The 144,179-nt window shown below is 34.4% G+C and overlaps 1 protein-coding gene and 1 long non-coding RNA gene across 7 annotated transcripts in view; one reads left to right on the forward strand and one right to left on the reverse strand.

The window, feature by feature from the left end:
- The window catches only part of CDIN1 (CDAN1 interacting nuclease 1), a 112,982-nt gene extending 97,408 nt beyond the window's left edge, over positions 1–15,574 (reverse strand). For all 6 annotated transcript variants that reach the window (XM_052693920.1, XM_052693918.1, XM_052693923.1 and 3 more), the window contains exon 1: positions 15,267–15,574. In XM_052693920.1, the coding sequence (XP_052549880.1) occupies positions 15,267–15,367 (101 nt within the window). In that variant the 5' untranslated portion in view covers positions 15,368–15,574. The remainder of the gene's footprint in view (positions 1–15,266) is intronic.
- Positions 15,575–45,790: 30,216 nt separating this feature from the next.
- LOC128085918 (uncharacterized) lies at positions 45,791–110,864 on the forward strand. Its single transcript, XR_008209160.1, has 5 exons — positions 45,791–45,842; positions 98,384–98,534; positions 99,211–99,283; positions 101,446–101,607; positions 106,623–110,864. It is a non-coding gene; the product is annotated as an uncharacterized LOC128085918 (long non-coding RNA).
- The last annotated feature ends 33,315 nt before the right edge of the window (positions 110,865–144,179 follow it).

A 144,179-nucleotide genomic window follows, 5' to 3' on the forward strand; every position in this document is an offset into this window, starting at 1 on the left:
TATCAGATGTGAAAAAAATAAAATGCAGAGGTAAACACAAATTATCAACACAGCCAATGATCATCTCCTTTCATCAATACAAAAACTAGCTTTTGGCAGTAGTAATGGAAGCGTAGCTCAAAATAAGCAATATTCTAATTCCTACAAAATATTTTTGATCCAGTCCCTGAAAAGTCAAAAGTGAAGTTAGAAAAAAGTTGCTGTTTCCCCATTACTTCAATTTGATGATGAGAAGAACAGCAGGACATTTTCAGAGTGGATAAACACCGGTAGATTTTATGGTTAGAGATGGAACTCTGACAATACAGGAATAGAACAGTGTTATTTCTACCTGAAAAGAAACTACCTCTTGGTCTTAGTAAGCAAGCAGATAATAATTTCCCTGAAATACTATTATTTTTTTTTCTTCCAGAATTACAAACAACTATTCCGTGTTTGAAACCTACCAAAATGCTAAAACCACAAAAAGACCCCTGTAAGCAAATACAAACAATATTCACAATACAAACTTTAAAAGTACTATGTCAATGCTAAAAATGAAAATAAAATTTAGTCAAATATTAAAAAAATATTCTTACATAGGACTTGAATAACTTTCAAACCTTTTCAACTTACACATACCAGAACCTTTTTGGTATCCTTTGATCATATCATCAGGGGATTCATTGACAAAAGAAATTGATAGGAGTCAAACAGAGTTTGTCTCTCACCATCAGCCTGATAATCTTAGTACATGTTCTTCCAATTTCATTCTCCTGCCATTCTCTAAAATTCTCCTTTTAAGTTTACAAATAAAAAACTATTTTTATTAGTAAATGGCAATTTTCATTTTGTTCATTTTGTTAAAAATTAGCCTGTATGTAAAATGCATATCTGTGCCAATTTGAAACTAAACAAGTCCCCAAACACCCTTAAGCAACTTGCTCCTAAAAATATATAATCAAATTTAGAAAACTATAAATTATATTTAAATTTATTATTTACAAGCAATTAATTACGAAGACAGCCAGGTGGCTTTCATTACATAAATTACTGTTAATGACACTTGCCTCATGCTGCTACTGTATTTAGCATTTGCATGCATCACATGTCAGGCACACACACTGTTGCACAGCTATCTCCAAGGTAGAACTGAACACCCTAAGTAAAAAAAATCTTCCAGTAAACCAAAACAAAATGGTTAATCCCCTAAACAAGTGAGGATCGTATTGCAGATATAATTTAAAGGATTTCACCTGTATCAAGTATGGATTGTATAGAAGTATAATTTAAATTCCAGTTTGAGTAATGATACTGATTTAAGGCAAGAAATAAACCTATTTACAGCTAGTCCTTGAATTTTCAGGCTTAAACTCTACACACTCTATTAAAGTTTATAATTTAAAAATTACTTGTAATAATAATAAAACAGAGAATAATTGTTGTTACTCTACCTAGCTGACAGCATACTATTTTGTGTTATACATGCATATATTTACAAAATCTACTTCAGTCTTTCCAAAAAGTCTTACACTTTACTGTACAGTTGACTGCACTTCTCAGGTATAGCTTACTAGAAGGAATAGCTTTCATAGAGGGAAAAAAATAATTTTAACATTGGAGGTATGGCAGAACACACTAAGAAGGAAATCCAGCCATTCCTTTTTACAAGTGGTCTTCCAGAATTTTTTTTAAACTTCCTATGAACGCACTCACTGGCAGGCGACAAGAGAAAGTTTGAGTGAGGTGATTATAATTTCATATTACTCTACACTACAACTTCTTTAGCCTTGTTTTCCACTTCTAGCAATAGAAGTTTCCCTTCTCTTCATCCACTTTCTTGAGGATTAAAATTTTTATTTTCTTTGTACTGCTCTGAAAATGGCCACAATTACCAACCTTTGTTTCCTGTATTGTTGCAGTAAAGATTGTGAGAAGTCTGATTCCATTCCCTAGCTAAACAGTCTGATGTAAACAGTCAATAGGTTCACCGCATAGCACCTTCATTAAGCACCAAAATTTAACCAGCCTCAGTAAAATAGATTTAGACGTTCCAGTAAATAAATAATGTGAAAACTAACAAAGAAGGAAAACTAGTTCAACATCAAACATTTGCTCTATGTTAAAATAAACTGAATATGACCTCAATATGCATCAAGTCATATGGCATGAACTTATTGACAATTCTTAAATTTCTAGATTGTCAAAAACATAATAAAAATATAAAGCACATAAATACTAAAAGACTAGACTTGGCAAAAAAAAAAAAAAAAGAAAAGAAAAGAAAAAGAGGAAGAAAAAAGTAATTGAGAAGAGCGTAAATAAACTTCACTAGAATTCAGAGGAATCTGACAACATTCTTCAGGTAGCTTTCAAAAAGAGCCCTACATTATGCACTACTACTTCGAAGTCTTAATACGTGACAATAAAAGAACAAATGCCACAGTACCTTTTCCTACTTCTGATTTATTTTTAATTTGTTCTCCACATTTAATTTTGAGTTCTTTGTAGCTCCTAACAATGACAAATTAGCACAACTAGGGTACCAGAAGACAACAGCAATTGAGAATTTAGAGGAAAAGAATATTCTGGATGGGACCCTTAACATTTCTGCATGTTAGTCAACAACCAGCAACTTATCTGACATACTCTTAAAAAAGACTGCATGTTCTTATAAAAAAGCAAGTGATCCTCTCCACTTTTAACTAAAAGGCACACAAATGTTTCCCAGTCAAAAATAAGGATGTTGACACCTTTATTGAAACCAAGAGAGTGAGAGGCAAAAAGGAAGCTAACTTATAGAACAATACTAATTTGGGGTGGATACCTTTGCTTTTCTAACTTTTGCTTTTAAGTAGATTTCTTCCAATCAACTTTCACTTACAAGTAATTTATCCTCCCCCCCAGCAGTAAAGATTTAAGGCCAAAAATAGAAACAATGGAATGTAAGGTTTAGCAAGGTAGATATGCAAGTACTATTTTATTTCACTACTATAAAGTATTTTGTTAAGCATTTTGTATCACTTCCCATTAAACTAACTACAAACAATTCTTAAAGTTACGGCTGTTCATATGTAATCTGTTACCTGTAACAGAAAAAAAAAGGAAAAAAAAAAAGGCAGAAGGCCTCTCTAGCCCCCTAATCACCATATCAATGACACATGCCACAACAGAGAAGCACTAGTTTATTTGATTGATCATGGTAGATAAACTCCAAATAACAGCGAAATTAACAAATGCTTGACATTTGCTCAACATCCATTATTCTGACACTGCTTTCAGGATTTCAAAGCCTGGGAGTATGCTTAATCAACATTCATATTCCCTAGTGAGCTACAGGCACCATATTGTGCCCCGCCTTAGTACTGATGAAAACTGCATATTGGCCATTTCCAAAATGTTCTGGGACTCCACACAGGGCCCCTTCTCTCCCTTGTTCCTGTTCTGCAGTTTTCTTTTAAACACTTCCAAGACAAAAGCATCTGCCAGTTTTTCTCTCTGGGGATGTATGCAAAATGAACTTAACAGTTTTAAGGCAGAGAAACCCTCACATCTAAATTCATTCATAGGACAGAAAAGGGCCTAAGAGGCCTCTCCAGGGACAAAACCCTGCTGAAATTTTCCCCGACAACAGTGGGAGCTTTATAAAATCTAAGTCCAGACAATTTCCAATTCAAATGCCCAGCATAGCATGACCTTTGTCAGATCTATGAGCCCTAGATGCACCCACTATTTTTTTATTCTAACCAGCACAGACATTAGACAGGGCACTACTGCTAAGCAGGAGGTTGAATATTTGCATGCTCTTCCATTGTGAAAATGTAACAGTGACAGCACTGTGTCGAATTCTTTTCCCCCTAGAACTCTAACTCCATAGGAGAGGCATAGCTGACAGATGACTCTCCCAACATCTGTGTTATGTACACTGCACAGCTGAGGAACCTTGGATCACTGTCACAGCTTCTTGGAGATGACCTACACCTTTCTTATATCTGTCCATGATCAAAAAAGTAAAATCAGAAATTGAAAACACCATTTTTTAAAAATGAAAAGTAAATATGGCAAGAAAGATTAACATAATTTAGTCATTAAGCTGTTCACATATCAGCTCACCATATGTTGTATAAATGTCCTATACAAAATAATTTATCAGACCTGACACGTTGCACATCATGTTGTATTATTTAATATGCTTACAAAAATTTCATGGATCAAGCTCCACCTCTGAAAGCTTTCAGAAAGCCCTAGAAAATATTTCTTCATCTTCTATGATTTATTTTGATTACCTTTTGCAGCTACATGATAAAGTGGAACTTACAAAATTACGAGGTTAAGGTTTACACAGCTATTGCTTCAGAGACTAAAATATAACAGATGACTCCATGTCTATGTACCATTTTACTTGCATTTAATATTCAGAAGTACATTAAACTAAGCATGTTGCTTTCCTCTGCATATTTTAATGATTTTTGCTGGTTATTTCAGTATACATCCACTAATGCAAAGTTCCATTGATATATTACCACTGGTGAAGAGACTAAAATGCTAACAATTACAAAATACATTAAAGCAAATGACTGTCATGTAATCAATCCCACCGCTCCCCGCTCCGCCCCCCCCAAAAAAAGTCTACAAAGAAATAGATTAATTTCTCAAAGTAAATGAAACATTTGAATAGTATTTTTAAATTATTGAGTCTGAAAGTATTAGAACTGCAGGCTAATATGACTAGATAAATGGCCAAAATTTTCATCCAGAAACCTTAAAGCCACAAAAACAATCACATATAAAAATGTTTGTCCATTACTAGTGACGTCCATGTGTAAATAGTAAATTGAAATAAAAAACATAAGCAGAAAGATAATGGATAGTAGTTATTGAGTAGCCAGTGGGATTTGTTTGAAAAAAGTACACTTAGAGAGCACAATAGACAGACATAGCTAGAAAAAAAATCAGACCAAAACCATGCATTTATCCTGTAAACAACCATTTTCTTTTTCTCTCTTAGACCACTGATGTCAAAGGAACACAATACAAATGAGATAAAAATGTAGTCTGACTTTTTGGTCAATAATTATACTCTCCTGTTTCTAATAATAGGATAAAGAAAAACATATTTCTATGTCAGAAAACCCACTGCAATGAGGTCATTAAACACTGTATTTGGAACTGAACTTGCTTGGCCTTTTTGGAGTACCTGCCAACTGTTCAAAACAAAACTTCATATTTAAACTCTGTAAGAAACAGAAATTTATGTCTTCTTTTGATCTTTTTATATTTTGTGAATTGAAAATAATGAGCTTCTCCAGGAGAACATGTTGCTTGCCTGTATTGAAAACTGAAGACCAGCTGGATTGAGAACACGTATTTATATTAGAGCTGGAAATGGCTAATGTTCGATTGTTGTTTGGCCATTAGGAATCTACGCTCATTCTCTGGCTATTATTTTTTGTACTCTGTACCAGTTCTAGCCTCAGAACATATGCAAGCATTCCATAGAGGAAATGCAAAAGGATTGGATACCACCAGTATCAATAGTGGATTGAAAGGAAGTTCTGCCATCTCTTAGCAGATCACAAATGGAAAGAGAGACACGTGGTGCCATTATCATCATCTGAGTCCTCAGTAATGATGAGGAACTCCAAAAGACTCTTCATATTAATTCAGATAAAAACGCCTTCAGTCATAGAAGTAAATATTATCTCTATACGGTCATAGTTTTTATATTGTCTTCAGAAAAGGTTCTAGCAGGCAACACTATAGAAACTACTATCTTTGGTATCACGTAGGTCTCAGAGAAAAATCTGAAAACATTCTGCTTTCTGTGGAAGAATGTGTGCTGTGTTATGATATTTTTCTTCAGTGTTGCAAGCTGCCTGGAGCTATCTGGGAATCAAGAATACCAAACAATTTGAATACCTTTCAGGCCTAGATCCAGATATGCAAATAGAGAATATTCATCCAAACAGAGTCCACTTCAGCACCACATCCCAACCTGAAGCCATTACACCAGTTTCAACAGACAGTGACACTTGCTTGAAGATCCTACTCAAATGAGAAAGATAAAGCAGAGGATTCAAGTACAAGAAACCTCCAGGATAAAACAGGAAGACTGTCATTATCATTTGGGCTACTGGGTACCTTAGGGCATGCACTGTATCAAGTATCCCATTCAAATCACTACCACATTCAAACTGTTATGGACACTAGAATTTAAGAAACACGTAAGAAAAGAAACAATAAGACTAATAAAAATGCTTTAGTTGCTGACAAAACACAGTTTCCAACCTAAGGAGTTTACAAGAGTTTACAAGCCAGAACACTTTTCCGTCAAGAAGTGCAGATTCCTGTTTGGTAAATTTAAGCCTGCTGACAAGAAGTTAATTTACTCTGAATTCTTTGTTTGAAGTCCAGGGATGAGAACTCCATGAAACACAAGCTGAAAACTAATGATAAAGCACGAAATCTTAGCATGCCAATGGGAGCTTGAAATCTACTTGTATGGTACAAATTAGTCAAACAAATGAACAAGGCTTTTAACCATCACTGGATCTGAAGAAAACAGAGAAGTATTTTTCCAAATATTTTCTAATGCTGTTTTCTTTTTTTCTTTTTTTCTTTTTTTTTTTTTTTTCTTAACAGTGCTCTATTAGATGTGTCTTAGAAGACAGTTTTAATATTATTAATTACTGTAATCTATATTCTTACTGAAAACAATCTTTATCAGTATTTCATTCGGTTTGAAATACAGTGCGACCTTCTGAGACATTCACCTTGAAAAGATACGATATTTTCACCAGGAACTTAAAGAAGTAAACAATTAAAAATGATTCTCATCAAAGCATATATGTTATTTTATTAAGTGATATGATAAGCTCAGGGGCATATATCAGAACCAAAATGGTTTTAGTCATTAATTTAAGTAATAAATCATAGGTTCTGCCAACAATGACAGAAAACAGATGCTAACAAGAAGATGTATTATTTAACATTGCCATGTGTTATAAAAATGTAAGTGTTTAGGACACGTCTTAAATTTTTATAATAATATGCATTTAATACATTACTGTTTTGACACATACAAGAATCAAATTTATAGGTCTCATTCAGCACTTGCTTTCTCTTCTGTGAACACAGAATGGATTCCTGGGGGAAAAAAACCTCAAGAAGTGAATGTATCAAATGGATGTTTTCAACAAAATCAAGTTGTTTGTCTTGCTGTCTTGAAGTAAGTACAATAAGCATTGAATCTCATTTAAAAATGAAAACCAACATATTCGCCTTTATGTAAACACAATTTTTTCCCTGAAAGTTCCCAGGAAATTCAAACTATTAAGTTTATCTATATACAAGTAACAAAGCATCTTATCACTTGGTAGAAAGTTACAGAAACAATTCCTTACAATTCAGGATGTCAATATTGTGTAATTCCCAATGAGCCTGCGAAATCATAAGAATAGCAGAAGTTTCATTCTCCAACGTATCTTATTTATTATTTATTCTCTACATCAATTTAAATAATATAATGGAATGCTACAACGATTTTCATCCACCACATCCTCTGCAAAAATGTCAAAACCAAAAACTCTATGGTAGTTAGCAAAATTATTGAAAACGTGATCTATTCCATTCCTCCCATTCATGCCCATCCTCTTCTCAGGACTCTGAAAGCCTGACAGAATGATGATCTGATCCAAGTCCTGACATATGAAAGCCTAAGAAACGCAATTATGCCTTTTGGCAAGCCCAGCCACACTAAACAGAATCACCATGTGCACAACTTCCTCAGCACTGCATCTCTTCTGCTAGTACAGCATGCTGTGTAAGGTCCCTCTGCAGGAGGGTCAATTGTTTCTAAAAAGGTGAGTGCTTCTCCCAAACATTTTTGGTTTGCTTTAAGGAAACTGGGTAATAACATTCCTATTCGCATTCTATTTCACATTCATTTTCAATCAACTTCTCCAGGTATCAGCACAGTTTCTTTCTTGGAAGTGCTCCAGTCAATGCTTTAAAACACTTGAGGAAGCAGTGATCAGAGTACGGAAACTAAATTTTCTTCATTAAGTCTACTGAAGCAGATATTAAAAATGCATTTAATATACTGGGGATGGCTGGTGGGCATCACTGACTGTGACAGGCCAGTTACTGATGAGCTGCTGTCAGACAGCCTTCTCAGCAGGGATCTGTGTCTAAGGCTGCTGAAGGACAGCAATATCTTCCCTTGTGTGTAAGCTCTATTCATCTCCCGAGTATTTACTAAATCACAGACCTGTGCACACAAACCCAGCGTTTCAGCGCATGCTAACAAATGATGGATGGCCTAGTCAATTCGTTATGTCCTGAAAGCGTGATTTCCTGCCATTCCAATCATCAAACCTCCAGAGCCTTCAGAGCTGATCAGTCCTGGAGAATATATTTTGCAGGCTCTATTAAAGGAGTAGAGGTTCTTTCCATTAGTCTCAAACTTTTTTTTTCCTGCCTGATTTAAAGAGATTTAAAGAGAACACCCTCCTTCCTCCAGCACCAGCACCACCACTACCACTCTTGTCTGTGTAAAGGATTCAGGGCATGTACCACTAGTGTTAGTAAAAAAGCATTCCTGGAACACCAGCCAGTTAACAATACAGATTTTGTCTGTGATTACTATAAAACACTACAATCTTTTATTTAAACAACCTATACGTCTTTATTATGTAGCCTAGACAACCTCCAAAACATTTTGTAACTTAGCTTCTATAATCAAATACCTTTTACAGCAAGGGAGAGCTCAAAAGGACTTGTTTTCTTTGTATTTGCCTACTGAAAAAGATCAGAGTGCTCTTAATTGTGTTCCTTTTTAAAGGATACCACTTAGGAATAAACTTATGATGTTCCAAAGACAGGTTAGCTGTCAAAGACATAAAGCTTCCAGATTTCTCCCCTTTCATAGCAAGGCAATATACTTGCTGTCTTTCTTTTGCATGCTAGAGGAGAAATTTTATTTAGCTTACCTATTCAATGATCTATAGGAACAGGATATTTACAACTCACACTTTCTATTCTGAACCATTGAACTTCAAATGAATCAGCTTGCACCTGCTGGAGAATTAGTTGTCTTAAGGTACTGCACATTTTTCTACAGTGATATAACATATAGGAGAAAACTTTATGTCAGTAAGTATTTGCTTACTCTAAAATACAGAGACCTCGATTTTCCTTACTTGCTAGGTGTGATCCAGCCACATCCAGCACAAACCAATCCACACTGCCCTACCATTCACCTCAACCTTGACCTGGAGATTAAACTCACTTTTATTGCACACAAAGGTCATCTGTGTTAGGTCAAAATTCAAAGTCCCTTGTCAGCCAAGGTTGATATATTCCAACCTTTCCTACTCTAATGCATCAAATTTTTCATGGTGAGGTCATATTCAGCAGACAGTGTATTCAGCGATTTATTGTGCTATTGTAATATAGCCCAGAATATGATTGTCTGAAAACCAACACATGAATAAAATATTTTTCTATCTCATGTACAGAATCTCCTCTGCTCATAAAACTCCATCCTAGACTTATCTGCAGACTTCAGAAGAATTACACAATGAGGAACTGTTTCTTAAATAAAATAAAAAATTACCATTTTTACCACCACTGTCCATAGTATAAGCAACATGAGTACAAGGGCACCCTAAAATCCACAAGTCAATTAAAATGCACATATGGACAGTGTTAAAACTTCCACTTCATCCTTACTTAACAGCCGACATAATCTGGCCCTTAAATCTGTAGACATCTGTTGGTCTATCTGATGACATCCAGCTCATTTTAGAATGAAATACTTGCAAGAGTGTTACGGGATGTACATTCCTGCTCTACTGGTGATTATCACTACCATATAACTTGTGAAGTGGCAAAAAGCACAACCAAGTTAAACTTTATAAAGCAACACAGTAACGTAATGACCAAGACAAGCCCTGCAGCTTTGACATAAGAAAGGATTTTTTTTCTCCCTCTTTTTGTCCTTGCCTCTTCTTGCTTTTCTTTAGAATTTTCTTTTCCCCTTATTTTTTTTCTCTTCACTCTTATTTTCTCTCTCTTCTCTCTTTCACCTTTTCTCCACTTTCTCTTCTGTGTGATTTTTATTTTATTTTATTTTATTTGAAAGGAACTGGACACCCATATAGTAATCCTTCCAATACTGCAGGGAGAAAAAGTTAAGAGAAAATACTTATCAGTACTAACGAATTCAGAAACTACAACCATAGTTTTGGCTGCACGTTTCAAGCAAAATTTCAAGACTAACATTTAAGATAATTTTGCCGTTCACTGGAATGGACGTCTTAGGTGGGAAGGCTTGTAAGGAACAGAAATGATACATGTATCATCATTTGCATCAAATTACAATAGAAAATACATTGTATTCCCTCAAACTTACTGCTGAGGCATTCTTACTCATGTCTTCCACTTTCTTGTTAATAACAACATGCTACAACAATAACAACTCTCCAAAAAATCCTTTCCACCTCTTTCAAAGAAAATCTGAAGGCCTAGAAGTTACACGTGCCAACGTAAGAATTTTCCTTCTAAATGCTGTTTATAGCAATCAGAGAAATCAAAACCTGATCAAAATTGTGTTTCCCATTCTCAGTGCTTTCACTGCTATCAATAGCTATTTTTTAATGTGTACCTTATTTTTAATTTAAAGAATAATGAAAAGAGACAAAGTTCTTCTGAGTTAAATGTTGATTTTTATTACAGAGGAGAATTAGTTTCCTTCCTATGTGGAGCCACAGCATAATCAGTTTTTCATGTGACACATCAAATCCAACTAGTTTCAAGTCCTCTGAGGCTTCAACAGTGAAAAAGGAAAACCTGTAGTGCTCCTTGGTTCATCTTAGCGAAACTGTAATATCTTAAGAGTAGACATCTGCAATATCTGTGCACTGGATGCAGATCAAGATCTGATACCAAGGCTATGAATACAAAGAATTTATGTCCAAAGGGAATTATATCAATTCATATTACGTTTTGAATTTTTATTTCATTGTAAGAATATTTTCATTACGCAAAATTTTATTTTACACTTCTGAAAGTTTGTATACTGTTAATTTGCTTTTCAAATAATAAGCCAAAATTATTTTCTCATCTCTTACTGTCAGTGCTTGCATTTGAGGTTAAATGCTTTGAGAACATAGCAAATGTTAAATTATGATAGATTTTACTACATATAACAGATAAAAACAAACACTAGAGCAAAATTTCATTTACTCTGAAGTTTAACATTAAAGAAAAAATGAATACAAAACCTAATAAATTCAGAGCTGCTCCAGCTGTAAGGTCCAGATCATGTAAACAGAATAAATTAGTGCAAAATATTTGCCAATTCAAAATAGACAGGGTGGAAGGTCTAGCAGTGATCAGTTAATCTGTCTTTCCAGGTCTCTGCATCTCCCGCTAACGACTACTTACTCCTCCTTCATAAGCCAGTCTATTGAAATCAGTGAGGTGGTTTATGTAGGCAGAGCATGAATTTTTCATTGATAAGCAGTGAAAATACAGAAAAGCAGAGAGAGTTTAAACTACATTTTCATTTTAAGAAATAAAAGTTTCTATCCCTTGTGGGAACAAAGGCATCTTTCTAAACAAGAATTGCTAGATAAATGCTTGGAGACTGAAGACAGTTCATGTGCTTATTTAAACATTTTACCAACTATTCAGAAGAGGAGAGGCAGCCAAGAAACAGCAGACCTCTGTCAGTTTTGCTGTGGTGAAAGGCTTTCCAGTTAGAAGAGTATGTAACCGATTTCTCTCACACCAACAGGCTAGGAACCTATGAGTAAGACATCTCTATTTAGTATAGCTGAGCTTGAGTCCTGAGCATAGAGCTCCAAAAGCCACCTAGATGGCCAACTGCCCCACTCTCAAGCTCACTGCCAGTACTCCCCCCTTGGAACTGCAGCTCCAAGGAACATCAGAGCAGAGGACAGAGAATCCTTCTTCCATTTTGACTCAATCTCCAGGTACCATTAGCAGCAGGCCCAGATTCCAGCAATAAAAAGGAAAACAAACAATCAAACAAGCAAAAAACAGAAATAAAAAGAAGCAGATGAAAGAGAGCCGAAGCCTTCTTTATTCCGTACAACTACTATAGAGGGCTTATCGGACACTGCTTGATAATATAAGCAGCAGCAGATACAAAGAAATGAAATTATTCATGAAAAGACAGTAACATACTTCCTTGTAAATAAAGCTAGCTGGCAGAGGGAAAACACACTTATCCACTAATAACTCTAAAAGTCAAAAAGAAGCAACAATGACAGTGGAGAAAAAGGAAGAAAAAATAATAACTCAGCAGTCTTAGATGATCAGAAGTTTGGCTGGTAGAAATAACACTGATTCCATGTGTTTAAAATTTTTTAAGGGCCTTTGAGCATGAATCATCACTGAGAAAAACAGATAAAATTTAGCAAATAATAAACAAAATATTTTCCAATTTACATTGTCAGGCATTACCATGTAGACACATTGTTCAACAAGAAATCACATTGGGGCACTTCCAAGGCCTAATATGAAGTTACACATAATACCAAATACCCATACCATACACATAATACCAAATACCCAAATACATGAGCCTAGTATTACTTTCTTCCTTTGCTTACTGGAAAGCTACTCTTACCAATTTGCTGTCAGAAAAGCTCATCTTTATCACTGAGGACACTTTTAAGATGAGGCACAAACAGAACACTACTTCTTTACTTAGAATCAAAGATGAAAATATTGTGAGTGAAGATCTACATAGGGCAGCTGCTATAAATTCTAATACTTTGAAATTCCAGCACTGTGAAACTCCCTATATACACAATTTGCACTCAAAAGGGTTCAAAAAAGAATGCTTTTACAGGAATAAAAGTAGAGGCAATAAAAAGGAAGTCAAGCTAGAGGCACTAGTTTGTTTAACAACTTATAATTAAGTAAGGAAAGGAATATAGACTGCATTAATTGTGGTATGGAAGAATACAATACTCCGAGCTGAACTGAAATATGTTTCACAATAGTTGAATGTGAGAACTCAAAAGTAAGGCTTTGGGGACCTCTGAAAGATCTGAGACTACTGAGTCAACTTGCAATGTCAGAAAGTTCCTGGAATCCCCAAATCAGATAAGTGCAATGTAAGATACTCTAAGACTTCAACAGAATAGAACCAAATGAGGAAAAACTTTGTGCAAGATAAAACAAGACAGTACCATAAGTCAGCAAACCTTACACCCTTTGAAATCCTGGCAGAAGGCAGAGGAAGATTCTATAAAAAAAAACTGTAAAATTCCATTAGGATTGGTTATTAAAAAGAAAAGCAGAATATTGTATAAAGATTTGAATCAGATCCAGTTATTTGACAATCGTGTTTGTAAGAACTTGACAAGAAATTTTCAAAGAGAAAATACGCATTCTGCTGTATTCAGAAGAACAGGTTTCTACTTTTTTCTTCTCTTTTTTTTTTCTTTCCTCCTGGAAACACCTACACAAGAACACAATATCAGCTTGCGTATGAATCAAACACTCAGAAGCTGAACTTTTCTGGACAAAATGATCTTTGAAAAAATTAAAGTTTAAAGGTCTGACCTAAACTGATATGTAATGATAAGGTGATTCGTACACAGATCTAACTACAACTGAAAAAAACAAGCACTAAAATAAATCAGATTGTAACCTTTTCAGATCATTTTCTGCAATGCTCTACATGTCCTACAACTTGCCCTACCATAGGTAATACAATTTAGACATTAGGTCTCATTGAGAAAAACAGTATCACAGACAGGTAAAGAAAAAGTGGAAGACTAAAATACACAAGTTACAAAGGAAAATACAAATTACTAGCAAGTAGTTAACCACATGAGAAACAAAGCAGGAAATTACTTTTCAGAAAAGCACAACACAGAGCATGCAGAATTAGCGTCCAGTGTTGTATATGTCAAGAAGCTCAAAGTAAGTGCATCCAATACATGCTGAGATTCACTGTGCTTAGCAGTCAAAATTCCATTTTGATAATCCTCATATCATGCCCAAATCCCGCTGTTAAAAATGAAGATGTTTGAACATAAACATGAATGTTAAAGTTGAAAGATAACTGCTAAGTACAGACATATGTTGCTGCAGTTAAGTATTTCCCAAGCTGCAGCAGTACTGTGCAAGCTGAGCTGGGCTCCCAGCAATGCAACTCTATGAGCTCACTGAACCAGCTACTTTGCTTTATCATCAATTCTTCTCTACAACAGGGTCATTGCCTCAGCTTGATTTTTAACTACATCACTTTCCTGAAAAAGCAGATTTCATTGGACACTTTGAAAGCCTTGTACTGGCTGCTCAACCACATACTGCACAATGCACACAGCTTCACACAGCATCTGCAGTCACACTTGTGGTAAGACTAGCAAGACTTGTTCAGGAAGCACATGGATGCTTTTTTGTTTTATTTATCTCCATCTCTCACCAGGGTAAGCAGAGCACCTAAGAAACTTCATTTTTCTGTATTATTACCTGTGTGTTTTAAAGACAATATCACACCTTTCGCAGTGGAATTCAGTCCAATTCTACCCAACTTGGCACTAATAACCCCATGTGAAAAGCTGGAGAAAAAAATTTAAAAAATCCTTGCAACATGTCCTTTAAACTCTATGATCACTGATAGTAAGCAAATTCTAGAAATGAAGATCAGTACATGAAGCACATCGTGCCATGTGCAACTTCCATAGTAGCCTATGGTCACTTGGGAGTGTCTTTGACAATCCTGAAGGCTGTCAGGTGAGGAAGCAGATGGGTGCTCACATACAAGCAACTGAGGGCACAGCGTGGTGTGGGAGCCATGGGTCTGATAAAGCAGTATCCCAACCCAGATTCCACCCTTGTTCTCACTTGCAGAGGCAAGGTCCTGAGCAAGACTCATTTGTCAGGATGCACGTGGTGCTTCGGAGCTCTGAGAAGCACCCGGGAGCTTACATGTGAAGGGGCAGCAGAGGAAGGTGCACACTTTATTTTGCATCAATCTCCTCGGGTCACAGAGAGCAGGAATTATCCTGCTCGGAAAGCAGCAGTTTAGCGAGCTGCACCTTGTCGTAGAGTGACGTGTGTGTGTGTGTGTGTGTGCGGGTGGTTTTGCACTGTGTGAGGCTTGCAACTGGAGACAGCGGCTGGAGGAGGCGGTTGGAGCTGGTGGCGCGGCCTGAGCCCGCTCTCAGCGTGCAGCAGGCCGCCGCCCGGCAGAGCAGCCCGCCCAGCGCCGCACCGCGCCGGGGACAGGAAGCACTTACCTAGGGAACTTCTCCTTCAGCTTCCTCAGGCTCTGCCGGGTGGGCTGCACGTGCCCCAGGAACTGGGCTATTTCATCGTACTGGGCTTTGGTGAGCTTCATGCCTCGCGGCGCCAAGAAATGGCCGAGTTGTGCCTCTCCGGCCCCGAACAACGAGGCGGGGAGAGGCGGGAGGCAGCGCACCCGCGATCGGGGGATCGGGGCGACAGCCCCCCAGGGCGCCCTTTACTCCCAGCCCGCCGATCACACAGCGCGGGCCACTACCGCCCCACTTCCTCCAGCTCCGCCCCGTGGCCCGGCCGGGGCGGTGAGAGGGGCGGAGCGGCGCGGCTGGGCGGAGAGAGCCGAGCAGAAAAGCGAAGCGGGGCCCCGCGCGAGTTGGCTCTGCGCAGCCGCTGTTTGTGTAGCCGTCGATTATTGGCGGCTGTTTCGACGTGCTCTCCCGGTCCTCGCTTGTGGAGGAGAGGAGGGCGGTGGTGGCTGCCGCCACGGTGCCGAGGAGGTGCCCGCTGGCTTTCCTATCTGAGAGGGCTGGAGGAGAGCTGTCAGAGGCCTTTGCATTGCTCTCTGCAGTGGCACCTCAGCTTCACGGGGCTGGAGGCCAAAGCAGGGGGAAGCTGGTTTGCAGCCCACTCCATTACAGTTCTAAGGTATGGCTCTGAACTGTATGGCTTGGTAATGACTGTTTCTCCTGATTTTTGGTTTAAAAAAAAAAAAAACAAAACAAAAAAACAAAAAAAAAACCCCAACAACAACAAACAAACTCGATGCAGAAAGTGGCACAGTAGTGCAGCAGTGGATCCTAACTGGGGCTTACAACTTTGCATGTGTATGCAGGAATTAAAGTTTTCTGTTAAATTTTAGAAGGAAACTCTCCAGGCTGAACTAGCCCAACTAATTTAGCCATTTCCTGTAGGAAAAGTGTTCCAGCACTCTGATGATCCTGGTTGCCTGCATGACCAGCTCCATGTCCTTGTGCTGGAGGATCTAGAGCTGAATGCTGTACTGATGGGGCCTTATGAAGGGTGGAGTAGAGGGAGAAAACTGCCTCCCTCACCTCTTTTGATACAGCCCAACGTACAGTTGGCCTTCTAATCGTTAGAATTATGACTTTTTTTTTTTCTTTCTGGCATTTATGTTTAAAGTAGCTAAGTACTTTTTCTTTACTACTACTACAGGTCCTTTAGACAGAAATAAATAGCTATCCTTAAAGTCTTACTGTGTTTGTTGTGAGATCATTTCTAATGAAGTTGTTTTTTAAAACAATAATGTTACCAGATATAACTTCTAGACTTATTTCTGTTCATCTCCTTTGCTCAGTACTACATTTTTGATTATTATTATGTTTTTAAATCACATGATGCTCAATCTGCAATGCAGACATATGGAGTGATTTAGAACAGTAGTATGGAATAAACAGTGCATTGACCAATATTTTGTATGTGTATTAGGTGTATTTATCTGACATACATGTTAGCTATATATTTGATTCTTAGATTCTTGTACTGGAATGGAGTTATGTAGGTTTCAAAATTGTTTTAAAAATTAAGTAAATAACCTTCTAGCATTAAGGTCCAGTAAAATTGAGATGAACTAACAGCAACCTATAGTGAGGAGATAGTCTCAGGTATGTAAACTGCTGCTTTTATCTCAAGGAAGCATTTAAAGTGAAATGTGAAACATGGTTGGGAAGTGTAGTATGTGAAATATAACTCACTCTGTGAGTTATATTTCAAATTAGTTAAGTTGTTCCAATGAGAAAGAAATCACAGAATTGTTGGGGTTGTAAGAGACCTCTGGAATTCAGCCCCCTTGCTGAAGCAAATTCCCTAGTGTACATTGCACCTGAAAGCATCCATTCACAACCTCTCTTGACAGCCTACTTCAGTGTTCTGTCACTCTCATAGTAAAGCTTTTTCTCGTGTTGTGCCCATTGTCCCTTGTCCTCTTGCTGGGTACCAGCAAGAAGAGTCTTGATTCCCACCCTTTAGATATTTGTAAGTGTTGATTAGATCCCTTCTCAGTATTCCCCAGGCTGGATGATTCCAGGGAGGCTTAGGAATTCTGAGCTGCAAATGGTTGGATACTGGCCTATAGGCTTCATTTGTTCTCATATTCCTTTCTTGGTGTCTGTCCTTGGCAAATTGTTTTTCTTGCCTTGGGGTTTTAGTCCATCTATTATAAAAACTAAGTTTTCATCCAAAAAAAGTGTGCAGAACTGAAGAAAAAAGTAGTAGTGGGAGAACCAAATGATTGGAAATGAAAAATGGAGGGAGAAAATGAAAAAGAGCAAGTAAGCTGTAGGGGTGAAAATCAGGAAACTTATGATACATCTGGCAGAGAACTTCTAGTAATAATTATCGTTGCTTGATGACAGTCTTAGCTACAGTTGGTGTATGATAGCAAGTAATGTCAACTTGGTCTGTTTCGTTTGGCTAGTTTATTTTTATTTAATTCTATTATTTTGTGCTAGTTTGTAGTTTTAGCTGTTATTAGCAGGTGTACTCCATTATCTTGAAAAGGTGATTGCATAGTGTGATTTACAGCCAAGTTCAGAGAGAAAATATCTCCACAGAGCTTAAAAGCACTATGTTTTGAGAATACTTAATGATACTTAATGGTAGTATGATATTATGGGGAATCAATTCATGCACAAAGTGCAAGTTTTTATTAGATTTTTATGACCATCCAGTTGTCTTTTTATTTGACCACCCTACTTCTTCATAGACACAATCTCTGTTCTGCATTGCTTTCTGTAGCAAAATTAATGCAAAGCATGCTAGTATCCATTTATATTTTCTAGTCCATTTGTACGTGTTTGTGTTGGAAACTGTAAAACTAAAATCTCATTGATTAGAGTGTTTATTACAATTTTCTGAAGTTTGTAATGTTCAAACTTTAGTTTGATGGTCATTTTTGCAAGTATTCTTTTTTCGAGAAATGCAGCTCTGCTCGTTTAACATCTCTGTTAAAGAAAACTTGAGCAGTGTTTCTGCTTAACTTGTTAGCAACTGTATCTGTAACAGGTCTACTAAACACACCTCAGTAGATAGAATTTAGGATACAATTGTTACCTCATAAAAAACCGAGAACCCTCAGGTTTTTATCTCATTTGTATCCATGGGTTTTAATGTGCTTCTTGAAAGTGATTGTGCTGTGAAAGAACCTGATATGTTCAGTTTGTTATCCAAAGGAAAAAAAAAAACAAAAACGGAACAGTTGGTCTATACATCACTGTTAAACACTGACAATTTTGCCAATTCACTAGTCACTGTAAGTTTCTGATCTTTTTTTTCCCCCTACAAGTATTCATGGAGTTGCTTGGCACTGCAACTGTGCGAAAAGCATGACAATAGCAGAATTGTTATACAAGATATTCAAGGGGGCAAGTAGGCATTTTTGTTGTTGTTGTTGTTCTGTGTCTTCAGCCAAGTTGCTAATAGTCACCTGAGTAACTCAGACAAATTAAGTCAGTTTTCAGTAGTATTATATCCAATATATCTTTCTTCATAATATGTATTTACTTATTGAATCAACTCGGGGAAAAAAAAGTCTGTTTGCATAGTGTTTTGCAAACACTGCTTTACATGGGGCTCAATTATCAATTGAAAGCATATCAATTTTAATGGACTTGGAAACAGACTTCTTATGGTTCTAAGCTGCATGTTTATGTATTTTTTGTAACAAGCTGTAAAGGAATCTTGAAAATAGTGAGTTATTAATAATCAGTTTCTATAAATGAGATGGTAATATGCTTTAAGTGTTCTTATCCTACTGCTTCTCTCTCCTGTAGTTCTACATGATGAAATATCTGGTGTTTGGAATTCCTTTTTGAAGTTCTCAGTAGTTGGATGCAGAAACCTGTGTGAAAATACTTTCAAATTCAGGTACTTAATGTTTATTCACCCTTGTCTCTGTGTTTTAAAATATCATCAAATACAGTATACTGCTTTTCTCCCAGGGGGATTTCAACTTCATTCATTGTGCAGAGGAAATACTGTAGTTGTGTGATGAATTACATTGTTTTCTGTAGGACCTTTACCTCCTTTGTTACTTCATTCACCCAAGTACAAATTCTTCAGGATCGACAGAAAGAACAAGTGTTAAGGTAGTTTGACTGCTGCCCAGGTAATAGGTATTCTCTCCTTGCTTCCTTTGTGGACTCTTCATGGAAGTGTGAAGTCCATTGATACAGTTATTTTTCCATGTGGCCTTTTTTTAATACAACATACACGGTACTATGTGCCAGATCTTTAATTTAATTACATAGGTGCTGTAATCTACTGCCTGGAGAGATCATCTTGACCTACTCTGGCCAGTTTCTGAGCAATGCCTATGCACTTGTATTACTGCTACTGCTGATTTTGTGCATACAGTTGTCAGGCAAATCAGCGAATTCAGATGATAACTTAACTTGGCAGAAGAAAATAGCTATAAAAATATTTATTTTATCTAAATCAATGTGTGAGTCTAACTCTCTGGGAGGAAATAGGGTTGCACAGAGCTGCAAGACTACTTTCCCTAGACGGTAGCAGAGCTACCTGGGGGATTAACCTTACAAATTACACATCTAAATTAGGTGCCAACCATTAAGCAATATGATTATCCTGCATATGTTCTTCTTAGAATTTACATTTAAAAGCCTAATTACGCGAAATGCTAAGCACTGTCAATGGAATTGAAATTAATGGAAGTTTTACTTTGAACATGCAAGGTACTGAGCACAGTGTTCAGAAAAGTGAGGTCCTAAGTGTATTATGCTGCAGAAACCAAATCAGTGAACAGTTTTGGCCTAGATCTTTCAAATTAATTTCATACATACACATAGATATATACATACATATATACACACCTACACAAATTTATACAAAAATACATGACAGATGAAAAGGAGTATTGAAAATGTATTAATATATATAATCATGCTAGTGTTTATGCAATATGCTACTATGGTGATGAGCTTCATTATAAAATATATATGAAATTAGTGAGACTATTCTTAGTATGCATGGCATGGATAAATTAAATAATAAAAGGAGCCAAATTTTGAGTTTGAAGGTTAGGAAGAAATACTACAGAGGTGTATTGCCTGTTTTTTTTCTGGTAATAAGGCTATAAAGCACTATCTTGCATTATAGGTAAACAGAAGAATTGAACAATCAATTCCTCAAAATGAGCAGAAAAACTTCCAAGTGTTTCAGCTTGACTTTGTGACAGTAATTCTGCAGTGTGCGAGTATATTAAAAAAAAAAAATAACCCAACTAAATTACAATTACTCTGATGTCATAAAAATACACTTTGTGATATTGTATTCCATTTTCAGTATTTATTTTTTAGTTTGCTAATTGGAAATTAATTGCAAAAGTTCAATCACTTTGAAGCATTTTTCCCAAGCATTACTTTGAGACAACAAGACTTTACTAAATTTGTTTAATAAACTTAGTAGAAAACACAGACTACTTAGACATACTCTGACATACTATTTCTTTTTTTCTTACAGCCAAATGAATTTCAGGTAGAAAGATAAATGCTACAGAAGCCTAAAACTAGCCCCAGTATTTCAATTCATGTCTTTCAAGCAAATTTCTGCAAGCTAAAAAAATTCTGCCTGAGCAGGAATTATGAAAGAGAAAACAGGTTGATGTTAACTCCCTGACCCATTGATTCAACCAGTACCTATTAGCTGACTACAGGGACTTATATTTGCAGAATTTTGTGGTGTTATGGTAATTTGGTTCTTTTTTGTGTCCACCTTCTTTTACTCCCACATAGAGAAAAATGAAAAAGCAACCAAAGGAAGGCTGGCTTGTATAACTTTCTATGATTCATCACATGTAATATTTTACTTCAATGGGGGCTGCATATGATTAGCTAGCCCAAAAATTAAGAGATTATTATGTGTAGTCTGGAACACTAAGCATATGACAGTTTTTCTGGAACTTTGGTTTAGTTTAGATCAGATTAGCTTTGGGAGGGAAATAAAAGTATATTAAGGGTTTTTTCCACTTGAAGTGAAATCTGTATTGTCACCATGTACTTAAGGGCTTGAGTTGAATAGCTGAGATTTCATTTGCTGTTTTTCTTCCAAAATACCTGGTGTCTTATTGCCCAAGGATTCTAACCTACCATTGCAAGTATTTTTCACTGCTAAAGGACTGTAGTCTTGAATAATTGTCACAGAATTATGGAAATGTAGAATGCAACTAAACTCATGAGATCATGCAGGCAGCCAGATCAGATATTTGATAGGATCAAATACAACTGCACTATGTCATACAGAAACATTTCTAATTTGTTATTATAGATTTCCATAAAAACATTTTCATCATCTCTATTGGCAACATGTTCTTGTTTTTTACTTCACTTGAAGTTTGAAAGCTTGTTTCTAATGTTTATTCCTAGACTCACATATTGCAAATTAAAGCACTTTCTGTTCTATGCTTTGAGGAAAGGGAAGAATGATAAATCACTAGCTTTTTTTTTTTTTTTTAACCTTTTTTCAAGGTTACTGTACTGCTGACCCATGTCTCCAGTTTTTGTTTTGTATTGCATGCAAGCTCATTCCTTTCAATCCTTTTTTTTGCATGTCATTTTTTTTCTGAAAAGGGTTGTCATTTTTTCCCTCTGTTTGGAATGTTCTTAAAATCCAGTGCAAAAACTACTCCAGCTGAGGCATTTCATTTTGCTGACTAGATGAAAATTCTAATTTTTTTAAAGAAAATTCCTTCTTACAATTTCTCAACTTACTAGGAAAAAAAAATCACATTGCAAGCTTTTATTCTGCTTTAACACACTTTTCAGTTTGTCATGCTGGCTCATGGAAGTAGCACTATTAAGAAGTAAAACATATATAATGCAGTAGATATCCAGGCCTGTCTCATAATAGGGGATTCAGGGTGCAAATCATAAGAAAATAATAATCTGGAATACTATTAGGTGACCACTGTAAAATTTCAAATATTTTTCCATGAAAGTTTATAATAGTATTACAATTTTGTGAGTCTTCTATTTCTTTTGATATCCACTCACTCTTTCTAACACATGTAAAGCATACTTGACATTTATAATAATGGAATGATTAGGCATGTTACTGACATCAAGGTTTAAGGAACAGGGTGACATAGGGAATTTATGTTCCACTTTAATCCATTTATTAGCCTCCCCTGGGACCTGTTTTTAAATCTAACTTGAGCCATACCAATCTTGGGGAAAGAAAAATCTGCCTAATCCAATGGCCAGTAAAACATGTAGATGTAAGAAATTGTCAAAGCTTCCCCCAAACTCCTTTTTAGTAATAAAAATATTAATGACTTGTATGATGACATTGTCACTGGAATCCTATGGTTACTTTTTTAGAACTAGTGTTTTTCAGTTCAGGAAGATAGTATAGATGGATTGTTTAAGGCAGTAATAAATGAAATATAAACATGTAATTCCATACAGCGCTAGTCATTAATGATTTCTTTACACATCATATCATTTTTTATTTCAGTTCTAAAAAGAAAAAAATCTTTCTAGGTTAACAGTGCTTTTTTTGTTGTTGGGGGAAAAAAGGTTTGACTGTACTTGCATCCAGCAAATGTCTACAGTAATACTAAAATCAGTTGTTTAAAAAATATCCAGATTGGCACTGCAGATTGCCAAAATACAGTTCTAAGGTAAGTCTCCTATTCTTTTGTAATAAAACATTTGCCCTTTTTGTCAAACAAAGTGAAACCGCCACTTGGTTAGTAATAAGAGATGTATAAGACCAGATTCTGTTTTTACTTACATTAGTGTGAGTCTAGAATCACTTAGAGTCCAAGCAATGTAAAGATACTCAATTTATGCTGATGTTGTTGCTTATCTTTGTAGTGTATGCTGTGGTAACAGTATTAATACCATTACTTGATATTAGGTGTTCATATTCAGACGAATATCTGGAGAAATTCAAGTCAGATGTTGATGCAGGGAAGTGTATTTTGCGTGTTCGTTCAGAATAATTTGCTGCCTATTGAGGTGCCAATCTCAGGGTTTCAAGATGAAAAGTACATTTCCATTAGTCAAATATTTATGAAAAGAACGCAACATATTTAAACCTTGTTGACCTTTACACAGTTATGACATATACATCATCACAGTTATCCTTACTATTCATTTTATCTGAAAAGAGTAAAGCTAGAGGTTAAGTAGTCCCTAAGGGTAAGTTAAAATGTAGATTACTGCCGTGTTGCATGGCTTTAGTATACCTTGTGTCTTTTGTGGCAGGTTGATGAGACCGCTCAAAGCGATAAAGTAGGTTGCTAGATGATACGATTTAAGAAAAAAGCCTAGAAAATGAGTTTATTGTTATTTAGTATTGTAAAGATCATATTTGATAATACATTTGTGCTAGATGTGCAAATATGTATCTTTTCTTTCAGCTGATGTGTTCAAAATGGGTTCAAATTAAAAATGAGTTAATACATTTTTCTTTGATTTGAGGCTAGAAGGAAGTCACTATGGTCATTCAACAAGATCTCCTGCATTACATATGTTGTAACTCTTTAATTAATTACAACTCAGCACCTGTGACTGAATAGATAACATTTTTAAATCAAAAGAGTAACCAAAACGATCTTTAACTCTTGACTTAAAATCATACTGAAGTACAATAGTCCTGTTCTGTCTGGTTAATTACTTTCACTGATAATTGAAAGTAGCCTGATTTATTTATTACTTGCTTTTGTTACACCTCAATTTCCTGATTTTGATAGTTTGGTAGGTTTATCAAGTTACAGTCAGTATTGCTTCTCAAGTCACCATTTAAACACTTCTTTGATTAGTAAAGTAGATCTTTAATTATCTTCATCCAAATATTAAATGTGTTGCTGATGTTCTTCAAAGGCCTTTTTAAACTATTTTCTCTTGTAGCTAACAGTAAAAATTTCCGCGCACGTGTTCCAAAGAGCAGAGTGACTCTTGTAGAGTAGAAAATTGTACAAGCTGGAAATACATATTGGATAACATATATATTTGTGAAAGATTTCTGCACTGTACTTGTTTACAGCACCTATTCATATCTGAAGTGTACATCTATACAAAAGCATGTAAATGGATGCTGATCAGTGCAGAATAGCTGAGGTCTAGAAGCCAGACAGTTGTATTAATGTGATAGTTTGTTAATCAAAGTCTTCTGCTTTGCCAGACTCATCCACTGTGGCAGGCTTGGACGTGTAGCTTTTTTGGACCACCTCAGAATGTGGATTAGAAGTGTAATTTTTGCACCCATCTGTGTAGACATATACAAATCTGAGTGAGAAGGGAGTTTGCATTATTTTAATCAAAAATTATCACAGAACAATATATCAAAGTTTTTGGCTGAAATTTGGTGTTGTAAACTGACTGAAAATGTAAATAGATTAAGAATTTGATTATGCGGTTCTCACAGGAGCAAAATTTCCACTGTTGATAATAGTAAATGTTTGTAGCAAATAATAAAATTCTTGGAATGATTATTTGTAAAACTTCATGATACATATTTTAAAGGTGGAACTTCAACATTTTTTTTTAAGTTATTTCGGGTTACTCATCTGAGGAACTGGGGAATTGTTCCTTACTTCTAGAAACAATTCTGATTTTTTTTTTTTTTGAAGTATTCATTCTATTTATTTACAAATATGTATGATTTCTTTTACATGTCTCAGGGCATGTACTTTTTTGTGAGTACATTTGGAGAGTTAACCCTTCCCTGAGTCCTGACATTAACCTCCACATCCAAACTTAGGCTAGTTCAATGTTTTCTGGGAAAATATTATTCAAAATTGACTTTTTTTTCTAGAATTTCTACACATAATGGAGAAATTATACAGATCACTCCAAAGTATTTTTTTCAGAACTGAGCATAATTAAGGTGTGGAGAAACAGTAGCACACTGGAAAAAAAAAACCAAAAACACATATTTTAACAAACGGGAATCCAAAATTTTTGCATGATTTTTCTTGAGTGTTTTATCTCATTCCAGTTACTTTCTTGAAAGTGAAATGCTGCAAAGAAGTTTTAAATATTAACTGTAATCATCCTGTTTACTGAGTGTGAGACAGAAAAAAAAAGGAAGCTGCTTCAAATCAATCCCTACAAATCTAAGTTATTTATAGAATCACTAATGATTCCTAGGAACCTTTGGAGAAGGTAATACTGTAGCATATGCACATTAAATTGCACATGTTAGTTTTGTTGGTTATATGCTCATGGTTAGCACTACCACTTATCTGTCCCTGTTATTACACATAATGATCTTTACTGATAAACTTATCCTCAATCAATAATTTCACAGATTAGGAAAGTAAGACAGAATATAGTTGCTTGAATGAGAGTGCTGTTAGTTGTAAATTTTTTTTTAAAACAGTGGTGTATTTGTCTTCTAAACAGCAGGAGTCTTTTGTAAATCCTTTAGCAACTTTTTCTAATCTTTTACAAACTGTAAAGTCTTAGCTGAAAGGCAAGCAGAAAAGAAATGTACAAATAAGACATCTGTTATTGTTATATCAGGGATGATATATAACCTGCTCTGAAGTAATAACATTTTAACAAGGACTAGAGTCTTATCCAAAACGAGATCTCAACCACTTCATGTCTTCATTTACTGCATACATAAGAATGAAGTTTATAACTGGCAAATCTTATCATTAATGCTTGCAGGAATTCACAGATATATAGTACAGTATAGTTTAGATCAGTCGGTTTGTAGCCAAGACACATCTTAACAGGTAGGGGTATCCGTAAACTGTCTTCAAAGTAGTGTGTTTGTACGTTGCTTATAAAACTATATTCACCATTATGAAGTACAGTAATGCTATGTGTGGTAAATTCAGCACTGGGAAGCTTGCATACCAGTGACGTATTATTTTCTAGCCCAATGAGATCAAGCAGCATATTATGCTCTGTTTAATAAAAATTACAGATATGGAGTGTTATTCCAGGAGAATTTTACTGGGGTGTAAATGCAGGTATCTCTTAGATATGTTTTGTTATTTTGCTGATTTAAAAACAAGTTCTTAACTGCATTTTAGTGCCAAGTGAGATCTGGCAGGTTAAACTCTCAAAATTTTTGAAGTTGACACAAAGTTACAAAACTATTAAATGTTGAGACAACTTCAGGGCAGCAAGGAACTTTGCTGGCTGTACTGGGGAAGGATTAATGAGGAGAAAACAAAACAAAACACTTTTCAGCCATGTGTTAGAAGAAACAAGAATAAGCACTGAAGGGAATTTGTTTCTTTCTTGAAAGCCTTTTGGTTTAATCAACACTGAAATGGCTAATAGTGCATTTTAGTGCATTTCAGTACTTATTCAGTGTGTAACAGCTAGTTAGCTCTTCATATTTGTGACTACATTGTGAAATTGATGTGAACTGAAAAAGTGAGACCTATGTGCCATTGTTCTGTATGATGAAGTGTGGAAGCTATGACTTTATTCAAATTATGTAGTTCATGGGAATTAGTCCAGAGAGCCGGTGATCAAAAAGCTACATGGTAGAGCTTCTTAACTTAATATTAAATATTAAAAGTTAAAGCTTAAAAGCTACCTGGCTTTTAATTTGCATTGTGTTATTTCTTCCTTTCTTGAAGAAGACAAAATGTATTGCTCCTTACTTTATTTACAGGCAACTCAGAAGCATATTTTCTTTGCTTTTCTGTCTTTTGCTATGTGCTATGCATTAGTACATATTAATCAGTGCCAACATTTACCATGATGTGCTTTTGTTTTTCTGGAAATGTATTCCTGTTCAGAGGAACACCCTGTTGTCTAGGGTCAAGGTGTATATCTCCCAGATGCAGGTGTTAAAAAACATCATAACATCATGATGCTGTGAATCAGAATGTACCTGCTTTTGTCTGCTAAATATTTTTGCAAATGCTTATTAACTTTTGGGAGAACTGTTAAAGGGATTCTAGTGGAAGAGCACTTGGGTCTAGTATATGTTTGAATGTATTAGATTCAAATTACTGTAATATTAGAAAGAAATACCATTAGGACTTGTGTAACCATATGAGATAAACTTCCCAGATACATAATGGAGTACAAATGTTGCTGTTAATGTCAGAATCCAGAAATGTGGATGTGATGGCTGTCCAGTGTATTGTCACTAAATTTATAAGATATGATATTGTTCTGAAGCTTAACTTATAAATGGCTTAAATGCACGACAAATTAAGATTAAAACCTATCTGAGGATTATCCTACATCTAACAGATATAGGAATAATATTCACAAAGGGGTGTTTCAGGAGGTTAACTTATATAATACGTTAATTAATGACACTGGCGCAGAAAATATACACTAAAAAGTGGTAGATGTTTGTACATACAAGAACTAAGCTTTTATTCAAAAATACCTTACTGCTGTGACCTTGAAGTGTGTAGTAATACAAAATGGTCTGAAGGTCTGTAAAAAGATGAAAATAACAACTTTTGCTATAAATGATACCTTCTTGACTGTTAATATGGAGAGCTGGAGGTTCTTGCACATCTGATGTATTTCTAGTAAAGAAGGTAAGTATTGAGTCTGTTGTACAAGAAGTTGGTATATCTGAATGTCTGGAGTATTGTGGTGTGTACCTGGTTACTTGCTTGTGGTAAATATGAGTGGGTACCTGGTGAGATGGATGCAGCTGTGCAAAGCAAGGTTGAGCTACAAGGAAAACTCAAGAGCTTAGCTTGCTTTGTCTACTAAAACTATGACTAGGAGGTGGTACAGTAGTTACCTATGAAAACATCAATGGACAATAAATTACAAGGTGGGAAATGACTTGTTTAAAGCAAATTGCAGTTACAAAAAGAACGACTTGTCATAAACTGGGGCGTTATTAAATGTAAACTGAAAAATTATGTTTCTGCCCATAAAGTGAATGAGTTGTTGAAGCTGCCTTATGAATAGATACACTAGATGCAAATATTTTTAAAAGGTTTCCATATAAAGTTTCATAAAATTTTGTCAAGATTTATGTGATGTGGTTATTTAAGTAAGAGAGGGACTAGACTCATTCAACTGTGGGTTAAAAGGATGCACCTGAATTTCTTAACTCTTCTATGTATTCTTTTGTTTCAGTCTTTTTCTCTCTTTCAGTAGATAAATGCCACTTAACAATCTTTCATAATTGCCAAGAACAATTACTTAAAATGTAAATGTGTACCCTGGCTTAGCAAAGAACTGAACTTCATATGTTGTTTTTTTTCGAACTCTAGGACTTCTCACTGTCCTGGAGTGAAATCCATTTCCAATTGTATGGAGAGCTAGTTGTTGGAATACCTTCCTCATTTTGTGGAAGTTCTTAGTTCCACTGATAGATCAAAACTTACTACTTTCCTAGTATTTGGATTACTTGTTATGAAAAAAATTGGAAATATGCCTTAGATCTTCCCATGCTTGTCTTGGTCCATTTCTTTGTTGTGTGTGGATGCCATGAGTGCCCTCAAGAGTCATTGGGAAAAAAGGCAAAAGCAACCTTTTTTTTTTTTTTTTTTTCCTCAAGAGAAATGATCGTTGTTTTTAATTATTCAGTTTCAGAGCTACAGGAATAACATATCCAAAAACAATTTTTAAAATATGGGAAAATGCTGCTTGAGTTTCAGAGCTATAAGTAGCACGAACAGTAAGTTTTATTACATCATAATTTGTCTTGTAATTGTCTCACATTTTTAATTTATTTTAAGCATACTTGTCTTTACAGAAACACAGGAGGAGGTTTGTAGATAGAAGTCATATCTTTCATATCTTTTATTACACCAATTGGCATATTTGGAAAAGTTAGGCTTGCAGGCACACAAGCTGCTCTTCCCTGTGTGGAATAGCAGCAAAATAAAAGTTTAAAGCAGTTGCTCAGAGATAGCAGGCATACATCAATTCGTACATCTTTGGTGTTTGAGGAAGGGACAGGATGATATGATATGGGGATTCTGAGAACAGGACAAAGACAGATACTTCCTCTAGGGAAACAGGTTGCTTATAGTGCATGGAGCACAGCGGTGTGGAGAGTGTGGAGGGAAAGAAGAGAGACTGAAATGTGCTACTAAAACATTCTCCCTGGAACTGGAAGATAATGATAATCTTTTTGAGATCTTTTTTTAAAGTAATCATAGGGATGTGTTGTCAGAATTTGTTTCTTGCTCAGATGTGGTTTTCAGTCAGTTTGGATCTTTGTCAGGATGTTTTTAGTGGTGAGTTTTCTGAGTTTAAAGGCTCTTTGAAGGCCAAGGAGGTTTTTGGAACACATCTTCAAAATGGCTTCTTCTTCAAGTAGGGCTTATAACTGGTCAGTTTTCTCTTGAAGACCTGAGTATAAAGTTATCTGACATATCATGTTGGTTTTTTTTTTTTAAAGCTCTTTTTACAGAAGTGTGCTTGTTGACTGAAGTCTTCTTTGAGTGGTTTAAACAGTTATCATAAGATTCTTCAGAGTGAATAGGATGGTATCTGAAGATGCCTGGTTTGTGTGCATGTATGTTTCAGACGGCTGCAGGTTTGTGGAGTTGAATTTGTTAGTCTGTGATTTAGTATGCATTGTAGTTTATAAAATAGCATCTTTGATGTTGATCTTAATATCTAGGAAAATTTTTTAGCATAGGACTCTTTCAGGAACAGTTTGGCTAAGAAGTCATGATTATTGAATGTATAATTGCAGTAAGTGAGGAGATCCAATTCGTGGTGATGAGAATGCTATTCATACATCTTATGACAAATGGACCTGGTGGTGCCCGTCTAATGCTGAGTAGTTGTTCCTTTATTTACTTCTGAAAGCTGATGCTTCTGTTAAAGACACGAAGAAGGGTTTGTGTGCCCTAAATTTATCTAGTATGTCTGATAATGCCAGCCGCACCAATCCTGCTTCTGTGCTAGACCAACAACAAAGTACTGTATGAGAAATAAAACCTTTCTGCTCTTCAAGGCTTTTTTTTTTTTTTTTTTTTTTTTTGAGTTCGTCTGCACTCAGGCTGACCTTTTCTAGCTCTGTTTCTAATTCTCTTCATATACTCATTTTTAGTAGGGGATATATGTTGTAAGTAATGAAGGTCAAATTTCTGAGCCCTTGTATGTTAACCCAATGATTCCTAGACCCTTTAATCCTTTCCTACAAGAGCAGCTGTAGTAATAAGGGTCAAGGGGGTGTTAGGGATTGAGGTCATTAGCTTTTTGGTTGTATTTATTCATTTTGTTGGTGTTTTTCACTGATCAGTCTTAATGAATGTTATCCATTCAGTTGTATGGTATTAAATGGCATTTGACCTTTCCTGCAATGTGAATATTTGATTCTTATGTTTATTCTCCTTTGACTATAAACTAACATTGTTTTTTAGATACGGAAAGAAGTTCTTTCACTTTATTATGCTGTGAACTGTCTGTTGGGTTGAATACTTACCTGATCATTAATGTACATAAAGTCACATCCCACTGAAGGAATGGAAAAACTTCACTGAGTTCAATGAAAACTTATAGCACTCCCTTTGATAATAGTCATAATTTAATACAAAAGTGCTTGGATCCTTATGGCTTGCAACAAATAAACTGCTAAGTTTTGTGTTACTGTTTAAAGCAGCAACTTTGTCGTCACTTCATCACACCATTGCATAACATGCAGGAAGACTAGAGAATTTGTCCATCAGTCCAGTATATGCATAAAGCTAAACTGTTAGATTCATTTATACTCAAGTTTCCATCTACCTAAGGAAATCTAAGGACAATAAGCTTTAAAACATATCCTGAATATTGACTAATTTCTTCTTTTTTAAACTCAAACTGCATACTGTGCAGTAGACCCCCTAACTGACTGTCATGCTTTTGGCACTGATTCTTCTCTTGCAGTTAAAATAATTTGGTTTATACTTTAATGTTTGAAAGGTTCTCAGTTGCTGCTGGTGAGAAGTGATTTCTGCACAGTGAAGAGGGAAGAGTTTATCTTGTTTGGTGTTGATTTTAGTGGTATGTAGGCTTGCTCGTTAGATATTATACTGAGATCGGCTAACTTGCTTCATTAAAAGTCCTTCAGGTGATAGTTATATTTGGTTACCACTGAGTTGATATGGATCTGAACCAGAAACGCAGAAGTGAGAGGCTTTCTATCCTAGTAACAATTTCCTGAACCTTCCATTCTGCTATATTAAGAGGGGTTTTTATAGAGTGGAAAAATGCCCCATCATAAAGCTGTAAGGTTAAAACTACAACCCCTCTCCCTTCCCCAACACTCCTTAAACTATGGATCTTGTTTGCTCTGGGAAGTGAACTGCGGGAGGAAGCCAGATGGCAGCTGTATTGAGCTGCCGCTTTGTTGTGCAGGATGGGTGCCCCTCCTCCCTCCTCCAAAGCAAATGTTGATTCACGATGAGGGGTTTATACATCAGAATGAAGGATTCGTATGATTTTTTTTTATTATAATGCCTGTTCTTTTAATAGTGTGCAAAAGAAATTGATCCTCTGCTCAAAAGAAGGAACATTTTGAGATGTGTATGTGGCAGAGTTGTATAATTTTAAGGTGAACTTTCTAAAATGGTACACATAGCCATGTTATTTTTACTGCTCTCAGTTAAACAGCCCAAAGTGCTGTATGAGCATAGCATGCTTCTTGTAAAGCGTAATCCAAGGAGAAAAAATGTTCTGTATTTTGTTTTATGGTAAAATAATTTTTTTTTAATGGACTAAAAAAATTGAACTTGTTTAAATAAATTTCTAGCCAGAGAGTGATTATTAAATTATAGCAGAGAAGATGCATGAATTGACCCCATATACTTCATACAACCTGCACAAAGTCTTTTGAGTGCTTCATGGAGCTTAAAAACATTAAAATTCTGGAAATTAACTTGGTTATCTGGGATTACCAGTGATGTGCTTGCATATATTGCAGAGAACCGTAAACTCTGCAGTCCTTGGAAGCTAATCCTCCAAGCTGAATTTTTTTTTTGTAATTTGCATTTCTTCATAAAACAAAATTACATTAAATTTATATACTTCTTAATTGTTGGCAGACTTGTTTGATTGCTGTTGTATTTGTGATGCAGAATATTTAAAGAATTTTACGTTTCCAGAAGTGCCAAATTGAATCTTCATGTAAGCCCATATATGTACAGTATAAGATATGGAGTGTAATTAACTAGAACTTGGTTTCTTTTCCTGGTGATGAGGTCATCTTATAAATCCAAGAGAAATGAATAGTTATGACAAGAGGAGCTCACCATTCTGTTGGATACTGTTATCAACAACAGTTTGCCATAAACTGCTTTATAAACAATGGAAATAGCATAGAAACTTAAGAATTAGGAAATGATGTTATTAACAAGCTACATTTTTAACTGCCATGAGGTATTTATTTAGACTGCCTAGTGTGTTTCAGAATGTGCTTTTTAATGTAAATAGCTACAAACAAAAAATTCAGATCCTCAGATGAATATCAGAAATGAGCCTTAACAAAATATTTTTAAGAATTTGTACCAAATAAAGCAATGTGGTTTTCCCTCTTTCTTCTTCTCTTCCACGCTGGCTGACTATCTCTCCTTTCTGATGACAGTTTGTATCTTTTATAATGCAGATATGAGAGAGAAGGAGGGAATAACTCTGTAGTACAGGTGGAAACATTTAAAAAAACCTAACTTTTAAAATAACTGAATTTTTAAAACTGATATTACTCCCTCTCAATATACCACATTAAAAAGTATCGTATGGTGCCCGGCATCTTCAAGGCTAGTAATATAAGTAAATATCTGCAGCAATCAAGATCACTGAGAAGTGATGTGCATATGGTTTATATATAAATAAACACATATCTATGCATTTCATGTCTTTGTGTATATTACTATCTATAATAGACATATATGTTGAAATCTGTGTTTCACATCAAACCTCTACAGTATGCGTCATGAGGGAGACAAGACCCATGTGTTTTGCAGAAGCTTTTAAAGCTGTTTCATTTATTTTATTAGCCTTTAATGAATGTAATTAGAACCCAAGTAATTAAATGCAATTGTGCTCAGTATGTTCCTGTTGTAAATTGCCCTAAACAATGTGCATGGTGTGAACAAATTTGTGGGATTAATAGAGGATAGATAATGTTTTTGGATAGTATTTCACACTAAACGGCTGCAGAGAGAAACAAAGAAGCTGGCGCAGTGTCATTAATCTTAGTCAACTGGCAGTTCTGGTGTAATTTGCATGACTTAGACAGTGACACAAGATGGGGCTAGCTTGGGATGGGTGTTAGATCACTGGATACATATGTATTTATTTCTCTTTAGTGCTCTGATTTATAAGTAGAAAGAAGTTTGTTTGAAGAACCTGATTCATTCTGTTTTCATCTTTGTTTTTATCTTAGATTAACAGAATTTCTGGCAGTATATTTTGTTTGTGCCTTTGTTTTTATAGTTAGCATATTGGTCTATGGATATTAAAAAACATCTGTGCATCCTTGTCATCATAGAAGAAAGGCAGATGTGCTATGATTGGATAGTGGGTTGCTAGTGGAATAGGTTTTATCTTTCTTCAGTTTGTTCTCTTGTTTCCTGGTTTAACATTAGGATGGAATGAGATTTGTTTCTAAACAAAGCTATAGTGCTTATAGTTACAAGGGCTGCTCCAAAAATAATGCCTCCTATTTAATAAGTTGGTCTGCAATGTTAGAGGCAGATACTGATGGCATGACAGTAGAGGTTGAATTATTTCAACAGTGTTCCATTAAATTTTGTTGTCATGCAACAGACGGTAGCAGAGGAGAGGGGCAGTCTGACAAAATGGTGTCTGGCATGGAAGAGCTTGTGACACAAAGGTGTGGGATTGAATTCCTCCATGCAGAAAGGGTTGCACTCACTGACATTCATTGATACTTGCTGAACATTTATGGAGACTGAACAGTGGATGTGAGCACAGTGAAGTGGTGGATGGTGCATTTCAGCAGTGGTGACAGTAAAAGTGAAAAACAAGCCATGCTCTGGATGGCCATGCAGATTTCTATGAGCACAATATGCAGGCTCTTGTTTATTGCTAGTGCGAATGCACAGCAAATGGTTGTGACTGTGTTGAAAAAGAGTGATGTATAGCTGAGAATTTCCTCTTTTAAATAGTGTCATTGTGCTCTTTGTTTCTGTTGAAGCTTCCATGGAAATAACTGAGGCATTACTTTCAGAGTGACCTGCATAAGACATGCATTTTCATTCTTTATTCCATTTGTCCACACATTCTAAAAATCGTTGAATGAATATAACCTGATTGAGTAGAAATACAACTCAAAAACTATAAAATGCTTGTTATATTTTAGTAGAGCAATAGGTTCTCTCAAAATAATGGTGACTGCTGTAGCTAATTTTCACAAGAGTTTTCAAATGCCCTAGTTTGGCTTAGCTGAAATGTTCTTAAACACAGTCATCTGAAAATGTATGTCAAAGTGAATTGCTTTGCTGGAAAAGTTAGAACAGATATATCCCATTAGCTTCACGTATTAGAAGATTGAGTCAAATTTAATTTGAGCCTTGTTAGGTATTTCTGTCCCACACTCTAATATTGTTTTCAAAATAGTTCCCACAAAAACTTTACCTTTCTGTAAAGGACATGGTCCGTTTTATTAGAAAAGTAAAAATTGCCTATAGCTAAACTTAGATTCATAAAACAGAATCAAAGAATCATTTTACGTTGGTGAATACCTCTAAGACCTTCAGTCCAACTGTGTGCCTGCCACCAATTTTGCACAGTAAACCATATCCCTAAGTACTATATTCATTGTTTCCTTAAACACCTCCAGAAATAGTGCCCCCAACATTTCCATAGTAAACCTGTTCCAATGCTTCACCACTCATTTTGAGAAGAAATTTTTCCTATTATCCAACCTGAACTTGACCCATTCCTTATCACTGAAATCTTCCTATAAGTGTATTTAATATATATTTTCTCCAAGCTTTTGAATAACAGATATACCAAAAACATTTGTGCTGAACTTATTCATGTAATGTTTCTGGAAACTGTTAACTCTCTCAAATATATCATTTATGCACACCTAATCATGTTGTAATGACAGTGTTAACATAGTTGTGCAGTAAAAGTGAATGATGAGTAAACAAGGGATCTTCAGAACCCCTTAAGAAATTTCAGTCCTGTATATAAACAGGAAGGGATTCTTACTTCAACAGTACCTGGGTCTTTCTATTGTAAGTTTTCAACTCAGGAAGATCACACTTAACCAGATCTGAGGAATAGTGACATAGGGTATTCTGAGGCTGTTAGGGTTTAGTAGTTTCCTGTTGTGCATTTCTAAGTGTATTTTCAATACATCTAAAACATTATATTTAATTTAAGCTATTTCATTTTAGCTTCATTTTAAAATTACATTATTTTAAGTTTGGAAGTTAAATTATAGAAGTAAATAGTACTGTTCCTATCTGTACATAATGTTAGTCAACTAAATGTAATTTTGATGCTTCCTGGCTCCCTAATAGTTCAACACATTCCTAATGTTTCCGTAAGGCAACTAAATTAAGAAGTCCTGAGTATTTAGATTAATGTTTCCTGATAACTTATTCTTTTTAGAAGTTCAATTAGATTAGTAGTTCTGAGTCTTCATTCTGTAGAGTTTTAGTCCAGCAGAACTACCCAGAGAATTAAGCTACTCTAGATATGTTGCAGTAAAGTAGGAAAGGTGGACCTGAATATAGTTTGATTTTTTTTTTTTTCCTCTCTTCAGATAGTCAAAATAAACATTTCGTTTTCCAGTAATGCAATTTGGAGATGCTAATGTACATGCACAGAGGACTAGCTATTGTAGAGATCTCCCACTCTTGTTGAAAAGTCCTGACATGCAAGAGTTTGAACTCAACTTGATTGTTCTTGTGTCAACTCCACATCTGTTTCACTGCACTAAACAACATTGTTGGCACTGTATATTAGCCAAAATGTGTTTAGTATGATAATCCAATTACTAAGCAGTATTTAAGAAGGCTCCTTCCAACATCCAAATAGTAAAGACAATATGAATTTACATCTTTGTTTTGCACGAGCAAATACACATTATTCTTCTCTCTTGAGGAAAAAGCCTATTGTTATTCCTTTGACCAATGTAATGTGCAAAACAACAAAAGTAATTAATTAACAATTCATGAAAGTAGTTGACTTCTATTAATGTGCCATTGACCTTAGCACCACTATCCAACATTTAAAGGCAAAGGACCATAATATTTATTATGAGGTCAGGCATATTGATAGAGCATTAAAATGAGTCATATTTAGCTCACTGCATGGGAATTATGTTAATGAAAAGGGTGTCAGAGTTTCAAAGATTTTAAGTGACTGAAATGTTATTTGATCTAGAATTTATTTGGCATTTATTCTGTAAGAATGCAGAGCAAATGATTTATAGGGTTTGTGTTTGATGTGAGGGTTCAATAAATGTTGAGGCACAATTTTTGCTTACCTAAAGCAATGAATTCTGTGGGAGGTAGAGCCTTCTCTTTCTGACTTCCTAATTATTGGCTTGTTTGTTTTCGCATGGAGTTTGGAGAACTTAATCCTTCTGGTTCATTGGAACAGATTGCTATAAACTATATAATTCTAGAAGAATAATGTAACTTTTGAAATTATTTTCTAATGTATTTGTAATTAAAATCTTTCATTTTTTTCTGTGTGGACTTTTTCTTATTCTGCATGTGTTTGTAGCTTTGTTACACAGAGTTTTTTTGAAAATAAGGGAATGAGGGGGAAGAAGCAAGTATATCTGGATCTGTGATTCTGTGATTTCTGTGTACATTCAGTGTACATGACTGTAATGTGGATAATTTTAGAATTCAGATTTAAGTTCAAATGAGATATGAAAATTGAGTTCTTTGCTGTTACTAAATGATAGTAATTTTTTTCTTTTGATAATTCTATCACTTTGAACTGTATCTGCTATATTTGAGTTATCCAACTGAAATGAAGCCTATTTTCAATTAAGAGCAGAAATCAGGATAGATCCTGAGTAAAATGTAATTGAATTGGGATATTATTGAGAAGTTGGGTTTAATTTTGAATTTACACATTAGATATTATATTCAAACGATACCTGAAAGTCTTCGGGCTTGAGTTTGTGGTGATGAAAAATATTACTTTGTTTTACATGTATGAATTCACAAAAGCAAAAATGCAAGACTCAAAGAAGACAAACCTCCCAATTTCCCATTTAAAGTTGCTTAAACTTTACATGTACACGGCAATTCACAGATCCCCTTATCATGTGATTAATTCTATCACAGTTTGAGGTAAATGGGAGAGAGAATTCCTTATTACATGTGAATAACGGAGATCCCTGATATGATTTTCTTGGATTCCACTTTGATTCAGATCGCTATTCTGTTTTAAATCTTATTATGCTGCTAATTTCAGTTTTACCCTGAAAGGAATTTTATATGCTTTCCAAGGCATTTACATTTCAGTGGCTTTCAAAAACATTTTGGATGTGAAACCTTTAGCAAGGGGTAATTGCAACTTACAGACTTTTAAATTAATAGAACACCTAGAGAAATTAAATTTTCTTGGTGATATGAAGCAGTAAATCCTACTGGTGTTTTCTAGAACTAAGGAGATAAAGATTGATCTTATGTCCAACATTGTAGCAGGGGCCAGTTTTGTGACTGATTGACATGGGGACATTATTCTTACATAGTGTTGTATTCACACTGCATTTATTTGGTATCTCCAGACACGAAATAGCTAGCACTGTTTCATTAATTCCTTTTCAAAATTCATTTCAATGCATTAATTTATATTATATGACATTTTTTTAGTATTTAATCACAATATTAGCCATTTATCTATAATTGTTAGATATTAATCCTAGTAGTAGATTAGTATCATTAGATGTTATTGAACATCTTAGAACTAGATGTCATTTCTTGTTATTAAAATGAAGAATATCAATATAATCTAACTTACATACTTAAAAAATAGATATCTTCATTGAGCAGGTCAAAATGCTCGAACATTTCACATTGACTTAAACCAGACAAGATGCATAGAACTTTAGCCACTGCAAGGACTTCTCCCTTTTGTTTTCTTTAGTACACTGACTTCATAAAGATGTAAATGCAGTACATAGCAGGATGTCTTTCAGCTTTATCGATATTCCTTGTCCTCTTGCATCTTATGTAAAAGGAATTGAAATGAATGCTCCTATGTTGTATTCACTTGTTGTTAATATCGCAATTTTTGTTGTACCAGTGTGGTACTTACATGTCTGCATACACTTCTTTACCACTGAGCTGACTGATCAGTAGGAAAGCTGTACTTGCATAGCAAGCAAATTAGGAAAAATTTTGAGACAACATCCAGAGTTAATTTAAATCAGTTTTCTATTTCATCTATTTTGTTATCCTTCAACAAGTAACAGTCCTCAGGATGTGTGTTTTAGCAGCTCAAGGGACATTTACATCTTCATGACCAACTAGTTTTATATGACAAGTAGATTCTAAAATATTGTTGTTTTAATGTACCTTTGCTGCAAAATTTTGATATAAAAATTCGTGGAGAATCCTTTATTTTGGTAGAAGATGAAGATTTATTATTACAACACTCACTGCTTTTTGCATGTGAGTAAGACTCTTGAAAATACCTTAGCAGGGAAATCATAATTAAATACTTACTGTTTACTTTTTATCATAAAATACAGATCTTTCCCTTTCTGTTGATGTGCTATAGTGCTGCAATTAAAAACAAAAGTAGCATTCTCAACATCATTCCAGCTCTGTCATGCTTCTCTTTCACTGCTAGTAGATGGCAAGATACAGCCAATGGTATTTTTGCTTGTAATAATGAAATCTGTTGAGGGAAAAAATTCTAAAAATCTAGTGGAAGTGGAAAGGGAAATATTAGCAATATTATTCAACATATGTGACTATACATAAAGAATTTGTCCATATTCATATCATAGTTACATGGAATTTGTTAGAAAAATTTAGCTCAGTGAGCTAATAAAAGTCAAAATTCATACTTTATTCTAACTATGAAATGCTTGACTAATTACATATAATTATTTTCAAAGGGAAATTGTTTCTCATATGAAAATGTTCCTGATTCAATTAAGAAATATCTTTGTATTCTCTGCTATAGCTAAGTAGCAAACAAGAATATAAGCCCATGTCAAAAAGAGCAAAGTCTATTTCAGAGTAAATTTCAGCCCAGGTGCAGTTATGATTTTTGTTATATTTGGAGATGAACAGAATAATAGGAGCAGAACTAGTTTTGACGTCCACACTTTGTTTTGTTTTCTTCTGAACTAAATGTATTTTTAAAAAGCAAACAATAGAATTGGAGTAGAGGTGGGATTCATCTGAAATTTTTTGCTTTACTTTAACATAATTTATAACAGATACACTTTATTAGGCCCAGGATAGAATTTTCTACAAACTGACAAAGGCTTTTAAGTAGTAAGCTGCCCAATGATCAGTATTCTGTTTCCCTGCTGTCTGTTTAAATCTGGGTCTTGAATTCGTATTGCCCATCTCACAAGTATGGGATGCTGAGCTGCCCATCTAGTGACATGAGTGGGAGTGGCTTCTCTACTCCTGAGGAAGCTGTTTAACTTTTAATTAATCCAGGAGCCAGATCAAAGAGTTCAGAAGTACTCACATGAGGGCTCAGCGTAGGTACCACCGTTACCTGCTTTATTGCCAGTGGTAGTTCCCATTCCCTGAGGTTACATTTTCCAGCTTGTGTCCAGCTATTGTCTTGAAATGTCTTAATGTTGCTACTGATGGATTACTGTTGAAGAGCTGCTGCCTTATGCATGGCAGGATTGTTCAAGCACAGAGATGGAGACGATTGCTCAGGATAACCAGTTATTTGGTAGTAGGTCACACATTTAGGATATCACAAAGTAGTGATGCAAACATCATATGAGTGCCTAGGACCATTACTGATTGACTTCAGTTATTATCTTTTGCAGCTGTACTGTGCTAGCATGACTTTATGCTCATTGCCAAGTGGTTCATCATCATGCACCTATAAATATAGTAGAGAACTTGCTATGCTATTTGCTCTCTTTCATGGTCTCTTAAGAAATCATTGCTATCACTGCCGTACGTTGCTGTTTTTTAACTATACTTTCAATGCTAATTTAATCATTATATTTAATTTTTCATAGTAATAAACTAATTTCACATTTTTATCTATTCTGAAAAACAAAAGGAGCAAAATAATTATAATTTTTTTCAGGGATATTGACTGATGATTCTGTTCAATTTCATGACTTTCTAGGGCAAAAACCTTTTTTCTTATATTCTTACATCTACACTGCCACAAATTTTAGAAGAATTTTTGTTCATTAGACTTAATGCTCAAATATAGTGGTCTACAGTACATTAGTCTGAAATAGTGCTCTTTCTGCTTTGCCAGATTTGTCTCAAGATCAATTTTTTGAACTCTCTCAATGTTAGAAAACATCTATGAACCAGCTCTCTCCAGCCTTTGGCAGTCTGGCTGAAGGTAGTTAGAAATGCAGATGATGCTTGATTAAGAACACTGGTTGTCCAACTCTCTTTCTTCAGAGTAATAGAGCACCAAGAATGTTGGTGATTTCTTGTAGTGTCTTTTCTGGATTTGGCGGCTGAAGAAATTGATATATGCCCATTGGAATTTGTGAAAGTCTTTGCAGAGATTTTAGCCTACGGCAGACTGGGCCTAAAGGAAGCAATCCCCAAAGAGACAGAGCCTGCAGCTGTGAATTTAAATGTGTAGTAGGAAATGTCATATTGCAGATCCAGAAGAAAAGGCATGCACTGAAGACTAGGGGAATTTCTGCCCTAAGATCTATCAACTATTTTCAGAACCATGAAGCAGAGAGCTGTTTATGTTTGTTACTACTTTTTAATTCCTGTTGGCAGTGACATGCAGACTATGAAATGTGTTAGGCTTGATTTACATAAATCAGAAGGTTGTCAGCATCTTCCCTTTAGATGTCTATGTTGCCTTAAAATCCAAACTGATGACCTCATTGTAACACAAATAAATAGTGTTGGTAAATGTTATTATAAATTTCTTCTATTACTGAACGTACAGATGGAAATGCAAAGTTAAAATTTGTGATATTTTCTTACATACACTATGCTTTGTTACCAGTCTTCCATATTTTTGAAACATTGTTTTTCCATTATCAAAAAAGGATGGATTCTGTTTTTTTTACAGTGCTTGATCATATTCACTTCATTTGATCTTTTGTTGAAAATAGAATTTCCTTATTGGTAGACCCCTTTGTATCAATACAAATGTAATTTTGAGATCCTTTAGCTGTCCATCATAATGAAATGAAAAAAGAGGAAATATTTTCATCTCTTAATTGAATGATTATTTCTGTGTGTCATCAAGTACTGGCGAGTGCAGATATATTGTTGGAAAGAGTAAGGGAAATACTGTAATTATAATCAGTAAAGTTCTAGATGATTTCACGACTGCCAAGAACATCTGTAATTTTACATGCTTGTAGCATACTAGGATTACCTAGTTGATTAGATGTATTGTTGGATACTTATATTAGGGATGGTTGTTCAGTTTTATCCCAAGGCATTAATTTCTCATGAAAGGAATTTACTGATCTCAGTGTACTAATCACCGATTCAACTTTCTGGTTCACTGTACTCGTATTTTTTAACATAAACACGATTTTGTTCTAGATTTCAGAATAAATATTGAGTTTTATGTGAAATACACAACTATCCTTATAAATCATGAATTTTGTACAGCCTATCCAAGAAGATTTTTGGTTTGTTTGTCATAGGTATAGTACCAAAATAACAAAGTGTTTTTTGAGTTACTATTAATATATATTGCAACATGAATTACATTTTGCAACATAAATATCTGTAATTTTTATTACACGGGCACTGCCCTTCTACCTTCCTATATTCAGATAGTGAGACTACGCTACTAATGGGTAGATTTCCACATTTTTGTCTGTTTTTTTGGTGTTTTCCTTAGTGGATACTACCAGCTATGTGAAGTCATCTCATTACTTGAAACAAACTGCTTAGGCTTGGACTTCTTAAAATAAAACTTTTTTTTATGTCACCCTTATAAATGTGCCCTTCCCAAATTCTTCTTGCTTGCTTTTACAATAATGAAAAGACTAAAAGGACCATGCTTGTAATTAAATTCATTTTTAAATAACCTCAGAAGATTGTTTCTAGAAATCAAAACATCTTCATAGTACAATTTCTAAGGAAAGAAAGACAAGTGACTAGGATCCCGTACTCTTTACTGTAGTCTACATTAATTATCTTCTATTAAAAAATGACAAAGACCTTTTTGAAAGGGAATCTGGCACTCTTTCCACAGAAATGATGGCAGACACCCTACTCTCTGCTGATTTCTTGACACTTCTAATTACCTGTATTCATTTGAAATCGTTTCCTTTGTAGTGAGTTATTGGCATGATTTTCAGAGAACAAGAGGAAAATGGAAAACATTTTAGCAAGTTAAGAAAAAAAAAATCAACAGTATCATTGTTTGCAGCTTTTGTTGAAACTACCTATGTGAGTCATTTGAGGGACATGAAGGTAAATGAAAGGTTATACTTTGCCCTGCACGTTGTCACTGGTATTTGTAATGTCAATAACTGTAGAAGGTTGTCAGGAAACTGGAGAGATAAAGGTCAATAGCAATGACAAATATATCACTGTATGTGTTTGAATATGCAATATCAGCCCAATCTCATGGTGGAGGTTTTCACACCCTGGAAATATCAATCAGGTGCTGTATCAGAACTATTCATTGTTTTCTGTATACTTAGAATTAAATGGGAGATCAGTAGGTTTAAGTTTTAGCATGTTTACATTATTTTTTTCCAGCTTATATTTTTTTCATTTAGTGCAGAGCAACAAGTTACTATGTCAAAAAGATATTTTCTGTTGAATAAAACACCAACAGAGATTGAAAAACAAAATACAAAAAAGGGAACAAACATTATTCTGGGTTCATTAATGTGTTATGGGGCATTGAATGTTAGTTCCTATTTAACATCTGATATTGCTACAGCTTCCAAATTATTTTTGCAAACCATGGCTTTCTGATAATTGTATGTAACGCAATTTTTTTCCTATTTTAACAAAGGCAGTGGCATCTTGTTCAAAGTGCGTTTAACAGAAATAGAGGCACTTTATTTTTCGCATAGCAGTTCTTAATAGCTCTGTTAAAGAAAGCAACCACAATGTACAGTTAAATGAATGTGTAAAGGAATAATCCTTTAGAGAGAACTATCTTACACTTGAACACATCAAAACACCAGAATGTGACTTGTTACAGATGTGGTTCTGATTTAGGAAAACTTCTCACTTGACATATAGGAGTGCTAAATCACAATTCATTGCCTTGTAATGTGGTTTTCTGTGATTATGAAAAATGGCAAAATGAAAGCTGAAGAACTTCAGTGTGTCACAAGACATTGACTGTGAAAACAGCACTTAAGTTCAGGGCAAAGCTTGAAGTAGAAAAGTAGGGGAAGGACAAAACAACATGGAGATGAGTATGAGAATAGCAGGAAGGAAGTATTGCTGCAAGAGTCTTGTTTGAGAGACAACTGGAAGAAGTACTCTTACTGAGTAGAGTATATGAAAAAGTGACTATGGGGAGCTAAAGGAAAGGTGAACACAAATTGTATGCTGATTAGAGATACGAAGTCCAATATAGTGGGGAAAAAAAATTGCAGACATGATAAAGGCACAAAGATACTGTTATATGAATCAGAACATGATAACTATGAAAATTCTGCAAATCCAAGTTTTTAAAATAAGACAACCATAAAACTATTCACTAACTCTACTCAGTGATCTCGCTCTTCCCCTGAAAACTGCTTCCTTTTACGAGATGCAAGTCCTTTGTACTGCTAGGGTAGCCAATGAAGAGCCCTAAAATTCTGACAATTTCAGCACGCAGAGTTTTGTGGTAGCTTTTGAATGACTTGAATGATCAAGTGGTTCAAGCTTTATTCAGTTTATAAAAATAGTGACTGAATTTGGTGATGTCTCTTCTGAGTGTATTTAACATTGAGTTTTAATTTAGTAAGCCTTTTTATGTACTTAAATAGTATTTTAAAAATCATGTGTATGCTGCTCAGGAAAGCCCTTAAGAATCTGATCATAAGAACAGATCTTTCAAAGTTCAGAGAGTTTAAGGAAGTCCTTGAAGAAGTCCGCTGTTGGCTGAAGTTGTTTTTCCTGGGTCATTTCCTAGAAATACCTTTGACCTCCAAATTTTTTTCCTGAGAGTAAACATCCTAGCTGAGTTTCCCAGGACATAATAATAACTAAAAAGGTAGCAACCCTTATTAAACTCATAGAAGTTTATCCTTCCATTCTTAGCTAATTTTAAGCAATATGTCAAATAATTTGGAAAAGTTTTTCAGATTCTTAAAAGAAAGTAATTTCATTTTAAAAGAAAAATTACTCTTTTTGAGACATCACAGCTTACTATCTTAAAAATATGTGAGTGAAAAGCAAGATATGTACCTTAATCAGTTACTGAAACTCAATTCAATAAATGATTCAAGTAATGTTACAGTACTGTCTGAGAAATGGGCTCTAGACTGTTTATTGAATACCCTGTTGTTCTATGAATTTTGTTGTATGTTGAAATTTTTGTCATCCACGTACATACGGTGCCTGGCACAAATGATGATTGATGCATATGATAATATATGATTCTTTTTTTCTCTCTCCCTGACTCTCTCATGCCTTCCCTCTTTCTCTTTTCCTTTAACTCCCCATTTCCATCTTCTCTATGTCTGTCTTTCTATTCATCCTCCTCTCAGTCACACCCTTCTCTCTCTCACTGTGCTGTGGTACAAGGGTTTTCTTTTAAAGTACTTTTTAAAGGTACATGTCTGCCTGTTGCTTTATTAGGTTTCACCCTGTCTCTTTCACATACATACAGGCATGTGATAGGTTTTCCATCTGAAAACAGTCCTGGCCCTTATAATAGACCAATCCTTCTTAGATTTGCTATTTTCACTCAAATTCTTAATTATATCATTGTCCACATTCTGCATTCAAGATCATGACATTGCTACAAGATGACTGCAATTACAAGGCTGTGAAGAGACATTCACGCTGCTGTTTTGAATCTGCATTTTACCTCTCTGGAATGGGGATAATCTTTCAGCAGATGAAATCTCTTTGTGTGTTTTTGTGTGCAAGAAACAAGAAGGAATTCACATTGTGCTATGTAGCTATCATCCTGTCTCCTATATACTGTGAATACATGACTGAGAATTAGATGCTCCCTAAACCTTGATAATTTGTAGGCCAATATGCATTTCTTTGAAAATGGAAAAAAATTAAATACTTCTGAAGTATGCATTTACCTCCTGTACTTATGTGAACTGAAACATCACATAGAATCAGGCTGACTGATTTTCTGATTTTGTTAGCTTGGATATGCTTCATATAACAGGGAAAGTTCTGTAGCTACAAATACTCGAAGCAAACTTTCCAGTTTGCGGGGCATTACCAATTACCAAGAGTGCCTTGGTATTCTTTTGCAGATAAAATGGTGCTGTGCTTTGTTTTATTTTGCAGAGATTCAGCACGTGAGCACTGTCTGAACTTCAGAAGAGAACTGTCCTGCTCCAGAGTGAGTACTGCCTATTCTCTCACAGAATAGGAGTGTCCATACATTGCCAGTAGTTCATAATAAAGTAGATCTTTCCCGCTCATTTTCTGTTCTTACAATTCAGACATTTATTTGCATTGCTTAATATCCCAATAACATACAATATTTATTAATTTTATTACCAGGTAAACTACATAGATTAATGTGCTCTTATGCAATAATGGCAGAAGCCTCTGTATTTTAAGAACTTATGAAAGTACTGAAAATAATTTGGTTCACACATGAATTTATTCTTATTAAAACTGAGATTACTGTATATTTTATAATACATAGATACAAATGTAATGGACCTAAGAACAGACTCATGCAAGTATCTCCCAGTTTCCACCTTGCTATTTAATGCATAATTTTAAAACCCTCACATGTGAAATGATTTTTATTTAGAAATACATATTTGTGATTTCTTTTTGACAAAGAAAGGCCTTTTGTTCTGCTTTCTTCAACAGAACCTCATTCTGTGACTTTCTACTGTCCCCTAGTGGCATTTTAATCTTTGTAACTATTGTGATATTGCTATTCTGCATTGCTTCTGTGGTTTTCTGTTTTTTTGAGACTATCATTAACAAACATTTAAAATACTATTAAACAACTCATCAACTGACTATGGAAGCAATAACATTGCACTTTAGTCCAAGCGGTCCTTTCAGATATTTTAAAATGATATAAACAAAGCCAGCAACCATATGCTATCTATATAATGCATTACTTCATTACAGTAAACATTTCAGATTTGCAGAATGTTAACACAAACCTGATGAAAGAAAAATGTTATTAGTTGTGACGAGCCTATACATACCCTACAGTAGCTAAAATGTAATCTGTGACAGGTTAGAGAATTGTCAGTAGTCTTGGAGCATGCATTCCAGCTATTCCTTTTATTTTCTTCCCTTTAAGCTCACACTGCATTACCATTAGATTGTTTGCAAATTTTCTATACCCCACAATGTCACTTTTACATCAAATATTAATATATTGCAGCGAAGTACCAGATTAGTAGCTTTCTCAACTGATAGCTATTGAAAATGGACTTCTTAAGTTTTTCATGTGTTGTATGTGCATACATTTCGTAGCTTTTGCTTTTGTAAATGCATAGTTGCATTTTCTTTCTTGAGTGTATTTGTATGCATCTCCTTTCTTCACATTCATTAAGAATTGCACACATTTTCTCAATTACATGCAGTTTTTTAATTAGGATATGTTGGATTTTTGTTTCATTTTTTATTTTCATTTTCATACCCAACCAAAAGTAGTCTCTGCTGTCATGGGCTTCTGTGATTAGTTCTCCCATGCTGATCATATATTTTATTTTACAATAGATACTAGAATATTTCTTTATCAGAATTTTTATGTGTATATAAAGATATGATATTGCAGACTATAACTTGTAATTTTGTATGATGAGTCACATTTGATAAAGGAATTTAGTTCTTCAGATTTGGAAAATCTGAATAATTCAAAATTTATTTAGTGTAATCAAATAAATTTTGAATGATGGTGCAAAATCCCGATTACACATATATATATAAATATTTCCAGAAATCATTCACTCACATAAATTCAGATTTAAAAGAATAATTCCTTTTTATAAGGATAATTACTTTTTTAAATTACTTTTTATAAATACTTTTTTATAAGCATAATTACTTTTTCTTCCCCAGTAATATTAACAAAATAGAGGTCATCAGAAGAAATGCATGTTTAGTGTCTACCACGCTATTTTTAGTAGATAGCTGTAAAAAATGACAACTACTGGTACAAGGTATAGTGAAATTTGGCCCATTAACTTAAAAATTTTTAAATCAAGAAGAGATATAGTGCATTAATGACTTCTTGGCACTATCACTGCACTATTATCCTTATAACAACCATCACACTAATATGAATGTTTTATGCTTTTTATCTTGAATGGGTCTAAAGGTAGAAGCCCTTCAGCTATCGTGTTTTCTTGGAGTGGTACATTGTATGCACCGGTTCATCATATGCCCTGGTTGAGAAATGAGAAAGAACATGATGTGACATTGTATACAATTAATATTGTTAAAAATTATTTAAATTGGTGCCAGCCTTTGAGCCTTTTCTGTCTCCAGCACTTATATTGTGACTGTATAGATCTGATTTTTCCATCCTTAGGACTGATAAAGATATCTCAAAACAAAGACCCAGAATGCTGTCACTTTGAGCATATACATACAAAAATGCAACCAATGTTAACATTCTCTTCATATCATTTTTCAGATGTGGAAAGGAGTAATTTTAAGGTCTAAAGATTATTTAGTCTTACAAGAAAGCTAAAAATCTGTTCCTCTTTATTTGTACATTTTCATATAATGTGGTGCAGCTTTCAAAATTGCTTCTTTTCAAACAGTAATATCTCAAACTGAAATGTAGAACTTTTGCAGCTTTCTTTCTCACAAATTTCTGCATTCTTTAAATATAATACTTTGGTAAGCAGATTTGTATTATGATATAGCTGCTGTGTTATTGGAAACACTCAAATTACTTTGACAGGCTAAAACAGAGTGGAATTTTTTCATTGAAATGTTGTGTAGCTTTGCTTAGTGCAGTGTAGCTTGTTCATATACTTAGTTTAAGAGAAAATTATCTCTGAGCTTTTTATTAAGAGGCTGCATGTTTTTCCAAAGAATTTCCTCAAAAGAGCTTGCTATAAGTTTGCCTAATTATTACCGAGATTCTGAGAAGATTAGAAAATGGCTTCTCTGTAAATCACAAGAATAATATAATGCTATCAGTGGCCTACTTTCCTAAAATTAGTTTTCTCCAAAACATATAATAAAGCTAAGCAGTCTCACTTTTTACAACACAGGAGACTATCTAAACAGAATGAACAGATTTATAGGGTTATTTTTAGTATGTGTCACTAGGATTGCAGTTTGCATTTGCTTTTGAAACTTATTTGACATTCATGGTACAAAATACAGTCAGAATTCTCATTAAAGTTCATAAAGTACAGTCTCAATAGGGTTGTTACCCCCCTCCCTCCCCCCCCCCCCAAGGAAAAAAGCCATGAACGTGCACATCATGTGGTTTGGATTTGATGTTATTTTATTACTATTAAATAAAAATATAAATTGAAACACCTGCTGATGAATGTATAAAGAACATTTACGTAAATAATTGCTCAACTCACAACTAGCAAAGTAACCAAGCATTCTGTCACTATTTCATAGAGCAACAGGTAAATGCTGTCATGTTTAACATGGTAATGATTTTCTTTCATCACCCTAAAAGGCGATTGTTTATTGAGATAAAATCAGGCTTAGATTCATAAAAGGTAGAACACTCTGCTTTTCTGGAAGCTGTTCTTCTGTGAATCATAATTATATAACATTATGTAAGATGCTGACATCTGATGTTGAATGGATTTCCTGAATATGCAGTGTTGTGTTCAATGATAAACTACAGTTATACACACATATGTTAAATCTAGCTGGGGAAAAGTGTGTGGAATTGCATGCAGGTTTTTTTTTTTTCTTTCTTTTTGCTAAACATTTTTATATACTGAGGAGATAAAACTGAATCTATACTTAACCAGTTTATGTTCTGTTAAGTCTATGGGAATGTTTTTGTGATGTGAAAAATGAAACCTAAACTGACATTGTTATTTTTTGCCTTCTGAAACTATCATATTAATTGGATTTGTGTAAAAGTGTGGAATAAGGGAATGCCTTAGTCAGCATATCATTCAGCTATATAACTCAAGTAGTTCTTAAATTTCAAAGTATGACAACAAACAGAAATTTTACATAGAGAACTCTGATGAGATTATATTTTGAAATAAGATTTCTTGAAACTAATGAGTGGAGTATTCTGTAAATTGTGAGAAAAATATGTTGCCTTACAGACTAACTTTTTTCTTATGCGTGCACGTGCATGAGATTCTACAGGCTTTAAAAAATCAGTTTGCTATAGTCATTTTTAAGTATTAAAAGTCAACGTGCAGCACTTAAACATGGAAACAAATCATTCCAATAAATGTATCTCTTGATAGATTGCTTTCTACAAGGCTGGCATGGAACTGCAAGAATAAAATGACAGTCAGGCTAATAGGATAATATTAATCATATCTATGGTGAAGAGGAAATTGAGATAACTAGTAAGGGTTAAAAGTGGGCTGGTTTCTTTTGAGACATATATTTAGGAGGCTTTTGTTGTATCTGGCTGAATATTAATTCAGCAAAGTAAAAGTAGCAAATGGTTACTGTAGGCTGCCAGCAAACTGTATATGAAACAAAGAATTACTGGGTTCATACAAGCTGATAACGGATTACTACACAGACAAAGCCATTTAAAATTTGCAGCTCCAACCAGACAATTTTTTATGTTTTACAAAGAAGTACAATTACATTTTGAATGACCTTATGCCACAATGATGATATAAAGAACAGATTTGTCTCTGCTCCTGGCTCTAGCTTGTATATTCCGTATACATTAATGCATTTCAGTTGCTGTAGATGTGATTGTTTATCTTTGTCAATTTTAAGATATGAATTAAACACAAATGTCTTTCAAATGTGATACTGTACTTACTCTGTTCAAACGATAAAAATAATTTATTGCAATAACCTGGATTTATGACTTGGTTAGTTAGAGTAAATATACGGCCTCTATGGGATTCCCTTTTGCCCCTTAAATTTTGTAGTGCTTTAAAATGTACTCCCCAGTCAGAGAAAATTTATCCTGTTTTGCATAAAATGCTTTAAAATATACACTGTTGTGAAATTTAACTTTAGAATAATGTGATCAGATGAAGGAAATTATTTCAAATAGCCATTTTAGGTTTAAAGTCATCAGATTCAAGATTATCCAGCAGGACATGTAAAAACTGCAACACTGAAAATCTAAGATATTTTTGACTATACACATGTATCTATTATAATTAAAAAATTAAAGATATCTAAAAGGCTTTATCTACCAGGGATGTCTTTTACTATTCAGTTTTCAACCATTTATTTCTCTTTGTGATATTAAAATATTTTCCTGATTGATATTATTGTGTAATTTTTTTTTCTTCCTTTCTGTGATATTTATGATAAACCCACAACTATTTATCTCAGTATTATACAAAAGTAGAGAGATAAAGAAAAATTATCTTGTTAATTGATGATAGTCTTGTGTTCTATTGCAATGGGAAACCCACACAATGTTTAACACTTTTTCGAGAAGTCGTCTTATGGTATTTTGGTTAATAAAATATAATATATGTAAAAATGTTAGCTCTAACAAGATCGCTCATTACCTTTTACAGATATGCTTTTTCAGCAAAAACCTTAATGAGAGAGAAGTGATGATGGGATTTTCATTATTAGAAGAAAAATATTCTGCTGTATTTTCTGATAATTACTATTTTTTCTTTAGGTTTTGTGCATTCTGTAATGAGTTCAATTTATGAGATGATAAAAAGAGTATACAAGTGTATAATCAAAATTTACCTTACTTTCTAAGATGATGTGGTTGTAAATAGTGCTTTTAAATTGGGGAATGGAGATTTTAACTGTTTTGAGCCAGATACTTTCAGTTACACATTGTTAAGCGTACATAGATATACATACATAATATATAAAAATAATATAAATATGTAAATATATTATGGACAAATAAACATGTATTCTGAAAATGGTTGGCCTTTTAAAATTGCTGCAATAAATTGTACTCTTTATGCTACTACTTCAGGGTAGGTTAAGTACATTGCTGCATTTACTCTTCTGTAACCTGTTTGAACCTATAACACTAGCACAAAATGTGGAAAGTTTAAATACAAGGTGATCCACCAAATAAGTGCGTAGGAAGTAAGAAAGTAATTTGATAACTTTATTGTGCTTTTCTGTATCTAGGTATACTTTTAATTAAACATTAGTCTATAAATAAGCAAATAATAGAAGTTAGAAGAGAAGCAGTTGATCTAAATCGTGACAGTAGCTCGTTTATCTTTGTCCTAACAAGACAATAGGAAATGACACTAAGCCGTTGTTTCTATGCATTAAGATTTCCTTCTTAAACAAATGCAATTGAGGCAGTTTGTTTTTCAGCAACAGCCCAGCACGCAATGCCAGTGGCCAGAGTTTTGTCTTGTCTTCATCCAGGGAAGGATTAATCTTTGTGATGGTGCAAACAAAATGTATGTCTGAGGTCAAAGTGCGGGTTGCCTTTTGGGATCTGCATTACATTAATGTCATTTTTGGGTTCCTGACGTTAATCAAAACCAACACCATAAAGCGTCACTTAGCTAATTTGTGTATTATTGTCAATGTTACCATTAATTATGCGTTTGTGAGGAAAAAGAGGATTAATGAGATGTCACAGGTAATTTACAATGATCAGACTCCCCAGGACATTAAGAAAACACTAGCTGTGTAAGATTACCATTCAAACATAATAGTGCTCATGCAGGAAAGTCTTTGTTAAGTCTACGAAGCAAGTTTTTTTATCAGTGTGAAATTTATCTTGGACATGAAATATTTATTTTAAATTCATAGCTGCATATAATACATATGTACATGTAATATTTACTGAGTTCTTTATGGAACACTGAAATAAAAATAACTGGTGTCACATTTTAATTGGGAAGTCCTTGGAAAAAGGTTCTCTGTTTTTTGAAGTTTCAGTGAGATACATTTCAAATTTCTACAGGATACATCAATCATCAGAAAGTTGTATTAAAATGCTGGGCTATCAAATGATAATATCATTGTTAACACATCATTACAATAGTATGATATGATATGAAGATGGATTAATATATTTATATGTAATTTAGAAGCAAAAATAATGAACACTGTGTATTTACAATATATGTATCAAGCATCTAACATGTTGATAAATTTCAAGTTCAAATGCAAAGATCTTGTCCATTCATTAACTAATGACCCTATTTATTCCATTGATGCTGCTGTTTTTTAAATGTTTATTCATGCATTCTAATACAGAATTATATAGAAAATTATATAGAAAATTTTATAGGAAATTTGTTTGTAGGACTGCAACAATCAAATTTTATTCCAAAATAACAGAAGTTCCTGTAGACAAGGGAAGTAACTTTACTTAATTTCACGGTTATGCATGTAGGGCTCATTTCTGGTTGAAAACTGAATTTATATTGATTTCCATTATCTTACTGGACATGGATCCTTTCGAACAAGGTTTTCTAATGCATCTAATTGTGGTGCCTGTTTCTGACAATTATTATATTTTTTAAATATTGTACAGAAGTAGGAGTATCTGGGATGAAAATTATTTAAAACAAAATATTACCTGGTTTGTATCTCAGTGAATCAGTCATAGTTCTCTCAGAAAATACCAATAATCAGAGATAATTCAGATAATAAATTCGTATTAGGTAAAAATCATTCAATTTATGGTTTTCTCCCACCGCACCAATAATCTTGTAGATTATTTTACGTAAGACATTATCTAGCGTCCAGCTGACTTCTGAAGCAATGTGACTACACAGTATCTATTGGCAAACTGTGCAAACTCTGACAGTGCTCAGTCAGCCACACAGCACAGAAGTGCTTCTTGATGTTTAGATGGAAACTCCTGTGTTTCCAGCTTGTGTCCGCTGCCTCTTCTCCTGGCACTGGGCCCTACTGAAAAGAGCCTGTCTTTTTCTTCTTTGTACCTTCTGATCAGATTTTTACAGATATAGATAACATCCCCTTGAACCTCCTCTTCCTCAAGCTAAATAGTCGCAATTCTCTTAGCCTATTCTGATCAGATTGATGCTCCAGTTCTGTCAGCATTTTGGCAGCCCTCTATTGGACTGTTTCCAATATGTCCAGGTCTCTCCTGTAGTGAGCAGCTTGGAACTAGACCCAGCACTCCAGAGGTGACACCACCGGTGCTGCATAGATGAGAAGGATCGTCTTACTTGACCAGTTGTTGATAGTTTGCATAATGCAGTCAAAAATATCACTAACCTAAGTGGCAAGGATGATTTTCTTCCCCTTGTGAACGGACAATTTTTTTTCAGGATTAGCTGTTCTGTAATTATTTTAGTCAAGTGAATTTATTGTTGATCAAAAACTGATGCTTTGAAAAACAGTTCTAATTTAAATCCTTCTGTGACAAATTGAAACTTCTTAATCATCCTGATCTTCTGTTGAAAAGATTGACTGAGGGAGACTGTTTTAGTTTTCATACTCAAGTGGTCCTCTGCTTCTCTGTTGAAGCTGCCAGGAAGATGAGCTTTTGTCAATGTTGGACAAGCTATTATTGTTAATATTAGGGCATATTTCACTTACTGTCTCTGTTGCAATTAGGACCACACAGGAGAAAGAAAAGGATTCTGTCTCAGTTCAAACACAGCTTCTAGCATGAAGCAGTAAAAAAGTATAGTACACAATACCAAAAAGTATAAGCAGTAAAAAAAGTATAGTACACAATACCAAAAAGTATAAATTCCTAAGGCCCAAGTCAGTTTCAGCTGATTAGTCATCTTCAAGCAGGAGCCATAAACAGCAAGGGGCGGAGAGCATATCTGGAGATCATACCATAAATGAAGAAAATTAAATCAACTCAATATTTTCTTCAGTATGTTTATGAGTATGGGCTAATTGATAAGCAAATCTCTTCTGAAGAAAAAAAAATGACATGTTTTTATTTAGCTTTCCTCATAAAACAGATAAAGAATAGCTGCAGGTGTATGGTTGATAATAGTATATTAGCTACACTAAAATGTTTGAAATCTTTGAAGATAACACATAAGCAGTATTTTAAAATAACTAGTACAATATTATACAGAGATGCAGAATGATTAAACTAGACTTTTATGGTAGAAGTTAGATTTCTATGGATTTATTTTTTAACTGCTTAAAAGCTTGCATTTGCATATACAATATACAATATATAAACAGTGTCTGTTCATTTATTGATAATAAAGATACTAATAAATGTGTGCAGGTTTGCAGTTATGGTTGTGTAAAAGATTAGAAGAGTAGAAGAATATTATGATGAATGATAGATTTGCCAAAAACTGCCAAAAAGGTGTTTTCTAATAACATCAGAACCACTCAGTTAACTTCGTTTGGTGTTGCTGTATAATTTTTTAAATGAAATATTTACCCTTTTCTTTTTATCAGCAAAAGCTAGATAGATGCTACCACATCATTTAACTAAAATGTGGATCACTGACACTCCATTCCATACTTGGGCATTTCAGCTCAGCTCTCAGAAAGACCTGGATTGAACCAATTAACATGAACCATTGCAAGAAAAAAAAAAAAAAAAAAGAGAGAGAGAGAGAGAGAAATAACAGAATCTGGTCATGCGGTCGGTCAGAGTGCTCTTTCAGAAAGAATAGAATACTTGTGAATGAGATCTCAGATCATTTTCATCTTTGCCGAAGATCATTGGGACTTTCCTGGAGGTTTCAGTGAAGGATTTCTTCAGTCTTCTTGTAATACTCTTATTAATTTCTCTTGGCCAAAATATTGTGTCCAGTTTGATCTTAATCACTTTTTTTAAAAGCACAAGCTTTTGTGTCCAACCGTAATCTCATCAAGAGTCAAACTAGACTCTTTTTTTCTCTTGATAATCCAGATTCATGTCTGATATGGCAAAAATGAAATGAAAGCTAGAGCAAATATGTTTTGGTCAAGTATGTAGTATAGTAAGTCACGTGTCTTTCTCCTTCCAACTTAAGGAAGGAATCAATTTAAGAAAAATTGGCTTAAAGCAGATAGTAATGCATTAAGCAGCTTCATGGAAAATATACTTTTTTCTTTTTGTCTCCACTAAAAATACTAATGAGCTTATTAAAATAAAGTGACAAAAAAAAAAAAAAAAAAAAAAAAAAAAGCTTTACTTTACCTGACTGACCTTTGTGCTGTGAAGGTAAACATTGCCTTTTTTGAATAATACAAGCAAGACTTCCTACTGGATATATTTATAATCAGTCTGTATGTAATCAGAGTTGTGATATAACTTCTGTTTATGAAAAAAAATACTGTTCTACCAGAACATAATTCTGGATTTGAAACTAAACTGGGATATTACAAAACACAATTTTTGTGCAGCCAACCACATTTTTCTTTACTGATTTTCATGAAAGAGAGAAGCAATAAGTTTGTTGGAAACTTTTGTTTAAAAAAGAAATGGTATTTTAGAGAGAAAGTAATATCTGAATATTGATTTTGTTTGAAATTATTTTAATCTGACAAAATAGAATTTGTGAGATTACAAACCATCAATTGAAATATTTAAGTGATTAAATGATGGAACAAAATAGTGTTGCTATTGTGTAGCATTCAGATTTGACAGATGAAAGCAGGTTTTCTTAGCAAACATGCAGTCTGATGGGACTTGTCTGTCAACTTACAAGCTGAGATGAGTGAATATAATATGTTGTCATAATGTCCAAGAAACACAGAAGATAAAAACACTTTGGATACATTTAAAGCATTAAATAGTTTATGGGATTAAGTAGGTATTTTCATCAATGAACTGTTAATAAAGAGTTCTCAGCTAGACTGTAACTATCTAGTAAGTAGTAAAATTGCTATTGTGTTGTCTTGTTTCTCAGTTTAATTTAATGTTAAGTATTTATTTTAATGCTTATGCTTCGTAACATAAGCATTGGAATTATTTTAGATGTGATTATTTGTTTCTGTTCTTTTAAAAATAACTTACTACAATAAGATTCAAATGAATTCGAGCACAGTTTATTTATTTATTTATTTATAAATATATTTATTTATAAAAATAAATCAATATCAAATCTTGGGGTTTATAAATTAAAATAATTTACACAAGTTGTAAAAAAGCCTGTGATATAATAACGGGAAACTCAATCTCCTAAAATGGCTGACTTAAAGAGACACTGTAGTATGGTAGTCCTTCACTGTATGTTAAATCTTTTAATGACCTCAAAGATTTGGTTTCTCCAAACCAGTGAATTTCCTTAAAGTGAAATAATGTAACTGATGTAGTCGCAAAATAAAATGCAGGGCCACACTGTATGTTTGATTATGAAATGCAGAGTTTCTTTTAACTTTGTAACACAGCCACCAACACGTGAAAGTTTTTTTAGTACTAGCTTATGCTTGCAAGTGAATTTGAATGCAGAAAGAGCTGTAAAACATACAGACAAGTAAAGCCAAACAGGTTTCAAACTTAATCATCAAGGAGTAGTAGACATTTTTTTCTGATATCTTTGTAATCTAGTAATATTCTTAATTGGCCATTATATTAGTTCTCAGCTTGACTGTAACTATCTAGTAAGTAGTAAAGTACTAGTAAGTACTAGTTAGTACTAGTAAGTACTAAAATTATAGAAGTTTTTCTACTAATTGAGAATACTGATAAGCAGACCAAAAACTTGGATGTTTTTTATTTTTAGTGTTGCTAAACTTTTCAGAATACTTTGTTTAAACAAGACTCCAATTGCATATATTAGATTTTCTATCTGCATACAAGATATTTGGTGTTATTCCTTCATGGACATTAATTTTTGGGCCTTTATTCATACAATTTTATAAACTTTGAATACCTTAATGCTTTAGATCTCTTTCTTCCGAAAGTGCCTACGTTTTGTTTCAAACAGCAAAAAAAAGTCATTTGCATTTCTGCTGCAGAAAGCAGGTGTCAAAATAGAGTTGGACAAATTTTTTCATGTTTGTTTAGCAGAGAGGATTTGGCTATTAAGTATTTGATAAAAAATACTAACTTTTAACTGGATTTCTTGGTGTCATTTACTGTGTTAGACCTTTATGCTCTGTTTGATGGGTCTTTATGCATACCAGGCCTTTTGGTACATGCGGATATGCATTCTAATATACACTGACCTTAGGGAGTCATAATTATTACTCTGACTGAACTTAGTGTTTTTCACACTTCCCTATTCTTTCTCCTGTAATCAGTGAATTCTGGTAATTATGTTATTATCTCTGGTTTCTTTCCTTTTGATTTCAACATTGGAAAATTTAATGAATAATAAAAATGTAAGGTAAGGTTAATCTTTTCTTCTCCAGCATGCATCTAAGATTTTGGTGATAATTTTCTGGAATTTAGCCTTTGAGATACATCAGTGACCTCAAATTCTGTTTCTCCAGATTGTGATCTACTTTCCCCGTTTATTTACTCAGATAACTTTGAGATAAATTTTATAAAATTAGCATTTTTTTTTCCTACCCCTTCTTTCTCGCCTGTTCAATGATAGTCTTTCCTAGTTAGGGTCCTAAACTGCTTTTTATCTGGTAAGGTCAATTAATGTCTAACAACTACTGTATGTAGAATATAAATATTAAGTCAGCTAGTCATCTGCAACTCCCCCCCTTTTTTTTTATTATGTCTCTTGTTATAAGGAACATTCCATGTTTTTCATTAAAACCTTCAGATTTTATGTACTTGAAATTTTTTTTTGCAGTGGAAAGGAAGCTAAATATTATGTAAATAAACCTGCTTTGTCAAAACAGATGAATGTTGGGATCATATTACAGGTGTCATAAATTATAGCTTTTTTTCCACATGGTGCTAAAATCTTAAAGAAATGGAATCACATTCTATATGTAGTCCTAAAGTGCTTTGTTAATTTAATTACCATTTATATTATTTTAAATTTAACTGCAAGATAGCCTAAATTCATTTTAGTCCTTGCCTGAACTCTGGGATTTGAACCAGGATGGCAGAAGTGGAATAATTATTCCCTCACTATCATTAGGAAAGTACCCAGGGTAGACATTTTCTTTTTATTGTATGTTAACTAAGGATAAGCGTTAGTTAAAATACTCACAATTAATTGTTAACAGGGTTGCTTTTCTTTTGCAGTTCAGGTGCAAAGAAAAGCATGACCTGACCAGATATCTTATGCTTAAGAACAAGCCATTTAAGATCTACGTTTAAAAGTATGATTGAAATGTTTGAAGTTTACTTACCTTTCAGCTACTTTTTCTCCTGTAATAGAGGGGATAGTTCTGTTTTTTAGCCATTGTCTTTTTTTTCCAGAGTCCAAATTATATCTCTCTATTACTAAAGTTATAGTATCAAAGAGCACCCCACATATGTTGTACTTATTGACAGAGAAGAATTACCTTCCAATTATGGACTGTTCTCTAAATATTCACTTAGTGTAGTTTTGTATACTTTATTCTACTTAGGTATGGAAATCCTTCTACATTTGTAAAATGAATTTTTAATTTTAATTCTCTTGAAATGATTTTCAATTTGTATTGGTAAATCCAAGTTTTGTCACTGTATTCCAGAACACATAAGGGCCACATAGTGATGACCCTGAGGTCTCTGTAGAAGCCTTGGAGCTGACATAATCTAAAGCTGATCAGATCTTCAGTGCAGTGAAAGTCTAGTATTGCTAGTAAAGGAGTAAGACCAGCAGTTCCATTTCAGCTGAGGTAAAGCAGTGCAGGCACATTTGTGGTCTCTCCCACTGTGTATCTGGGATTGCAGTACATGTCTTCCCTCATCTCATGTGTTGACATGATGCTCATCTGATCATGCAGTGAACTAGCTCAGGCTAAATAAATTAATAAATGACAACTTTTTTTTTTTTTTTTTTTTTCTTTTTTTTTTTTTTCTGTTCCTTAAGAGGACTGCTTTTGGCAGTTTATTTCCTGAAATAGAGCAAGAGAGAGGGACTCCAAGGGTGACCATTTGGGTTTCTCCAAACTGTTGCGAAGTCACAGCCTGAGGCTATCCTACAGCTAAAATTTTGAGCTGGAACAAGTTGCTGCAGTTGTCAAAAGAGAAAAGCAGCTTGGCGCTATCTATAGCCACTGGTTCCAGGAGAGTGCAACTTCTTCTTCAGTAAATGTGATCAACCAATCTAGGAACTCATTTAACTGAAAATTCTTTACTTTTCTTTTCCAGGACACTATTCATCCAAATCTATTTCTTGAGTGTGGCATTACCCAAAGGAAGGACAAGTTTAGGGACTTACTAAAAGTAGGGAATGCCTAACTGAGCCTACTGCTTTGTGACAGGGTTTATGCTGTCTAGAAATGTTAATTTAATTGTGTATTGTGAAAGGCTGTTGTAGTTGCTAAGGGAGATTCACAAAAGTCTGCAAAGAGTGTAGCAACCAATGAAAGGAATTGATAGCCATTATGCACAGAGACTTGTAGCAGCTGATGAGAAAAGCCTAGACCAGATGTGTTGAAAGTTTCTTGCAGCTGATGGAAAAGGTCCAGGCTGCCTAAGCAAGAGACATATGGCTGCTGATACAGTGGCCTAGGGGTTCTAAAGAATAGTTATGGAACAAAAGAATTGGTCAGGAACTTGAAAGTGTATGAAGCATTTTTTCTTCTGCTAAACAAAACCAGACTTGCAATAATCTGCAGAGGCCCAAATCATTCTCCTCCCACACCCCAGAGACTCCCTAATTGTAAATTTGCATTGTTCTTTCTTGCAGTTATGCCTATGGCCTTTGGCAGCTGCTTAGCTGATCCCACCCTGGACACTGGTAACAAGAACCTGACTGGACATCTGTCATCAATCATTACGGAAACGTGATGCTTGCTGCATTCAAGTAGTGTTTGATATGTATCAGTTGCAGACAGGCAGGTTGTATTTTCAGTAGGAGAAGACTCTGAGGAGATAAGAGAAGGGAATTGGCATTTATTTTCTTAGTCTTGTAGTATTTTTGTGTAGTTTTTAAATTTTAGGCTGTAGGTTGGACATTAATTTCAGCTAGTTTAGATAAAAAATTTTTTGTTTTGTTTTGTACCCACAGATATTAGATTTTGTAGGTCTGTGTAACCACTTTGCTGGATAGCAGTTCTTATTTGTAGCAAAATCAAACAGTACTCAAACTGTTAATTTTAATTAACTGTTAACAGTACTTAAACAGTTAATTTTAACAAGAACAATATAGATAGTGTGAAGACAACTCTATTAAATAATTTTGCCTTTTTTAAATAACATTCCTGTAACTATGGTTGCTAGGATGTAAAAATGTTTATCTTAAAGATCAACAAGTGATGCACATTATTTGATAATGTTGCAAAAACACAAAGATCTCCAGTAGAGATCTTCACCTTGATCTATAGCAGCTCAAAGCTGTACTGAAAGAAGCACTGAAATCCTTGAGGATCGAGGCTTTAACTTGTGGTTAGGTATTTTTGTGAGTCTCAGAGCAGGTCACTTCTGCCTTTGGCAATTGCAATTTAGCATCTTCAGCCAGTCAACAAATTATTACTCCTCACTGTCCTTTCCAAAAGTACACCTACGTCCTTTGGTAAAAAGTGTTAGCTATGTGAAAATGATGATATATGGAATTGACACAGTACATAAGGATTTAATTCAGCTACCAGAAGAGGTCGGTAGCTGGGTAGAGGTACTGCTTCTGGCATAATCCTAGGCTTGCATGCACCAGCTGCCTTCACTGATTTCCATTTTTCTTCCAATTCTAGGATTAGCTTGCTGTTTCCAATATAGATTTCAGCATAATTTTGAACAAATTTGAAAACATATAAACTTGAACTACTATGTCTTTAGTTTTTGTTATATACTTGCTATCATACATTGTTGTTTTATTTGATTTTTGGGAATTAGAGAACTCAGTAAGAGATTAGTTAGTTTTTTGTTGTTTTGTTTAATTATCTTTTCAAATGAATATTTTGGACAAAATTCCCATTTGATTTCTATTTTTAGTATATTAAAGCCTGATGTTTTCTAATGATTATTATTCTCACGTAGATAGTACTTTTACTTTTCTATTTTGTCAGGATTTCACTATTGCTCCTTTTACTAACAAATTAATGTATTTTTGGAATGAATGTTGCTTTAAATTTTGTTTAGTGTAGTGTCTTTAAAATACGTGGAATTCCATTTTAAGTACAATTTTAATTCAGTGCATTCTGAATATTTATTTTGGATTTAATCTGAATACTCAGAAGAACCCTCTTTAATCTGAGCAGACTCATGATTTTTTACAGGTATTTACTGATGGTTGCTAGTTAATGTGAAAATTATTTCTAAACTTTTGTTAGGAGTTGTTGGAAGTCTGAAATTGCATCATTGAGAGGGGATAATTAAAAGGTAATAAAGTCTTAAGCATTTCGGAGTTTAAACACAAATAAATTGAAGAGGTTTCATGAATTCTCAGCAATTCTAGGGTCCTCAGAGAATTACTTCTAATAGCAAATTGGGTTGATGATGAATGTCATAAAACTGGAAAATGTTTCCTGAACATGTAATGTAGAGTAGAATATATTTTGCTAGCCAGATTCAAAAGTGGGTTGTCTATAGGTTTGTTATAATTAATTAAAAATCTCTATTTTTTAACTGTACAAGTTAAAAAGCTAAAATGTACTAAAAGCTAAAATGCATGGCCGTAATGTGATAGACTTCAGTGAGAGTTAAGTCAAACCCTGCATTTTATAATGTTCCTTTTTTTCTTGTGGGGGATTGTGATTTTCTTTTTCATTTTACCTGCAGAGTGTATTTGCTTTGTTCTGTTTTCAGAGAAACTGAAAATGCAATTAAGATTTGGATCAGTTTGAAACGCATATCTGCTCTAATACAGAGCTGTAGTTAACACTTGTTCTCATGCTATTTCCGTTGTAGAGACTTCGGATATTTTGCTTCATAGAATCACAGAATGATTTGGGTTGGAAGGGACCTCAAAAGACATCTAATTCCAAATCCCCTGCTGTAGGCACCTCCTACCAGATCAGGCTCCCCAGATCCCCATTCAACCTGGCCTTGAACGCCTCCAGAGATGGGGTATCCACAGCTTCTTTGGGCAGCCTATGCCAGTGCCTCACACTCTCATCATGAAGAATTTCTTCTGAATATCTAATCTAAAACTACTGTCTTGCAGCTTAAGGCCATTACCTCTTGTCCACCACATGACATCTCCAGCTTTCTTGTAGGCCTTGCAGGTACTAGAAGGTCTATGAACTGAGTGCACAGGAAAAAATAATCCTGTAGGTTAAAGTGAGGATGTACTGATTTTAGAGGACAGATATGTTGCTGACATACAGAGTAAGGAAAGGCTGTGTGAGGGAAGCTTTATTTAAAGTGATCTCAGAGTACTGTAGTTTTCCAACTGATAGCATACCTCTTTTTATAGTTTATAAACAGAACCTTTTTTCCTAGCCATGTATGATTCTAACTTGTTCTTTGCTGTTCTTAATTTAGACTATTGTGGTGAAGTACTGAAGCCAGATAGCATACTGTGTTATACTGAGAAAATCTGTCTTCCATCATTTTCTTTGTTGTGAAAGACTTTGTTTATTCAGTGTTTAATTCACTATTCTCTAGGTGACCTAAAAGTCATGTATTTTTTTTTTTTTTTTAATGTGAAGAGCATGTGTATAGAAAAGTCAAAGTTATCTGTGTGTGAATATTTTAATCCTATGTTTAATTCCACTATCTGGAAAACTTGCAGATGAGTGCTGAAATCAGTGTATGTCCATTTATTTTAATTGTTCAACTTAAGCCCACCAAAATCCATTGGAAAGGAACATTGATTCATGAAATAGAACACCTCTCTTATGAGGACAGGCTGAGAGAGCTGGGGCTTCTCACCTGCAGACGAGAAGTCTGCAAGGGTGACCTGATAGCAGCCTTTCAGTACCTAAAGGGGAACTATAGGGAAGATGGGGACAGAATTTTTGGCAGGGTCTGTGGTGATAGGACAAAGGGAAAAGGCTTTCAAGCTCAGGGAGAGTAGATTTAGGTTAAATATAAGGAAAAAGTCTTTTACAGTGAGAGTGGCAAGGCATTGGAACAGGTTACCTAGTGTTGAGGTTGATGCCCCATTCCTGGAGACTTTCAAGACAAGGCTGGATAAGACCCTTGGCAGCTTGGTTTATCTGTTGTGTCCCTCACTGTAAAAAATTTTTCCTTGTATCTAAACTAAATCTACCGTCTTTGAACTTGAACTTACTGGGAAAGGTTTGGAGATGGCTTCTTTCTGATCAAACAGTATTCTCAGGGTTATATGGAGGTTGAAAGGTTGAGAAATAGATATTCAAGAGAGAATAATCATGTTACTTTGAGAACTGTGCAATGCACTTAAGTACTGTTGGTGGTAATGATGAGTTACATACCTTACAGCACTGCAGGCTGACGCATGAGTCACTTAGAACTGTTCCACAGTCATTAGAACTGTCTTGTATGATGAAATAGGTCTGATTTTAGTGATTTTTTGTTAACTTAAGAAGCCTGAAAGAAGGATGTTTTTATAGTTCTTATCAGGTTTACACTGAGTTTTCAATCAAATTATAGAGAACTCACTTTACTTGTTGGCTTGCTGTGTTTGCAGTAGCTGTGTCCAGAGCTGGTTGTAATACTAAACATCTTGATTAAACAGAAATAAAAGTTGAGGTAGTTGAGGTATTGGAACAGTTTGGATAAGATTTCTCTGAATTCAATATCTTAACTTGTTAGTAATCCTCTTGATAATAATAACAAAGTTTTAGAATAATAACAACACTGAATGCTGCTCAGTAAATAACTCCAGTGATTTTCCCCTATTTTTCATTTTTCTTGGTGTTTATACTTCACACTGTCTTTATATTTTTCTAATAATTTGTTTTACTAGCACCCCTTTTCCCTACTAATCATTATTCTGAAAATCTTCTTATTGATTTTCTTATCTGAAACAAAGAAAAGTGCCATTATTAATTCATATACTTAGAGATACACAAACAGTGAGTTGTAAGTCACAAGTTAGGCATGAATCTGTTTCATTCATAACTGTCTCAATCTAATTTTATGCTGATATACCTTCTCTGACTTTAGCGTGATGAACTAGATTTACATGAAGAGAGGTTTTTCCACATTTATCTAAAGATTTGCTCTGCCTTCCCTGTACTTATGAAAATGGTAGTAAATTTAGTGACCCTTTTTAAGATTCAAAAGATAGGAAAGAACCTGCTCAGATGATTCTAAGTGGATTTCTTGTGCCTATCTGTTTTGTACTCTCTTCAACTATGATGGTTAATTTTGGTGTGACTAGCCACTGATTAACACCCTCAAGGAACAGGAAACTTTATGAGCAGCAAACACTGCCTCTGTTTCTGGTCTGTTTTTCCTTTTATTGAATGCATATTTTTACCTGTTGCATAGGCTTGAAAAATGGAAAAAGTGCTTCAATCTGCTGAAAAACATTTGAAAGATATGAGTAATTTTGTCTGCCATGATTAGAATATTTCTATGCTGATTGCTACTCCTCGTTGATTTATTGGATGTTATTCCTGGAAGCAACTTCCCAAGCAATGAGATAATGGCAGTAACAGCCTGTATGGATCACCTAATACTGTTACATCATTCCTCACATTAATTTCACATATACAGTAGTGTTTCATGGCTGCCCTCTAATTCTGCATAAGCCATGTGTCTTTACTGATTTGTAATTATAGGCTGTTTTGGAGAAAAAGTATTGTACATCTTTCTTAGCTCTCTATCCCATTGCAATGTATCATTAAACTCTTTTATAATATTATTTATGTTATGCAAAATTTGCAACTCTTATGAACAGCCTTAAAGGATTTATATTTTATTTACACATTTTTACTTTTGTTCTTTTTTCATTTGGCTATGTCCTATTTTAAATAATCTGGGGAAAAAAAAATATTGCTTGTTGTTAAAACAGGTACCCAAAGGAATTCAAAATCATTTAGCCTTTTTTCCCCCTATTAGGTTTCATCAGATTTTAGTTCTGTCCCAGTGAGCAAAAATTTCATAGATTAAAATAGCAATTGATTTTCTTATCTTTTTATTTTATCCATTCCACTGAAATACATTAGGTGTTTCCAAAGTAAGTAGTAAATTACAGACAAAGCAAAAGTTAAAATTAGATCTGAGTGTGGTATAATGCCCAAAGGAAACTGTTTGGAAAGGTTACAAGCTGTCAAAAAACAATTTGTATGGTTAAAAGCCACACAGTTAGATGCTGCTAATGGAGTATCTGTAATGATTATTTAGGCATCGGTTGCTTATTATGTCTTTGAGGCAGCTATTCACTGTGCTACTTTGGAGGCTATAAACACCTGTAATTCAGCACCTATTATACAGAAGAAGTGTGTGCAAGAATGCATTGTACCACATCAAACAAACCTCTCCTCACTATTCTCTAGATTTTTAATCATTTTTTCCCTCTTGGAGTTATGGTTGATGTTGATTGTGAGAATAAAGACTAGTTACTGTAGTGAAAGGATCATAAAGTCAATCATGCGGATAAAATTACTTGGCAGTTCAGCCAGCTGGTCTCTATTTGGCTCCACTTCAGTTCATTAGTTTATGGGAAGAACTCACTCCACATTTAAAGAAAGCAAAACTGCGTAAAAACTGGTTTGTAATTAATTGCAGCTTTATGTATAGAAATAAAATTGCAAAGTGTATGTGCCCACTGGGCACTGATTTTTTTTATCTTTTGTAATTGTTATTTTAAAAATAACTTTATTTTGTATTTACAATCTGAACTAGACATAGGTAGTGTATCCAGTATACCTCCTTTTCTTTAAAATGGCATGTCGCACTTAAACAGTTTTCAAATCACAATATTTCCTAGAAGACAAGACAATTTTAAACAATTTAGGAGCTATTTGAGAGTGGCTGCATAGTACCGGAGTTCTGTGCCAGCGTTTTCATGCAGGTGATGAGGTGACAGTGTGTAAATGTAAGCATATGTTTGAAGTGCTATACATCATAAGCATATTGTGGTTTGCTTGCTCTGTAAGAGTTAAATATCTAATGTTTATTGCTATTGTGTTTAACAGTGCCAGAAATAATAAATACACTATTCTTCTAGTTTGGAAGCCTTTTATAAAGAGCACATAAAAGCAGCAAGAGAATTAGGGAGTTTATACATTGCTAATCCCCTAACAGGATATTCACAATGAACCCAAATTATTCCCAGGTTCTTTCAGGCCTAACTGGAGAAGCCAAAGAGGGCATGGCCTGTACCTTAAGGTTAGCAGTTACACCGCATGGCTAAAGAAATAAATATGTTACTAAAGCTTTGTCAGAAATACATTTGTAACAAACCCATATAACTATTGAAAGGAGCTTGTTGCTTATAAGGCCAGACCAAATGCCAGTATATTAGCTGACCACACAGCAGTTGCCTTTTTTCAGAAGCCTTCTACAGGCAGGAGGTAACCTGTGAAGGACGTTAGTGAGTACTGGGTAGAAATAATCCCTATTAAAGATTTTTGAAATGAGGATTTGTAAGAAATTTGAGAGATGCAAAATCTGTTTCAGTGTTTTTCAGTGTTTAATTAGATCCAAGTGGACTCTGAAACACTGAAATTCCCTACATTTTCAAGGAAATTGTCCTATGTGAAACTATGTTGTTATTATTTTGGGAGGTTGTGATACATACTTGTGTAAATCACAGAATTGTAGAGGTTGCAAGGGACCTCCAAAGATCATTGAGTCCAACTCCCCTGCTAAAGCAGGCTCCGTGCAGTAGGTTACACAGGTAATCAGCCAGGTGGATTTGGGATATCTTCAGAGAGGAAGATTCCACAGTGTGCGTGGGCAGCATTTTCCAGTGCTCTATTACCCTCAAAGTAAAAATGTTTTTCCTTATGCTCATATGGAGCATTCTGTGTTTTCATTCATGCCCATTGCCCCTTGTCCTGTCTCTGGGCACTGCTGAAAAGAGCCTGGCCCTATCCACCTGACTCCCCCCCAGTAGATATTTATAAGTATTGATAAGATTTAGCTATGGAAAAGACAGCAATTAACTTATTATCTCAGATCTTCCCTCATTGCCAGGAATGCATTTCTTTAGTTGATGAACATTTCTGTCAACTTTTATAACAAATATTACTGGCATAAATGGCAATTTTTTTTGTTTACAATCTTAACAGTTATAATTGAGTTTGTCTTTTTATCATCTTTAATAGGTGGATATTATCAAAGAAGAAAAGAATGAAAGAATTAGTAATGCCCATATTGTCTAAAGAGTACCAGAATTAAAGACTTGAGAGAAATTATACTGAGATGGCCTTGTTTAATACTGGAAAGTTTCAACAGTTACAACAGAAAACTTAGTATTGACTCTACTGCAAATACATCTAATAGGAAATATATCTTTTGCTTTTATCTAGCAACTGCACAAAACACTGAGTAATCATTAGCATAAAGAATGTAAACACAAGTGCCTACTCAAATTTTTATTTTTATTTTCCAAAGTTGAAGACATGGAAAATGGGTTTGGTGCCTGGCTGAAGTCTGAACTATCATGTATGAGAAATTATCCGGCATTCCTAAATATTCCAAAGTATCTTCTAAATGTTAAAATATATTCTTTCCAATCATTCACATAGAATTCCTATTATTCAGGGGTGGGAGGAGGAATGTGATTGGAGAAATTAAAGATGGAAGTGGTCCTAGTAAAACCCCTCATAATTTGTGCTTATACATAGGGTATGCAAGGTACAGTGTGATAGCAGCAGAAAAGAAATTCTATAGTTAGAGCTGCATCCTAAATGTACTTTAACCTAGTACGAATTACAGAGACCCAAAATACAATTTATTTTATGGTCCTATCGATCTTTAACACTGTAGAAACACTGTCTATTAGAAGAAACAGGCTGGAGTGATGCTATCAGATAGTGCATGGGAATGTTTAACTCCCTGTACAGTAGTTAACTGCTGTCATCTATTGCAGCTATTGACTGTTCAATTTCCTTAAGTTTATTACACATCGTCATTTCCTGAATGAACAGAGATCATTTAATTACAGAAAATGATTAACTAAAACATTTAGCAAACACACCACCTCCATCTGTTTTACAAAGTTCGAAAAATAGAAATCAGCAATGTTTAAAATATGTATTCCTATATAAAATTCTTTGCAACAATTTTATTGGCATAAATTTAATAAGAGAATCAATAATAGGTCCTGGTAATAGAGTGTGTGATCCCGTATGCACAGGTTAAGTCAAAGTTACAAAGAACAGCTGTTTAACACACTGAGGAGTTTGAAATGATATTGTAGTTAACCAAAATATTGAAGTTTTCCTGAGAAGTAAATCACAAGTATAACATATTGGTCTTCCATGCAATGCTGAGGCATGTTTCCTTTGAATACTGCTGCAAATGAGCATGTTGCTATTGCCACAGTTAGTAAAATTTTTATAGTTGGTACTGAAGAGATCTTTGCAAGATAGGAATTATCTAAATCTATCTTTTAAATTGTTTAAATAAGTTTAAATTGTTGGAATTACTTGAGCCTAGAATCTATTTGACCTGGCTTCTCTAATTCAGTAAAGTGTGTGGAATTAAATGTATTTGTTGGTGACCAGAATAAGCAGAACTCTAAAACATGAAAGAAAAAACAAACAAGCCAGCGGCTATTTCTCAGGATGAGATGGTTCTATTTAATTTGAGGATCTATGGTTTATGTTGTTTTTTCAATATAGTTGAGCAAAACAAATAACATCACTAAAATTCACACAATTCATTTCCTGATACCATTAAGTTTATCTACAAAACTTTAAACTATTCAACCATTATCTGAGCATAGCACGGAGATCAGAAATAATGAGCCATAAGCGTCACTGCTGCTTAAGCCAACAACAAATCATTCTCAGTCTTAGGCTTTCTGTCGGTTGTTCAAGGACAGTTGAAAATATGCAGCTAGAATTCATCCTCCTTCAGAGAGGAAAGTGACCCTTCTCCTTTGAAGCCCTTGAACCCTGGAAATTTTACATTGTAGAAATCCTCCTTGATATTAGGGACCTCTTTTCATCATTAATAAATTTTAAAATGTAAGAATAAACTGTTAATATAATCTTCCATAAGAGTACATGTATACTTTTAAAAATAATCCTTAAATGATGTATCCTTAAATGTGCATCTCATTATGCACACCTACAGAGAACATTGTTTCTCTTTCAACAAAACACAAACTTTCAAAATAACAGAAACTCCACATGCTGTCTATTATAAATTGCCATATATTTTATTTATACAAAACAAATAATGTCTTGGATATACAAGCAAATAATGAAAAGAACACCTGAAATGGGATTACACAACAAACCTCAACTTTGCTAATTACAGTTATTATATACTTAGGAATAAACTGTTTTGCCTAGATATAGTGTGTTTTCCACATAGTCAACAATTAATAAAATTTATTGCTTCATATAAGGGTTTTCAGTATTTCCGCACACTTCATTCTGTTGGCTTCCGAATTTTTTTCTCCCTCCCTAAGCATGTACTCAGTTCATGTATCAGTATTTTCTGCCTGTAGAAAACTGACTGTATGCAAATTCTGTTAAATTTACTTGTATTAAATAGTTTATCATTGCAGCAGTAGCTTCTGTTTTATTCACACTGTGGAAAAGTAACAGGTCCTGGCAATCTGATGCTTGGAATAAAACTGTTGATTGCTGCTTCTGCAAACATTTGTCCTGTTACATTATGTTCTGTTTTCAGTGCAGTGGGGATAGACATTAGATCCTAATTTATAAATTATGTTCCATTGTTGCTTTCTCCAGCCTTCCCTTTTCTATGGCAGATTCTCCAGGCCTTCTGTGGCCTTTGACTGGACTTGCTACAGGTGGTCTGTGTCTCTCTGGTAGTATGGAGCCTACTGCTGGACAAAGCATTCCAAATGCAGCCTCACCCATGCAGAGTAGGAGGAAAAGATCACCTCCTTCAACTTGGTGGTGATGGTCTTCCTAATGCAATGGTCAGCTTATTGTCCACCAAGGGAAGCACAAAGGGAAAAGGACAAATAGTGTAATCTATCGACAAGCCAGATACTTCCTGCTCCATGACTGATGTTGCTGTTGTTGCACCTATTAACAGTTTACCAAGATCAGAAACACAGAAAATTACAACTTACAAGTCACTTCTCTTTAGATCATATAGTACCTTGACCAAATGAAGAAAATAGAAGTGTTTTGTGACAATAAATGCTTATGTAGCTTTATAGTTTACCTCTAAAGACATTCAGTATAATATCCTAGAATTTATTTAATAAATTTGAAAATATACTATAAGGTTTAATGTTTTACTTCTACCTGTTATATTATAAATAACTTCAGATCTGGGGGAAAAGAACTGATTGAAAATAGAGATTTCGTTATTAAGATATAAAACTAGGGACTAATCCTGTGTGTTTCAGGCAGAACTTTAACTACTTTGCTGAACTTAGTTTTCAAGAATTAGGAAAAATTAATGTATGCATAAAAGGAACTATTCTTAGCATGTAATATTAGTTACATTTATTACGTGTAATGTTGAATATTATTATTATTAATTAATATTAATTCAATGTAATTATATGTTTTTTTTTTTCTACAGTGTAAAACATTATTCATTTTAAGTCTTGGCTACTTAGTGTATTTCAGTGGTTGAAGAGCATAGGGTTGAAGTGGAGTCTAATAATATTTATCTAACAAATGTAGAAATATAAGAATGAAGAATTATCTCAACAATTTTTCAGTGTCCACTATCTTGCTACCAAGAATCATCATTACCAAACATAGCCACTTTGTGACCTGTTTTGAAATACCATTTCAGTTTTTTCTAACTCTTCTTTCTTTTCCTTGTGAGTGATTGTAAGAAATTATTATTTTACATCATTGTCTCAAAGCTTGCTAGGGACACAGATGAACAAGTCCAAGCAAGTCCTGGGCAGGGGTTGAGAAATCCTTTGTCTGGAGAACTTTATGGACAAGTCTTGGGCAATGGTTGTGAAATCCTTTGTTTGAGGGACACAGATGGACAAGGTCAGGGGCAACGAGAGAGATATAAGGTGCAGCTTAATGGCCGTGAAGCAGTCTTTTTTGTGGACATTACAGTACATGTAGTACTTCTGCTACGGTTTAACCTGGCAGGTGGCTGAGCACCACTCAGTCATTCACTTACTCTCCCCCACCCCACTTCCAGTGCAGTGGGTAAAGAATAAGAAAAGAGCAAAGTTGAACTTGTTAAACTATTTACTAAAGGAAGAGGAAAAAAAAAATATATATATATATATAATTTTATGGGTATATACATATATATATATATATATATATATACATACGTACACAAAACAAATAATGTGCAAACAATTGCTCACCGCCAACCAAAATGCCCAGTCAGTCCCCAGACAGTGGCAGCCTATCCTGGCCAATTGTCCCCCAGTTTCAATTTATTTTACATGATGCCACATAGTATGGTATATCTTTTTAGCCAGGTTGGATCAGCTGTCCTGGTTCTGTCCCCTCCCAGCAGCTTGTACCCCCTCAGCCCACCATGGGACATGGTGGGCTAATTGGGCAGCAGGAGCTTTAGGCAATTGAGCAGTGATTACTAGATTTATTTTTTTTTAAGAACTAAATTAAGGTAAAAATTTAAACAAAGGACATGAGTACAGTATGCCTTATATTGAAGACTTACATATTCTACTTGTGTAAAAGCTGGGGGAGTTTTTACTGTTGCTTTTCTACATTTTGTATTAAAAATGTTCGTAAGTTAATATAAGACTATAATGTAAAGTTTATGCAATTAAAGACCGTAAGAGAGTTTATAGACCATTCATCATTGGATATGGGTCATAAACTGTGAGTTTCAGAAAATAAGAAAGAAATTTCATTTGTGGCTCACTGTTGCCTGAAGCCTACCTAATGAAATCTTTCTTAGTCATAGAACTAACAGTGTATCTAGCTGAAAAGCACTGAATATTCACTGTGACTATTAAAATTCTACTGAAAAAGTAGAATAAAATCTTGCATACTCTTAGGGTTTTTTTTCTTGGGTTCACTTCAACCAAAATTAGACAGCTCTTGTTCGTTAAGTACATTCAACAGGAGCTGAACCTTTAAGATTCCACACTGTCAGCTCCCATCATTTCATATGACAGCTGACTGAGTGCACCCAAGCCATGCTGAGTGAAAAGCTGCTAATGAATACAATTGCTTTTTTAAACCAAAGGAAAAGAACACGTTAACCAGTGCTTTGTGGATATGTGGATTCTGTTGGTCTTGTTTTGTCTTACCTATGTAGCAGCATACAACGCTGATATGAAGAGATCTATTGATTTTCTTAGAAATAATGTATTAGTATTCTCAAAGACTCATTGATATTCTCAAACATTTTCAGGAAAGTTTTTATTTGAGATGATGAATAGACATGGATTGTTGATTTGATATAGCATAGAACTTGTAAGAATAGGTTCAAATCTCTGCTTTGAGATTGAAATCTCTAATCCCCTAAAAATTCAAAATAGTTTGCATAGGCTCAGCTTCTGCTAGCTACTGCTATCTGAAAGAAATCCTACTTAAATTTTAGACATGCTTTTATTATTTTTTCCATTCACTTTGTGTGGTTTACTGGATGACAACTGGCTTATAATTCTGGATGTTATAAAGATAACTTCTGGTTATGGATAAGAAACTCAAAGAGGAGTTTCTGAAGGAAGGAATCCTTTCATTTTGTTGCTATGAAATAGCCTGGTGAAATTTTGAAGTAATCTGGAAACTGCCTATTGAAATCTCTGCAATACCACTTTTTCTGCATACCAATATTATCAATGTGGAAAAACTCAATTTATGCTAAACTCTAAAATTACATGGTGGAAAAACTATTGCCTTTTAAGTTTGCATGTTTGTTTAGTGTGCTGGTAACTCTCTTATGTTATTATATGTTATTGTACATATAATATGTTTTACATATATAATATGTCATTATATATAATAAGTTATTCCAAATATTTGCAATGAAAGTACTTGAAATAACATCTAGAATCAGTTTTTCTGAAATACCTGTTAACTTAATGGGCAGAAAGTTTAATATGTAAAACATTACTTTCATACTCAAAAAACAGAACAAAACAAAAAAGCACACAATTTTCAGTGTTTGTTTTCCTTATTTAAAATTGCTTACAGTTTAAATACTTTGTGAAATTTAGTTCAAAACAGAAATTCTTGTGGTCTAGATGTGTGTATCTCTTTCTCATAAAATCAAACTTATCTCTTACATTCACTTGGCTTTCCTAGTTGTACCTAAAGATCAAAAACATATGCTGTTCCAGGTGTGCTTGTGAGCAGACACCACTGATAGGGTTATATGTAAAGAGATAAAAAATTCTGTACATGAGCTGTCACAAACTGTTTGGCTGAACATAGTCATTGTTTCTAAAGCACTGCTGATACTCTTAAATGGAAAAGCAATGAGAAACACTTGTGTGAAAACTACATTAGTAGAATTGAAAGTCATTATGAATTCCAGGTCAGAAGTAAATAAATAAGATTGTTCATGGAAGGTCAAATAGTATACATGTTCTCAAGGGGTGATGAAAATTTCAATTGGAAAGAGTATAGAAACAGGTGTGATTGTTATATGGCAAGAGAATGGAGATCTTACTTTAAGCAGAACATTTAAAATTCTGCTATCAAGAATACTGTACAAGAAATGTATAAAATTATGCTTATTTCTACTAATTTATGAGCCTAAATATGTTGAAGAGCTAGGAATGCATAGAAAATATTCTACAAATTTGCCTTAATATTTAAAAGCTATAAAGTACATAGAAGTCCGAACAGGTGCACTGGATAGTACTGTGCATTTCATTGTCTTTTTCACTAAGCCCATGTAGAGAATGGACACGAACCAGACAATGGAGTTTGGACACGTATTGTATGGCTAGAACATGAATTCATTAGGAAATGGAATGTGTCTCTTCTCCACCCTCCTTTCATACTTCTACATCTATAGTGCTTCCTTTTTGCGATGGGTTAATCTTGACAAACTTTATGGAAAACTGTCTTCAGAAGATCTATTTAAATGAAGAGGGTGAATGTTTGCTGTATGAAAACAGAAAACTGAAAATGTTTCTAGCAAAATGCAGTTTTAGATTTGATAAAGGATGTTATTTTTCTGTGTAATTTGGCCATGGCAAATTAACAAAATAAATAGATTAGGAAAAGTGGAATCACCAAGAGATGGAAGACTGAGGTCCTTAACTAAACCACGCAGATAGTCTATTCAATGTAAGGTTTAAACAGAGGCATATGGTAAAGATCAGTTCACTACTGGGACCGACAACTAGCCTTTGTTCTGTTAACTCCAGCAGCAGCAGCAGGAAGAAAGAGAGGAAATAACAAATGCAGACATACTATAAACAAGCCCAGGGAATTACAGGGGACTAAGCTGTAAGAGTATGCTAAATTACACCTATACATAAACCTTCTGTGTTTTCTTGCTGCAAAGGAGGATATCTAAACATTTATAAATAAACATGGGAAAACCTCAGACTGACAGTACTACTAGAATGAAGAATCATTTTATTTAGCCAGAAACTCCTGATAAATTGAATCTTTGCTTACATCAACTTCTGAATGAGACACCTGTGCTAGTGTTTGTTTGGATTTTGGGATGCTTTAAATAGCAATTGTGTGATATTTACATAAAAGGAATTCTAATACAAATTAATTATGTATAGAATTTGTGCTGAAGATAGTTGAGATGCATCTCTGTGTTTGTGTCAAAACTGCCTATTACTAGCAGTGTGAATCAGGTAGAAAGCTTTTTATGCAATAAAAAGTACACTATTATTTATCACTGTTTTTTGCAATGTAGTATCTTTTCTGTCTTCTGTATTGAAAATGCATTTATATGTTTGCAAACACACTGTATTCTGTTGCAGTTGTTCCCTAATTTATCTTCCACAATGGAAATACTTCAGTTTGACTTTTTTCAATGAGCGATTTGCCAGTACACATGTACATTCTTAGATGTAAACTAGGAGAAAAATATTTTCTCCACATCTTTTAAAAATTGTTTTCCCTTATAAATACTTTGCTGTTTTCCTTTATGTGTCATGAGCATCTCAATGCAATGAATACTGAAAGCAAGCAATGTAGCTGGATAATCCTGCATGATCAAATCTTATGCCACCTTCACTGCTGTAACTTTCCTGTTCCAGAAAGGGAGCCAATGAAGTTAGAATCGCCAATAAAGTGAGAGTCAAACCGAATCTTTCTTATTAAAGGAGGATATTTCTTGATCTTTCATTTTTTTTCCATTAATGTTCCATTCTAATTCCTACTTCTACCCTCCACATTGCCTTTCACATGACAGGGGAAGAGAAAGTAATTTTAACCCAGTAGATGTTCCTGACAGCCTATTCTTTTTTCCTCTGCAGCAATGCCGATCAAAACTGTGCTACTTGCACCAATACATTTACTCTGATGTCACAAACTACTGTGATGAACGCAGAGAATTTTTTTTACTGAGTCACTCTAATGCTTGTTTTGTTTCTGATGTGCAATTACTAGGTGGAAATGAGTTTGATCTAAAATTTTGAATCTAATTCCACTCTAAAAGACTTCATGTTGAAAAAATGAAATGTAAATAGTAAATAGGAATAGTAAATTAGACATTGAAGTTTATACTCTCTGCATTTAAAACAGATGAACAGCAGTTTGCAGTCACCCTCTAGCACTTATTTCCCCACATTACTGAATCTGGAAGCTTTCTAGAGTTCAGAGACAGATGATAAACATACAGAGATGCTCAATATTTTTTCAGTTATCCAAGTTATAATTTCTGAAAAAGGCACACGTACACACACACACACAAAGGGGTTTTAGAAGAAAAGTTATGTTTTGGGTAAAACAAAAGAAAACACACTAAACCCCACAAAAATATAAGAATTCAGTACTAAGCTGGTTATGCCATCATTTTATATAACAGAAAAACTTATTTCCTTTCAGGACAATGGAAATGACCATTTTATCTTACAAGGTACTTCTAAACAAGTCCTGAAATGATAAATACAGCATTTCTTACTCAAGTGAACCAGAAGCATATCACAAAAAAGTGCGCAGCTGCTATTAAGCATTTACCAAAGACATTTGACTGTAATCTGTTTTTTCAGTAACTCTGAAGAAAATCATTTCTGGCATGAAGAACTGGGTGTCACATCAGAAACAAATATTTGACATTTTCTTGTTTCCATCATGCCTTGTCAATATAGTTTTATAAACATCTATGAAGTTTTGCATGCAGAAAGATAAAAAGGAACAGTAATGACAGAGTGTTCACTGAATGGATGTCACGTGCTGGAATTTCTACAGGAGTGTAATTGGAAGAGTTTACCAATAAGAAATCATGATATAAAATTGACTTTTATCTTAGCATTGTTAATGATAAAATTACATTGTGTCAATATATTTTATACTTTATTGCAGCATAATAAAATAACAGCTCTAGTATTAAAATGTGCACTTTCTTATCATGCCAAGCAATAATTTAAAATACGTTTTTGAAGTTTATTTCATCATTTAATGCCTCACATTTTGCTGGAGGTTGCTGATATTATAACTGAATTTTGTGTGTGCATTCATTGTAGCAATCTTGTTCTCTTCTTATTTCATCCTGGATGCTAATTAATGATTGTGCCATATGTACCAACATAAAATTATTAAGGAAACAGAAAAAAATGTTTATTAAGAAAACAGAAAAAAAATTTTGGTACAAGGAGATCTTAAAGAACTCTTGATATTACTTTTGCAGCTGTTTTAACATCCATTTATTCATACTACTTTTAATATATCTTTTTCTATGTTTTTGCAATCGTTTCATACATTGTGATGTAAATCACACACAGAACCACACAGAATTGTAGGGGACCTCCAGAGATCGTGGAGTCCAACCCCCAATGGTTACAGAATTGTCTCTTGAGACATTGTATAACTTCTTTTTGCCTAAGCAAATTTCCCACCACACTATCAGAACGCATGTAGTTCTCATTACAAAATATTGACGGATCTGACATATGTACACATGAAAGCAACTGAACAATAATATAAATTGTTCTCCTTCTATTTGCTCAACTGTTATTTTGAGTAATAAAGATTTAAGAATAGATTTGCAGAAGTTTCTGTAGAAATTCCAGTAATATTTTCTGGTTTTAGATCTTTTTGTTTCAAGCAATAGAGGTGAGGTATTTTTGATGTGCAGATGATGAATTCAATGTGGGTTTGTAACAATTTAATAGAGTACGTAGTATTTTAAATTTTCTAAAGCAAATCTTTATATTTGAAGCAGGCATCAAAAGAAGTTTCAAATAAATCAATCATTTCTGTTAGACCAATACATGCCACATGTATCCAGCAATATGTTTTAAATATTTTATACGTGTATATGTATATGTCTATGTATATGTCTATGTATATGTATGTAACTTATATACAGATATATGTATATGTGTTGAGACATGCTATTGTAATAGACTCCCTGATATTTGGCTTCTTTATTAGTTTAATGATTATTAGCAATATATATGTATTTTCAGGTGGAAAAATCATGATTTTTTTAATATATCTGATTTTTATGTTCTGATTTATGAGGAAGATATTTTCTGAATGGTTAGATAATTATTTTTTTCATGTTAATATTTGGCTTTATTGCAAGTCTGGCAATGACTTCAATGACAGATTGATAATTTTATGTCACTCTCTTAGTCTTGGCTGAAGCTGAGTTTCTAACAAGCTCACAGATCCAATTGCTCTTTCCTTAAAGATTTGTTGTCATAAAAAAATAGGTCTTCTGTGTTGGTGATACTCATACTTCCCAAAATTTGAGAATATTTGTTCTACTCGTGGCACATTACTGAATATTAAAAGATTTACAGTCCATTATAAAATGTATCTGCTGGAAAGTTTTTCAATTTTTAACAGAAAAATGTTATTGCCAAAATGACTAGTAAAAATATTTTCTGCTTATCGGGATTACATTTTAAATATAGAAATGCTATTTTTGTTGTCTTATGTGGCCAGTTTTGTGTATTAATTTATTTTCAGTCAGATTTGTTATTGTAAATTAAGATGTTGCATTCACTTTCAAACATTTGAGCAGTTTCCATCATTCATTCATCTAGGAGTGCAGTTACCACTTCATACATACATATATATGTTCACACTCATAGTATCTTTCTGCATAAGTGTTTGTAAGGAAGAATTCAGATGAATTCCTACTTTTTCCCATGGTCTGAAAAATCAAGAACTTTTAAATTTTCTCTCTCCAATGTAAATTTCATCCTACGTATCCGCTCAAATCTCATCAAAATGACATTTTGAACTTTTTCCTATCCTTTCCTGCCCTTTCCTTTTTGTATATTTTCTTGATTATGGAATATTTAAGTTTGGAATGTTAATTGAACCCTGTAATTAGCTATGAGGTAAGTATTACACTATATTAGCATCGGACAGGATATTGTGTATGCCTGAAAACAAATGCATTTACTTGCCAAAGGAGAAGAAATATTTGTATGCATTCTTGTTGAAAGTTAATTTTTCTGGCTCAGTGAGATACTGTTCTACACCTAGTCACATCTTTCCCTGCACCTTCTCTGTGAAGCTGTAGGGGGTAAGAAAAGGAATTTTGCATAACAGTATTTCAATATTGTTCTCTTAAGTCAAAAAGGACTATATCGATAATATTTTCATAAACTGACGCTTCTTTGAGTGTCTTTGAATGTAGCTCCCATTAAAACCAATTAAAAATGGCTTGCTAAATATTGGAATGTTTTTGTCAGTAAAAACAGAGTTTATTGGACAGAACATAAGAATATAAGGCAAATTTCTTCTACTGATTCTAATTTTAATAGTGAAAAAAAATTTAAAATTAGTACTAACAAAGTGTAAATAAGTATGACGGTTTAAGTATCCAGTTTACCTTAGTCTTGCTAGGAATTAATCTTGTTTTCAGATGTGGAATGCTAAATTGAGAACAAATATTATAAACATTTGGAAGAAAGAAAAATAGAATTGAATAAAAATTTATTATTGGTTCCCTGCTTTTCATCTCAGTTTTTTCTAGTCTTTTTCTACTGTAGAAATTCAATTGAAAGGTCAGGACCTCCTTGTGAGAAAGCATATTTTAAGAATAGACCATCTGAATCTGTGTGAAAGAAGATAATTATATAGATATTTCCAAACAACTATGAATTGTGAAGAATTGTGCTGCTAAGTGACTGGGGTTTATTTTAGTTTATAACACTATTAAAAAAAAATACCTTTGTTCAGTAGGCACAATTTGAAGTTCAGAGAGAACATTTCTTCAATTTCCTTTCATTAGCCATTCTCCAGGAAAAAGGAAAAGGAAAAGGAAAGGAAAGAAATAAAAAAGAAATAGAAAAGGAAGAAAGAGGGGGAGAGGAGGAGGGGGGAGAGAGGGGGAGAGCGGGGAGAAGGGGAGGGGCAGAGGTGAGGAAGGGGAAGGGGAGGGGCAGGGGCAGAAGCAGGGGAAGGGGAAGGGGAGGCAACGCAAGGAAAGATCATGTGAGAAAGAGAACAAAAAGTGACATGCCAGAAACAACACAAGTTAAGCACTTGTGAGAAAGAGAATCATATGACCAATGGTTAAAGATAAATTCTAGACAAGAGGATCTTTTTTTAGACTTTCTAATCTGGAAGTCCTGCTGCCACACTCAGCTCAATTGGTAACATGGAAAAAAACAAGATATCACAATGAACCATGTATTTCCGGATAAATTTATCTGGGTAAATAAATACACTGAATGCTTTAAAATGCTCATGCTATCCTTAAAAAAACAAAACAAAAAAAAAAAAACAACACCGAAATGTTGACTCAGTATAGCAGTGCAGCTTTATCAGATTTTATCAGATTTTGGGCACACGCTAAATAGTATAGACCTGTTACAGTGGGAAGAAAACATTAAGGGTAAGAGGGTAAGATACAAACAACAATACTAACCTTAAGAACCTTGAGTGGACAGGCACTAAGATCAAGTTTATCAAATGGTTGATGAATAACCAATTTAATGAGTAAAGAAAGAAATGGAAGTGATCCTCTGGACATAGTGCAACATCTGCTTTCAGTTGTGTCAGTATGAATCCAGAAGAATTTTGGTAACTGAATTGAATGAACTAGGTTGACACTGCATTGGTGCGTTGGTGTATTTGTGTTGAGGGGTGAATATTCTATTATATAGAACTTTCTGATGCAAAGGAAAAGAAATAAACTACACAAATAAGAGTATATTTTTTGTATCTGATATACTTAAGTACTTAAATAAACAGTTTGTATATATCAGTTTTTATATCAAATACAGAGCAAACTGCTGTTTGGTGAACAATAGTTTGATTTTTTCTAGTAGATCAAGTGTCCTTCTAGCAGGCGGTGTATTGAAGGAATTCATAAACAGATCAAAATTCAAGATGAAACAAGCCCTATACTGTGGACACAAATCAGACATACCTGCAAGTTGCTCAACCTCCTTTTCCCTCTCACAGATTCCCAATGTTAGCAAGAAAAAAGCAAACATTAATTAGATAAGAAATCATCCAGTGTATCTCAGCTAACTGTAGAGAGACCTATAATATTTTCCAGTAAATCTCACAGCTATGCTCAAGAAGGTAACATTACTGATCTACTAATGAGATACTTACATTGTATCATAGCATAGTTGAAAGCATGTTCATTTTATTTTTATAATTTTTATACATTTCTATTCTTGTAGATTTACTTCTGTATGTCAATGTGTGTGTCCATTACATAAAAATATTTCTCAAATTTTTGGGATTTATTCAGAGCCTGGGTAGATCACCAGTGATGCATGTGTCAGTGGTTGACAGCTACTCCATTGGAGCACTGTGTCATGGGGAATGGAACTCAGTGCTCCTTAGTCATAACATTTTGCTTTTTTAAATAGATAACTCTCAAAGCCACTTCCTTATCCTGCTGTTTTGTTTGAGAGATGTTAACCTATCATTACGTTCTGCTGTTCTGTTAGCTGATGTGTATGGCAATTCTAAACATTTCAACTCTATTAATGACTTTTTAAAAAATAGGTGGTAAATTATATATGAAGGGGTTAAATGACAGAACCAAGACTGCAATTTAATGTACCCAGAAGTTAAGAAATGACAGATTAGATTGCATAAGTAAGCTTCAATTAAGTCCTGTTACATATCTTTAATTATGGCTTGTACTGTTATTCCATGAAATCTTTTCTCTTCAATGCCTAGAATGGATCTGATGTGTGAAAGAAATAAGGCTACAAACAATTGTTTGTAGGACCCTTGATTCACCTGTTCTTATGTAGAAAAGCATGTAATTATTGAGTCAAGATACCTCAAGATAAATAAAAAGGCAGTTTCTGTTGTCAAGGCAATTTGATGCTGCTATAGAGATTTAAAGTTTAATTCTGAGTTTAATCCTGACTTTAATACCTACCCGGACTGAATGGATGTTTTAACAAATCAATTGAAAACAGATCTCTAACAGTGTTTTTTTTGTGTTTGCTTGCTTGTTTGATTACCCTCCAACTAATGGTTATACTCAATTTTTGAATGCTTATTTTGAGACTTTTGACTGTCAAAGATTCAGTACATGGAGGCTGTGCTTTGTACAAGCTGAATAATTTGAGAAAAACAGGTCCTGGCAATAAGAATTATTGGATATTTTAAATTTTTCCTTGTATTGTTCAGTTCTACTTGTAAATGGGTTCTTCTTTATTGTGAAATAAATATATTTGGAAAAAATTGGAGATTATAGTTACAAACTAATAATAAAACAACTAATTTAATTTGTTGAAGTATGCCCTACATAACACATAGAATGTTTAGAACAGATTAAAGTAAGCCATACTTTCTGTATTATGCTAATGGTAACCATTCTGTGCAGCTGGGCCTATTTAAATATATATATATGTGGGGCTATCACACTTTGTATATACATACTTTACACATGCTGAATCAAAGCTGAAGTCAATGCTTTCTCAGATAATTTTGGTAGCCTTTTTAACCTTTGTGAATTCTGTGGAATTTCAGTTTGACATAGATCACTGTGGCATATGATATTAGCATACGATATCTTGTCAACTGACTTGTCAAACTATCCTTTATGGTTTAGAATGAGGAAGCTCAGTTGTGTGGGTCAAAAGAGTAAGTATAAGTAGAATCCCATATGACATAAAGCCAGAGTGGTATTTAAGGGAAGTAACAAGTACTGGCCAAGAGGTACTGAAGGAAAAAGGTACTTATTTTTCTTTTCTTTTAGAGAAAAGAGAACACTGTTGGTTTGTCCTAGTTTCATAATTTCATGGCTTGAACCATTCCTGTTTATGAGAGTAGAAAGGCTCTTGGATGAAGTTCAAACAAGGCAGCTGACTAACAACCCCTTCTGTTATTTGACATGGGTTGCCTATGAAATACTACTTTTTTTAAAGATTGCACTTTTGTTAATTTCATGTTTTATGAGGAACATTCTCTAGGGAAAGGGACAGGAAAAATCTACTCCTGGGTATGATAAAAGCTGTGGGAAAATTAATCACCTGAATCTCCTACACGGTTATCTAGAGACTGCAGTTCTGACCCATATATATGTTACTATTTTTAGGGATCCAAAGAGCAGATGGTATTGGTTGACAGTCAGCAAAGACAAGTAAACACGTTCATAGTGTTGCAAGGTTATGGAGGTGACTTCAGAAAGCAAAGGATTTAGAAGTGAAAAAAGCACAGAGATGATATCAAAGCTGCCTTCTTCCAGAGGCAGTATGTATTTTTTATTGTGTTTGATTGCAAATTAAGGTGAAAAAATTAACCCCAGGCATAGAAGAATATTCAATCCTTACTTCCATGGCTTCCAGAATGAAAACCGTTAGTTTAGATTTAATTTTTTCCCTGTTGGTTGCCATACAAGAGGATATAGCTCAATAAAATGAAAGATCCAGTGCACCATGGTTCATATTCCTGGCCTGGAGGAATTCTTAGTCAGGTTAATGGATTCAATGGTTTTCCTTTCATTGATTTTTAAGATGATTATATTTTATTTATAGGTGAGAAAATAATAGTTAATCTTAAATTTATTGAAAACTTACTGTGAGATTACATGAAATGATCATTCTAACAATACATTCAGTTAAGCCAAACTGTATCTGTATTTAATCTTCTAAGTGCTGATGAGAAGTTAAGCTATTAAGGTGAAATGTGCTTTCATATATGCCTGTGTTCAGAATAAAAGTTATGTTTTTCGTGCTCTCATGAAAAGTTTCATTACATGAAGCACTGATATACCTCAGGTGTTTCTTCTGTGAAACTGTATGTGAAATATCTAAGAGCTGAAAATTCATGGATAAGACAATTGTGTCCTTTGAAGGCTACTCTTACATTATTTGTTTTGTTATAAAAAGCCTCAGAAGCTTTTTTTTTTTTTGTCAAGCCAACAGATGATAACAAAAAGTGTAACATAATTTTATGATATAGAGCTATAAAATGATATTTATCTCTTAGCACTGAATTTCAGTATTCATCTCATCTTTCAATGGTGCATTGAACTGGGTGGCTAAAGATGGAGATAAGCTGAATCAAAGTTATGCCTCAGGCAACTGTAAGCCCTTGTTGCACAGTCATAATGTGTGATGAAAGTTCTAGAGTGGTATTATATTTTGACAAAAAAAAAAAAATCACTTCTCAGCAATTTCATTAGTCATAATGATCCAGATTCAGTGCATTTCTGTGGGGTAAACTAGCAGAAAGACCAGTTGGGGAATGTACAGCACATTCTGTAGACAACAAAGTAAGAAAAAAAAAGAGAGAGATCAGAACACGGTAATTACTGTTAAATTTTTCATGCTTATAATGCATTATCTCAAGCTGGCACTGCTATTAATGGTTGTATAAGGCCTCTGACTGGACACCTACATTAATTTTAGAGCTCCTCTATTGTTTTGCTTGAAGCAAAATTTGACATCAACACGATGTTTCACCTTAGATTGAACTTAGTGGGGAAAAAACATGAAAGTAAATTAAAATCCCTATTCACTTCCCACCACTTTTGCAATAACTATTTTTTTTTCCTTTTTTTTTTCATTTTACACCAAAAACTGTCTAAAAACCTTTGGAAGAGATTTCCATAAGGAAAAGCCTATTTTTTTCCACCTCCTTTTGTGAATCCTAGATGCATTGAAGGCAATATATTAAACATTTAAGGAGTGTACAAAAACAAATAGATACACTGATTTTCTTCAGTTTGTTTCTATCCTGATGAACTTGTGTGCTGTGTATAATTAAAAGAGGAATAAAGTGAAGAGTTAAGGCATCAGAATGCTTCCTATGTGTAGTCTGTACTAGCATAACTGTACATAAGGGAAGAGCTACTCATGTAAGAGAGGGAGCTCATACTCTGAAATTACCACATATGTGAAGTATTCCTGTTGAAAAAATACAGCTGTCAAAATAAATCCACAGGTAGTATGTGAATTGGAGACCTTGAGACAGGAAAAAAGGGCAAAGGTTGAACAAAACCACCAGAAGTTGGCCTCCAGATTTGGTTATAATAAGAGATGATCTGAACTATTGGCCAGAATTCAAACCAAAAGAGAAGTGAACTTGTCAAAAGGTTCAAAAAATATTTCCTATTTTCTTGCTCCTCTGCACTTCCTGTTTCTACTTAGTTCTCTGAGTCAATGGCCAAGGTAAAATTAAAAAGGCAGATCTTGCACTATTGTACTTACATTGGCTGCAATGAAAGGATGGGCCACTAGAAATTTCACACAAAGTCTCTTCTCATAAAACTGTTAACACAGTAGTTAATTCAATTAGTTCAAATAAGACCCGGAAAATTAATCAAAATCAAGCCTGTTTTCTCTTCTTATAATTAGATATGGACAATTCCTCTTTTTTTTTTTTTTTTTAAACAATAAATTATAATAATTTAAGTAGCTGACTGTCAGAAGTTTCAGATTAGCGTGCGCACTTCAGACCAAGATTCTGTGAGTTTCTTCTTTCCTTCCTTCTCTTTTTTTTTTTTTTTAAAAGTTATTACATGAATGAGAATAATTGTGGCCTTGTAGAAACAGTACAAACAAAAGCCTTGGGACTACTCAGAATGCATAAACTTGAGCATATGTGCAAACCTTTGCTGGATTGTGCCTAAAGGGAGCATCTATAAAGATCTACAAGTATAACATAGTGAAATTACTTGCACGTGTGCTGTTTAGGTCTTTATCTTTAGGGTTTTTTGTGTGTTATTTGTATTATTTGTTATTTGTTATTATTTGTTGTTATTTGTATTATTATTTTTTTATTTGTATTTATTTGTGTTATTTGTATCTATTTATAAGTTTTGTCCAAGATTTGAAAGAACTCCCTTTGAATTATTGTTAATTGGCTGTTGCTTGAACATTATTTCAGGAGCAGAATGATGAAATGCAAATAAGGAAGGGTATACTAAGGTATTTGTATTTCATACTAAGAACAGAGAACTATTAATCTGCCACAACTTCCTTTTCTTTCCTTTCCTTTTTAATGTCTTATTAAGTGCTGTTAAGCTTTGCCTTTGGATGTAGTAATTGTTAGATCTCAACTTTGGATGTAATGATGAATTAGATCTCAATTTCTGTTCACATTTTTGGGGCAATCTACATATAATTAGTTTAAATTATTAATGGGGGAGTTTGAAGTAAGACCGTACGTTTCTAGGATTTTGCTCTGATGTCTAGATGTTAGAATTAACATTTATAACATTGGAAATAATAAACAATTAGAAAAATTAGAGAATATTATAGAAAAATAATGTAGAAAGTAGCTTTCATTTCTTTTGGTAGTTTTCCTACATTGCTGAGGACCCAATTCCCTCAACCCCATCCCAAAATAAAGTAAGTTTAGGTGACCTTTATTAATCTGTCCAAAGGAATTTCATGAAGAGAGTTTTCATTTTCTAACTCAAGTCATCTATAATTTTCTAATCTTATGAATTTCTACAAAATGTCAGTACTGTAAGAGGCATCATAGCTAAATACAGTCTGCTCAAGTTAGGAATACAGCTATGATGAAGCAGATGGTGGGAAACACAAAGAAAACTTTTGTACATAAGCAAAAATATAGGCCAAACTAAGGATGTAGCAAATATAGTAAACTTCCACAGACAAAAAAAAAAAAAAAAAAAAAAAAAAAAAAAAGACAATGAACTTCCTATTTTACTCTGTGGATATATATATATATGTACAATATCCATTAGATAATATAAAAATAGCGAGATTTCACTTAAGATGATGCTATGCACTATGCTTTCTTTTCTAAAAGGCAGAGATAGAAAACAAGCTGATGTGCAGAACTAGTATTACGTATCAAAAATATCTGCTGTAAAGAGAATGAATGTCAAAACATACTTTTGTACATTAAGATTTAAAGAATATACAGTAGAAGAGACCAGATTATAAACAAACAGATTCATAAATCTACCTATACTTTTGAAAAAAGTGAATAATATTGGGCTTCGGAAAGTGATCCTTATGTTAAGCACAAGAGGTTGCTCTTAGTGAAATACATGGAAAAGGATTGACCACTCTCAAAGAAAACAAGCCTCAGCATTTATAGCTTGTTCAGGCCAAATACTCAAGTAACCAAGTAAAGAAATTTAATAAAGGTAGGCAAATAAAATAACATGTCACATTGAAAATAGTGATTACATACTTATGATCTGACACAGACTAAAAAGAAATTATAATCCAAGAATTGTTGCATTTTCCTGTGTAAATAGTATATTTATAATATTTCCATAAGCTCGGAATGTATAATTTGTTTAATTTGTTTGTATCACTTATATTCTCTTATTGAACTATAATTATAGCAATAATAGTAATAAGAATAATTGCACAAATAATAAACCCTAAAACTCTACTCATGCCTTTTCTACAAGTTAAGTAGTGCTGATATTTACTGCATCACTGTGACTCCCCAGCTTGTGTCCATTTGCTTTCAGTGTTTTTCGCTCCTCACCAAGTGTGCAATCACTTATCAAAGAAGCCTTTTTTTTTTTTTTTTTTTTTTGCTATCATTAGCTTCTTTTCCACAAACTTTTGTTTTTCACTATGAATACATTATTTTTCTAAATTTGATGATGAATATGAAACAAGCACCCATTCAAATGAACATGAAGCATAGATTCTGTGTGACTCCTGAATCTTGTATGTTAATTTATGCACATGGTTTTATTTTCATTATTTTATGTTTCATTCTATCATAGGCAGATCATGAAGATCATGAAGAGGTATTGCTTGCTTTTCATTTGCTGATATTTTGGAAACCGTGACTACAGCTTTCAGGCTAGGTAGGCAATACAATTGCACCAGTTTGTAAGAGTTGATGAATATATTAAGTATACATGGATAAATGAAAATGAAGAGGCAGGAGCAAATATTCTTTACATCAAATATGGCTTATTAAGTGGAACTGTGTAGATATGCAAAGAAGAGAAGCACATTTAATGACAAACTGGACTTCTCAGTATAAAATAATTTAGGTGATTGTTACACATAGTTTCAAAATTGTTCTTACAGTATCTGAGCAAATGGGATTGTGAAGAAGTGCTGTTCAGTAGTAAATTTTTGTGTGTTATCTTCTATAGAGAGTATCATATTTGGGTTTCAACTGCATGTTAAGACTGGCTCTTGAGAAACTGGCTATCTATATAACCTTATAATTCCAATTAAAACAATATTGAAGTGCCAGGTGTGTGCATCTCCATTCCAGGACAGATGGTTATATTTAAACAAAGCAAACTGCATTTAACTTATAGGCATACCCAGTTCACTGTCTTTTTATCCTTGAGAAAACTAATCCAAATACTGATAATCCCCAGAATAAGAGCAAAAACACTCACTTATTACTTGTAGACAAATGTATCCCCACTCATAAATAATGAGTACTGGTGCATGCAGATAACTATCTGAATAGGTTTTCTTTGTGCTTATCTCTTTTCTTTGGATACACCACATAATTTTATTTACAAGTTATTTTTTAAAGTGTGATTCTCAGTACTGGCGATCAGTCATTCTGTTGTTTTAAAATGTGGTATATAAAATGTTTATATGGTTATTTCTAAAATATGTTTTACATCATACTTTCTCTTCTTTTTTGATCAGAAGTATTTTCTGTAATACCTACATTCCATTCTCTGGTTTTGACAGCACTGTAGCCTAAGGAGTAGTTGGAATTTAGCTCTATTCATAAATTCTTCCTTTCAGAAAAAATCCTGCAACAGATTTTTTTTACAAGAGAAAGAGATTAATTAAATGATATCAATTGTGAAAGCTCTGTTGCCTAGTTTATCTTGTTAATAGTGACAATGTTGATGGATAGAGATTGCGGTTTTATTAAATCACAGCCTGCTCTTAATCCTTTCTTTTTTCTTTGAAATACAGTATAAACAAACCATTACAAACTGCTCTTCAATCAGACAGGTGTTGATAATCTTTTATAATGCAAGGGTGAGGGAGCATTGTTTCACAGAAGAATGCTGAATCATCAACAAATCCCCCAGAATGAAATTCCAGCCCTAAACCTGAAGCCATGTGCTGGTTTAATATTTAGATTCTTATGGCAAGATGTTTGAGATTTATATTCTTTTTGCCCATCATATTTAGCATAAACTCCTGGTCTTGCATTTTTCCTAAAAATATATGAGTTGAATATTTTCTTTACATGTAGCTTAGTATGTAATATAAATATTATTTAGTCTTTTCTGATAATCCATTTACAAAGTAAAAACCCTCAAGAAACACTGTCTTCTTGAAAGTGAAAATTAGGACTTTCATTGCTTTAACAAAAGGAAGAACCAGGGTATACAACTGTCCTTTGGCTTTACTGTAGTTTGATTTTCATGCAGAATAGATATATGGGGTTCAGTGGGAGAGTGGAGAATTGTTAGCATAAAATGGATGGCTGCACAAAAAGTTGTCTCCTAGGATTTACGTGCAATTCTTTTTCTTCTGAGGTAACTAAGATCCTTTACAATCTTTCCTATTCAGGTGAAGAGGCTTAAATTTGGCTCAATATAGTAAGACAAAAAATATTTGATTACTTTTAAGTTGGTTTTCTCCTTATATGCAGGTAAGTTATATGATAGATAATCTACTAGAAGAATGATGGAATATTGATTTTTCATGAAAAAAGGGTGATTTATGACTGGGCAAAACCCATTTGTCATGGTTTTATGATTTTTTGTTATCTGTATTCCACATCATAACATTATGGGTAAAATATGGGGAATTAAGTAAAAATAGACATTAATGAAACTTTCAGTTTTTAGATATATGCTCAAAATTTGAATTCCTCATTTTTGCTAATGAAATCATTTAATAATGGTCTTCTAATTCTAATTTTGACACTGATTTTGAAGAAATTATGTTTTCAGACGTTCAGCGAAGGTAAGAATGGAAAAACGTTTGGAAACAATCAGGCATAGTGGAGATACTTTTTAAATAATGTAACAGAATAATTGTATCACTTTGAACATAACGTCTTTCTACAGTAGCCATTGAATGGCACTTCCGAGTTACAGCTTGAAATAAATTTCTCGGAGTTAAAAAGGGTACTTCTTCTGTCTTCTTTCTCCTATGTTTTGTAGCAGTTTAAATTTTTGAGATGTATTTATAAATAGGATATTTGATGAAATTTTATTAGGGTAGTGCATTGATATGATAAAAAAATAATCTTTTCCTTCCTACTCAAAAGTCATATTTTAAATTGCTGTGAATATGCTTATGAGTTGCAGTGGAAGTATTTCAAGCTTAGGCTGAGTTTAGTTTAATTAATGATATTAACTTAAAACAATAGTTTAACCTTCTGAATGCTTAGTTTGTATTGAAGAGAACTGGTGGTATCAAATATAGAATAAGTACTATGGAAGTCCTAAAGGAGTATGGAAAATCAATATATTTAATTTAAAGTAGAGAGGGAATGTGAAAGGTTTTCATCAAAAATCAAGTAGAATTTTAACATCAGCATGTTTCCAAAGATCTGAGCATATGGGAACTCTCTATGGCTTTAAAATGATGAATGGTTATGTATTCCTATTCATTTCTAAATAAGTAATACCCCATAAGCCTTTTATTAAATGTACAGGTTTCACAGATTCTCTCTTTTTAATCAAGTAATTATTGATCTTTACATGACATCACTCTAACAAACCTATCTTGCACATAAATTAAAAAAGTATAAATTAAAAAAGTAAATTCAGTAGCCAAATTCAATAAATTCTTCCCTTGTTTACTACTATAGCTTCATTTTACTATTTGTAAATCTTAGAAATGACCCCTCAAAATATTGCTTATATAAATTCACTTGTATTAATTTGTTGCTCCTTGGGATTTATGCAAAATTGATTCTTTCAGTAGTAGTATATTCTTTTTATTTTCTGCCTTCTTAACTCAGCTAACCTTTACTAAAAGAGGTAGATTTTAATCCTATCTTTCTAACAAATGGATAAAATATAGGATTGAACCAAAAGTTTACGTGTTTAAACATCCAAATCTGAGTGACATTTGAAGCCCAGAAGGTATCAAAATCTTCAAAAACAAAATCTATCAAACATATTCAATACCAAATTTAGGAGAAAAATTGCCTTTCTAAGAAAAGGTTTCACAAATAAAGATTAAGTAGATTTGATTAAAGACTATATGTCACAACAAATCTTTTTACTTTTCACCACTCGTATTTGACACTTGTTGGGTAAAGTGATGTTAATATAACATTAGGAAAGATTCCCCTACTGAGATGAAATCTAGTTAAACAAAATGATGTTTAATGTTTCCTATGATACTTATGTAACTAACATGGCTGATTAGATGTTAAACAGAATGAAGACTAATGAACTTTGTTACTGGTGTTATAAAAATTAAGACAGAATAAAATAGGTTAATGATGGGCATTAATTGTATGCTCTAGTCCCCTGTACTGAAAAAATGTGCTCCAATCTGGGAATAATTAACAAAATTATATTATTGTCTTTCCATATACTATTATTAATTTCTTTGTCACTGTATTTTTTGGTGTTTGTTGTATGTGTTTTCTGGGTAGGTCTCCAGATCTGCAAGCAAAAAAGCTGAAATAAACTCATCTCTGATTTGGACCAGGCTATATATGAAACCTTTTATTTACTGCATAAACACAATGAAATAGCAGAGTGGATAGGACAAAAGGTGTCTAGATTTAAAAGTAATCTGAATTTGTTCCTCGTATCTAAAGATGTCATTGTAATTTCATTTTCCCTTTTGTTTTGAATATTTGCACTACAGCAAAACATCCACTGGGAGTAATGAGAATAAAAAAGTATCAACTGGTGAGATAAAACTATTTATTTATTATTGGTTGTTTTTGTTATGATCGTGCATGTCAACCCAGAACAAGACCTTATTGTGCTAGGCTCTTTACAAACAGTGAATACCAGATGGTCCCAGCTCTAGAGAGTTTATAATCTGAATCAACAGGGTGAATGATGAGGCATAACATAAAACAGTAGTGTGAACAATGTGATGGCAGCAAATGTTGCATTAGTTTTGTAATTTCTAGCTGAAAGCAAGGAGGCAGGGTTTAGTATGTAAACTGGTGGATTAGGTCTAATATGGCTATGGTGACCCTGTTAGCACTTCGCAGTACTGTGAATTCTTTTGAGAGAGGCAGTGGGAAGCAGCCCTGTGGCGGCACATATCCTTTCTTCCCCTACAAATTGCCCCCGAATCTCTGTTTGCAGGACTTGAAAGATGAGGAAATAAGGAAAAGTGTAACTGTTATGGATGTCAAGAAAGGCTGAGATTAAACTACTGTAGGAGAGGGACAATTTTGGACCAAAAAAAAATTAGTCATATTTTTAGCCAGAGGAAGTTGTCTGCTTTGGCTACTTTACTTTTTTTCTGCTGGAGACTCTAATTGACCTGATTATGTAGTTCTACATTAAGAATCAGTGGTCAGAGGGAGAAACCATGTGAATCCTTTACTGTGGAGAGTTTCCCTTGTGGAAATACTCATCAATTCTTTGCATACAAAAACCAAGTTTGTCTTTTGATATATCATCATCTACATCTGGAGTCCATATGAAGCCTTATTCAACCTGTAGAAAAATCTCAGAATTATTTGACTCCTCCAGATTTAATGATTTAGGGCAGGTCTTCTTCTATAGGGCCAGACAACATGGATCCTGTTGTTCTGAAGGAACTGGTTGATGTAGTTGGCAAGCCTTTCTTTGTCTTATTCAAAAGGTCGTGACTATCAGGTGAAGTGATAGTGACTGGAAAAAGGGAAATATCACTCCCATTTTTCAGAAAGGTAGGAAGGAAGACCTGGGAATTACAGACCAAGAGTATCATCTCTGTGCTACGGAAGATCATGGAGCAGATCCTTCTAGAGGTACATGCAAGACAAGGAGATTATCTGAAAACAGCCAGCACGGCTTCACCAAGGGTAGATGGTGCTTGACCAATCTGCTGGTCTTCTTTAATGGAGCAACAGCATCAGTGGACAAAAGAAGAGCAATGGATGTTCTCTCCCTGAACTTTTGCAGTGCTTTTTATATGTTCCAACATCACATTCTAATCTCTAATTTGGAAAGATGGATATGTAAAGTGGACTATTCAGTAAGTAAATAATAGGCTGGATGGTCACAGACAGAGGGTCATGGTCATTGGCCCTATGTCCAGGAGAAGGTCTTTGACAAGTGGTGTTCTCTAGGGATCCTTCAACATCTTTATGGATTACTTAGGCAGTGGGACTGAGTGCACCTTCAGAAAACATGCAAAGACACTAAGCTATGTGGTGCAGCTGATACACAGAAGGGAGAGATGCCATCCAAATGGCAAGCTTGAAAATGAGCTCATGTGAAACTACTTAGGTTGAAAAAGCCCAATTAGAAGGTGTTGCTTTTGGGTTGGGGCAATCCCAGTTATCTGTACAGACTGACAGAAAAACTCATTCAGAGCAGCCCGGCAGAGAAGGTCTTAAGGGTTCTCATGGATGAAAAGTTTTACAAGAGTGTGTGTTTGCAGCCTAGAAAGCCAACAGCATTCAGGGCCGCACTAAAAGAGAGGTGGCCAGCAAGGATAAGGAATTGATTGTCCTCCTCTGCTCTTGTGAAGCTCCATCTGGAGTAGTGTCCCAGCCTGGGGTCCTCAGCATAAGAATAATGTAGCAAGAACTGTTGGAGAGGTTCCAGAGGAGGGTCACAAGGATGATCAGAGGGATGAAACGCCTGTCCTATGAAGAAAGGCTGAGGGAGCGGGGCCTGTTTAATCAGGAAATATAAGGTCCTGGGAACATTGATGCAGCCTTTTGGTACTTTTTACATGGTCTGAAGGTGATAGACAAGGCAGAACATTTTTAAAATAAAAGAGAAATGATTTAACTTTAATATAATGAAGAAATTGTTTACTCATAAGCTCTAGAATAGGTTGCTCAGAGAAGTTGTGGCTGTCCCATCCCTGGAGGTGTTCAAGGCCAGGATGGATGGGCCCTGAGCAACTTGATGGTATGGCAACCTTTAAAATTCCTTATAACCCAAGACATTCTATGATTTTGCTTCATCTGTTATCTCCATTTTTTCTGTTCTGCATATATTTATAGGACAGAAAACTTCTTTTACCTCAACTGGTTCATTTAGCTAATGTTGCTTCTCTATGCTTTTTTTTTTTTTATACAATGAATTTAGAGATTATACAATTACTTGCTTAGCAAGAATAGGTACAAAATACTACATACTCATAATACCAAAAGTTCAGAAACATCAAAAAACTTGCAGCATTTTTAAGGCTGTGCACGAGAATATTAAGAGAAAGTGAAGATGTCATATGTAGGTTAAAAGATCTAGATTTAGTTTACAGAGAATCAAATAATTTCTCTAATTTTGTCTGAGGGAGAAGATGATAATTCTTTCATTTTCTGAAGATGGTTCATATTCATCTTCTCTGGAAATTAGACCAATTTTTCTCTCACAGAGTATGGAAAGTGTAGACTTTAAAATGAAAGAATATCCTTTGGCAAGATACCAATGCAGAAAGATTTTAAAATTTCATCCTGACCAGAAAGGAGCTCTTGTTACATTTTTGGTAAGTTGTGCGTTAAAAGAAGAGACAAAAACAGAACACCCAGAATGACCAGTAAAAGCATCTATCTAGCCAGATATTGGACTTAAAACTCCAGCAGTATTCTCATCGTGTAACTCCGCACTTTAAGGTTACTTCCTTGCTGTCATGCTAGCGCCATGTAGTTCTTTCTGTATCGTCTGCCTTAGCAAAGCATAAGATATGCCTGCTTCTTACTTCACCTGCATATTGTCTGTAGCAACATGCTCTCCAGATCAATGAGGCATTTTGATACTATGAAAACACAATTTATTACAAGAAAACACCCTATTTTTTAAGCTACATTTGTACTTATGTTTTCTTTTATTTTTTTTCTTTTTTAAAGCATGTGCTTCATGCATGTGACTTATCATCTTGCGCTTATATTTCAACCTAAGTGAAAGACTTGTTTTGGGTAAAGATTGTTGTATTTTTTTATTATTATTATTCAGAAGCTGTAATGCTATTTCACCTGAAAACATGCACATATGCAAATATGTACTTTGTAGAAATTTTTTTGAAAAAAGTTGGCTTTTATAATGCCCAGTGAGTTATTTCTTCCATAAACAGATTTTTAGGTGTTTTTGTATGAAGAAACAAAACTGTAGAAAAGATTTTATGAGTGAAGAACAGTAACTCAGGCTAAGATGTTGTATTATCAGTATTTATATAGTGTCTTATTTTCTTTCATTTAGTCAGTCTAAATTTTCCTGGTAATTGCTCTATTTTCCTTTGTAATTCATATGGTTAATAATTTTTCATAATTAAAAGAATACTGATTCATATTAATATGAAATAATTGAAAGAAATATGATGTAATTGTGATAAAAAATAATTTGTGATATTTTGGCCATTGTATCTAACATCATTGTGCATAAAATGTAAATTAATCAACAGTTGCATAGGATGAAATACAGTTGTATCATTGGTATGGGAAATCATAAGAATGTTATAAGAATTTCATAATAATTAAATAAGAATAGGCAGAAATGTTTCTCCGCACAGATGTAACAAACTTATAAGTTTAAATGAAATTTCTAATATTCCAAGAGAATCAGCCATCCTTACGTTGAACAGTAAATTTTATTTAGGCACTGATTAAATACTTCTGAATCAGCCTTAGTATACTAGCACACTGGCTTATTGAACATCTGAGTAGAGACTCAAAACTTCCAACAATAAGCATCTCCTCATGCTAGATGCAAAGGGGTTAGAGATTAAACCTTTCAAGGTGGAGATTTATTTTTCTATATGTTTAAAAGCTGTAGCTCATAGGCTATTTTTTTGTTTTCTAGTCTTCCATTATCACAACGATCTTAACATCTTTAACCTTTCATACCATAGGTTCACCATTAAATGTCAGATAACTTGTTTCAGAGGCTAATTTTTCTTTTTTGTTTTTACACTTATGTCAGCATCCATGACATTATAGCTCTTTAACTTCTTCAGTGAAATATGGTGTCAGAAGGAAGCAACTTGTAATCCAGAATTCTATATTCCAGAGCCATATTCACTACAGTGAACTTCACGTGGCATCTAGCAATGAATTTTCTGTAAGCAGTTTGGATTAGAATCTATCAGTTTGCAGGGGAAGAGAAAGTAATTAAAATAGCATCATACTGGTTATCATCATTCTTCTGAATCAAGCAACTTAATATTCTATTTTAAAGAATTAATATAACTATAAAAAAATTAAGTCCATTTCTGCTTTTTAGATTTATTTTTCTGTAGAGAATACAATAAACTGTCATGTGGAAAAAATGGGGAGAGGAAAACAAAAATGTTCACGTGTTTGGATAACACTTTGCAGTTGAGAAAACAGGAAACAGTGAAGAAAAGCACCAATTTAGGGTGCTAGGACCTTGATTTCTTTGCCGTTGCTGCTTTGTTGTGTAACCTGCCCTCCCCAAACTATGCTCCTCACTTCTATGCTATGTACAGGAGGCAGTAAATGATATGAAAGTGGATATAAAGAAGCTATAGCTGATCTTATTCTAGGTTAGTATAATATATTCAGAAATGAAGCATACTTACATTTGACTCTCGATATTTAGGAAGCTCATGATATTTTATTATTACCATCATATTTATTTATTGATTGATTATAGCTGCTCATGAGAATAACTTAGCTTTGGATAAAGGGCTAATGCAGAAAAGATGATTAACTAAGAACATGATATCAGTACAATTTTGAATTGAAAGAAGGCAAAGCAAGGAGATATATCCTCATAATGGATGAAGAAACAACAAGATTTAGAGAGACTTTAATAATGTCTTCTCTTTTTTTTTTTCTTCAAAGGAACTTAGAGTATTTTATAAATGTTATACAATATACGAGTTATACTTTATTCTACAGTGAATAGAGTGGCTAACATATAGAAGAAATTTACCTATGAACACTTATCCTCATCACTTAGATATGAGGTAATTCTTGCATTATATTTTAAAAATATCACCTGGTAGTATTACCTTATATTCCACAACAATGTATAACTAATACTAATATTGTATAACTAATACAATAAACTAATAGTTTATTGTAGTTATGAAAATGAAAAGCAAATATTTATTGTACCCAGTATATCAAATAAAACTGAAAACTGAAAGAAAGTATGGATTAATTCAGAATGATAACTACACAAGTAAGCTTGTGAAACATATTTTTGTACATACTAACTCTTGAGTTTGCCATCGTTTATACCTCTCAAGTAGTAGTTTTGGAAACAGTTGTGTACTCTTGTAAGGTGTATTTTTAAGCTGAGGTCGCTGAGGTAAAAACAAGGAGTAAGTATGCTGTTTGACCTTTCACAGGAATTCCAGATAAAACCCCAGAAGTTGAGTCAGAGATAATCACAATATCTGGAATCTGTAATAACAAACTGTTCATATATCTACCTGTCAGCTGTCTTCCTCTAAGAGAGGGAAACAAGGTCACTGAAATGGCCATTTTCCATCCTTTTTTTTTTTTTTTTTTTTTTTCCAGACATATCGTGAGGTAAATGGAGAAATCAGATATTTCCAGGAAAATATTTTCCATCAGACCCAAGTAAATCTGTTTCAAACTTTTGCTAGTTCCTTTCTTTTTTTTTTTCTTGTCATATTTAACAACTTCCTGTAAGTAGTAAGTTAATCATATAGCTTTGCCAGTGCTTGAGAATAAACATATTTCTAAAGCCATAGCTATTCATGTGATAGTGGTATCATTTGTTGTCTAATAACAATGTTTAAATGACTAAGTTATGTTAGGTAGTGATGTGACAATACTAAACTCTGGGACTTAATTATTCTGAATTTTCTGAAAGAGAAGTGTTAGAAAATTTTATCTCTTTTTTTTTTTCTCCATTACAAGAAGGCTGATTATATTTTAAGTCAAAAGTAAGCAAACTATGATCCTGGCTGAGCGTCCAGTCCATTTTCAATTGCACTCTGCCTGCAAACTGTGGTAGCTGGAGAAAATACCAATAAGGAGAGTTAGAAAAAGCAGTGTTGCTTTGATTAAGTTGGCTAATTTAAAAAAGAAAATGTATTTGAATATTTCAGCTATACTCTGCAATTAAGACCTGTGTGAGGCAACTGAGGAAGAGAAACAATTGAATCTCTGTGCCTGTCCCTCTGTTCCTCATACAGTCTGACTATCCTGCATCGTTACATTAATGTCAGTGCAAGAATTGGCTTTTGACCAGAGCTATTCTTTTTTTTTTTTCCTTGGCAGGGAGGGGTCTGATGCCCAAGTTCACACAGGAAGCCAATGCAAGAGCAGCAGCTTTTCTCCTGGGTCTCACATTGGCACTTGGACAGCTGAACCCAGCTTCCTGCATTCTGAGCTCAAGCAGGGCACAGGGACACATTCATTTGGCCAAGGGGTAAGGGAACCTTTCTATTCCTTCCTTGTTTTGCTTCTATTTTTGAGAGGCCAGTTGCAGTTTCTATGTGGGGCAAGGTTATTTAAACTTAATAATTGGTATCCCCATGTTAGTGTTTCTTAAAGAATATAGGAAATGAATTCCACACAGAGCACAAAATCTGTATAACCACATAAAAAAGCAGTCCCAGTAGTATTTACCAGTACTTACAATTGTTGTTAATAATTTGTTGTTGATCACTGTGTATCTTCATTTACTATAATTTATCTTTATATGCACATGCTACATTTTTTTACAGGTAAAAGAAACAGCATGAATAACATAAGTGCAAAGGACATTTTTTTCTTTTAGAAAAAATGTTGACTTTATCTGGACTTACAAATGTACTCTAGAAGGGACATTTAGAAACTTTTTTTAGTTGAAAGGAAGATCCATTGTTTTGAATGACTTCGTGATCATGCTATTTATAAAACTGAACTTGTTTCCCTGATTTTCTGAAAAAAAAAAAAAAAAGCCTTCCTGTTTAAGTTAATTTTGTTTGTGTGTAATATACTACTGTTCTACTAAGAATAGAATAAGGTAGTAATATTTTATCACACTGATTAGTGTCAGAATTTTTTTTTTTTAATTTAATTTTTTTTTAAATATGCATTAAGGTAGTACTTCTCTTTTTCAGATGGTGTCTCCATGAAGATAAGACCATTGGCTCTCTATGGAAAAAAAAAGTTTTTCTCAAATGCAGGATATGGGTGTGTATTACTTATGTATATCAAACATTTTCATAATTATGTAGTCAGTTTATTTTGAAAAAATCACATTAATTTTCATTACTTTTCAGTTGAGGAGAGATGTGAAATTTTTCTAAGGAATCTAGCATAGCTCAGGATTTCTAAGAGACTGAAAGTTCTAGTTTTACCAGCCTAAGTTATTTCTCATTAGTCATGTGACTAATCAAACCAAATTGATTGTGTATCAGCATGTGTATTTCTGTGTAATATATTGTGCAATTTGCTTCATAATGTGTTGAATTTTAGTAGTTATTAGTACGTCTTTTAATAGCAAAAGCCATAACAGTGGGAAATTATTATTTTCTTATCTAATTTTGCTAGTTCTGTAATGAGTTAAAAACAGTAGCTATTTTTCTTTTAGAAACACACTGTATATCTGTATATAGCGGAGGGGAGATCTAAGGGGCAAAGCAGATACATAGCCTCATAGACATCTGTCTTGTTTTGATTGTTCTATATGCACAGACCTGTTATAGAAAAGATTTTAAAGAGGTGAAGAGGAGGCAGGAAAAAATATTACAAAAATTGTTAAAGGTAATACAGTTAATAATCAACACGTATATTTTAACTGTACATACTTTAAAAAGTATGTACAAATAATAATAATTAATTTAACGCGTATATTTTAATTCACTTTTACTGAATACAGAAATCTCTCTATCAAAGTTGTATTTATTGTAGCTGAAAGGGGAGCTGATAGAGTAACTATTCTGAAGAATTGTACAAAAGAGGTTTTTAGAAATTTTAAGTAGTGACATGAGAGTAGAAACTGTAATCTACACTATCATTTTTTCTCCCATAAATGGGCTGGAGAAGAATAGAAGATGTCTTGTAAAATCAACATTTCCATTTCCAGATGGAATTTACTTTGTGGGAAAGAGAAGCAACAGCTTTATCACTAAAGTTTAGCACTAGTCACTGTACTTAAGAGTTTGATCTTGCAGTTGCTTTAAGAAAAACTAGGACTTTAGACAGTTGGGGAAAAAAAAGCGCTAATTAAGACTACTGTTTAGTTGGCAGCCTGAGATATAAATAGCTTTTTACAAGGTCTTTCCATTTATGTTTGTATGATATGTTAAAAATGAAATGTTAAAAATCACTGGTAATCACATATAATCCTGCTGCTACTGCCCAGCAGCAATACACAATGACATCCATCGCTACTGCGACTGCACTCAGTTGCAAGTATGAATAAGCTGGAAGCTAGGATGCTTAGGTGTCAATGTCCTATACAATTTATTTATATACATATATTTTGCATCTGTTAAGAGAAGAAAATACATTTCCTACTGAACAATGCCATTAATATACCAAATAGAGAGGAAAGAGTTTTATATTTCATGGAGTTGTTTACTATTCATCTGAACCTAGGATATTCCTACAGTAATAAGAAGACATTTACATCTATTCTGCCCTCATGAGGCCACATCTAGAGTAATGTGTCCAGTTCAGGACTTCCCAGTTAAAAAAAAAAAAAAAAAGCCAGGAAACTACTCGAGAGAGGGGATCTTATCCATGTTTTAAAAATTCAAGAAAATGGGGCCAAGCTCTTTTTGGTGGTGCCTAGTGACAGGACAAGGGGTAATGGGCACAAACAAGAACATAGGAAGATCCATAAAATCATGAGGAAAAACTTCTTCACTTTGAGGGTGACAGAGCACTGGAATAGGCTGCCTAGAGAGGTTGTGGAGTTTCCTTTGGAGACAGTCAAAACCTTTCTGCGCATTTCCTTGTGTAATCCACTGTAGGGAACCTACCTTAATAGGAGAGTTGGACTAGATGATCTTCAGAAGTGCCCTCCAATCCCTATGATTTGTGTTTCTGTGATCCATATGGAAGAGAATAAACCTTACTCCATCCAAGAAAGTGTACAGGCTACTCTTAATTACACAGGGAACAGAGAAATTAAACTTAAGATGGAGACCTAAGAGGTGTGGTAACAGTTAATCAGCTGCACCAAAAGAGGAAGACAATGGTAATTATAAGACTTGGAGCTGTCCTTTTATCAGGATGTAAAAGGAAATGGAGGTGAATAAGGAAAAATAAATCCTATTGATATGGGTCTGATATGGGAACCTCGAGGAGGTTCCTGGACTTAACTGATGATAATTTCCTTCTTGCAGTGACAGAGGATTCAGTGAACAGTGGAACTCCCACCAACATGGAACGGCTTGTGGCAAATCTGAAGTCCAAGGGTATCCTTGGCTGAAGAGATCATGAAGTGAGGGAGTTAAGATTCATACGGCAGCCAGAGCAAGCTCACTACTTGTGGATGCCTTATCCATGTAAGCATTCAAAGTCAGGTGGGATGGAGTTTTGGTCAACCTGACCTAGTGAAAAGTGTTGCTGCTCATGTCAGGGGATCAGAATTAGAGGTTTTTTAGGATCCTTTCCCACCAAAAACTTTCAATGATTCTAAGATTATATGGCTTCCATTTAAGTAAACTAACTGCAATTTTTCTTCTATTTCTTCACCTCAATCTTTTTTAAAAACATGTTAATAATTATCTACTTTAGATTTTATGAATAAATTTGTTTATTTATACATGCATTCATATCTATATTAATCTAATTTGATTTAAACATATTTTTTCTAATTTATTATCTATAGTGAGTTCCATCCCCAGGATCTGTAAAATTGTATCCTGAGACTTCATGTCCCAAAAGCTCCAGCTCCATCAAGCATGTTTCGCTTTATCGAAAGGTTAACAGAAGAAATGCTCATTTGAACTACATGTTTTACATGGAGATTTGGCATCATAGAAATTGCAAAAGTTGAATCTGTCTTCCAGAAATTGTTTGTGATGAAATCTTTGATTTACAGAAAATTTGGGATTTTTCTCATGATTTTTTTTTTTTCCCTGAGGAAGAAATTGGATTCCTTGCAAAGGCAAGGGAAAACTACTAGCGCTCTTAAAGTAGATTAGTGGTAGAACTTCTCAAAATTTACATAGTGTTAGACTGATAATTTAGTAGCAGAAAGTAATCTCCAAGAAATTGCTTCATCAAGGAAATAATAAATTGCCTGCTTTCTAATATCACACATTAATGAAAAAAAAGAAAAATAGAAGAAAGAATATATTACAAACTGACTTAGTTGTGGGAGACTAATTTCCTTGTTAGAAAAGCATATACAACACAAACTTCACTCATTTAATAATTGTTCAGGAACCAAAGTTATTACAAACAACATGTAGAATAGCTCAGAATTGCTTACCCCAGAGGGCAGAGCACCCCTTTCTGCATCAATCTCTGCTGACTGGGATGAACCTGATTGCATACTTGGATTTTGCTGTACTATCTTAGATAAAATAAAGGAATAAAAAGTCTAATATTTGTCTTTGGAAAGACAAACATACTGTTTGAATAGAAAGCATGAACTTTGAGTAAGTCAGCATACAAAGCATAGCAAAAATACAATTTCCCATTGTTGACAGTATACATTAAGTTTGTTCCAGTCAGAAACAGTACATCTAAAGTGGGAAATGAGCAAAACATCAGCCTTCTAGAGAACCTGTTGTGCATCTTCTACAGCACATTCATCAGCTTGGGGGATTTTTCACAGCTGTTGTTAAATGGTACTGTCCACTTAAAATGTGGTATAATTTTTGCAATTAAATTATGAATATTCAGTGAAGTAAATACAATGTTTCACACAATAGTATTATCTGTCACCTCACATATTATTAACACTTCATTTAGTCCAATTAAAAAAAAAAAAAAAAAAGCACTTCCCTGGTGCAGCCAAAATAAATGTATCAAAGTAAATATCACAAAGACATTTTTTTTTTTTTTTTGGTTGAGATCACACTCAATACTTCTGTTATCGCTTCTTAAAGATTTCCAAAAACTAAAATTCTAAAATTTCTGGTGATGATATCCACTTATGTTCAGTTCTTAGTGTGAAAGCAAGAAGTGATTATCAATCCAGCACACCATAAAGACCTTTTCAATAGATCCTATCCTTTTCCTCTGGAAGCTCATTATGCTCATTAATCACTTGAGCAAATGCCAAGGAATCTGATTCCAGGTTTCCACTCCTTGTTTAGACATTTGACTCCTGCTGTAGCAGCTACAAAGGATTTGTTTGTTTGATTGATTGATTGATTGATGGAGGAGAAATAGGCTTCAGAACAAATGCAGAGAACGTGGATGTTAATACCACATCACCAAGGAAATTGTATGGGAGGAACATGGTCTACTTTTTGCACTTAGGTAGATTATCCTTAAAAACAACAAATGCCCTTCGAATTTCATAGAACTTTTTCATTGTGATTCTTTAATTTTACTTACATGTCACTTTACTGTGGATATTTGAAGACTGTATTGCTTTTTTTTTCCTTTCTGTTTTTTTTTTTTTTTTTTTTTTTTTTTTAGTGGAATTCAGAGAAATCATGAAGAAATGCTAATATTAAATTAGTTTCTGATATTTCTTCTTGCAGTTAGCTGCATATAACACCTACATATTCAAGTCAGTAGAATAAAATGATTGTATTTGTGCATATAAAGTAATACCAGCAACCAAAGCACTTCTATAGTTTATCTGCATTTATCAAAATATACTGTTTTAGTATACGATAATAAATGAGGAGGAAAGAGATTACTGATTTTATATAACCCCTTTCTTTTATAGCAGTGCACAGTACTGAGCATTATACTTTTTTGTAAGTACTCCCATTGTACTGGACAAAATTTTCTTCCTGATTTTTATAGCTAAGAAAAATACAGGTATGGAAAAAAAATGTTAACATCACCGAGCATCACTAGCCAGTGTGTTTTTGCACGTGTCTACCAAATAATCACTTTGTTCTTCCTGAAAAATGGAATCTGTCAGTCTGTATTATGTTGTACTATGTAGGGAAACTAGACTACACACCAGCTCTTTTACATCGCTTCTTAAATCCTTATTAGCATTTTGTTGCTGAATGCTTCTCATGAGAAGTCATTACATGTAGCCAAGCAACTGCGTGTAGGTATCTCTGTGTACTGAGTGCCTGGGTAGAACTAACCATATATCAAGTTTATGCAACTAAACCATGAATCAATATTATTCTTCATGAATCATCAAAAAAAGCTCTCATAGGCTAGCACAGACTACAGCTTCAGATAAATTAAGGGATAAGTTCCCTGATGAACTAGAATCAGGGTGGATTTATAGAATTCTAGCAAGACATTATTTTTCTCTTGGCTGAAACAGATATTTTTCTCACTGTAAATGGAATATACAGATTTTGTGGAGGTGACAGATTGGCTAAATTGTTGTCACAAGTTTGTAGAGAAGAGATAAATATATTTATTAAAATGTTTTTCAAGAAGAAATCATATGCTTTAGCATAATTATTGATAGTTAAGAAAAGAATCTTCCACTGTAGTTATGAACACTATTTAAAGTGGGATGAAATTGTCTAGAATTCTGTTTATAATGACTTGTGTATTGAACTTAATTGTGAGGGAGGCCCCATTTGAGGGAGAAAGCACAAAAAAAGGGAACAAAAAGGGTCAATTTTTTTCATTCTACTGTTGGAATATTATCCTTTATTCTTTCATCTGTTTTCAACTTATGGTAGCGATTATGAGTGCTAATGAGACATTTGATCTTGCTTCAGGCAGTCATTTTCTGGTTAACACAACAGGGGTATCAAACATCTATTCTAGTGTTATAGAAAAGCAATGGGCTGGGGTCACATATTCTTGTCTTGTACCTACCCAGTCATGACAATTCTTTTCTCTTACCTGAAATACTTATTACACTATTTTATTTTCTGTCTGCACCTCTTATATGAACTCCTTGTCACTAATTTATGCCAGGAAAAGATATAACTGTTACAGGTGGTTCTAATTTAGAAACCAGTCAGAACTATTTGAAATATTTTTTTCCTTTGGGGAGCTAATTCTAGTCAAGTTGAGAAGTACAGATGTGTTGTTTAGTTCAAGAAACAAGTGGTGATTGATGAGCAGAAGTAGTGCTTGAACCTGGGACCCAAGAAGTAGAGTTTAATAAATTGGGGTATCAGTCTACAGAGAACAGTACCATTTGAAAACATGATTTCTTTCGTGTTGACTTAATTTTTCAGAAACTGTAACCAAACCTGGCAGTTCTGAGCCATTCGTTTCATCAGCCTTATTTATCAGCAGAAAGTCAGACAATGCTTTTGGGCCTGTATTGCTCTACCACTGACAATTATACATATAGACAGCACTGCTGGTATTATGTAAATTGCCCGGTGCAACTAGGCAAACAGTTTTGATTTAAAGGAAGCATCCTTTAAAAGATAAAACATAGACTCAAAATATGTGTAACAAGCATTTCCAAAAGGTTTGATTAATTAATATGAATTTTGCTGTTGAGGAAATAACTTGTTCATCGCCACTGCTTTTTCATTATGACATGATCACTTGTATATTGAACTCTTCTAGTATCTACTTTTCACAAATTAAATTTGGTGCCAATTAGCTATTTACAGGAGGTAGACGTGAGATCTTTTGTCCTTTGCTCAGAGACATGATTTAGTGATGGGTTTAGTTAGGGTAGTATGGTTAGGTTGCAGTTCTTTCCAACCTGAGCTATTCTATGAAATTGTCCATTCTAGAAATGAACACAGGAGAACGGAGAGCTTGAATAGTGGAAATATTTTCCTAATATGCAGTTGTTTTAAATCATAACAATTAAAGAAACTTTTTTGTGCTCTGGGACTGATAGCAAATGCTGTTAAATATTTTTCTGCATATATATAAGGTAAGAAAAAATCACTCAAGCTAAACCTTCAAAAGCTGGTGAAAAGTGAACAGTTTGTTTTTTTCCCCATCCCAAGTTATTCCAAGTTATTTCTGGGCAATACCTTATTTGGAAGTATCTCCTTCAAACACTGATTATTATATAATCACTTACATTTATACAATCCCCTATATAATCATTTATATATTATAAAAATATAATTTTAATCTTGTGACTGAACACTGTTTAACAAAATCAGTGAAATATTTATAATTACGCTTCCACTCTAATGTTATATGTGCAACTTTTACTTGCTAATAACTGCTAGATTTGCTCAATGAATATTTGAAATTTTAAAAATTCAAAAAAGTTTTAGACTGAAGAGATAAATTTCAATGAAAAATTATTTTGAAAATCTTCCAATCATTTTGTCTTCAAATATCACTAAATTTTATGCATATTTCATTAAATATTTATTTTCCTGAAACATACCATTCCTGAAACTTAAATACAGAGCAAATCGAAGCTTGCTAAGAAAATAACATGAAAATATATAGAAATGCTTCTGTTCTCATTATCCAACAGAACCATAAAAACTGAGGATTAGAATCTACAGTCACTGAATCCTTTATTCATATTACTCTTCATTTTACATTTGTGGAGTCCAACAGAAATCAGTAAATGTGGGAATACAAGAAAAACTGTTCAGAGCAGCAGCTGTGGAGCAAGACAAACAACATGAAAACCAAGGACACTTCTAAAAGAAGAAAGAACACTCACGGCTCTGATTGGATAAACACCTGCACAAACAGTTGAAGAGTGTTTTGTAGAATGCTCTACTGACATGTAAAGGTGGATGGGAAAGTTGTAGGGTTGATGGGAAAGCTAGAAAAAGAAAACTTGTATATAAGTGATGTGAGAACTTGTAATAAACGATTGGGATCGTTCACATTTGAGTCCGTGCATCAGATGCTGCAAGTAAAGATGCCCATATATAATTACAACTCCAGTAAAAGATGTTCATTCTGTAAACACTTATTCATTTAGGTAGCAATTAGTTGATTTGATTTTACTCACAGTATAACTCTAAACCACAGATATTGTAGATTATTTTCAGAATTGGGAATGCACATTATCAAAACATGAGTTTTTTAAAGTTTTTTTTTTTAAGTTATCAAAACATAAGTTTTTTTTAATTAAAAAAAATTATTTAAGAAGAATTATTATTAAGAAGAATTAATTAAGGAGAATTCTTCTTAGTATGTTAGACTCTATTAAGTCTGCTTGGAACTGTGTTAAGGAAGAGAAGACATTTTTCAAAATGAACAAATTTCTGAATGTGCTGTCATTTTACAATATTGGTTCTTGACATAGCACTTTTTTCCTCCTTCAGAATATGACTTCACATATCAGTAGTCCTCAAATTCACAGGCACGTGTCAGCTTTACCAGCTGCTCATTAATTTATATATTTTAAAGAAGGAGGAGAAATATGGAAAGCTTATTTCTTATCAAGTGAGTCAAATGTGCGTATGAACTTAATGAGGAAACATAATGGGTCAACAGGACAAAACTCCCACACTCAATTCCTGTCTGTTTGATGAGTTCCTTCACCAGAGTTTGATCCTAGGAATGTGCACATTTATAGCACAGTGTTCCTTATTTTAAAACAGCTGTGATTCACTGTATGGAGGGTGGGAGAACTGAGAAGTTTGAGTACATTAGCTATTTTAAAGGAGGAAAAAAAATACCCTTTTTTTCATTTTCCTAGTAGAAATTTAGCAGGCAGAATATTTAAGCAGCACATTTAGTCTTATATTTGATCCTGCCACCAGTTACTTTCTACTTCTGCAAGCAGCTTACTTTGTCACTTAGTATTAAATGTATTACCCACAGAGCAGTAATTACATTTGACACATAATTATTATGGTTTTGATGACAAGAAGGCCTTTTCTTTTCCTGCTTTCATAACATATATTCCTGATAGTGTTGGCTTGCTGAATACAGTTAGTTTAAAAGCACTTGGATTTAAATTGAACCCTTGGACAAAGAATAAAATGAAAAGGTAAAGAAAGGGTGAGTACATTTGAAAATTCCACAGATGATCTCACACGAGTAGAAAGGAAAGCACAGGAAAGAAAGCCTTTAAGTGTTGTTAACGCAAAAGGAGAAAGAGCTGCTCACTACAGCCATGCCAGATCCCCAACAGGAAAGGAGTGCTTTTAAAGTTAATAAATTGAAGGAGGTTTGGAAAAAACGGAGGCTCCTGGCAAGGCCACATAAACTACACAAATGAGTTTCTAATCTTGCCACCTGGGCATTTTTCCAGCTCTGCACTCTGAGTCACCCCCAGCTGCAGGCCTGGATGAGCAGTTTAACAATCCTTCAGTTTTTTACTTTTTTTTTTTTAATGATCAGAATTGGAGTATCATGTTTCTGGAGCCTGGGGGTTGTGTGGTATTCAAGCAGGGTGAGTGCTTGGAATTCCTCCAACCATACCTGCAGCTGCCTCTCAGGAATGGTTAGAAACCTAAAGCTGCAATGTTTGGGCTATTAACTTCTAGCTACCTTGTCTCCTCTTGATTTCTAATGGCACACATGAGAAGCAGTTTGGAGGGCAGTAAATACACCTCTATCTTTTTAAAAATAAAGTTACAAGAGATGGAGGGAGCAACGTTAATGCTGGGAATCCTTCAGCTGATCAGTTTTGAAGGAAACTTGAGAGGAAAAGAATGACCTGGCTTCCTTGTCTAATCTGTGAGTTGAACATCAGTGTCAAGGAAGCTGAACTTGATGTACAAGTGAGCCTTCTTTTTGATGTATGCTCTTCAATCAGTGCTGAAACAATGATAATTAAGTTAACATACTATAAAGCAGCTCTAATTTTAGCCTGGTTTGTTATTGTAAACGTTGGTAGGGAATGGTAGAGGGGGAGGCAGAGGCTGCTATGAGTGACTAATGCTGTATTTCACACTCATAAGCCATTTTTAGTAATGTGGGATATAAAAATAAGCTTTCAGTAAAATGTTTCCTATTTGACTTCTGTTTCCTTTCTTCTTTCCCTCTCAACGATGGATTTAACTAATTACTCTTTTAGCTGGATATTGATAGACAGGTATTTATTATCGGTACTGTAAGCCCCTAAATTTTTTTCCACAGTGAGTCCACAAACGTATACATTATACTATGATTCTCTGGGGCTGTCAGAGTTACAGAACAGCCTGAGGCATAGCAGTATGATAAAGTTTTTAGGCCCTGTTTAGTTAAGACTGAAAATCTGGGACCCAGCCAATCTATACCACTCAGGGCTCTTTTCACAGTCCAAAATGATTTGGCTTAAACATTTCCAACTGTGATGAGGTCCCATTTCAGTGATTACACAGTCATTCACTTTTCCACATCAACATCAAAGTCATTAACAACTGAGTATTATTGCACTGGCTGGAATTCAGTTAAGGACTAGAGGGATGTTGCTCTTTATTAAGATAAATCATTGCCTTGGTTATGTCACCCATGAAATAATCAATTTACTGTGTTGGTTAATTTCCTTCCTCTTTGATCTGTGAATTAAATTCAACAGATCATTGTTTCACACAACTGCCGTGAAAAGGATGCCTTAAAAGAAATGTGCCACAATTTCTGATGATAGAAGTCTAATAAGTATGTAAAACAAGATGACTGGAAGTGACCTAAGAACTTTGTTGGTTTTTTTTTTTTCTTTCCATTCTTCCTTTCAACGATTTCCTTTGAAAGCTTCAGGGGATAATGAACCATCAGGACCCATTTGGGTGATCCTCACTTAAAATTCCTGAAGAATTAAGAGAAGAAAGAGAAAAACTAGCAGAATTAACTCTGAAGCTTTCAGATGAGTTAGGTTTGTGCCAGAGCCAGTGAAAATGTTTTCACCTAAGTGTATGGAAATGTATTGGTAAATTTATGAGATGTACATATGTGGATGCTTACTCTGAGGAATTTTCTAGAAAAATTCTACTCTCACACCAAGCCAAATATTGTGATCAAAATAAATCTAAATAATACAATGTATTTGTATTGGTTCCTATTCCAATCTTCTTTTGCATTGTACTATATATTCCGAGATTGAAACATAAATAAATAAGTGAACAAGTTAGGGACAATATTGCATACTTGCCTAGTCACACACAACTGTGTTGGGAAGATTACTGTAAATAAATAACTATTTCAGATAGACTTTGAGATAAACTTTATGCAGCATTATAGTTCTAATTGTGGAACCAAGACACTAAGCTTGCAAGTTTTTGTCTCTAAGGTTCTAGAACATGAATTAGTGAGTACTAATGCTAGTATTTTTGAAAGAAAAGGCATATTAAAATATTACTATAATAATTGAGCTAGAATTCCCAATGGAACTAATAATAAATTAAAACCTTTTTTTATCTCCCTTTTGTACCAGTAAAATATTTTCTCTCATCTTTAGTTCATAGATCTGGTTTGTAGTAAGGGACTGCTAGACTACTTAGTTATGCAGGTTGCTCCAAAAGTAATGCCTCCTATTTATTTCCATACAACAGATACAAAAAACCCAATAACACCATTTGTTAGACCAAATTCTCAGCTATAAAACACTAATACCACCACTATTAGCTATGCTTTTTTTTTTTTTTTTTTTTTTTTTTTTTTGTCAATATTGAACAAGAGTCTGCATGCTGTGCTCATAAAAGTCTGTACCAGTGGAGGTAGCCCACTGTTTCACAGCTTCTATGAAGGTGTTACTCCTAGGAAAAAACTGCTCATACAGTCCAACTTTCACTGTGCTAGCATCCACTGTTTGGCCTCCAGAAATGTGCAGCAATAGGTGCAATTTTTTTCTACATGGAGGAATTCAATTCTGCATTTTTGTTTCATACGTGCTTCTATGTCAGACACCATTTTGTCAGACTGCACCTTTGTTGCCATCTGTCACCCAGCAACAAAACGTAATAAAATATTGATGGAAAATATTGATGAAAATATTGATGAATAAATGTAATAAAATAGGAGACATTACTTTTGGAGCACTCTTGTAGTTTAAGAATGGCACTACAAATTCATTTAATAAATAATGAAAATTGCAGATTGGTATCCACAGCAATTACTTACAGAGTTTCTCCTTGGATTTAAGATTTTTAAATTCATTCTCCATTCTTTCATGAAAGAAAACCATTTGGAATAATAGGTTATTCTAGTGCATTTGAAAGTGTTCTTCATGAAACAAAACATTCCCTATCTGAGAATGTAAGAGAATGTGCACTCATGAAAGCTTGTGGTAGGAACTATGCATGCGAGAGCAATTCACTGCAAATCAGCCAAGGAAGCTTAATATTGAACAGCTGATTGTCACTGCAATAAACCTGATCAACGCACATGATAATTTAATGCTACAATGCTAATAAATCTTCTTACTTGGCAACCAACCTATACTTTTGTAATTAATTCCATTTGTTAACTTCTTGTCAACTGCTTAATATTCATGATCTTTTGACCAATTAGTTCACATTTCTAAGTGAAATATTCTAGGGGCAGAAAGTAGAACACTGCTGTTCTTCATGCATGATTACTTATTTTGTTGACATGAGAGCATAGCAACTGCAAGTTTCTTCAAGCTGTTGTAGGATATTTATTTCTTAGAATTTCCATGAGGTCATACACTCAGAGTTCTTAGAAGACAGAAACTTCTTGTTGAGTTTTGAACACACGTTTAGGTTTTGTAATTCTGCTTCAGGCAATTTAAACAATCACTGATTGACTTTAATTAACTCTGGTTTGCAAGGTCGGGATTGCAACTGATAGATTTCTGAAACTTAGCCAAAATTAGGATCCTATATAAATTCCAGAAATAGGAGATCCATACAACCTCATTTTAAAATCTGAATAATCTTCTTTGCTTACAAAGTATTCTTCTTCTCCTGCTCTAGATATTTGACATGCAGTGTTCATTAGTAAATTTGTGATTATTCAAAAAAAAAAAAGAAAAAAAGAAAATCAATTAACTCGAACACTTGATTCTGTGCCACCTTATATGAAAGTAAAAAATAAAATAAATTCCACAAAGATAGCTGAAGAATCAAAATTGAAATTGTAAATGATGTAAAATTAATGTAATGGATTCTTTGATATAAACTGTGGCTTTGCTAGAAGCATGGAGGAAGATGATGCACAGTGACACTCGTGATCTGTCCTTGGACAGTCCCCTTGCTACAGAGGAAATTGGAGCCAGGCTGTATTGACACACACTGCTTTCCTTGCTGACCAGCTCCATTCATCACAATGGAGGAGAGAAAGCATGGGACCAAATTACACTTTTCTCTAGGCTACCCATCTGAGCAGGACAAAACACAAGCCCTACAAAAACATTCTCCATGCCATGCTGGTCATAGTTATACCTCCTATGCCCATAATCTCTCTTAATGGATCTGTTCCATACAAGTCAGTTCCTGCCTTTGTAAACTCCTCAAGTTTTCTCTCTTATTTATTTATTTTTTTTAAAGGTTTTGTTTTGGGTGTAATTGTTACAGGATTTAGTGAATAACTAGGGCTTTAGGTAAAATGAGTTTCCACATGCAGTTATAATTACGTATTCTAGGGAAATACTATAATTAGTGCTTTGGGTTTTACATCTGTGTTTTGCTTTTCATTCTTATGTCAAAAGGCACCTGTCTTAGTGTTTGGTCCTGCAAGCTTTCTATGTTCTTTAATTTTGAAGGGCTTATTGAGATAGTCTCAGAATCACTAACTACATTTACACATTTGAAACCACATACATTACTTGGATCAATGTCAGTGAAAATACTTAACATTCTTCTTCAAAATGGAATCTTGAAATCTGTTAGCCTCCCTCTCATTTTTCCATTATCTCTCTTCTTGCTGGCTGCCAAACAGGAATATTTTGTCCAAAGACTTGAATACCAAATCTATTACTCTGTTCCATATTAGTTCTTTTACCTTTCCTTGAGTGCATATGCAGTGGATGAGCAGTGAAAGTAATACTGTAGTTTGCAATAGCATATAAAAGATTGAATCTATCAGCAATTGAGTTGCTACTGTAAGCTGACTTTTCCTTAAAATTTTGCTTTTTCTTGTCCATTCATCTGCTACACTGCCAATTTATAGGAGGCAAACAGGCACTGGAAGTTCATCAATATCAAATAAGTAGCCAAATGAAACTATTATCCAAATTTCAAACGTGAGTTCTTGCTATCGTCCATGCTGGAAGCTGAGTGGCAGTCAAACTAGATAAAGACATTTCCTCTTATTCATGCAAAATATTATTGCTTCTGCTAAGAAGATTACTGTATATAATGAAGAAAATATTTGCCATGGTGATTTCTGCTTCAGTAAAACAGAAAATGCCTTTCCCTGACAACATGGGCTGTTAAGAGACCACTGGCATCACAGATTTTTGGAAAAGCAACCAATAAAGACACATTTTCAGCATTCACCGTACAAATATTCTCCACCATTTTTTCATTTTCTGTGTTAATTTGCTTCTGCTGGGAAAAAAAATGTCAGGGAAAAAGGGAAAAAAAAAAATGTCAGGGAAAAATCTCAACAGCTTGTCAGAAGAGAGTCATATTCCTGAGATGACCTACCTGCCTTGTAGCAAAGCCTTTTTTTTTTTTCTCAGCAAATTGTTGTGCATAAACATTTGTTCAGCCACATACCAACCATTTTCAAATGAATGATTGTGTGAATATTTGTTACCGAAATAAAATATAGCTGTGATCATGTTTCTTAAAACCAGTTCCCTTTGTCCATTTTTCCTATTCACCCAAGGCAGCCTTGTCTAGTACTAAATGGGGAGGTTGGTGGCCCTGCCTGTGGCAGAGGGGTTGGAGATTCATGATCCTTGAGGTCCCTTCCAAACCTGTGATTCTATGCAGATACATTCATTGGTATTGTTACTGATATGAACGTTTGCAATGTTTATAATGGTGCATGAGCACATAAGTACAGAAAACTTTAAAAAGAAATAATTTTCTCTGGACAGATTTACTGCTCTTCTTTACTAAGTTGAACCTAGAACTGAAACCAGTGCTTTCTTGCACTTGAAATCTGATTTATCACAGGAATTTTCTGGAAGTGATATGGGGATGCTGGCTCCTGCTCTGCACAGGATTAACTTGTCTTTTTGAACCAAAAGAACAGACTCAAGTTGTATATTTCTCCTTGCCATGTTCATTTAAATTTGAGAATACTACTGTTGTGCACTACAGTTTAAGGGGAAAAGTGGAATACTTGAAAAAAAAGAGACTAAGCTAATTTAAGTATTTTTATTGTTAAGGTTTTGTAAGAAATGCGAGAATCAGCCTCACATTCTCTATTTAACTGATTCAGAATAGGATCCGAAACAAAGATTTATGCCTTTTACACATGTTCTAGCCAGTGTTCTGAGGTGGCAGTTCAGTCACTGGGGATCTATAAAATACTTCTGTGACATAAGCTAGTCGGAAGACTGAGCAAGTAACTGAGTTGTTATATTGCCAGATTTTGCTGTTCATTTGAGTTCCAGTCTTACTGAGCTTTTTTTTGCGCTAGTGGATATTAAATATTATACATTAAGTTTCTCTGGAAATAAGAGTGTCACTTTCAAACATACACTACTGCATTCATTATGGTATCCTCAAAAGTGAGTGTTTCAGGAAAGGGGAGCTGGCTCTTGATTTTCCACACTATATATGAATGCACCGGTATGAAGGCCTTCAAAATTTTAGGTATTTGTTTTGAAACGATTTGAGACTTGACTGAGCCAACAAAAATGGAGCTATTGGCTCCATGCAGCAGAGATCCTTGACGTCACCAATTATCTTTTGGAAGATAGGTACAATCTATTACATTTTTTTGGTTTTTTAATTTTGCCAGCAGCGTTTATGCTGTGGAAATGTATAGATATGAAATTATTTGGTAATAGAAATTATTTGGTAATAATATATAGTAATGATTAGTGAAGGATCTAATCAATTTTAATAGACATCTTTTAATTCTGCTGTCTTTTTGTGTTGATACATGCTACAACTTCTGGCAATATTCTTCAATGCTGTCACTAAAAGTAGATCAATTACAGCATATCCTTTTAACAAGTTTGAAATAAAATATGCTAAGGATATTAAAAATGTGCCAAGTATATTACGCCCACTGCCAGTTTCAGTAATAATAAATTATCCTTTTTGCAATTCGTTGCCTGTTGCTGTTCACAATTACGTGAATAAACCTCCAGCTTTCATTCATTACCTTCTATTTTTGAGAAAGTATTTTGAAAAATTATGTATATATAAATGTTCATTAGTGATTAGACACAGTAATGAAAGCAACTAAAAAAATCTAGCAATTTTACCACCTGCAAATTTTGCTTTCTTTACTGTAGGACAAAATAAATCTGATTTCAACCCTCAGCTATAGGTTTTGCTCTTCAACACAGCTGGCTTATCACAAGAAATGTATTTGATATAGTGCTAATTAGGAAATATATTTTCAAATCGATCAGTTGTGATTTAAATAGAAACCCCTGGGATGAGGTTAAAAAAAAAAAAAAAAGGGAGGCAAAGCAGCTTAGAAGAGACAATTACCTTTTAAGACACATTGTTTTATAGAGTGAAGGGTACTCAGCCTTTGAAGGCAAAAGATTAAAGTTTTTCATCCATTGGTCAAGTACCCAAATGCAATATTACAAGCAGTTCTCAAACATCTTCAAAATTTCAGTACATTTGCAAAGTGTATATTGTGATAAAAATCACATTAGCTTACTATCTTACACATGATAGCAGGTAAAAGAGACAGCTCTTGGGGAAACTGCAGAAAATTAGACTAGCAACACAGCTGGAGAATCTTGCCTTTTCTTGGATTAAATTGGAAACCCTGATATTAGCTGATGAGGCTTAGCCAGTCTCTGTCTTCCTTACAGCATTCACTTGAATGTTCTGTATCCATTTTACTCCTGCATTCCCACATATCCACATGATATTTCCTACGTCAGTGAAAAGGTATCAATTAAATAGCTGTAGTAAAAAAACTGAGTTATAGTCTGAACAAGAGATAGAGCACCTGTTAGGAAAGCAGGGCCAGTGCAGGGGAGCTCAGCTGCATGCAATGCAGCTGAGTGACCAGGAGAGTTGGAGCCAGGATCCACGTCTTCCTAGACTTCATTTAAGGGCTGGCAGTGGAGGTAAGGGTTTCTCTGCAGGTCACTGTCTCCTGGAGGTCACCTGAAGGTAAGTAGTTTCTTTTTCTTTGTTTGTTTCTGTATTCATAACTGTTTCTTATTCTCATTTGCTGCAGCCTAGGGTTGTGCTGCACTGCTGATTTCACTGTACTTCCCATTGCATTACAGTAGTACATAGACAAAGTTTCTGTGCATTCTAGCCAATAGTATGCTTTGTGGTTTACATTTGATGTTATTGAAAAGGCTGGTGACTGATAAGTTATTTATGTGTTTTAGTTGCAGTTTAGATTTAAGGGGTAGTTAATGGAGAGAAAATTGCCCAAATGTTAAAAACAGTGCTACTAGCTTGCAGTCAGAGTGATGAGAATGAAAACTTTATGTGTATTCCAAGACACTGAATGGGGAGAACTGATCTGAAGTGACTAAGTTTCCTTCTGAGCTTGAGGCATACAATTGATATAGATGGTGAGTTGAACACTAACCTGTATAATCTAAACATTTCTGGACTGAGAGGCTGTTTGTATTTAGAAAATCTGAAGTGGCTGCCAATCCTCACTAATAGAAGCATGTGTAATTTATTGTTATGGATTTGCTAACTTTAAACAGATTTAACCTGCTGATAGAGTTTTTCTGTAAAGTTTTTTGAGTTTTGTCAGAGCTCTGCTTTGTTATCTACACCCTGCTTTCGGCCATACATGACCAGCAGGGAGCTTCTCTTTGTGTACTGGAGTTTTTTCAAGTAAAAAACTAAAATGGTGTATCCATTTTAGTAAGCAATGAAGCTACCATGGACACTCATTATCCACTACATATGTGAATAAAAGTTGAGCTGTGATATTCACTAGAAATAAAAGCAAACATCCTCTTATTCCATCTTCATTTTTTTCTCTGGAAGGAATTTAAGGACTCTGGCCATCTGGATGTCTGGCAACTCAGTCAGAGCTGTGGCTACTGTGTGTGTGCAGATTAACTGTGTAGCACATGCACAGTAAGTCCAATGTGTCCAGTACACATCAGACCTGATGCACATGTGCTGCACAGATGGTCGGTGCATACGCAGTAAATCAGATATGTTAAGTCTACTGCGCATATGCAAACCATCTGTGCAATACACACATATATATTTCTGCCTGGGAAATCCCTTGTCAGAGCATGAAAGGTTGTGGCAGAGAGGAACTCCAGTGGTAGAGGGACCGTGAGACACTCTGACAGTGGCATAAATTAAAGCCGCTCCTTTCCTGGATTTGCTCTTGCCTGAACCAAAGCTGCAACAAATCAGTTCCTCAGAATCAGAAAGTGTGACTAGCTGCTCAACAGTTTCCCTCTGTGTAGCAATAAATGGCAGGAGACAATATGTATTGAAATCATTAGTTTTATAGACAGTGGTTAGCAGTTCCCTCCTGTCTTCCTAAACTAACTACAACTGCAGGTAGTACATCAGGTAACTTGAATTTCCTTTGGAAGAAACAGTGGTGCCTACTCTGCAAGCCTCAGGGACATGTTTATCAAATTTTCTTTTTCTTATATCCTATGAATCCATTTTTCTGTTCTACGTTTCAGCATTATTATGTAGACTGCTTGAGCCTGATAGCGATGTTTACTGGTTATTGCGCAGGTCACTCCAGAAGTAATGCTTCCTATTTTTTTCTGTGGACACTACAACAGATACAAAGGGCATTATATCACTATCTGATAGAGTGAATTTGCAGCTACAAAACAATTTTTTTTAGCATGGTTCCCATCACTGACTATGCATTTTCATGAGTGATGAACAAGAGCCTGCACCAGCTATGCCCATGGAAATCTACCTCTTTAAATCATGAAGTGTTTAGGATGTTCTTTAAGCTATGTCTGGTTTTGGTCTGTATCTGTGGGTCTGTTTATGATGAACTCCTAGTTCATGCCTCAGGGTAACACTGTTTGTCTGTTTACACCAATTACACATTTCTTTCACAGCAAAGGTTCTTATTTTAATGTTGTATAATTTTGTTGCATGTTACTTTTTACTTACTTCCTTCACAACGAAAGTGATATAATTTTGCCAAATAGCAGCAAGTAGTTTTGCACCTAGTATTTCTCATTGTGTTCTCATGGATTTATTCATCATTTAATTAAAAAAAAAAAAAAAAAAAAAAAAAAAAAACCCAAGAACAAACAAACAAACAAAACCTATGTATCAAACAGAATACTTCAAAGTGTAATTAATAATAAATATTTAAAGTTGAGTCTAATTTTAATTGGCTGGAAATGAAAATTGTTGTGGTAATGTGATTAAGAGCATATTTCTTCATCTAAAAATACTGAGAAATCGTAGGTCTTAACGAGAAAGATCTCCTTGAAACAGATACATTCCTATGACAAGAGAAGTGCACATACAGAGCCATGAGCAGGTCAGTACACATACCATAAGCTTTTCTGAAGAGGCAAGGAGAACAGCTGTGGTGGTTGGGGTGTGTGTGGATAACACAAAAGTGTCTCTTGTCAGACAGAGGAAAAACAAAATGAAATGAAAAATGTACAATTCCAAACTTCAAGAACATAACAGACATCTGAACAATGAATTCTCACATGAATTTTGTATGTATAAATCTGAGATGCATATGTGCATAATGATTCACATACCTAGCAATTTACATTAAATTAGGAAAAATGTATGTTTAAGCACTGTATCACATACAGTGCAATTCTTTGCTCTATTGAATTATGGATATAATACTTTTGGTGATCTCTGTAATTTTGTTGCAGGGTTATATATTTGTTCCTTTTCTGAACATGGAAGTAAACTTTCTCTTTTTACATCTCAAAGTATTTTTTAATAAATCCCTTCTGTAACACTTCAGTGCAAGTCCAGCTAGGGTATATCAGCACATGCAACAGAAGTCACCATAATGGATAACATGACACTAGTGAAGTCCTTCATCCATGGAACATTCAGCTTGCAAAACTAACATGCTCAGCAGTTCAAGGATACCACAGTTATGGCTGCTTGTAAGAGTGCTAGCACTCAGAAATATTTTTTTGTTGTGGAAAAAGATGTTCGTTGATGGGCTCAGCCTCTACAACTTCTGGCTCTTTGTCTTATCTATCCAGTCCACGTTTACTTACTTGGTTCTTTCCTCCCAATTCTCTTGCCAAGTGAGTCCAAGGAATGCTCAAGTTTCTGATCTCAAATTCCTAGTCTATAACTCCTCTAGCAAGTCTGTGTCCTTAAACAGTACTATCTCTCTTCCTTATCCCTACCTCTCAATGCTTTATTTCTTCCTACTTGGCTTCTAACTGGAAACTGCCAGTAGTTATATGCAGTGAACGTATTCCTGCTTTAATGTGGGAAGGCCTATAGCTTTACTGGTAAAAACTTTCAGACAAAATCAGCCTCAATTGGATATTATCAAAAGGCCAGTTCTTGCAATGATCTTAATACAGTAATGTAGTAAGTAAATCACATAGAATTAATCCTCATATGCTGTAAATAAAATACTGAACCAAAAGGAAATATCTAAATGAATGAAATAGGACTTTTTCCCTGTAGAATAAAGAAAAACATATACTACTGTGTTAGGGTGATTTTGAAAGAAGGTGATGGAAATGTCATAAAAGGGCAACAAACAACAATCTGTGATATCCATCATTTTTAGTTATTGTTCAATCTCCCTCAGAACAGGAAAAGAGAAAGAAATGGGGGGTGAGAGGAGAGAGAAGGGAGGTAAAAGAAAGCTTAAACAAAGAGGGTAGGAGTAGGGGTAGGAAAATTGTAGATTATTTGAGGCCATCTCCTTGACCCCAGCCTGCCCCACTGCTGCAGCCACAGGTCAAGGTGAAGCAAAGCTGACAGTAGCTATTCATCATGCTGTTGAGTTGAATGTAAAATGAAAACTACAGCTACCTCACATGATGAAATTAGGTACAAGAAGGGATTAAATCTATGGAAGATGTTATCCCAAGAAAAGTAGGAATTCTTATTAATTTCAGCTTTTTCCTAGAAGCAACAAAGAGCTTAACACAATTAAGCTACAAACATGTACAGGTAGTGCACCTTCATTTCAACATACCTATGTTAAAATTCTGGAGGATTTCCTTGACCCACTCCTGATTTCAATTCGTTATTACGTTGGCTAATGTTTGTCCCCAGGCTGAACCAGATTATGTACAATGAAGAAAAGTAGTTAATGTTTGCTTTCACAAAGATTTCAAAATTCGATAACGGTTTTGATTTCTGCATTTGAATCAAGAAGCTGTGAAAGATGTCATCCTTACAAATTTCATTGTTTTTTTCTGCAGAGATTTTTCGTGCGACAGGAAAGTACAGTGGGCATGAGTTTGTAGTCAGGGAACTTGTGCATCTGAGCTGATATGTGGAAGTCAGGTGTCACAATATTGTAGTGTAAACATCTCAAAATTATCTTGACTAATTATTAACATTGACTAACAAAACGCACATCTTTAAAAAGGAGTGCAGATCTCAGAAGAAAATTCTGTTCTTACAAAGAAGGAATGCAGTTTGCTTCAGCTGTGTGAGCACATGGGGATTTGAATAATCCCTTCATTCCACGAAGAATGTGGGGTTTTTTTTTTGGTTTTTTTTTTTTTTTAAGACAAAAGAAAAAATAAACAACCTTTATTTTCTGCTCCCAGTACCAAAATACATCAATTAAAAACTGCTGGTTAATGTTAACTTCCTATTTTTAGATTGATGTAATCCATCACCAAACTGCTGCTTCTGTTTAAACTGTGTATGTCTTGTTACTTGCCACTTTATCTGGATGCATCTTCTCTTCCTATCCTCACTCCCCAAACTGTCACAATTGAAGAACGCAGCAGTTCATTAGTTACTTTTTTATAAATCACAAAGAGATTTCCAGTTCCTTCTTTATAATTGCACAGTGAAAAGTTACGAAGGTGTCTAAAATAGAGATCTCTTTCATAATAGAGATCTCTTTCATTGTCACATGCCATATCACTTCAACATATCCAATTTCCTTTCCAAAAGCAAAGGTCTCCTTCAAAGCGAAGGAAGTGTTTTATACTGAATGGAATTTGTCTATTTTAGAACTGGTGCATGGAAGTTGGTATAAGTAAAAAAATTGTCTGCAATTACTGATCTTCATTAGAGCTGCTGCTAATATGTCACCAGTTCGCCACTAAAAAACCAATTTATTGTGCAGCAAACAATTAATGTATTGGTCTTCTGTGATGCACTGTGAAAAGAATTTTCATGTATTATCAACTTGTCCGACTCATATTTTTATTGAGATGTAGCTGATTATTGTATATATAATTGATTTTTCTATTGCTTTTCCAGTTTTTTTTTCTTACTTTTTTCCTGTTCTTATAGTTAGGATCCTATTTTATTGCTCTGCCTCTGTAGAATACTTTAATACTGTTCAGCAAACAGTTGGCTATCTGGGCTGCAAGGGCACACTTCTGGCTTACGCATGGCTTGCAATATGCCCTTGCAGCCCAGAAGGCCAACAATGTCCTGGGCTGCATTAAAGAAACATGGCCCACAGATCCCGTCCCTCTACTCTGCACTGTGAAATCTCACCTGGAGTACTGCGTTTAGATGTGCCTTAAGTACAGGTGACATATGCAGCTACAGAAGTGTCTACAGAGCGCTACAAGAATTTCCATAAGGTTGGGGCATTTCCCCTGTGAGGACAAGCTGAGATAATTTTGGCTGCCTGTAGAGGAGAGAACTCTGGGGAGACCCAATAATGGCTTTTCAGCCCCTGAAGGAGCACCATAAGAAAGGAGGAGACAGGCAGGATCTTTTGTGATAGCACTAGGGCAAATGGTGTCAAATTCATAAAACAGGGGAGATTTATTTTGGATAGAAGAAAAAAATAGTTTTATGATAAGGGTTGTAGAGCACTGGAACAGGCTGCTTAGTGGTTGTGGATTCATGATCAGGCTGGATGAGGCTCTTAGTGACCTGATCTAGCTGTGTGTGTCCCTGTTCATTGCAGGGGTGTTGGGCTAGGTGAAATCTTACGGTCCCTTAGAGCAGATCTTTGATTCTATGATTCTACAGAAGCCATCAATTTGTCTAAAGGAACATAAATCCATCTCTCCACTCAGAAGACTTATAACTTAATACAAGATGTGTTTCCCGAAATACACTTACTAGCCAGAAGTTCAAAATCATCTCTTTTAAAAATTGGTACACGGATACTGACTTCCTTTACATGTACTTGTTTAACCCACACATTTCACACATGTATTATGTGCTTGGACATTGCTCAACATTCATCTGGTGATTGTGAGAAAGATTCCTACCAATGTTTTAGTCCATGCCAACTAATGTTTCCCATTCAATATTGGCACAGTGATAGCATTAGAGCAGGGAAATAAGACTGTGCTGGACATCCTGGAGAACAACAAATTATTGAGATGGAAGAGAGGGGAAGAGCAAGTTTGGCTGTGTAAGAATAGGCCGTGCTAAGCTTTGTTTAATGTGGCGGCATTAAACTGAGCTGTATGCTCCTTGGTTTAATCTGGTAGCATAGATTCAAGCCTGTCTCATCCAGATTTTGCAGACCTTTACTGCTGTCTTTTGCAAGTTTCTAGTATTTGTAGCTGTAGTCTGGGTTTGCCAAGAAGGCTACCAGAATCCTGGGAAAGATTTCAGTGTTATGGACTATACTGAACTCAGTCCATATAATATTGTTATCCCAGGGCCATGCTCATTGGACGTTAAGATATGTTTTTGTTTTCCTGACCAAGGGTGACCCAGCTGATGCTCTGTGGTTTTGTTGTTTTTAGTTCATTTTTATCAAAATTTCATAAAAATAATATGATCACAAAGTATGAAGTTCAGTTTTAAGTTCATCTGTTTTTGTACAGGTTAGTTTAGGAACAAGGTATCTTATTTTCATGAACCTTGGGATATAGCATTCTTTAGAGGACTTTCACAGTTGTCATATCTCAGGTTTTTCTCAGGGATGTGACTGAAATATCTAACAGTTTTTTGTTTTGTTTTGGGTTTTTTTGCAAAACCTTTTTCTAGGTTTCTTTAAAAATAAATAAATAAAAAAAAATTAAGACTTTAGAATCTGTAAAGATGCAATTTCATTTAGGGAAAAAGAGACATACCCAAGCTTTATATTTACATAGCCTTACAAATAAAGCCAGTCTTCATGGCATTTGGTGTGCGTTCCTGTTTATTACCTGGAGAAACTTTTCCATTAATCTCTTCATTCTTAGTAACAAAGGTTTGAATTTTGGATAGTGCAGAGAAGCTTTTCAGTGTGATATTTTTAAGAGTTTGTAATCCTTATGTTGTCTGTCACAATCACTCAAAGTAACTTCGTAATTGACAAAACAAAGGGGTAATAATTATGTTGTTCAAATCCCTGGTTACCTTTTTCCAGAAGTTTTCTTGGCACATCGTGGGGCTGCAATATGTTGATGTGGTTTTCACATGCATTTTAAATCCATAGAAGGTAACATATTCATCTGTCAGGACTTCAAGCTAAGGCTGTTTGTCTGGCATGTAACGTGTTCCCTAAATATTTGCTCATCCTCAAAGGAAGATTGCCAGAGTGCGTTCTTCCTAATGGAGTTAGGTAACATGCTAGGAATGTGTAAAATCATATCCTGAGGCTCAGAGGCATTATTTTGTGCAATATCTATACTAAGACTCTTGGCAGTCTAGATAGCGTTACAGCTCATTCCCCTGGGAAGAATGGCATTTTATCTCATACACAGACTCAAGAACCCTGCATAAAACCTCAGATATGACTAAATGCAGTAATGGTACAGTGCTCAAAATGTAAAGTGAGTGATAGATTCTATAGGTATTCAGTTCTCCCTTTTTGAATTTCTCCAAAGACATTCTTCTTTATACCAGAAAATTTTCCATCAGCTTCTAGATTCTGTAAATCCACTACAATCTGTTCCTCAGGACTTTTCATCCTTTTCTATTATAAATCAATTTAGCACCATTAACACAGGGTGTGAAACTTTTAAATTTTGCTCCACCTTTTCATGAGTTGAGGTTCAGTAACAAAACCTGCTTAAATAGTTATGACTTGACTAGAACAGTGTCAGGCTGGAACTGGAAGCAGTAGTTGATGTAAAACAGTGGAAGGTATTGCAGTATGTTCAGGCTGAACTGTATTTCTTTTGCTTTATGGAAATTTCCTGTATCGGTGGGCTAACACTTCCAAGATGTTGGCACGTCGTTTGGGCTAAGTAGAAAACCAAATTTAAAATATCCAAACTTGCTTCATTCTACCATCACAGAGGGTTTCAGAAATACAGGGAAAAAAAAATGATTAATGAGAAGATTATTTATAAAATGTGATTCTTTTTCTTCCGATGTTTCCTCCCAGCAAGACATTTAAATTTGTAACTGAAATTTCATTGTATTCAGTATGAATTTTTTACTTTCTCCTCTTCTGAATCAATTTAAAACAACCAGTATTAGCAATAGAAGTCTGAAATAAGAACTTATGATTTCTTCTTCAAATTGTTTCACTTCATCATCAGGAATTCTGTTTCACAGACAATTTTTGTGTCTGTGAAAATGAGTTTGTCTTGCAGGTGTTTTCAAGTGATCTTTCTTACCAGACTAGATAGAAGGCAGGTTACTGTGCCTTTCAAAACGTAGTGCCCCAGAGTTCAGAAAGCATGAGAAAATTTCATGAGATCTTCCCCGTGAGAACTCACTGTGGAGTGAAAGCCTTTCTTAAAAATAAATGTAATTTTAGCTAGTTTACTTGAGGGGGGGGGGGGGAAAAAAAGTATTTTAATCTTTGAAAACAAGAGAAAAATGAAGTTGAATATGAACTGTGAAATTAAATAATGTTAGGAAGAGAAAGTTGATGTACTGAATATTTTCCATTAAAAAAAAAAAAATCTACTTTGAGCTAGTAAGAGGTATAAACTTACAGGAATTTAAACTCCTTAATGACAGATGCTGATGTGGTAAACTGTTACTTCTACTCCACTCAACATAGGACCAAATTCATTACAATACTGTACACCTCTGATTCCTGTTTTTTGCTTAGGTATTGATTGGAATTAAGCTCACTTAGCCATTTTATGCTAATTCACAACTTCCTTATTGGTCTTTTCCTGATTTTTAGCTTCATATTGTACTTGGTGAAGTTTGCTTTAAGGTAATAGAGGTAATAAAGATCGATGGCATCTTTATCTAATGAAGCTATTTTGTGAATCTATATCAAGCTTTTCTCATTCTGCCAAGAGCACAGCATCTGTGATTATTGCAGTATCGTTTAAAGTGCTCCGTTTGACACAGGAAGACCCTTGGTTTAGGGGTGCCTAAGTGAATCTCTTTATTTTCTGTAGAAGTCACATGTCTGCAGAGGAAAGCAGTATTTGATCCCTCAACACAGAGGACTTTTTTGGCCAATTATAGTAGGATAAGAAATTATTCAGAGAAGGATCTCCATATCAGTCAGTTTTGTTTTTACATATTGAGCTTTAAGCATTTACTGTAATTATTTTCTGATTTCTTTTTCAGTATTGACCTAATTTCCACATCTATTGAAAAAAAAAAGTAATTCTCTAAATGCATTCTGATTTGTTCTCCTTATATATGTATGTAGGGGAAATTCAGGTAGACAGTAGCTCTCTGGGCTAGAATTTTTCTAGGTCATCAGATTTAAAGACATTTTCTGTGAAAATGCTTTAGGAAATCTTCACTGATGATACGTAACTTGAAGTTCTTAGATTATCATGGAGAAAAATTCTTCTGTCCTAAACATATGTAGTAGCATAGAGATTATTAAAAAATAGTGCAAAGTGAGGGTTATTAGCAACACTAATTAGATGACCTGATAGAGCATTTGATATTATAATCTAGCTACTTTTACTTAAGCTTTAATTTTGCTGTATTGATTTTACTGACTTTACTGTCTAAATTTGAGAATAGAATGAACCTGTGAATGTATTCCATGCCATTTTATTTTCCTGTATTAACCACACATTAAGTAACCAAAACATATTAGACAAAAAAATAAACAAGCAAACATAAATTCTTCCAAGAACAATTAAAGTACCTTAAGTATGCATTATTAAAATCTTTAGAAAATTTCTAAAGTATGTATCTTTACATAGACATGCAGGCAGTTTTGGAAGGACAATAGTTTATTTGTAGACATTGGTTTAACTAGTTCAGTAACTGCAGTAAGACAACAAACAATTTAGAGATGAGTCTTTCAAGATTCTTTGGAATTGTATTGGATGGAGACTTTCTTGTATTTGTAGCCCTTTTCATGAGAAATCATGTCATTGCTCATGGCAGTACATGGTGGCAAACATGGCTTTATGTCACAGAAGCCCAAGATTAACAAGAGAGCTTGACCTAGCTTTTTTGCTCTGCTGTGCTCCTTTTTTTTTTTTTTTTTTTTTTTTTTTTTTTTTTTTGCTTCCCTGGAATCTTTGTGCTAAATGGGTTGAAGTACTTCTCAGAATGGATTCAATGTGACATGTTATGGGAAGCTCTGGCAGAAATACGTGGTATGTAGGTCACAACAGCTATGTTGATTAGCATGTTGGTGATTTATAACCACAGTATCTATTATAATGTGACAGATAACATAAAATTCTATGTATTTGTTGTGAGAAGGAATTTTCTCAGTATGAGGCCAAGCTAAGTAACCATGCTGCACTAGCAATATATTTATTTTTCTTAAAGCTGTGACCTCCTCATGAAATGTTTTTAGCCCTTGGCTTAGCCTGAGGGCAAAACCAAGGAAAGTAGCCTAAAGCTCACGATGAATGTTTACTGACTTATGTGGTCAGCGTTTCTCAGGAGTAAATTGTAAAGAGAATATAGGCTGCACTTTATTTTTCCAGCTTCAGGCTGTGGAAAGGAGTTGGAGAAAAGGTTTAAAATGACCCCTAAATTATGTTTACAAAATATGCCTTACCTTTTCACAATTGTATGTAATGAAATTGCTAAATATTACATTCCCTCCAAAGAAGTCAAGTACAGCCACCTCATATGGTTTAAATAAAAGTAGTAGTATGTTCATCTAGCAAATAAGACACATAATGCAACATTTAAATTCTAAAGGCTGAAAAATGACCTTAGGAGTTTTGGATGAACCTTAAGATTAGCACAAGGGAAACTTGCAGAAATCTCTTTTCTTGATTATCAGCAGGATGTGCATTGCCTTTCTCTTACTGTCTTTATTCATGTTTGAAACAACCTGCCACATGTGATATGCCAAATCTCCTATGAAGAGCCTGTCTGTGGAAATGTGTGCAAAAATACATACACACAATTCAATTAAGAAGACTACACAAGCTTGATAAAAAGCTGATTTCTAAAACAGATGTACTTGCAATGGTTCTTCAGCGAATATAGGTATTTTACAAAATATATTTACAAGCTTTTCTGTTGTGACAATCATGATTATAATATATGCCATAATTCTAAAAAGTTCGTCACTTATAAAAGCAGAAGATAACTGTCTGCACTTATATATTGGCCATATAAAACAGGAAAGGACATGTAAAGCACTGTGATGTTGCTCCATCCAAATCAGCTGAATTTAAAAACAAAACTGATCAAAGGATGCTTTTGAAATGACGGTGTCTGTATTTGCTGATCAAACTAGCAAATAAAAGCAAGCTTTTTTTTTTTTGGTTTTTTTTTTTTTTTTTTAGTGAATGGACTGACATAATTTATTTCTTTGGTGGAGAAAGTGCATATGTTAGAGCAGACAAAACTGAAGTATACAACTGAAGACAATCTCTAGTTAGATAATAAAACTTTTAAGGCTGAATTGCCCATTCTGAGCCTTCTTCAGTTGCATAATTTTGCATGTATTCATATCTGTTACAATATATAACAAAGTATGTTTATGTGAATATATGTATTTAGGAAATATCACTGCTGATGAACCTCTCTCTTTATTCTAAATATTCATTTTTGAAAATTCTTTGTGGTTGAAATTAAATCCTAAAAATACTATTTTTCTTTTTCACTTTAGTCTTACCAATATTATACATTGATCAATGCTGTTGGTTTTTTTTTTTTTTTTTTTTTTTTTTGCTGTTGTCTTAAATATTTGGGAACGCTTTTTAAGTTAACCAACATACAGTCTAATGCAATCTTGACAAGGTGTAGGCACTTGGACAGCAAGCAAACCAATCCTTAATATATAGCACTTCATTTAGCTATGAATGACAGGTGCAAAATACTACTGAATTAGAAATGACAGGTATAATAGTGGTAAGCACAGGAGATTCACAAACTAGATTTTCCTGTGAGTATCATCTGCAGTGGATGTTCCCATATGCCTAATATGGGAATACCTCATTACAATTTTCATGTGTTAAAGCGAGGGAAAATATTGATGGAATAAAATAGAAATCCCCAAAGAACAGAGCCCAGATGTTTTTCACAGTGATTTTTAGCCTCAGGAAAGTTTGAGTAACAAGTGGCTAGAGGTTCCTGGTAAATTTTCTGGGTGGTATGCAAGGCATTACCTACACAATTCCAGCTGTTTTTAATGGGATGTGTCTAATTCCTTATGTGCCATGTTGAAAAATTACCCACAAACTTTAAGAGAATTTACTTTCATATTAACCTTGCTTTTAAACTAGAATCTTTGGATGGAAACAGTGAATAAGAAGAAGGCAAGTAAATCTTCTTTTCCTGCTTCTAGGACAGCAGGAAACTAAAAATTAAAATAAAAAGCCTGTGAAAATGAATGTGTGATAGCGTCTTTCCATTGTGTAGCCTGGGAGCAGTGCTTCAAGTGGAATTCTAAATGGTCTCGGATTTTTGTGTCAGACAGATCACTATGGTTCTGCTGACTAATGTTTCTTTATTTGATGGGACATAGCGTTTGCAGGGACCTCCTAAGTCACTTTGCCCAGTTCCACTTAATGGCCCAGGCAAGAGTCATGTAAAGTTATTATTGATCATGTCATTCAAAAGTCTGTGAATCCATCTTTTTATATAAATGTCTTGTTACTTTGTTTACCCTTCCTGTAATACAAAAGTAAACACAACAAGATTTAGGCTTTGATTTTGCAATTAGAGTTTCACCAAACAATTTTCAGTGAAATAAAGTTGCAAATAAAGTTATACTCTTTTGCAGAGAAGTGAGAAATAGAAAAGAAACTCAAATACATCTGTACCACCTATTTCTGTTTCTAATATTTTCATGAGCAAGTGTATTTTCTCCTGTGATCCTTCTGCTTCTGTTGCCATTAATTTACATATTGAAAAATAGTTTTTTGCTGAAAATTTTGTGGCTATAAACTGGTTCTTTATGACTCTTCTAGTCTATTTGACTATGCTGTGAAACAAGATTCAGTCTGAAAGGGAAAAGCAGCTGGGAATGATAGTGTATTTCATAAAGGGCATAGAAGAGGCTGCAAGGAAGAGCCTGAATAATCTCCTATCTGTGCTTCTGAGTTATTAGGCCACATCTCACTCAAAAGATTAAACATATCTTACAGGTCATTCCATTTATTGCAGCACTGCCTTTAGCAATGCTATAGTTAAGGTTCTGTCATTGCCTCTGTTATAGACCCCTATTTCCTGGAATTTATAACTTTAGGGCTAGAAATTCCCTATAGGTTAAAACTTGGAAACAGCATTGTAGGTATTTTTTTTTCCAGTGGAAAAGTTCTCCAACATCCACTCTCCATTTTTCAGTCTGCATTTGAAATAGATGGGAATTCCACAACTGTTTACTTATACTTTTAAACTGTATTTCTTATGCTTAAAACTGAGGAATTTCAAACTGTACTCAGTTCTTACTTCAAGAACGCAGGCTGGGGGGATTTTAGAACCAATGTGATTCTGGAAATGCAAAATGGGTGTGCTGTGAATGTATCTCTGTGTGAGTACATGCGTCTGCATAAGTCTGTGCAAGCACACAGTCCAGCATTTTTGCATACAATTTTATAAAAATTACTATGTTGATAGGAAGAGTGAAAAACTAATGAGCTCTTAGTGAAATTACTAGGACTCAACTAAATAGACATCTAGAATTCAACAGTTATTGCATAGAAGTTTGTGTTGACTGCATTTGGCGATCTGCTCATTTAAGGTGGGATTTCATATTTTTAAAATGTTTTAAAATCTCTAAATATTTCTTAAAGCATTTAAAACTGAAGTGAAGCTCCACAAATTGCTTTGCTATAAGTCTCTCTCAAGTTCCAGTGCAAAATTTCAAGTCTGAAATGAACCTAACATGTGGAGAATGAAGAAAGTGGGATAAATAACTGAAATGGTTTAGTTCTCTACACTGAGTTTTTAATATGCTAAAGCACTCAATAAATGGTCAGCTGCTGACTTATTTAATGTGTAATATGGCAGGAGAACCAAATCATGCTTACAAGCAAAGTATTCAAACACATTCTAAAACACTTTCTGGAATGGGGCACACCCACTAAACCTGTTAATAAAAAATAAAAAAAATCAGTCTGAGGAGTGAGAGTTGAAAAAAAGAGAAAAGATCTTGAAACAGCTCAGGAAATGGAGTGGGCTGGAGAGAAAGAAAATTGGTTAGAAAGGAAAAAAACATCTGGTAAGCAGAGAAAAGGTACACTCTGTGAGAAGTCCAGAAGGAGGTAACGGAGGAAGAAGACAAAAAAGGTATCGCTGACTTTACAACTACTTTTATTGACAACTGCAGTAATCAAATTTAAATTTTAAACTGAAATACTCTTTATAATAGCAATAAAAACAAAAATAGGAAAAAATAGACTCAGAGTAAGGGAGGCTATATAATTAAAGCAAGTAGGACCCTTCTATTTTTAGCTCAGTGGTTCAAAGCCAGCGAAGCTAAATAGTGCCTGAAAATGATTTCCATCTGTCCTGGCTGTTTCATGAAATATTCTGATGATCATAGTTTGATTATTACTGCACAGCTCACCTTATTGTGGAAGCTTCCTCCAGACTTAACACTAAGTGGCAACTTTGCAATTTTGAAATAGTGACAGCTATAAAAAAAAACAAAACAAAACAAAAAAACCAAACAAAAACAAAACCAAAATATAACTCTTCCTTCACCTTTCTGGTGCCACCTGAATGGCATTGAAGCAGATTGTTTGGATAATGTAAAAAGAGTTACATACCTTCAAGTTCTTCATAAGTTCCAGCAGGCCTATTGTTCCAGTATCTCTTCTGGTAACTAAAGGTAGTGTAAGGTAATAAATGGTTTTGATGAGTCAATTGAAGAAAGTCCTGCCCTGCTGAGTGAGATGGGGAGATTGGGGGGGGGGGGGGGGGGGGGGGGGAAAAAAAAAAAAAGGTAGATACCTGTCTCTAATATTCCTTTTTTTGTGTTGTGTGTATTCCTCCTACATTAACAAAAGCTGTTAAGTGCACTGTAGATGTTATCAAATATGAGCTTTTTACTCTCTTCAGCTCACTTTCAAGATGCTGTTATCTTCTTCGTTGTGCAAAAAAAAAAAAAAAAAAATTAGAATTGTGCTTAAAAATCTTACGTAACAAGGTAAAGATAGAATATTTTTCAGTTGTTTTAGTGATGACATATGGTAAGGAAAATAGACCATAATCTGCATTCTCTTCCTGCTGCTAGAAATTTGGGAGTACTTCAGTAAAGAAGTTGGTTTTCTCCTTCAAAAATATTCATTAAAGCTCAAATGACTTTCTCCCTCCATGTTGCCAAAAGTACTCTCATACCGTGTAATTAAATCTGTTTAAAAAGTACAGTTCTCAAGAAACACAACCTTCTACGTTGAACACTGCATAATAGATGCTATTAACTGTATAAAAAAAATAGAGAATGTCCTGTACAAAATTATATTTGCTGAATGAGTTTGCCTTTTTTCAAAGTTGTCTCCTTATTTGTGACTCATGAGTTTCTTTTTTATTATTTAAAAATAATGTAATTATAGGCTATTCTGGAATACCTTAATGTATCTTATGTTCATATCCAAACCTATTAGTTAAATGAAGCATAAGTATTTATAATATGCTATATGCTTCTATTATTCAAGCTAATCCTTTTAATCCCATTTAAATTGGAAGATAGAAGTTAATCCCAATAATATCTTGACAAACAAATATTAATAATCTTGTTTCAGTCTTTGCTCTTCCTTATCACCTGTGCTGTAAATGGTGAGTTGTCTAGTCTATGCTTGTTAGCAAACAATGCAGGTGAAAAGCAAAGAGAGCAAAATTGCTGTATCCAAAGAAGCAGTAACAAAAGTGTGAAGGTAGAAGCACTTTATGATATTTTCATGTATGATTTCTTTAAAACCAAGTTCTGCTGAATCTGCTAGACTGATGTGTAGAGGATATCAACTGGATAGTTTCAGCATGTCATCCACTATAGGCTGCATTTCAGTTTCAAGCTAGTATAGAGAACTCTAGTCCCTGATGATATCTGTAATTTGACCTGGGTTTTGGAAACCAACAATAACATAAAGAAGCCAAGTTGAATGTACAGTTTTGAGTTTTCATTATGGTACTAAGATCTGCACGTATTACTTGTCGTCAGAAACTGGAAAAGAAGCAATTGTTTCTAACCTGCTGTGAGCAGTGGTTTTGAACATAACTTACACTGTTTTTGTGCTCACTTTTCTCCCTTTCATCCCAAAACACAAGTGCAAACAGCTTCTGAATCCCTTAGGGCAAAAGAAAACTACACTATATCTACAAAAACCTAGAGGTTGGTTTAGTTTTTGTCCAAGGAGGCATATCTAAAAAAGATATGCCTGCCAGATATTAACCATATTTTCATGGTTAAGGGAAAATATAATTAATTGCAGCTAGAAAATTAAAAAGGATCCCAACCTTATGTATTGCAAGACCCAAAATAAATTTCTTTTGGAAGCACAGCCTTTCAAAACATATTGTTTATTTCACTTCCTGAGATAAAAATTTAAAAAATGAATTTTTCCCTAAAAACAGAAATTTCCTAGTAACATAATTGTATCAATGAAGATTTTAATATAGATGTAAATTAGAGGGTAATTTGCTTTTTTTTGGTGGATTCTTTATTTACTAAGAATATCTACTTTACAAACAACAACCCTAAAACTATTAGTGAACTGTCAGATGAGGAGCAGGCTCATTTAAGGAGGATCAAAGTATATTGAGAATTCTAAATTACTTTTTTTGATGGAATGTATTAGGAATATCCTTTCCATTTTAAAAAATTAAGGCCTGTCAGAGATTTACATTTGTCAGTGTGAATGTAATGGAACAAGCTGATAAATTAGAGAAATAAAAGTAATCAGAAGTAGATAACATACATGAAGGAACTCCAAAGTAATTTAAGACTGAGTGGTTGAGCTGCAAGCATACATATATAGTCTTTAATTTAAATTAACAACTATGCCAGAGGAGTAGATGGTAGCAGATGTTGTACTTTCTTATTTGGTTGACTTTTTTTTATTTGTATTGCTGTTTTGTGTGCTTGTTTCTTTTACTTTGTTTTTCCTCTAAAACTGAGAAAAGAATAATCCAGGAGAATAGAGTTTAATACTTTTTCAATACTTCTTTTTTTCATACCTGGAAAAGTAGAAAAAAAATAATAATTAAACACCAGATTTTAGAACAGTGACCTGACTTGTTACAATATAAACAAGCAGAGTTGTATGACAACAGCAAACAAAAACTGTTCCTCGAGAGAGGATGCATTAAGAGAGTTTATTTGGAGATTTTAATTTCTTGCGCTAAAATCCCACAGTATAAATTAATGGAAAGAATGAGTAACTGGTGTGATAGTTATTAGTTGTTAAAAATGGTATTAAAAGTAGTAATGAACTGTTTAAATATACTAAACATCAGAACTGTGTTCTCTTTAAGTGGATGAAAGTACTGGTCAGCAAGGCAGGAAATTTTTCATTTGACACTCAGTGTTTAGATGGATCAAAGCGAGGAAAAAATATGGACTGCACAAGAGAAATCCTTCAAAAGGCAATTTGAAGGTAGGCAAGGATCAGTGCCATTAACATAAATGCTACTGATAAGTACTTGGTGAACTAGCAGTTAATGCTTATTATTGTGAATAGTTGATTGGAAACATTCTTTGTGCACTAAAATTTTAAAAAGCAAACAATGTGTAAAGAACTTTTTAAAAAACTTTTTTAAAGAACTGTTTTAAAAACTGATAAAAATTAGTTATGGAAATACTCCATTAAATAAATTTGTGCCTCAGCTTCATGCTGCATACCCATTTCTAGAGAACAACCATCTTAAAAGCTAAAAGTGTTGGAGAGTTTTCAGGGTTTTTTTTTTGTTTTTTTTTTTTTTTTTTTGTTAAATTAAAAAAATATTCTGTGGATACAGAAAGATGTACAGAAATGAACAGACTGGAAAAGTTATGCCAAACATCACTTACTAACAAGACTTGAAAAACTTCAAAATTCTACTTTCTGAGTTTTTTCTTATACTTTAATGTGTAGCAATTTTTTGTAAAAGATATTTTTTTCTGAAAATAGGGCTCTGTGAAACTCGTTTTCACAAGGAACTGTCAAATTTAATAATTTGTTAGCATTCATAATTTCTATACACAGTAGATAATATAAAAAAAGGAAGGCTTTCAGAATGAGTTCACAGAATCAATTCTACATAATTGCAAATTTTGAGAAAGAGATGTCTGACAGGTTATTCTTTAAAAGCCATTTTACAAAATTAACAGCTTACTGTGGCTACTGTAGAAGCAGCAGACAAGCTATATTGTTCATCCGATGAATGCCTTGTGATCCTACCATAATGTCCTAGTTTGGGGCATATCTTCTAGGAATGACTGCAGCATTAGAATGTGCACACTAATCCTGCAAGTAGCTTGGGAGCATAGTAGAGCAGATTTCTGAACCATGTGAAGCATGACAATAGTGGAAGTCAATTACCAGGTTGACTGATAGGGTGTTTGAGCAGTCTACTTGAGCACTGTTGTCTTGTCCCACTCAGTAGGTTTTGGGGGAGTTGAACCTCTTTCTATCTGCCAAGCCGCGCTTCCCCTGGTCAGCAAGGAACTGCTACCATGATGGAGTCATCCAAGACTCAAGAATAATACACATTAGTTTATTGAGAGCTCTCTTAACAACTAACAACAACTGCTTGGAGGTAAAATTGGATGATTATGATTAATGAGCAGTACAGGTAAGAGAATCTGAGTGACCAGACTGGTAGATGAGGGAAGAGCTATTGATGTAGTCTACCTACACTTCAGCAAAGCCTTTGATGTGGTCTCTCACAGTATTCCCTGTGAAACTGGGTGCCCGTGGCCTGGACAGGTACGCACTCCTTTGGGTAAGAAATTGGCTGGAGGGCCATGCCCAATAGATATGGTTAATGGAGTTAAGTCCAGCTGGTGACCTGTTTCAAATGGTGTACCCCAGGAGTTGGTACTGGGGCCCATCTTGTTTAATATCTTTATTGATGACCTAGATGAGGGGATAAAGTGTACCCTCAGTAAGTTGCAGTTGACACCAAGTTGAGACGTGGTGTGGATCTGCCTGAGGGAAGGGATGCTCTTCAGAGGGATCTGGATAAACTGGATCGCTAGGCTGAAATGAATGGGATGAGGTTCAACAAGGCCGAGTGTCGGGTCCTGCACTTTGGCCACAACAACCCCATGCAGCGCTATAGGCTTGGGGACTAATGGTTGGATGATTGTGAAGAGGAAAGGGACCTGGGGGTGTTGGTTGATGCTTGGCTGAACATGAGCCGTCATTTGCCCAGGTGGCCAAGAGGGCCAATGGCATCCTGGCCTGCTTTAGAAATAGTGTGGCCAGCAGGAGCAGAGAGGTGATCATCCCTCTCTACTCAGCACTGGTGAGGCTGCACCTCGAGTACTGTGTTCAGTTTTGAGCCCCTCACTACAGGAACGACACTGAGGCGCTGGACCGTGTCCAGAGAAGGGCAATGAAACTGGTGAGGGGTCTGGAGCACAAGTCCTACGAGCAGAGGCTGAGGGAGCTGGGATTGTTCAGCCTGGAGAAGAGGAGGCTCAGGGGAGACCTCACTGTGCTCTACAACTTCCTGAAGGGAGGCTGTGGTGAAGAGAGGTTTGGCCTCTTCTCCCAGGCAATGAACAGGACCCAGGGAAATGACTGGAAGTTGTACCAGAGGAGGTTTAGGTTAGATATAAGAAAGAACTTTTTCTCTCAGAGAGTGGTCAGGCACTGGAATGGCTGCCCAGCGAAGTGGTGGAGTCACTGTCCCAGGCAGTGTTCAAGAGGCGTCTGGATGCTCTGAGATGCAGTTTAGTGCTTGTGGTAGTAGTGGTAATGAGAAGACGGTTGGACTAGATTATCTGATAGATCGTTTCCAAACTTGTGATTCTTTGATTCTATGAATTTTAGGCAATGGCTACTTCAGAAGTTAAAAGAATAAAAGAAGATAAAGAGGAAAGATAGAAAATGAGGAAAGAGGGACAGGCAGATAGCAAAATGAACCAGTTCACCAGTCCTAGATCCAGCGATGTCTTGATGTTGGATGCTGATCTTAGTAGTGATGAGTCGTAGGAGTATAAACTTATTTATAAGTCCAAAGTGGTGGAGTCAGCTTTTCTTGGAGTGACAGCTTCTGGCTTGGGATCTCAGCAGGAACTCCTTTGTTCCCATCTTCCAGGCCTTGCAAATTTAAGTCAACCAGTCAGAGGAGGCAGGGAGATGCCAACTTGTATCCTGTTTTCACAGGGTACAATGGTATCATCTCCCAGACTCCCATATCAAGCTGGAGTTATTTGCTTGCAGGCCAAGTCTTCAGCCAATTAACACTTCTGAGCACTCCTTTTCAAAGGCAAACAGCTCCAAAGAAATGCTTTCAAATGTAAAATTGTCCACAAAATGATGTTGGTAGCCTCATGTTGATCTGAAACAGTCCTTTCAAATTTCAGACAACTGCGGTGAACAGCCGAAAGAGAAGAAGCATCTGCTTTCATTTGATAGTCACTATTTCAAGTCAGTGATGCAAATTTGGATTGCAACACTTTTTTTTTTTTTTTTTTTTTTCCAATTACAATCTTCTGTAATTAGATAGTGAGCTCCTAATAAGACAATGCATTGAGCATCCAGAACTGAAACCTGTTTCCAATTCTGCTCTATCCAGGCTAGAATAAACATAACACCAATCTTTTAAAAAAAAACTGTTTTGACTTCATACCATAATATTAAATGCAATCTTACTGTGTTCTTTTATAATTCAGAACAATGGAGTTCTTTAAATAAATGCTTTCTCTAGACAAAGAATTATTTTATATTGTTTTTATTGTTTACAAAAAAGTTCAGAATTTTGTTTGTTTCCTTTATCCCCTTTCTTTATATATTTCTATTTTAGGACAGTGAGGATGAAGATGTGGGAAGAGATTTCTTTTTTAACCACAACTTTTTTCTTCTTTTTTTTTTTTTTTTTTTTTAACATTCTATCATCATTCTTTCTAATTTTTGAAACTTAGCTGCATATCCTGCTGTTGGTCTTGAGAATGAGTTTATGCAAAACTTGATACCAAAATTTGGAATAGTCTTTAAGTATTATTTATGTACTACTATTGTTTGCTGATCTTAAAAGATTATTAAAGAAGATAACATTGGAATTTGGGAGAACTGGAAGTGCTGAAGTTATGTAAGAAAACTTTTTTTTTTTTAATTGAAATGTGAGATCTTTCAGAGTGTCTTTTTATCATACCAGCCTCATTCACACCGTGGGAGAGCAGGCTAAATTTTGAACTGTGAAGCTTGTTGTCAGCACCAAGTTCTCATCATGTGAAGCCCACGAGTGTGTGTAGATTTTTTTTTTTTAGTTTACACAAATATGGAGGTTTTGTTATTTATTACCTTTTTAGAGTCAGGAAAAGGAGGCGATATTCAAATGGGCTAACACAAGTAAGCATACTGTCACTAGTCTCCCTTGACTCTGTCTCCAGTCAGTAGTCAGGGACAGGTTATTCTACAAGATAATTTAAAATTTAAGCTCCTGTACTCTTTCTTTCAAGGGAAAAGTCTCTCCTAATTTATGTTAGAGGGATCTGGGAGAGATTGTCCTTTCTAGACTGAGGTTAACTTTTGGCAAATAGCCACTTCAGTCAGATCACTCTAAAACTGATTATGTCAATTTAGACTTTTTCCTAAACAAGTTATGCCTCAAGATGTGCTACAAAATAATCTATCTTTACAGCAATCTAAGAGTGCTTGTAGTTTAAAAAACAAGCATACAAAAAAAACCCCAGAAAGCTAACAAATCAGTACTTGGTTTTATCTGTAGACTAAATTGATTAAAGCGATAAAGTATTCACTGAAGACACTGTATTAGAAGGAGAAAATGTCCTAAGCATTTCAATTGTTTTCCAAGAAAAAGTAGATAAGATTTGGAAGAACTGATCATCTTAATTTCATTCGTTAGGTTTCTGTAGCGCTCTCATTCCCACTAGTCAACTTAATTTATCATTATAAATAAATGAAGCACAATTCAAATGGGGCATGCAGAGAATATTAAGAAAATGAATTTGCAAACAGCACAGAATGCTTCTGATCAATCATCTTCTAATTTTCAAATTCTGCCAAGAGATGCCAACCGTTAATGTTTATTTGTGCCATGATGATAAGAAGTGTTCTTAGTGGTAGCTCCCTTGTGTTTTGTTTTCTCTCTCCTGGGCCTCACTGTAAGTAAGAGGCTCCATTTTCATGTGTTTTTATGATGAAGCATTGTAGCTAAATGAATGCCATGGGACAACTCTTAAACAAGTAGGCTACAGAGGAGCAAACTTGTTAAAAGAATATATTTCCTCTTCATACAGAAAAACAAGTCTAGTGTAATGAATGCTTGTACTGAAACTTCATGTGTATTTAAAGGGTATTTTAAATAAGTGTTGCTTGTTAAGGGAAATGACCTAACAAGATTTTTTGTACAGCAAGAAGTATTACACCATAGCATACACTGGAACCTTTAATAATGCACACTAATTGCAGAATCGTATGGTTTAGAAGAATTGCTTTTCTGTCCTCTTTTGATGGCCCTCTGACAAGCTTCAACCCTATGATTACTAAGGATCTATAGTAGTAGTGTGTGCAAGCAGTACTGTGTACACAGGTGCTTATGTAAGTATATAGAGTTATATAAAATAGAAGCTGCAGGAATGGAGTTCTCACTTTAAAATAGTTTTACTGAGGTCACACCATGCATTTTGTCTACACAAGCATTTATGCCTTGAAATAACTAGGACCAGGGGCAGCCTAAGAAACTTTGGATTTCCATTGACAACAACAGTTTCAGGGAGGGGAGAAGCCCCCTGGAGCTCCAGAGCTCTTCAAAGCTGCGTGAGGCACTGAGAGGCCAGGGGCACTCAAACACCCTATGGAGCCAAGCAGTAAGGGCTGGACTGGGGACTGCCTGCAGCAGCAGCTGCAATCCAGTGAGGCAACTGAGCATCTCAGTCCAGTGAGTATCCTTGATAATGCAGTATCCTCAAGTCCTGATGAAATGCACATAAATCTTTCATTGATTTAATGAACGTGGGATAAGAATTCCAAACTCCAAGCAATCAGTATAACAGGAAAGGAAAAAGAACATGTATATAACTATTTCTCCGTTGTTTGAGTCAAGTTAAATTCAAATATTTAAAAAGACATTTTAGTTTTTTACATTCAGTCCACATCACTGACAGTCTGTCATTTTTGTCTTTCTATGAATCAAACATACCTGCAGTAAGAGTCCTTAGTAGTTAAATTCTTTCCATACAGCTCTCAACTGATTGTCATGTTGTGGAAGTTATATTTAAAGAAAAAATGTACTAAGTATTGCCAGAGGACAATAGAACAGAAAGCAGCAGAAAAGAGAAATGCTCACCAACGTATTTACTGCTGAAGAATGTGTGCTTTATATTTTTACCATTTGCCATATTCACTGAAAGATCTCCTACAGTGTGACAAACTCTTATAGGCTAATGTCCTGTTACAGCACTTCATTTGTGTAGAACTTTTGACTAGAATAAAAAACATTAATAAGATTTTAGGCTACAAATCAAAATAAGCACTCTCTTCAAAAAGAAAGAAACATCTCTCTAGAGTAGCTAATTAAGAGGATGAGAAACATGTTAGGCAAGATCTGCAACATAAACTAGTTTGTAGTATAGTAAGGTGCCAACAAATCCCTTATTCAAAGTATTTGTAGATTTTTAGAGTATGTTTGTGCATATATACATATGTACATATATACATAAGCTTTAAATATTCCCTCCGTACATGCAGTATTTTAGTTAAATATGCCTTTTGTGGAAGTGTTGTTAGAATTGCAACTGCAATGTTGTGGAAATATTTTAAAGTGTTTTATGTTTTCTTCTCAGCTGGGATGCTGTGGGTTTTTTTTGAATTTTTCTGACAGAGAAAGAGATGAACTGTGCTGGAGATAACTCCTAAATGAGTTTTGTCTGAACTGTGTGGTTAAGTCACACAGTTTTCTTTCTTAGGAAGAAATTGTTGATATGAAATTGAAATTTACAAATTAAGTAAGGAACAAAATTTGGACGTAGAATGAACTGGCTTTGTGTCTGTGACTCTCACAGTCGGTTTATAAGCGAGTTCCACTCAAGATATTGAACTCCTTTTAGTGCTGAGCATTTAGCTGCATTTTTGACTAAAATGGAGCTTTCAGACTGGTTTCTTCCTGACAAGTCCAAAGTGGTTTTGACCGTGTTCAACTCCTTTCCCTGTAGGAGGTTAATCTCATAAAGATTTCAGCCACGCAAGTACTAGTGTCAGGGGTATAATGATCACTTTGAAGTTTGTTTGCTTTCCAGTGCATTTAAACAGTTTAAGTGTTCCAGAAATAGGATTAGATGCCCCAGTGAATTCATTTCATTTACCCCCAGCAGTGGTTTTCCAATACTATATGGTGTTTACATTGTATCAATTTAGTGGCATGCTGATTTCCAGGATTCATCTCCTCCCCTATCAGTTTTCTACCTCTTGTTCCTATTTGAAGATGGTTATGATACAGAGCAACTGATGCCAATAAGAATACAAGGGTTATAGTATGTTCATGTTTCAAAATTTTAGGGGGATTTTATTCTATGGATTTCTTTCTATAAAATGAAGCTTAGTGACAAAAAGTCAGTTTTTAAGTAGTTGAGGGGGTTTTTTTGTTTGTTTGTTTGTTTTTTTTTTTTTTTGTACAGACTTTTTTACATACTTCCATGGAAATTAGAAATACAGTAACTTCATCTTATTACAGAAGAAGTAGTAGACAGATCAATTTTCAGGTGATTTTTGGAAATCTGCAGCAGTATCAAAATTCCTTTCAAAGCCCAGGGCTTCTGCAAACTCTTTGGATTACCTACCCAAATCAATATATTGTTTTCATTGTACTCTTTAATCTGTTTCTTTGCAATTTCAAAGTGTAGGGAAGGTATTTCAACCAGGAAGTGAAGTATATGTACCCCCCACACCTGTTTCCATTAAAACATAAGATTTTCCATCTTACTATCAGAATATGTCCTATCAAAGCTTTGTGTTGCCCTGGGAAAATCAATCATGAGGCCTGTGCTTCCTCTTCTCCTCTATGCATTATAGTATGTTCAGGCTGTAGCCGTTGTTTTTTTACATGCAGTGAGATTTTTTTTACTTCAAGTCTTGTCTTTTGACACTCATTCCAGTAGTATTTGCTGCTGCAGTATGTTTTGTGTTTGTCTATTCTCTTAAGGCTAAATTCTCAATGATAATCAATATGAATCCCCATATTTCAAGTACATGTGACTACAGCAAACTTCATTCACCTGCACTTTTTAGTATGTGAACAGAAAAAGAAACTTAACTTAGATTTTTTTTTTTTCATATTAGGGGAGTGCATTTAGTTGAAATGGTAATCTAGTGCACCTGGGTGTTCATGAAGAGTTAAGAGAACATGATAAGAAAGTCTATTATCTGTTAGAAAGGGCTTCTTTTTTTTTTTTTTCTTCAGCATTTCATCTGTAATGATTTTTTTTCCATAATAAAATATCCCATGCTGCTGCAGAACCAATATTTGGGGCAATAAAGAGTTTTTTTTTTTTTTCCACTTCTATTACCAAGGAGAAATATTAGGGAGGTCTTTGGCTGTAGGCGCTAAATGAGCAAACACCACTTAAGCCAGGCTCTGCTTCCTAAACAAGTATTTAATCTCCTCATTAAAGATATATGAAACTAGAAATCAATGAGCGCTGGTGTTTAGAGCTTTTTAGCGGAACTAATGACTACACCTTGTCTAACATTAGAAACTTCACTTGTGGTTTACAGCTGCTACACATGGAGAAACATGAACCTAGAAGGAAAGAATTTCTGAAGTGCTAATAATTATACAAAGAGTTCTGGATAAGCAGGTCACATAAATACGTAACATAAAAAAAAAAAGAAACCAAACATTCTTCAATTCAAATGTCAATCTCTTAAAGCACAATCTGAGCTCTTACTGAAATCATCTAGAAAATAGCAATAAAAAAGCAAGTCTTGAATTAAAACTTCATTCAGTATATTATAAATTATCCTAAAGCAGAAATAATCGCAAACTCAAAATGCCAGTACGGGGAACAGTCTGAACTGGAGAGTGGGTGACAAAATTTTCCTGCAGTAGTGCAGATACCATCTACTCAAAAATAAATAAATAAATAAATTTGACAATGGACAAAAGAATTACCTCCATGAACAGAAAAGAAGCCACGAGGTATCATTGAGAGATGTTATTTCTGGTCTCATATCTGTATTTCTCCTAAACGATTTATAGAAATAGTGCAAAACATGAGACTTTTTTCACACAAAAAGTGTGAAACAGTTCTTAGAAAGTACAGTGCAGTTCTTACATAGTAGTAAAAATCATGATTATGGACATAGAATGCAGACATCATGAAAGAAAAGAAGTTGAATGATTTTGGGAAAATTATTATTACCATCCTACTGTGATCAAATTGCATGATTATTGTGGTCAATGCTGATTTTATTTATTATGTGGGTTAAAGAGAATTCCATTTATTATTCTTTTCCAAATTGGCTGACTTAACTACCTGTTATGTAGCAAAATATAATTAGTTGAAAATGATTTATCCAGGTTAGGGCTGACAGCACAGTCAAGTCCACTGAAAATTTTCCTCTAAGAATTGTCAGTCACCACAAGGGTGGGTATTTAACCAATACACAGCGTGGAATAATATGTGGATTCCTTCAACATATTTGCCACAGTAGTGTGATGTTTTCTTTTTCTATTCTTAACAATAATTTCACCAACACAGCTATCTATATATTAAATGACTCAGCATAAGCAAATGCAGCCAAAGCTGGAATGCATACTTAAGATCCAACTCAGCTCTGTAGATACATTCCAGGAATTATTATATTTCCAAGAAGAACTTAAATTTTGAGATATTTTGTCTGAAAATTGCCTGGACTCCTGGATATATCCCAGAGTGTCAGCTGAGAAAAATAAACGTTTTGGGGCAATCCTTGTTTAGGAAAATTAGTATCCTAATTCCACTTATAATGTAGAAGGCTATTGTTCTCACCTCCCTGCTGTCCATATAACTTTGACCTTCCCTGAAAATGCATGGTTTTTAATTCCTCACTTGGTAAGCAAGTGGTCCTTTACTCTCCCCTCTGATGGTAATGAATTTATATTTTCAAATGGTTTCCATAGGAATCAACTACAGAAATATCAGGCCTGTGTGAAGTTTCCACAATTAGGAGAGTATTAAGAGAGTCTTTGATATTCTGGGAAAGCCCAAGTTATGGATCTACATACAATCTGAAAAATCTGGCATTCTTTGTTTTCAGGAAGAATGTGGTTCAGCATCATCATGCATTTTCAATCATGCTCAGTTTGCTGTTCATAATCCTCTGATTCATGTGATTCACAGATTAGAGCTGATCAAGACTCTCTTCATTTCATAGGGTGACAGCTGTGTGTGTCCATGCAAAACATGGCTCCTCTTTCATGTTGCTGTTGCCACTACTGAGATACACCACCCACTGCTTAAGCATGCTCACATCCCCTGATTGGTTTCCATCAATGTTCAGCAAGCATCAACGAATGTCAAT

The sequence above is a fragment of the Tympanuchus pallidicinctus genome, unplaced genomic scaffold (genome assembly GCF_026119805.1).
Source record: "Tympanuchus pallidicinctus isolate F22 unplaced genomic scaffold, pur_lepc_1.0 scaffold3, whole genome shotgun sequence".
Lineage (NCBI taxonomy): Eukaryota > Metazoa > Chordata > Aves > Galliformes > Phasianidae > Tympanuchus > Tympanuchus pallidicinctus.